This window comes from Sciurus vulgaris (assembly GCF_902686455.1).
Source record: "Sciurus vulgaris genome assembly, chromosome: 1".
NCBI lineage: Eukaryota > Metazoa > Chordata > Mammalia > Rodentia > Sciuridae > Sciurus > Sciurus vulgaris.
This window is the reverse complement of record NC_136461.1, coordinates 31,871,759-32,015,937: the sequence shown is the minus strand read 5'-3', so window position 1 is coordinate 32,015,937 and position 144,179 is coordinate 31,871,759. Positions and strand designations below refer to the sequence as shown.

The following is a 144,179-nucleotide window of genomic DNA, read 5'->3' as shown; positions in this document are numbered from 1 at the left end:
TTCCTTGTCTGTATTGGCTAGAAGTTATTCATTTAAATGACAGAAATCCAATTTAAATTGACATAAGCAAAAAAGGGAATGTACTGGCTTACAATTCTTGGAAGGATGGAGGGACATGTCAGTCATGAAAAGATGAGGATGAGAAGACATTTTCCAAATTGATTTTTCTCACTTTCTAAATTCCCTACCCTGCTCTTCATTGATCCCGTTCTCCTCTATAGGAGCTACCTTTCTTCATATGGCAAGGAAGATGGCCCCATTCATATGCTTTCTTTCTAAAAAAAAAAATTTTTTTTTTTGCAGTGCTGGATATCATAAGGCCTCACACATGCTAGAGAAGCACAATACCACTGGGCTATTTCTCTAGCCCCCAGGAGAGACTTTTTGATTGGCCTGACTCAAGTCACATACCTACCCCTGGACCAGTCACCATGGTCAAGAGCACCTTGATTGGCTGGGGTCTGGGACTGGGAAGTGAGGGTAGTATAATGTGTAGCCTGTGCGTCTGGGCAGACAAAACGGGACATATGCATCATGTTCTCCTTTCTAATGCCTGAGAGTCCTGGGTTAATAATTTATATGTTATCACCAAACACTCCAATCTTCATTTCATGCTTCTGTATAGTTCTATTCTTGATGTTTTGCTTTGACTACTGCTTGCTCTCGGGGTGGACCCCTGTTTTGTGGTTCCTTTGGACTGCTGCCTGACCCTGAAACCATTTAGCTGGACCACTATTGTCCACTCTGCTACTCAGGCTACTGATTGTGCTAACTCTCTTTCCTGGACCTCCTCTCAGTGGTCTATTTGTAGAAATTCCCATGAGCTTCTCAGATGCTCTGACAGGGACTAGTGCATATAGTTGTGTAAGTATGAACAGTTATGTAGGCTGTTTGATCATAAGGGCTCCCTGTGAAGGCACACATGGGAACTAAAGTCTAGTTTAGTCTTACTGAACTAAGGTAGGAAATCTACCACATGAACTATGTAACCTACGTGTTCTAAATTGCTTCTGGGGGAAATATCCATGTTAGGCAATGGTATCAAAATATGGCCCAAAGGTTACTGGCTACCTCCTGATCTTGTTTGACCTACGGTGTTTTTTATGTTCTTAAGATATGATCTACACTTTGTCCATTGGGCAGCTTAGATTCCTGATGTCCCCTTAGTTATCTATAAGAATAGGAGAAGCCTCAGGATGTTGAGGCAGGAGGATTGCAAATTTGAGACCAGCTTGGTCAACTTAGTAAGACCCTATCTCAAAATAAAATATAAAGGGCTGATAAAGTAATTCACTGGTGGAGCATTTGCCTAGTGTGTGTGAAGTCCTGGGTCTAATCCCCAGTACCACACATGCACTCATATGGAAAAAGAAGAAGAAGGAGAAGGAAAAAGAGAAGAAGAAAAGAAAGAATAGAATAGGAGCTCTGGGTTATAGGAGATAAGACTCAGTCTAAGTCATATCACCAGAGATTGTGGATAAGCCATCAGAAAAACTTATAAAATCTTTCTGAACATTACCATATCCTGGGAGTTGCTGTCTGCATACACTTATGTCCCAATACAAGAATCTGGGAGTCAAAGCATAGTGCTGCAATCTTTTGCTTTCATTTGAGCTCAATATACCATCGCTTTGACACCCCTGGGGAAAATTATCCCAAAATATAAGCCTTCTAGGACAATTGATAACACTTTCTTTTTCCATGCAAGTTAGGAACCACTTGATAATCCAGGCAAGAGCAATCAAAAGGAAGGCAAAAACAACACACTTATTTCCAGTAGAGAATGTGGCTTAGATGTGAAATCCAAATTGTTTTCTTAATGCTGAACCTCAGAGTTAGATGGACTTATCATCTGCTCAGGGGAAGCACTGAATTTCTGTGAAACTTCTCCATCCAGAAAGTACACTTATAAAACACACAACAGGGTTTATCAGAGCAGAGAACCTGTGCTGGGTAGACCCACTTCTATAAGAAAGGAGACAGGAAGGGATTCTGCTCACCTTATGCCCCACATCTTTTTCCAAATCCAGCAATGGGATAAGGTTGTTCTGCTTTCCCAGTATTATGGAAAAACATTACTCTGCCCAATGGAAGGAGCATTTGAACAGCAGAGGAAGCATTGCCCCATGCAGCCACCCATCCTTGTTAACATAGTCCTAGACCTTTTTCTAGGATCACAGGAAGACCTAAAATTCCATCAGTGAAACAGCACGTTTGCCCCCTTTCTAACCCACTCCTTGGAAGAAAACACTCATAAAACCAGGCAGAGACTGTCCATTGTAGGTATCATGGACAAAGGGAAATAACGTACTCATTTTGCTGAGACCCAGAGTAACTTCTTCCTTTTGGATCATTGTGGCTAGCAAAGGTGTGGTGATAGTAACATTATAGAATCATTACTTGGCAACTGCTAGATTTGTATTTCAGGGATTTTTTTTTTTTTTTTCCTAAGGAAAACCAAAGAGTAGAGTGAGATCTTAGGATGCCATCTAAGAGTATGGAATTCAACAAGCCAACTGATAGAAAATTAAGAACTTGCTTATTATTGGTCCACTTTCCCCATGCGTGCTACATCAGAAACCAGGATTCATTTTGTTTTATTCAGCTTCATATTTTGGAACAGTTTTGGATTTTCAGAAAAAATTATATTTTGCAAAGATAGTATAGAGAGTTCCTGTATACCTCACACCCAACTTCCCCTGTCAACACCTTTTTAGTAAGGATCATTTGTTATAATTAAGGAACCAATATTAATATTAATTCTTTACTATTATTAACTAAAATCCATATTTTATTCAGATTTCTTTGTTTATATTAAATATATTTTTGTGTGTGTTCCAGGATCCCATCAGGATGCCACATGTAGACTCACCACATAGGATCTGTCAGCTGTGACCCTTCTCATACATTTACCTTGTTTCTGGTGATCTTGGTAGTTCTTAATTTAACCGTTTTGTCTTACTTAATCAAGTAAAAGTTTTTAAACTTGTATCCATTTTCTATTGTGCTGTAACACATACTATTTGCATTTGCTGCTGCAATAAATTGCCACTTTATGGCTTGAAACACCACAAATTTATCTTATAGTTCTGGAGGTCAGCAGTCTGGAAATGGGTCTCATGGGGCTACAGTGAAGCGCTGCAAGACTGCCTTCCTTCTGGAGGCTTTGGAAGATCACATCCTCGTCTTTTTCTACTTTGAAGGCCCTGAGTTGCATTCTGTGGCTGGTGGTCTCCTTCCAGCAATGGCACCCTTCTGACCTCCGCTTTTGTAGTCTTGGCTCCTTCTCTCCTCTGCTGTCCTCGTTCATCATTTCAAGAGCCTATTTTTTCATGAAACCAATCAGATTAGCCAGAATAATACCCCTATGTAAAAACCTTTGATCTAATCACACTGCAAAGACCCTTTTGCAAGTAAGGTAAAATGGCATACGTTCTAGGGATTAGGATGTGGACATCATTTTTGAAGGGTGGGGTCATTCATTATTCTACCTATCAGAAAGCACGAACCCTAAAACCAAAGTGTCATCTGCTGATAAATCATGTCTTAATCATCCCTTTATCCCACATGGGACATTCTAAATCTAAACATTTTTTTACAGTCTCACACAATCATTTCTTCTTTTCCCCAAAATCAGATAATAATGAGATGATAATAATAACAATATTATTCAATAAACCCTTCTTTAAAAACTTATGGTGCTTTTGGATATTTTGCCAAAAAAAAAAATGTACAATTTCCCTCATTTATTCTAGTGGTATTTTCCCCCAGTAGCAATTTAGAACATGTAGGTTCTAAACAAGTAGGTTACATAGTTCACGTGGTTAACTTCCTACTATAACCAAATGATCTCTAAACTTGAAAGGTTAGACTTTTCCAGGCTCATAGGTTCATACTGGCTCTCAAAACCTATTCCTTGTCCTGAGACTACCTTCTGGATGGTAGCAGGCCTCATCCACACAGCAAATAGTTCAGAGATACTCAAGCTAACTGTGCCATAAGGAGGACCCAAAGGATTAGACTTAAAATTAAACCATTGTGGACTTTTTCCCCAATGGAAAAAAAAGTTACATAGTGAATGGAAAGTTATAAATTTCAAAAGTGTTTCCCGTTCATTGTCTTTAACATTGGTACCCCCTATTGCTTGTCCATCAGCACATGCTTGTGACAACAAAGGAAATAAACAGAAGCCTATTGATATTAATAGAAAAAAATTAGAAACAAGAAATGCCAAATCATACCTAGTTCAATAGATTACAGTGCTTTTCCATAACTTTATGCTGCATTCAATTAATAGGAGATATTTTGCTAGTTGAAATGCTCCATCACTCTAGAACCCTAGACACAAAAGATAAACAACTTTCCCTAAATATGATGGAGCCAGTTACTATTTCCTCATTGTACTGCAGATAACTTGTTAAATTATTATTTGTAAAATTATTATTGGTTCACTTTCTTCATGCATCTTAAATCAGAAACCATCTTGTAAAAGACACATCTCTAAGACAAATTTGCAAAAGACAGATTTACTCCTGGGAGGGGCAAGAATCAAAGTTTGGATCTAGGTAAATCCAGGTATATACATCTTGTTAGTTGTATGACTTTGAATGCATCAATTATCTGAATAATTTGAATTAGTTATGAATTACATTTGGTTTTCTATAGATCATAATTAAAACAACTTAATTATTAAAAAGGCTTATTTCTGCCCCACAATAAAGAAGTGTGGTCTTGCCAGGCGCAGTGGCACAAGCCTCTAATCTTAGTGGCTCAGGAGGCTGAGACAGGAGGATCATGAGTTCAAAGCCAGCCTCAGCAATTCAGTGAGATGCTAAGTAACTCAGTGAGATCCTGCCTCAAAATAAAAAGGAAAAGGACTGGGGATGTGGCTCAGTGGTAAAGCACCCATAGGTTCAATCCCTGGGAGGAAGAGGAAGAAGGAGAAGGTTAGAAAGAGAAAGAGGAAGGGAAAGAGGAAGAAGAGCAACCTTAGGCAGTTCAGGATTGCTGTGGTGGCTCCTCGATCATTAAGTTTCTAAGTTCCTCCTTCCTGTGTGTTCCACCATCTTTATAGCACACGGCCTCCATGTTCTCCATTGCTCATGCTCTGCCATGACTTTTGAAGCTGTAGCCATTTCATCTTCCTTCCAGGTAACAAGAAGGAGGATGGAATGAAGGGGAACTAAAGCTTTCAAGAATCCTTGTTCAGTGACTTCTGCTTACATCTAGCTGTAGTTTTTCACCTGGACACATTGCTTAGAATTAGGAGGGAGGGCATCACATTGGATTTGGTGGCAGAGATGTCTACATGATCCCCCATATCCACAATCCCCTTCTCTTAGTAACAGAATCAACATGGTACCTATCCAACCCTACTCTTATTTTGGTCATGGAGATAGAGGTTCAGCCTCCCTCGCAGTTAGTTGTGGCCCTACAGACAACTGAGCTGGAGCATTTTGTAGTTTTCTTAAAAAAGACATGGTCTGTCTTTCATCCCTTCATCTCTCCCTTCCCACAGGTGTGTAATGGTTCTGAGTCACCTACATATAGATGAAGACAGCACCTTTGATGATGGTGGAGTGACCAGACAGAAGGCAATGTGCCTCTGGATAACTGTGTGAGGTGGAGCCACCTGCCACCTGGATCTCCTGCCTGCCTCCGTTGTATTTTGTGAGAGAGAAATAAACCTGCACATGTTTAATTCACTGCACTTTTGTATCCCTTTATTACAGCAACTTAGCCTAAATCTGAATGCAACCACTTTCTGTACCTCATATTATTTTTCTGTAAAATGGCAATCAAATTATGTACTCCACTGGGTAATTGGAAGAATTAGAAATAAGCATGGCACCAGGGCTATGGCTAATGTATGTAACAGTTATTAGCATAGATTTCAGGAAGCTGATTAAAGATCTTAGAGGAAATAGCACACTTTCCTATCACTATAGTGACTATTATGTGTCAGTATTATATATAAGTATTATGAATATTATGTGTGATAGAGTCCTTGACTTAGCAAAAGCAGAATGATAAATGTCTTAAATTTAAAAGTAACTATGAAGCTGAGCATTAAGATCAGTGCTTGTGCCTATCGATTTAATCTCACCTGACACTTATCTTTCACAATAATGAGGTCAAGAGGGCCAAACATCTTATCTTGCTGTTTGACCATCAGTAAGAGGGCCTCTGGGTAGCTACTCGCTCTGACCTGTCTGTTGTGTAATATGTCAGGAACTGCATGAGGGCAAACAAATTGGTGACAAGGATAGCCCAAGGAAATAATGATTTTAATTCCTAAGACTGGCAGAACTAAAAACATCTCATGACTAAGATCAGATGTGCATCATCTGAAATCCCCCTAACTCCCAGTGTGAGGAGGTGCTCATCAGTCTGGGAATATCTGTTACCTGCTGTGTGAAGGACCACCCCCACCAGTCTTAGGACATTCATCAACTGCATCTATAAATCATTCCCAAATTAGCTTCCCAGAAGGATGGACTTTGGACAAGAGTCCTGCATATTCTCCTTGAGCTGGCTTTTCAAATAAAGTCATCTTCTCTGCCTCGACACCTTGTCTCTAAACTTTATTGGCCTGTTATACAGTGAGCAATTAATAACAGGTAAGCTAGGGGAAGTGTTTTTAGAAAATACCTCCATAATTTGGATTATTTTTTTTCTGACCCTCTCTTGCCTACACTCAAATAGAGGAAGGCAAATACTAGTTAAGAAGAAAAAGTTATTCAGTAGAGGAAATTCCTGAGAGGAAGGGCAAGGAGAAAGTTCTTCTGATAATGTGGGATAAGGAGAGTGTATGGTAGACATAAGACTGGGAGGTGAAGAGCAAGTGAGTTTGAGAAATCCCAAAACATGACTGGTGCCCACTTCCTGCTTTTTTTGGTGGAGGGAGATGCAAGTCCCATGGAACAATTCTCCATTAGGTTTGGTACCAAGTATGGATGCAGAAGCAATGGCTGAGGAGAGGTCTGACTGCATCCTCTTAGCATCCTACCACCACATCAGTTGAGGAGAAATCTGTCAAGAGTTTCTTGGATCCTCAGGGAACAGATGGGTACTGCGGGGAAGCACCAGATGCAGGAAGCCTTGGGTTTCAGAAGGGCAAATGGAGAATGATTCCCAGTAGTATACATCAGAATGGTACTCAACACTGGGCACAGTACTATGCACCTATAGCCTTACCTACTTGGGAGGCTAAAACAGGAGGAGGATGACTTGTGCCCAGGAGTTCAAAGCCAGCCTGTGTAACACAGTGAGACCCTGTCTTTAAAAAATATGACACCTGAAAGATAAAGTGGGACAAGGACAATGTAGGGTTTCTCCTCTTGCTCATATAAGGGGAAAAAACAACCAGAAGGAAAATGTGAATTTTGGATTGACTAAATTCAGTTTAAGTTCATGAAGACATAACATCATTAAACAATTTCTCCCTGTTATCAGCAGGAATAGAGGCTTGAGTCTAAGATAGAATTCATTATAGAAACAAATGTTACCCTCTTTTACACATCTGAGTCATAATATGCAAATTTCTATCCTGCGACTTGACATATATAAAGTTGGTACAATAAAAAAAGGGAAAAAGGGACCTGTATAGGTCAATTTCATTTATGAACAAATATTCCAAAATCTTAAATAAAACTTTGGCAAATTTAATCCATTAGGATAGTAAAAGAATATTACATCATTTCCAAGTAGCATTTAACCCACAAATACATGAATAATAGGATTTTAGATGGGAAGTTTCAACCAGAAAAACTAAGGACGTAGATAGTAGATAACAAAATTGTAGCAGATCATCTTGTATAAGTTTCAAAGTAGATAATAAACAGTTGCACAATTCTCAACTCCCTCATCCTCAGTGATGCACAATTAGCCCTGTGTATCTGAGGAATTTGCCTCCAAAGATTTAAACAGCCTCAAAGGAAAATATGCAGGCTGGGCATGAAAATGCATGCCAGTAATCCCAGTGACTCGGCAGGCTGAGGCAGGAGGATTGCAATTCAAAGTCAGCCTGGGCAATTTAGAGAGGCCTTGTCTCAAAATAAAAAACTAAAAATGCTGGAAATGTAGCTCAGTGGTAGTGTGCCCCTGGGTTTAGTCTCTAGTACCAAAGAATGTTTTATTTTAAGATGCAGAAAAAGCATTTGACAAAATACAGCACCCTTCATGTACAAATAACTGGAAAAACTAGGAATAGCAGGAACATACTTCAACATTGTGAAAGCTATGTATGCTAAACCCAAGGCCAACATCATTCTAAATGGAGAAAAATTGAAAGCATTTCCTCTAAGAACTGTAAGAAGACAGGGATGCTCTGTTTCACCACTTCTATTCAACATTGTCCTTGCAACTCTAGTCAGAGCAATTAGGCAGAAGAAAGAAATTAAAAGAATACAAGTAGGAAAAGAAGAACTCAAACTATCGCTATTTGCCAACAATATAATTCTATGTTTAAAAGACCAAAAAAAAAAAAAAAAAACTCCACCAGAAAACTTCTAGAAAATTCAGCAAAGAAGCAGGATGTAAAATTAACACCCCCCCCAAATCAATTGTGTTCCGATACATCAGTGATGAATCAACTGAAATAGAAATTAGGAAAACTATCCCATTCACCATAGCCTGAAAAAAATAAAATATTTGGAAATCAATCTAACAAAAAAGTGAAAGACCTCTACAATGAAAACTACAGAACACTAAAGAAAAAATTTGAAGAAGACCTTAGAAGATAGAATGATCTCCCACGCTCTTGAATAGGCAGAATTAATATTGTCAAAATGTCCATATTACCAAAAGCACTGTACAGATTTAATGCAATTCCTGTTAAAATTCCAATGATATGCTTCATAGAAATAGAAAAAGATCTCATGAAATTCACTTGGAAAAATAAAGAGACCCAGAATAACCAAAGCAATCCTTAGCGAGAAAAGTGAAGCAGGAGGCATCACAATACCAGACCTTAAATTATACTACAGACCTATAGTAACAAAAATGGCTGGTATTGGCACCGAAACAGACATGAATAACAGAATAGAAGACACAAAAACAAACCCACATAAATATAGTTATCTCACACTAGACAAGGGCGCTATAAACATACACTGGAGAAAAGATAAGTCTCTTCAACAAATGGCGTTGGGAACTGGAAATCCATATGTAGTAAGATGAAATTAGACCTCTATCTCTCACCCTGCACAAAACTCAACTCAAAGTGAATCAAGGACCTAGGCACCAGTGGCTCTGTACCTACTAGAAGAAAAAGAAGGCCCAACTCTCCATCAGGTCAGCTTAGAACTGAGTTCCTCAACAAGACTCCTAAAGCACAAGAAGTAAAATAAAGACTCAATAAATGGGTTGGCAGGCTGAGGATATAGCTCAGTTGGTAGCGTGTTTGCCTTGCAAGCACAAGGCCCTGGGTTCAATCCCCAGTACCGCCAAAAAAAAAAAAAAAAAAAAAAAAAAAAGGGGATGGTATCAAACCAAAAAGCTTCTTCACAGCAAAGAAAACAATCAAGAATGAGAAGAAAGTCTGCAGAATGGGAGAAAATCTTTACCACATGCTCCTCAGATAGAACATTAATCTCCAGGATATTAAAAAACTCAGAAAATGTAACACCTAAAAAACCAAATAACTCGGACTGGAGATACAGCTCAGTTGGTAGAGTGCTTGTCTTTCATGCACAAGTCCCTGGGTTCAACCACACACACACACACACACAAAAAAACCCAAATAACTGGATCAATAAATGGGCAAAGGAACTGAACAGACACTCAACAGAAAAAGAAATCTAAGTGGTCAATAAATATATGAAAAAATGTTCAACATCTCTGGCAATTAGAGAAATGCAAATCAAAACTGCTCTAAGATTTTACCTGACCCCAGTCAGAATGGCAATTATCAAGAATGCAAGTAACAATAAATGTTGGTGAGGCTGTAGGGGAAAAGTTTCACTCATACTGGTGGGACTGCAAATTGGTGCAACCACTATGGAAAGCAGTATGAAGATTCCTTAGAAAATTTGGAATAGAATCACCATTTGACCCAGTTATCCCACTCCTTGGCATGTATTCAAAGGACTTAACATCAGCATACTATAGTGATGCAGCCACATCAATGTTTATAGCAGCTCAATTCACAATAGATAAGCTATGAAACCAACCTAGATGCCCTTCAACAGATGAATGGATAAAGAAACTGTGGTATATATACACAATGGAATATTACTCACCTTTAAAGAAGAATGATACTATGGCATCTGAGGTAAATTTCAACTGGAGACTACCAGGCTAAGTGAAATAAAAAACCAAAGGCCTACTGTTCTCTCTGATATGCAGATGCTAACTCACAATAAGTGGGGGTGGGGGGAAATGGAAGAATAGAAGTTCACTGGTTTAGACAAAGGGGAATGAAGGGAAGGGAGGGAGGATGGGAATAGGAAAGACAGTAGAATGAATCAGACATAACTCTTCTTTGTTCTTATATGAATACATGACCAGTATAACTCCATATTCTGTACAATCACAAAAATGGGAAGTTATGCTCCATGTATGTATGGTACATCAACATACCTCCTACTGTCATGCATAACTAAAAAGAACAAATAAAAAATTTTTAAAAGTTTTAAAATGGCATCTGTACTGAACATGTACAGAGTTTTTTCTTGTCATTATTCCATAAGCAGCACAGGCTAATATAGCATTTACATTGTATTAGATATTTAAGTAATCTAGAAATGATTTAAAAGTACAGGAGGATGTGCATAGGCTATATGCAAATAAGGACTTGACCATCTATCTGTAGGGAGGTCCTGGAACCAATCACTCATGGGTACTAAGGGGCAACTGGAAAGGGTTGTTTGTGTTGGACTTTGTGAACAGGACTCGTGATATGGACTGGCTAGTTGTTCCAACTGTAGGGGTGAAGGCGATGTAAGTTTTATTAATTGGACTGCACTCCCAGAGTTTGCCAGAGTAGATACTTTCTTTGGAAGGAGAGCTGCCTTGAACCCTTTTAAATTTTGCCCAGGAAGACTTCCTGGAAAAGTCATGTGACTTCAAACAGAATGATCCAATGAAATTGGACCACCCAACGACAGAGGCTACATGGAAACAGCCAATGAAAAGTAAATGGTATCACCTACATTACCCACCACAATAGAATGTTCCTATGGGGGTTTCCACAGAACCCACAAACATGCTCCAAGTGACAAATATCCAGTTTTGAGTATTTGCTAATCCCAGAGAACATGAGCCTACTCAGCAGGAGGGTTTCTCTCCCAAACCTAAGGGAACAAGTATTATGTAAAAATTGTGATTAAATTCAAGTACCTCTTTCTTCAATCTTAGTATAACCTATCTTCCAACCTTATCTCTCCCTTCCTCCTACACCCTCCAGTAGAAGAAATCAGTGTTCTATTCCTTGTCAATGTTTTGTTGAATATTCTATTTTTTCCCTCTGCCCCGGATGCTTGCATTGCCACCTCTTTGGTTCATTCAGTCCTTCAGAGAACCATCTGCACCTAGTGCAGTGCAGAGCATGGAAGACTTTAATATGCATTAAGAAATCTTGGAATGACTACAGAAGAATCCTTCTTATCCAGTGTAATCAAGACCAGAAATGGAATAATTTTGTTAAAGCAGGAAATCATAAAATATGGTTTAAAGTTACTTTAAATACTTCATTTTAATTTTAAACATGTTGCTATACATTCATCCACCAATCTTTTTCTTTTCCAGTATTGGGATAGAACCTGGGGATACTTTACCACTGAGCTATATCCCCAGCCCTTTTCATTTTTTTTATTTTGAGATAGGGTCTCCTTACATTGCCAAGCCTGGCTTTGAAATTGCAGTCATCCTGCCTCAGGCTTCTGAGTAGTTGGGATTACAGCATTACTGAACCCAGCCATTCACCAATCTTTTGATGAAAGGTAATGTTGTTTCTTTGAGAATGAATCTACTAGTTGGAATTTTGCATTTTCTTTCTTGACCAAAACACACTCATGGCAGATGCTGCTGCTGGTAGCCCCGAGGTCTCTTGGGGTGCAGCTGCCTATAGCGCCCCTACCGCGGGCACCCAGAGGTCTTTTCTCTGGGTGTGGCTGCCGCCTACACTGCTGCCAGCCAACACTGCCTGGAGGTCACCTAGAGGTCTTCCGTCTGGGTGCCGCTGCAGCCGCAGCCACAGCCTCTGCCGCCGCCACCACCGCCGGTGCCCGTCCCCCCCCCCGCCCCCCCCAACTGCTGCCAACACCACGGACCCACTGCGGCTGCCACTGACCTACTGCCTACTGCCACTGACCCAGCCACTACTGCTTCCACCCCGCCCACAGGTCTGCTGCCAGGGAGAATCCAGGTTTGGTGGCAGAAGGCAGCCTTTATCTTGAGAGGCTGGCCAGGGCCTAGGGTGTTGGAGTGCCAGCAGGTTTGCTGCCACCGCCATGTCTGGGAACACTGGCCAGGACCTGGAGGCTCAATATTGGGGTGCCTGCAGGTTTGGTTGCACCTGAGGTCTTCCTCCTGGGAGTGCTGGTGGCCCCCATCTAGTTGCTGTTTCTCATCCCTGGTGGTGTCTCTCCAAATTCCAGGAGCCCTGAGAGCTTGGGACTGCAATGTGGATGAACTGGGGATATCTGAAACTCAGATCAGTGGGATAGTGTCTGGGTCTGCCAGGCTGGGCTGGGCCAGGCAGTCTTGTGGGAAGTTAGAAATGGGGCTGAGAAATTTCGAATGCTGACAGAAACAGTTGTTCAATTTTACATCAAGACTTATTTTTATTGTTTTCTTCTCCAATGACTCTCTCCACCATAATTGAAGTAGGGTATTTTTCATGCATCAGTTTGTTGAGGATGATGTTATATGCATGGTATTTTGCAGTTCTGTGGTATATTCTTATATTTAAAATTTTTTTCTCTTTATATGTATTCTTCCTCTCACTTGTCTGTTTCCCTGGATTCCCTTTCTACCTTTTCTCCACCTAACAGACAATCTCTGTTGGTTCCTCCTCCACTCTTCCTGTGAATTTTTACTTATAGCTTCTCTGTTTCTTCCTTGTGAACACCACATCCTACACTATTTCTGTTCTTTGTCCACCATTTGAAATTGTAAACCCTTTTGGCAAGTTTTCTGTTTATATTGTGGACAGTGATTGAGTTTATCATTTCTGTTTATAGTGAGAAATAAGAAGACACCTTGGTGAGAGCTATTAGAATTAAGGCTATGTATTTTTTTACATTGGGGGCTGTTGATATGGGTCTCACTTTTAAAGGTGGGGTACTGGAAATCTGCAGGGACAATATAGGTCTACAAGGTAGAATCTGTACTGCCTTAGACCCATACAACTAGATGGGAAAACACACAAGCAACATGAAAAAACAAGGAAATAAAGTGCCCCAAACAAACCAAGATGCTCCAATAAGAGAATCCACTGACAACACAGTCAAAGAAATATCTGAGAAGGAGTTTAGAATGTACATAGTTAAACTGATCTGTGAAGTAAAGAATGGTATAAAGAGTGAAAATAAGGAGAAAATACAGGAAGTGGAAAAGTACTTCAATAAAGAGTTAGAGATTCTGAAAAAAAAAAAAAAACAAACCAGAAATTCTTGAAATGAAAAATCAATAAACCAAATTATAAATTCAATGGAAAGCATCACCAACAGACTAGGCCATTTGGAAGACAGAACCTCAGGCAACAAAGACAAAATATTTAATATTATAAATAAAATTGACCATGCAGAGAAGATGGCAAGAATACACGAACAGAACTTCCAAGAATTATGGAATAACATGAAAAGACCAAATTTAAGAGTTATTGGGATAGATGAAGGAGCAGAGATACAAACCAAAGGACTACACAATATTTTCAATGACATAATACCAGAAAATTTCCTAAATCAAAAGAATGAAATGGAAAATAAAATATAAGAGGTTTACAGGACCCCAAATGTACAAAATTACAGCAGACCCACACCAAGACACATTATAATGAGAATGACTAAAATACAGGATAAGGATAAAATCTTAAAGGCCATGAGACAAAAAAAAAAAAAAAAAAAAGCGAATTATGTATAGGGGAAAACCAATTTGGATCCCAACTGATTTCTCAACTTAGAACTTCAAAGATAGGAGGTCATGGAACAAAATATTTCAAGCTCTGAAAGAATATGGATTCCAACTGAGAATTTTATATCCAGCAAAATTAACCTTCAGATTTGAAGATGAAATAAACCCTTCCATAATAAACAAAAGTTAAAATAATTCACAATTAGAAAACCTTCACTACAGAACATTTTCAACCAAATATTCCATGAAGTAGGAAAAAAAAAAAAGAAAACCAGCAAAGGGAGAAACTACACCAAAGGAATAGTCAATCAAGGAGAAACTAAATCAAATTAAAAAACCATAAATAAACCAGAATGATCAGGATTGGATTAAAAATCAAGACCCAACAATATTCTGTCTCCAAGAGACTCACCTCATAGGAAAAGACATCCACACACTGAAGAAGAAAGGATGGGAAAAAACATTTCACCCATATGGATTGCGTAAACAAGCAGGGTTTCCATCCCCATATCAGATAAAGTGGACTTCAAACCAAAGTTAATCATAAGGGACAAAGAAGGACATTTCATTATACTGAAGGGAATTATACAACAGCAAGAAATAACAATTGTAAACATGCCCCAAACAGTGGAGCATTTATTTTATTTTTTTATTGTTTGTTCTATTTAGTTATACTTGACAGCAGACTGCATTTTGATTAATTGTACACAAATAGCGTACAACTTTTCATTTTTCTGGTTGTACACGGTGTAGAGTCACATCATTAGTGTAATCATACATGTACATGGGGTAATGATGTTTGTCTCATTCTACCATCTTTCCTTCCTCCTGCCACCTCCCCTCCCCTCATTTCTCTCTACACAATCTAACCTTCCTCCATTCTTCCCTTACCCCCTCCCCAACTCCCACCCCTATTACTTATCGGCATCAACTTATCAGAGAAAATATTAAGCCTTTGATTTTTGGGGATTTGCTTATTTCATTTAGCATAATATTCTCCAACTCCACCCATTTACCTGCAAATGCCATAATTTTATTCTTCTTTATTGCTGAGTAATATTCCATTGTGTATATATCCCACAGTTTCTTTACCCATTCATATATTGAAGGGCATCTAGGTTGGTTCACAATGTAGCTATTGTGAATTGAGTTGCAATAAACATTAATGTGGCTGCATCACTGTAGTATGCTGATTTTAAATCCTTTGGGTGTAAACTGAGGAATGGAATAGTTGGATTAAGTGGTGGGTTCATTCCAAGTTTTCTGAGGAAACTCCATACCATTTGTTCAGCTCCTTAACCAATTATCAATTGGGTTATTTGTTTTTTTGGTGTTATGTTTTTTGAGTTCTTTATATGTCCTGGAGATTAGTACTCTATCTGAGGTGTGTGTGGTAAAGATTTTTTCCCATTCTGTAGGCTCTCTCTTTACATTATTGATTGTTTCTTTTGCTATGAAGAAACACAGTTTGAATCCATTCCATTTATTGATTCTTAATTTAACTTCTCGCACTTTAGAGGTCTTGTTAAGGAAGTCAGGTCCTAAGTCGACATGATGAAGATTTGGGTCTACTTTTTCTTCTATTTTCTTCTATTAGGTGCAAGGTCTCTGTTTTAGTGCTTAAGTCTTTGATTCACTTTGAGTTGATATTTGTGCAGGGTGAGAGACGGAGGTTTAATTTCATCTTGTTACATATGGATTTCCAGTTTTCCCAGCACCATTTGTTGAATAGGCTATCTTTTCTCCAGTGAATGTTCTTGGCTTCTTTGCCTAGTAAGATATAACCATATTTATGTGGGCTTGTCTCTGTGTCTTCTATTTTTTGCCATTGGTCTACATGTCTATTTTGGTGCCAATACCATGCCATTTTTGTTACTATTGCTCTGTAGTATAGTTTAAGGTCTGGCAGTGTGATGCCTCCCACTTCACTCTACTTGCTAAGGATTGCCTTGGCTATTCTGGGTCTCTTATTTTTCCAAATGAATTTCATGATTGCTTTTTCTATTCCTGTGGAAAATGTCATTGGGATTTTAATAGGAATTGCATTGAATCTGTATAACACTTTTGGTAGTGTGGCCATTTTGACAATATTAATTCTGCCTATCCAAGAGCTTGGGAGATTTTTCCATCTTCTAAGTTCTCCTTCAATTTTTTTCTTTAGTGTTCTGTAGTTTTCATTGTAGAGGTCTTTCACCTTTTTTATTAGATTGATTCCAAATATTTTATTTTTGTTGAGGTTATTGTGAATGGGGGCATTTTCCTAATTTCTCCTGCAGCGGATTTGTTGCTTATGTATAGAAATGTATTTGATTTATGGGCATTGATTTTTATATCCTGCTACTTTGCTGAATTCATTTATGAGCTCTGGAAGTTTTCTGGTGGATTTTTTTTGATCTCTTAAATACAGAGTCATGTCATTGGCCAATGGTGATAGTTTTAGTTCTTCTTTTCCTATTCATATTCCTGTAATTTCTTTCATCTGTCTAATTGCTCTGGCTAGAGTTTCAAGGATGATGTTGAACGATGGTGAAAGAGGGCATCCCTGTCTTGCTCCAGTTTTTAGAGGGAATGCTCTCAATTTTTCTCCATTTAGAATGATGTTGACCATGGGCTTAGCATAGATAGTTTTTACAATGTTGAGGCGTGTTCCTACTATCCCTAGTTTTTCTAGTGTTTTGAACATGAAGGGATGTCCTATTTTGTCAAATGCTTTCTCTGCATCTATTGAAATAATCATATGATTTTGGTTTTTAATTCTATTGATGCGATGTATTATGTTTACTGATTTCTGTATATTGAACCAACCTTGCATCCCAGGGATGAACCCCACTTGATCATGGTGCACTATCTTTTTAATATGTTTTTGTATGTGAGTTGCCAGAATTTTATTGTGAATTTTTGCATCTAAGTTTGTCAGGGATATTGGTCTGAAGTTTTCTTTCTTTGATGTATCTTTGTCTGGTTTTGGTATAGGGTGATACCAGCTTCATAGGATGAGTTTGGAAGTGTTCCCTCCTTTTCTATTTTATGGGATAATTTGAGGAGTCTTGCTGTTACTTCTTCTCTGAAGGTCTTGTAGAACTAGACTAAGAATCTGTCTGGTCCTGGGTTTTCCTTGGTTGGTAGGGTTTTTTGGAATGGCATTTTCTATTTCTTTGCTTGAAATTGATTTGTTTAAATTGTGTATGTCCTCCTGCATCAGTTTTGGTAAATCATATTTCTCTAGAAATTTGTCGACGTCATCAAGTTTTTCTATTTTATTGGAGTATAAATTTTCAAAATTGTTTCTAATTATCCCCTGTATTTCAGTAGTATCCGTCGTGATATTTCCTTTTCCATCATGAATTTTAGTAATTTGGGTTTTCTCTTGGTAAGTGTGGCTAAGGGTTTATCAATTTTATTTATTTTTTTCAAAGAACCAACCTTTTGTTTTGTCAATTTTTTCAATTGTTTCTTTTGTTTCAATTTCATTGATTTTTGTTCTGATTTTAATTAGTTCCTGTCTTCTACTGTTTTGGGTGTTGATTTGCTCTTCTTTTTCTAAGGCTTTGAGATGTAATGTTAGGTCATTTATTTGTTGACTTTTAATTCTTTTAATGTATGAGCTCAATGCAGTGAACTTTCCTCTTAGCACTGCCTTCATAGTGTCCCAGAGATTTTGATATGTTGTATTGGTGTTCTCATTTACCTCTAAGTATTTTTTATTTCCTCCTTGATTTCTTCTTTTATCCATTCATCATTCAGTAGCATGCTATATAGTCTCCAGGTGTTGGAATAACTTCTATTTTTTATTTTATCATGGATTTGTAGTTTCATTCCATTATGATCTGATGAAATTCAGGGTAGTACTTCTGTTTTGTGTATTTGCTGAGAGTTGCTTTGTGGCATAACATATGGTCTATTTTAGAGAAGGATCCATGTGCTGCTGAGAAGAAAGTATATTTGCTCAATGATGGATGAAATACTCTATATATGTCTGTTAAATCTAAATCATTGATTGTATTATTTAATTCTATGGTTTCTTTGTTACGTTTTTGTTTGGAGGATCTATCCAGTGATGAGAGAGGTGTGTTAAAGTCACCCAGTATTATTGTGTTGTGGTCTATTTCATTCTTGAAGTTGAGAAGGGTTTTTAAATTTTTATATTATTTACTTTATATTATTTTATATTACTTTATATTATTTTTATTGCTTATATCACTTATATTTACTTTATATTATTATATTATTACTTTAAATTATTTACTCAATGTTTTACAATTACATTGCTCACACCTAATCTCTCTCTCTCAGTAATCCAAGCTTCACGGGTCTTTCCAAAACATTACCCTTAGTTAAAAAAAAAAAAATGAAATGTTACAAGCATACAAAGAGAAAAAGAGAACAAACACCTGTTGCCATACTCACCTACATGAATGCTAATACTTTGCTTCGTATTTTTTAAAAAGGAGTAAAAAATTTTAAATAGAAGAAAATCTGCACATTCCATGCTGATTTCATTTTTATCCCTCTCTTCTATCCCTAACAACTCTCCTGAATCTGGTGTTTAATTTTCCCGTGTGTGTTTTATACTTATGTACCTATATGTGCCATAAATATATGTTTTTTTTTCCCATCCAGCGGTGTTGGGGATTCAAACCCCAGTCCTCCCGCATGCGATTCAAGCACCCTATGAGATAGGCTATATCTTCAGCACATGGCTTTGTTTTACATGTTTGTAATCTATGTATGAGTGGTATCACTGTATGTATTATTATGCAACCTGCTATTTTTTCCTCTCACCATTATGTGTTTGAGATTTATTCTAGTTGATTCATTTAAACCACCGTGTAGTCTTCTATTTTGTGATTATATTAAAATTTTAGTTTATTTCTTGTCTCGTTGGACATCTGAGTTGTCTTCAATTTTAATTACAAATAATATTTCACTGATCCTTCTTTTTTGTTTACTTTTGTTTTGTTTTGTGAAATATTTCAGTTTGAACCCAGGGCTCCAAGCAATCTAAGCATGCATTCTACCTCTGAGCTACATCTCCAGCCTGAATGATCATTATACTTATGACTCTCTATATGCCTATGTGTGAGGGCTTCTCTACTCCAGCAAATATAACAAGAAGTGGAATTTCTGAACCAAGGGCATGCTCATTTTCACCTTTACAAATATACAGTCAAATTATCTTCTAACATGGTCATAACAATTTACACACTCACCAGCAGAATATGAAAGTTCATTGTTCCAGGTTCAACACTTGTACTACCAATCTTTTACTTTTTTTCTAGTTATATGGGCATGGAATAAGGTATTTTTGTTTACCTTATCAATGATGAGGTTCATTTTCTTTTCATTTGTTTACTGGTTCTCCAAAATCCTCTTCTAGGAATTTTCTATTTCTGTCCTTTGCCTACTTATTTGTTGTTTATCATGTATTCACCATTTGTAGGAACTTTATTATAAATTCTGCACTCCTGTCCTTGTCAATTAAATGAATTGCAAATAGCCTCTCAGATTGCAGCTTATAATTTATCTTTATTGGTTTCATCTTTGGTTGAATAAATGTTTTTATCTTGAATTTTCCTCCTTTTTAAATTAATGTAATAACTGTACATACTTGTGAGGTGCAATGTGATATTTAAATTCATGTAGACACTGTGTACTGATCAAATCTGGGTAATTAGCATTTCCATTGTCTTTATGTTTGAAGATGTGAGCATCTCTTCTGACTCTTCTCAAACATGAAATAGGTTGTTATAACTGCAGTTGCACTTCTGTGCTGCAGAACATGAGAACTTACCCATTTCTAACTCTATTTTGGGACCCATTCTCTATCCTCCTTCTATTTTCCCTCCCTCCTACCCTTTCTAGCCTCTAGTAATTCATTATCATTTTCTCTTCTACTTTGAGATCAGCTATTTTAACTTCCACATATGAAACAGAACATGCAGTATTTATCTTTATGTTCCCGGCTTGTTTCACTTAACATAACATCCTCCAGTTCCATCCATCTTATTATTATTCTATTTTTCAAATACTATTCCATTGTGACTATATGCCTCATTTCTTTATCCATTCATCTTTTGATGGACACCTAGCTTGTTTCCATATCCTAGCTATTGTGAATAGCAATGCAATAAACATGGGAGTATAGGTATCTCTTTGATAATATTTTAAGGCAGGGTTTTACTAGATTGCCCAGGCTGGCCTCAAACTTGCGATCCTCCTGCCTCAGGCTCCTGAGTAGATGGGATTACAGATGGACACCACCATCTCCAGCTCATCCATCTTTTACAGTTTATGCTTTTTGTGTCTTAAGAAATACTTCCTTATTTTTTGTTTAATTTTGTGGTTGTAGATGGACAGAATGCCTTTATTTTGTTTATTTTTATGTTGTGCTGAGGATCAAACCCAGTGCCTCACACATGCTAGGCAAGCACTTTGCCACTGAGCTACAGTTCCAGCCCAATACTTCCTTATTCTGAGAGAAGGTTTTTTTTTTCTACATTGTCTTCAAATTGTTTTAAAAGCATTAGTTTTCATTTTTAAGCCTTTATTCCAGTTAGGTTTGGTGTTGGTTGGGGGATAGAGATCTAGCTTTCTTTTTTCAACTCTCTTAACTAGGTTCTTAAAAACATAGAACCTGAGGCACTAACTACATGCTAGGGTATTGAGCAATGCAATCTCAGGGCAGCAAGATCAAGGGAGAGGGAAGTGAGGCATGGAAGGGAAGAAAATGAATACAGGGTACTACGTTACCAAGCTGACCATATCTTCTTTCCAAGGAAATCCAGCCTGTTGCTTGGTCACCCAGGATGTCTCCTATCAGGTTTGGTGGAAGCAGCACACCTTGGAAGAGTCCCTCAGAGAGAGAAGGAAGGACAATTACTTTATTGGCTGGCTGTACTTCTCTTTGCTTGTTGTCGACATTTGCTCCATGGGGCACTAATTTACTTACACAACTTCTCTGTATATCCTGTTGTCAAACTGGTCTCTAGTGCTGTTATATGGTGATTGATACTTTATATGAGCCTTATAGTTATAGGAAGAGCCATATCCTTTAGGAGTCTGGTAAGGTGGGCCCTAGACACCAGAGCTGTTATGACTCTTGCTGTACTGAAATCAGAAGAGACAATGTCAAAGCCAGGTTTTCATTCCATGGGGAGATTGAGACAGCTATGAATTTTGGGAGATAAAGAAATGTCAGTTGCAACTGACACTCCTCAAGGACAGGTGGGCTCAGGTGTGATATGGGGATCCATTATAACAAATTTTCTCATTTATTGAGTAGTTCATTCTTTTCTACTGCACTAGTAATGACACCTTTAACATCAGTCTGTATGTGTTCAGAGACTTCTTTCAGGGGTCTCTGTTCTGTTCAATCCACCAATCTGTCTACCCCTAAGCTCGTGTCATATCATCTTAAGTTCTATGAGTTTATATTGGCAAGAAAGTCTTTCTGCTTTGTTCCATATCTTCAAAATTGTCTTTCCTTTCCTATTTCCAATTGAATTTTAAGATCAGACTGTCTCATTCCATGAAAAGTTACATTTAGATTTTATTTAGAATTATATTGAATTTATGAATAAATTTGAGAAGAATTTACATTTTTATGATATCGAATCTTCCCACTCATGAACCTAGTAGACCTCTCCATTTATTCAGGTCTCTCTCTGTATGTATGTATATGTTCTTCACTTTTATCGTTTTCTTCACAGTGACCTTATGTATTTTTGTGAGAGTGATTCCTAGTAATCTTATTATTTTTTTGTCACTATTATGAAAAGGATATTCATTCCTATTATAGGTTCTAATTATTTATGGATATTGACTTGCTACAGATTTCTTCATATTGATCTTGCATATGACAAATTTTCTACATTCCTTGATAGCTTTAATATATTTTGTTCTATAGTTTATCTTGGAGTTCTGAGTGTAATTAACCATATTATCTATATATAAGGATCTTCTAGTCCCAGTTTTAAAGATTTTTAAAAATCATGAATGAGTGTTAAATTTTATTCTTTTTTTTTTATATTTGTTGAAATCATCATAGTTTATCTCCTTAATTAGTTAAAGTGCTATGTTATATTACTAGATTTTAGGATGTTGCATTTCTTTACATTTTGAGGATAATCGACTCAGTACTTATAGAAATAATTCTCATTTTTTACATTCATGTCACATTGGTTTAAAAACACTTAAATTATATTATTTTAATATTAATTACACGTGGCATCAACAGGTTATGAAATAAAATACAACTGACTCTGGATGAACATAAAACAAGTGCACAAAAACCATTGTTGACAAGGATTCACAATGATGCTTCTTTTCAGACAGAATGGAGAGGATCAAGTGAATAGAAATCAATTAAGAAAGTGCCATTGTCTAAGGAAATTAGTGACTTCAGTGACAAGTACAGTTTTTATAAGTCCCCATGAGTTGTTTCCATTCAACTAAATTCAAGAAATAGGTATCGAGAAACTACTATACATTAAGCACCATATTAGACATCATGGGTAAACAGAACCTGGTGGAGATATTAAGATCAAGTACTATATAACTAATCATAGTACAAAACAGAGAAAGATAGATATCCATGAAATACAAAAGCTATCTCAGATCACAGAATGAACTTGTAACTCGGCAGAGAAGTGATTGAGGAAGGAGTCTTAGAGAAAGTGAATTTTGCAACGAACCATGAAGAGTTGGACCACTGATGTTCATCCCAGGTGACCCTTTTAACTCCTCTCTAGATGTCATCAACTGCTTTTGAAGCAATGATCAATTCTAATTATAATTCCTTTTCTTGTTTGCCTTGAACACATAGATTCTCTGACTCCGCTCAACCCTTACAGATAAGATGTTCACACTCTAATCTCTGGAACCCCAGTGAATATGTTATGTCACATGGCAATGACACATTAAGATTGAAGGCCAAATTAAGATTGCTAGTCAACTGATCTTGAGATGGGGAAATTATCCTGCATTGTCTGTGTGGGTCCAATATTAGCACAATGGTTCTTAGAAGTAAAGAGGGAGTAGGTGTCAAAGTGTCAAAGTGATGCCTCGGGAAAAAGACTTGAATGTTGCTGGCTTAAACATGGGAGGTGGCCATGAACCAAAGAATGCTGGTAGCTGCTACAAGTTGGAAAAGGCAAGGAACCAGATTCCGCCTTAGAACTTTTAGAGGAATGCTGCCCTGTGACACCTTGTTTTTAGTCCACTGGGATCCATTTCAGACTTTGGACCTCTAGAATTGTAAGATAATAAATTTGTGTTATTTTAAACCACCAGGTGTGTGGCAATTTGTTGCAATAGCAATACTAATAAACTCAAAGGTTAATAAAGCCCACTAGGGAAAAAGAACAGGTTTTGAGAGAATGCTCATAGCTTTGCATGTGGTGAACTAAAGAGCTAGTTCAGACCATTGGGAAAGTGGATATGAATCTCAGAGGAGAGATTAGAATTAGGGTCTTAGAATCATCACACAGAGGGAACACTTGACACCTAGAGTGTAGATAAGGTAGCTTTTGTGAATAAGTTTGGAGAAATACTGTCTAATAGAAGTAAAACACAAGTTGTGAGCATAAGCCACATATGGAATTTCAATTTCCCAACAACCATGTTAAAAACATAAAGAAACGGGTGAAATTAAATTTGAATAATACAGCTCATTATACTCAACATATCCAAATGATTACCATTTCAATATATAATAAATACAAAAATTGCTAATGAGATATTTACATTTTTTTGTAAGGCTTCAAAATCAGGTACGTGTCTTATAGCACATCTCAGTCCAGCATATTTATAATTAATTCCAAGGACTCAATAACCTTTACGTGGCTAGGGCTCTGTATTGGACAGTGCAGTCTAGAGTAAGAGCAGACACAAAGGGTGGATTCTTACGAGACACCTGTATTTAGGAGACAAGAGGAGAAAAAAGAGTCAGAGAAGGAATTGTCAGAGGCAGGAGCATAATCAGGATACTACGGTGTACTGAAAATCCAAAGGAGCCACTTAGGGAACTTGTGGGGAGGGGTGCATCACATGTTCTTTCTTCAGTGCTCACGATCATTCAACTCCGCATTTTAGAGAGTTTCCTCTCTCTATAGTGTAGCTCTACACTACGAAGTCACTTTCATTTGCTCTGGCTTTAACAGTCTCATATATCCATCCAAACATAAATGTAGGTGACTAGGGATAACAGGGTTTCTAAGGGAAAGAAGAAAGGGAAGAAAAGAGGTTTGAGGTGGTGTAAGGTTGTTGGAGGATGTGATGATTTAGAACAGGTGCCTGGTGGGAGTGAGATGGAGATCATGTTTCCATGACAACTGATTATTTCATTGGTTCAATGACCAGTTGCCATGGTGACAAAATCTTTGTGTCAGTGTGACATGGATCCCAAGGGAGAGGATGCTTGTGCAAAGGACCCTTTGCTCATTGGGAAAGCTTTTATATTTGTAATAATTTCTGCATTGCTTGATGAAGCTTTCCCCAGGAACTTCAATCAACACTCATGCTCCACCCCCGTTTTTTTTACTGTTGTTATAGCAATCACTACTTGCAAAATGCACACATTTTCATTGTTGATGTTTTATATGGTGTTTTCTTAGCTGATATTCTTTAGTTATTTTAGTAATTTATCTTTACAGATAAATTCCCTTAAACAGATGTAATCCCATTGAAGGCAGGGATTATTTTTATAGTTCAGTTCTGTTTTCAAATAACTAGGAACTGGTAGAAAGAGGCCAAACTTGGGAGTCTGCCAAATCTGGGTTACATACCACTTCTGCTTCTGTCATTTGTTAATTGTGTGGACTTAAGAAAGTCATTCATTTTCTTGATATTTGGTTTTCCTCTATAAAATGGGGATAATAAAACTTGCACTGCTGGGGGGTTACAATTATTAGAGATGACCTACATAGATTAGTTGGCCTACAGCAGTGACTCAATAAATGATCCTGATTATTATAACATGGTTCCTAGCCCAGTCCTAGATACCATGATTAGTATGTAGTAATACCTGATGAATAAGATAATAATGAAAAAATGATACAATGATAACAGTAGGACTGGTTTTAATGTTAGGGTACCTTAAACATCAGTAGTTCTATAGTGACCTAACCACACATCAGTTACAATTCTTAGTTTGCAATCCGAGTTAGGTCAATTGTAATTTATTGGGAGGAAATGGTTAATTTTAAACATGTAATTAGAAAAGGAAAAACATCCAGGTATTCTGTGCCTCCTTGCTGGAAGAGCATACTACCAATTTTGTAGTTATACAATAAATGAAAAACAAAACCACTTATGTATCTGATCCTATGTCTGGATTCAACAACTGATTTACAGGAAATACAGAGGGCAGAGGTACATGTTAAACATCACCACAGGGAAGTAACCAGCAAAATCCAGACTGTGGAAATATTGTAGGCAAAAAAGGCAAGATTTCTTCAACAAACACATTGCAAGAAAAAAAAAAAAAAAAAGAGTTGAGAAGGAACTTATAATGTGCAAAAAGATTTAAAGGGCATATCAATTTCCACGTGGGAATCCTATTTGAGTTTTGATTCAAATGAAGTTAAAAGAAATTTAAAAAGTGATTGGAAATTTAAACACTGGTAGGATGGATCAAAGACATATCTTAATACCAGTGACTTTGGGAATTTGCATTAATTTTTAGATGAGATAATGGTTCCATGATTGTGTTTGTTAAAATAAGAGTTCACACGTTTTGGAGACATATTTTTAAAATATGTATATATTGATATAGCATGATGTTTGGAGTTGGCTTCAAAATAACACAAAAAGGGCAATGTAAGGGTAGGAATATAGATGAAACAAGATTGGCTACTACTTAATAAGTGTTGCAGCTGGATGCTGGGCATAGAAGGATTCATTATATTCCTTGTTATTTATGTATCTCAAATTTTTCAAAATGAAAAAATTTGAAGAAGATTAAGGAATCATATTTTTAATATATTGTTTGTCCATCCAAGATTGTATGACCCATAAAGACTTAGATAAAAGAAAATACAAAATATTCCTTAGTGTAGTGTTGGAACAAATACGTTGTGATGGTTTAATGAATAAATTAATGTATATTTCCCCTAGCTAGTCCTCCACAGTGAGGTTTCCATTTGGACACAAAAATTATATATTTCTATTTCAAATTAAGCTTAATATCATTCATGATTTTATAGGTTAGATACCTTGAAAAACAGACTCTGATAGGAAATTTTATGGGCAAGAAGTGTTTTTTTGAGAGGGAGAGAGGAAGGGGGGACAGTGCTTTTGCCATCAGCCCTAGTGGAGGAGTGAAGTAAACAGGAATTGGCAGACGGAGTTGCCATACAGATCTCATCTGATCTCTCCCCTTGACCCCTAGGGAGTTGGAAGGGCCCTTCAAATATGTCCTGCCTAAAAGAATGGAGCCAAGCCTTTATACAACTTAGAATCACCCTCTTGCTTACCTTGCCTCAATAAACTTACCTCATTTTTCAAGGCTGAGCTCAAATGTTTCCATATCTGTGAACTCTTCCTTAAAATGCTCATCTCCATCAGATCAAATTCCTTCCCCAATCAGATCAAATTCCTTCCTCCGCTATCTTTTGTGTATGAATCACACAGGGAAAGATGAAGAGTTAACATTTATGACCCTTTTTATGTGCTGAGCACTGTGTTCAGCACACTTCCTGTACGTGGTCAGTTAACTCACAACATACCTATGCAGTAGCTACTACTATTATATCCTTATTTTCAGATGAGGAAACTGAGGTTTAGAGAGATTAAACAATTTGTCCAACCAAAGTGATTGAGTTAGTGAGTGGCAGGGTTGGGTTTTAACTGTAGGCAAGGCAACCCACACTCTTGATCACTATTATGCTATACTGCCCTCTGGCTACTGCTTTTATCGTACTCCCAGCCCTTAGCACAGTACAGTTAGCATTTAATAAATGTTAACAGGATATAAATTGATATTCATTTCACCAGCATTTCTAGAAAATTTCATTTTAGAAACATATCAAATCCAGATGCAAATTATAGACACAAAGGTGGCATATTTCATGGTAGCATGGAATAAGAAACCTCACTAGAAGAGTGAAGCAGGAAAAAAAAAAGTAAATGGGAAGAAAGGGCATAGTAGTCCACATACTAACAGCTTAATGATTAAAAGGGAAATACCGCACTTAGATACTTAAACAGAGGATTACATTTGTGTGTATGGACATGCCTTTTGGAATCTAAATGCTCTGAGAATACTTGAGAAAAGAAACACTCCACATTTACCATGCTTAGTGGTGGGAGTGAACCATAGGTGGATCATGAATTCAAATTAAATGAAATGAAAACAATTTTATGCGTCAGGAAGTATTCAAACTGGTTGCCAACAGGACGTATTCCAAATAGTTGTCAAAAGATGGAAATGAGAACCTTTAAGGAAAGGTGAAAAACAAAGGAATTACAAATAAGTTTCCATTATTTAGGAAAATCAACTCTTCTCCATTTCTGCTAATGTAAGAATGTAAGAAAACACACTTAGCTTTCTGTGTGAGGTATTAACAAAAGGAAAGATTTCCCAGTCATAGAGTTGAGGCTCAAATTTTTATATTACCATTCACTAGCAATGGTAATGCTCAGTTTCCTTTGCCTATGAAATGGGGAAGATAACTTCTGATTTTGAGAATCATTACGGGAATTTATAGAGGTAAAATATTAATTCCTTTCCCCACTCTCTTTCTTGATAGAAGCCATCATTCCCTCCCCTAAAATTCCATAGACATGAACATTTCATCAGTCTTGGCTCATCTATCTCTCATGCATTTCCCCCTCCCCCTGGGGTATTTCAAAGTAAATTCAAGACATCAAAGTAAATCCAAGACATTGGTTGATCTTAAATACTTCAGTTGCAAAGATTTCTCCCTTCCCTTCCTGTCTTTTTCCTTTCCTCTCCTTCTTACTTTTTTTAAAAAACAGGGTCTCAGCCCAGGCTGACCTCTAATTCCTGGGCTCAAAGTGATTCTCCTGCCTCAGACTCCTGAGTAGCTAGGACTGTAAGTTTGTACTACCATGCCCAACTGGATTTCAGTTATGTGTTTATCATAAGAAATTCAACGTAATTTCCTGACCAATACACAAATAATGTTTCTGTACACATTATGCAGTTCAAATTTTAGGGTTAATCTTAAAGCACTGGAAAACTCTTAATTTCTCTGCTTTGCTTCAACTCTTCAAATATTCTAATTATGCCCAACATAATTGTATTTTAAAATTAGATGCATGTTATATTTGTAGTATTTTAACTTTTTAAGTGAAGAGTAGTAATGTAACAGGTTGAATCTTTTCCTGATTTGGAAAGACTGATCCATAGATTCAATGGATCAATCTAGATCCATAGATTCAGTCCTAATTAGTTTGCAGGACTCTCTTCAATACTTTTATTAATGATATTCCACAGTAGGCCCCCCTCCTTTCTTCCATGCTGGGGGGATTGAAATCAGTGCTTTGCTCCTTCTAGGAAGATCTCTACCAATGGGCTACATCCTCAGTCCACCAGGGAAGATTTTTCAATGACTGTGTGGTACTCTGGAGATCCTGGAAATGTTGTCTTAGGACCCTGCACCTATGTTTGTCTGAGTCTAATCTTCGCCTACATATTCTCTTAATTTGGTCCCACGAAAACTTGATCCACAGTGCACTTAAAGATAGAGTTCTCATTGCTAAGTCCTTCAGTCTCTTGAGTGTTACACTTTGTGATTTCCACATGCCTTTATTGAATGCCTACTATGCTCCAGGCCCTGAAGATCTTAATTTATGTCTATTTCAACTAAATGAGGTACAGTATTACATAAAAATTAACTAATAATAATCCCCTGACCTAAGTGGGCAATATACCATGACATAGGAAGAAACTTTGTGGGGAGTTAGGAGACCTGAATTACGGTACTAGATCCTTCTATTGCATTCATTTGACAAAAATATTAAAACTACTGAGTGCCCAGTGAATGCCAGGTACAGTGATGGGTGCTAGGCTTAGAAATGAATAAGCATGGGTCTTTGCCTCAAGAAGAGAGACAGTATTTTAACCTGTAACTTCCCCAGGTCCTGGACATGACATGGCCCATGGCACCTAGCTTATAAAGTCTTGTCTGAACCCCTGAATCAACACTCAGGTTTAAATCCTGTATTTAAAGATTTTTTGCTGCATTATACCCATCATGCCATTCCCTACATCCTCCATACATACTCCCTAAGCAATCTCTTTACCTGAGGATGACACCAGAAATTTGGACCATCAAAAGAGATTCAGAAAGTTTCTCCATTAGTCTAGACGCTCTGTTATTCTATAGTAACAACTCCCAAATCTTGGTGGCCCAATGGGCCTACATTGTTTTTTGTTTTTTCTTTTTTTCTTTTCTCATAGCCCTGGTCAGCTATTGCTTTGCTGAAACACTGTCTTCACTCTGGGACTGAGGGTCATGGATTAACCTCTATCCTGAGTATTGCTGGTCATCAGGACAGCAGGAAAGGAAAACATGGTGCAGCACACTGCCTCGAGGCTTGACCTCGACTGCCCCTCACATTTCATTAGATAATGCAAATCATACAGCCAAGCCTGATCTCAATGGGGAAATGTAAACCAACCCTGAGAGGCACGGTAAATGTTTGGGAACAATAATAGAGTCTACTAGAGGATCTTTTTACTCTCTATTTGTGGTACTTGGATGTAAAAACACCTTGCAGTGGCTAGCGCCCTGAGTGTGCAATTTTCTTATCTTTGTAAACAACCCCTGCTGGTTTAAATGGTCTTTGAAAGTAGGCAGACCAGAGGGCTTAGAATCAGATAGTTCTGATTTTGCCACTCTCAAAACTATTGAGCCTCTGTTTCTTCTTTAAAATGGAGTTTTGCTGTAAAGATTAAAAGAAAACATATGTAAAGGATCTTTTGTGTTGCCAGTCACGCAAGGAACACTCCATGAATGTTAGCTACTTACTCCTTCATCAGTCTCTGGCTAGGATTGAGATTTACTGATGATTCTTATTTAACTTATTAGGTATGAAGTAAACCAATAACATCACAACTTGAAATTAGTGGTATCTTAACTACCAAATTTGTACCCAGAGTTTCAGGCTCCTTTGGTTTGCAACTTTGGCTACATTTTCCTGCTAAGCAGGTTCCTTTCATTCTATCATTCCAAAAGATACTGCTAAGTAACAGGCCCAGAGATCTCCCCTGAACTCACTCTATTTAAACATCCTCTGACTCACTCTTCCTAGTGCCACCCAAGTTTCATCTGCACCATCACTTACACATAATGTAAGTACTTTATTTAGTCTACACATTCGCTAATGTTTGCTCAGCTGTCTTAGTGCCTTTGTGTCTTGCATTATATTTTTAATTAGCTCAGTTGATTCTGAGAGAAGAAGTATGCCAAGGTTTCAGCCAGGTAGTGGCAAGGAAGGTGGGGGATGGTAAGGCAGGAGGATGTTATGAGTACACGAGTGCAAATTCATTGCTAGATTAGAGAAGAAAAAAATATAGATGGACATATATTAGCCGTCTACTGGAGGGAAATATTCTAAGGTATTCCTTTCTACAAAAATGATTAAGCAGTATAGTCTTGGTTTGGGAAGAATCACATTTTGCTGCACTGATAGTAATCTAAAGTTAATGCCAAGCTCCCAGACGGCAGGAACTCAGTTTAAGAATGATTTAAATATAGCGATGTGGTCTAGCTCCATAAATTAGTTATTCCCATCAGCCACTAGTATTTAAAGACCATTTATAAGACTATAACTCGTGGCCTTTATTTTTCTTTGTACAAGCCATTCTCCTTTGGCCCTGTTTTTCTCTCCTTCCCAGTTTTTCCTCTGTCTTTGCACAGCAAATGCATACTCATTTATTAAGATGTAGCCTTACCATTACCTTTTAAAGGTGAAGCCTTAAAAGCTGCCAGCCCACCACCATCCAACTGAACAGAGATAAGCCCTGCTTCTCTGTTTCCATGGCACAAGTAAAAATTTCTACCAATTTGCATTGAAATTAATTGTTTACATGTCTCCTCTTCATTCTCTTTTGACTTCTTGGTATTTAGCACAATGCTTGTATAGAGTACTAGAGTACGTGCTTGATAAATGATTACTGAATGCTATTTAAGTAAGTATACCTAGTGACTAACATCCAAATGTTGTCATTAAATAGCAGAAAGAGGTACTGAAAGCTTCTCAATAGCCTATGTACAGCCTGTACAGACTTTCTGGTTTTTTTTTTTTTTTTTTGCATCTAGTACATGAAATATGAAGTAATATATAAAGCTACCCAGGGAATCTGGGAGGCTTTTCTAGGGCTGGGAATGATAAAAGGGGATGTCTTAGTTTTTCTTTCTCTTTCTTGCAGGTCTTGGATCGTTTTAAATTCATTTCCCATTTTCTGCTTTCCTCTAATAACAAATACAAAGAGAGAAAAAGATCAGGAACAACCTCTTTTGTCTAAGTGACTTTGGTCACGTAAAGTGTTGAACATCCTGCTGCTGAAGTACAGCCGGTGCCGAAACAAGGTTTTTGTAGGACTCTTGCAAACCAGCACTGGGCTATGCTCCTTTCGGGGAATTTATAATCCAGAGGAAGCTGGGAAAAGATTGCTAACAACACAAAACAATAAAACCTCTATCTCCTCCCTTTGAGCAATCTGTGTCACTTTAAGAATTTGTTCTCTGTGTTAAATACCATTTCGTCTTTGAGGGCTCTCCTGCTCTCCCAACCTGCTCCCATCTCCCAACAGTGAGCTACTCTTATCTTTGCTGACACTTGACATTGTACATAATAATAACAGCTATCTTTGGGGAATTTTATTTAATGATAGCCTGTGCATAATCTCTTTGGTTAGGTAGCTATGATTATTGTTTCCATTTTATAGGCACTGAAACAGACTAAGAGAAACTAAACTTGAAGTTGGCATGCAGGAAGTGTGTTATGGAATATTAGATTTGAACTCAGGTCTGCTCTTCCAGTCTTGGTTTTAAACTTTTCCTCCTCAGAGGATCCTAGAATCCTTCCTGGCTGCTTATGGCCATTACAACATTTTTTGAAGTGGGGGCTGGATATGCTCCTCTATTATTATTATTATTTTTTGGTGTTATTGGGGATGGAACCCAAGATACTCTACCACTGAACACCATACCCAGTCCTTTTTATTAATTCTTTTTGGGTGCTGGGGATTGAACCCAGGACCTCACACATGTGAGGCCAGTACACTTCCACTAAGCTACCCCTCAGTTCTTTATTTTTAATTTTTTTACTTGACAAGGCTGGCCTTGAACTTCTGATCCTCCTACTTCAGCCTCAATCCCAAGTAGCTGAGATTACAGGTGTGTGCCACATTTGATACCTCTTCTTTTCTTTCTTTAAAAAAATAATTTCAAATAGTTTTTGTTGTGTATATTTTAGGTGAACAACATGATGTTACAGGATGCATGTAGATAGGAAACATGTTAATAGAGTAAAGCAAATTAATATATCCATCATTTCACAGTTACCCACTCGTAGTTCTTGTGGCAAGCAGCTAAATGCTACTCATTTAGCATGAATCCCATATATGGCACAATCTAATTGTTTCTTCATCTTCTGATACTCTGTGACTCATGATTCTCTTCTTCCCAAAGGTGGCTGATCCCCACCTCCCCACCCTATTCTAGCAGCTAGCCATCCAGCTCTGTTCTTTCCTTTGCCCTATCACCCGCCAGCCCAGAACAGGCACTTGAGGGAGCACTTCTGAATCTCAGACAAATGAGAGGTGAGGATCTGCCCAAGACTTAATTATAAGAGGAGGTGGTGATTAGAAGACCAAAACTCCAGACTTGGAGCTAAGTTCAAATACTAGTCTTTCTTCTCTTCTTACTCCATTGTCTGCCTGACTCCATTCAAGTGACTTTGATTCTAGTCTCATAACTACTGGTAACTACTGGCCTCAGTTTCTTCCTCTAACAAATGGAAGTATTATCAGCATTGTCCATCTCCTTAAATACGTGATCCAAACTGTTCTTTAGTACTCTTCTGCCTATAACCCCTTTCAGATAAAGGTGGGCTTTGAGAGGTGAAAAACTGGTAGGAAGGCCAGTATCAGCTGTTATCAAGGATCCACCCAATGGACCAACAAAGAACCAGGACCTTAAAATTCCTTTGGCAACTTGGAGCGTTGGGAACATCTACCCTATCTCAGGAAAGCTGGTAAGGGTGGATTCCTTTTTGAAGTTCTATTTTCCTGATCACAATATATTGTAATTATTTTATCTATTTGCTTCCCACTGGACTATACAAGTTCTTCAAGTATAGAGCCCATATTTTATTTGTCCTACTCACTACTATCATCTTGGTCCAAGCCATCTTCTTGCACCTGGATAATGGAGCCTCTGGCTTCCACTATTGCCCTCCTACCATCTTCTGTTAGCAAAATAAGTCAAAGTGATCTTCCTCTGTATAAAGCCCTGTAGAGGATCTGTTTTAGCCAAGATCCTTACAATGGTCTACAAGATCTCACTATCTTTATCTTCCAACTGTCTTGGCCTTCTCATTATTTGTAACACTTCCAGGGAAACTTGTGCCACCCTGCATGGCTTATTCCCGCACCCCCCCCCCCCCCTTTTTATTGGTGGTGGTGGTGGTGCTAGGGACTGAACCCAGGGTTTTGGGCATGCAGTCAAAAATGATATTCCCAGCCCTCCCTCACCTCTTTAAAGTTTGATTAAAGTATTATGAATGGGCTCACCCTGACGGCTCTATTTAAAATCACAACACCTCTTCTTCTAGGATTCCTCATAGCACTTATTTTTTTTTCCTATAGCACCCAATGTCTTCTGACATACCAAATAATTCTTATTGTGTTTATCATCTTTCTCCCCATACTAGAAAATGGAAGCTCCAAGAGGGAACGATATATTCTTTTACTTCTCTTTCTTTCCTCTCCATGGATATATTTTGAGCACTGGTATCTGGCAAATTTAGTAGTGACTAACAAGTATTTGCTGGGTGAATGAGGAAATGAATCTTCAGAATCTTGTTGGAGTGCTACATAGAGAAGAAATATATGAGTATTTTGAATCCCCAGTTCCCGGAGATGCTTGGTAAATGGCAGGTGTTTAATGTTTGTTGAAGGAATGGAGTGCTCAGATCTCTAACTACTGGAGGTTATTATCTGATCCCTTTGAGGTTAAAAAAAAAAAAAAAAAATTCCAGGGCCAATCACTCAGGTCTCTGTCCTTTCATCCAAACAACCCAGTATTCATCTAACAAATACCTGAGTATTCACGTATTGAGTATCTACTGTAAGTTCAAAAATGTTCTTGGGGAAAAAAAAAAGTGTTCTTGGTGCTGTAGGGAGACATGACTAATGCATATGAAGCAATAGCAAGTAATACCTCAAATGTAATCAAGTGTGAAACTACAGGGCAGATTATCAGTGCTAATAGTTTGGAGAAAGAATCAGCAAAGATTGACGTAGAAGTAAATTCCAAAGTCCACCAAGCGCCCAACTACCCTTCTAAATGCTCCACCTGTTGATAGCAGGACCATAACCTGGACAGTGAACCTGTGAATCAGAAGGGCCTTTAGAGTTCCAAGTCCTTTGTTTTAAGTAGAAGGAAAATATGACTAGGCAGGGGAATGGCCTCCACAGAGGTAGGCCTAGAATCCCGGCCTTGTGAAGTTCTGAAAGGGTGTCCTGAAGGAAGGTACAAGGCGCCTTTGTTGGGGCCTGCAGAATCCACGCTGCGCCAGGTCGAAAAAGGGGTCCGGTTTCTTGGACAGGCTAATGTGCCTGTCCCTACGGTGAGGTGGCAGGGGTTGGGGGGCTGGGGGAGGTCACGAGGCACGATTCCTCTGGAACATGTGGCCTTGGAATCCTTGGAGAGGGTCCAAGGCCGCTGATGCTTGCCATCCTTCACTGTGGGGTCGCTGCTCTCACCCTACGGACGCCACAGTGGGGCGCAGGGACCCGCGTAGCTTCCCGGTCGCTTACAGACACCATCTGCGTGCCTCTAGAGCCGCTCAAGTCCCTGGGCACTACTTGCTCCCGCGGAGGGATCCCACGCAGGGCGAAGAGACCGCGTCCGCGGAGAGCCGTGACGCCGCCGACGCTGGGCTGGTGGCGCAGCGACGTCGCGGGAGGCGGGGGCGGCGGGGGCGACAGGGGGAGCGGGTCGGGAAGTAGTTCCGGGTGCGCGGCCCCGGATGTTGGCTGCTCCCGCTGCTGCCGCCGCTCTCGGCGCTGCTCGGGGCCTCGGCCGCTCGCACCAGGCGCATTTGGGACCTTTCCTGGGGGGTGGAGACGCACGTAGCGGCCGGGGGCTCGGCCGGGCCGTCCCGGCCTGCGCAGCCTGAGGTGAGTGCCCGCCACCGGGGCGGCGGGCGAGGAGGCGGGGCCGGGGCATCTCCCGCGACGGAGGCAGGGGCTGCCCTCCGCGAGACGCCCTGTCCCTTCTCAGCCGCCGCGCGCTGCGCGGTGGGCGGTGGGAGGGCCAGGGGGCCTGAGCTCGGGCTGGGGCCTGGCGGGCGTCGAGGACTGGGTCCCTCCCTCCCCCGCGGCGCTTCTCAGCTGCTGCTGCCCCTCAGCTGGGAAGCGGCGGCTCCGCGCCTCCCGCCCCTCCCCCAGGTGGGGCCTGGGGGAGCCGGACGTGAATCCCGGGGGCGCGGAGTCCGAGGACAGCGACATTCTCCTTCCCTCTGTGACCTGCGTTCTAGCCTGGGCTGGTCCCGGATCCTGGCGCTATGTGGCTGTTTCCCTTCAAGCTCGGGAGCGCTTTTCGGCCCGAAAGGCGGGGAATATTTGGCGCACGGTGGGTGCCCTTCGGGGTGAGGAGGCCGGTGCAAGGGGCCTTGGTTCCCGCCCATCCCGTCGCTGTGTCCTTTGCTGGCAATAGGGCAAAGGCAGCCGTTCCATGCGGACGTGTTGCTGTCCTGTGTGTGTTGCATCCTGCCCACGTGGTAGGGTGTCCCGTGCCCCCCACCCCCTCCAGTTTTGCAGCTGGTGAAGAGGGAGATTAACGGGATGATTTTCCCTATGTGATTTTCTCCGGCTGGCATGGAAGGTGTTAAGGTCAGTTTGCTGCCCTGGGGCCGACTGTTGTTTAGATGAAGAATCAAGAGTTGTACTCTCTGAAATTGAGATCAATAGGGGATATACCAGGGTTAGTTTCATTGGCATCATTTCTTTCTACTGCTTAATCCCCCATAGAGAATTAACGCTTGGTATTGATACATTGAGGTGTACAATTTTCATTTCTCTGTTCTGCTTTTTGTGCATTTTGTTGGCAAAGGTTTTTCTATTCTGTATTGCTGTAGTGCATGTCTGTGTTGTTCCTAGCTGAATTCCTCAAATCGGTAGAGCCAAGGAGTTAGATTGGTGGGCATCTTTTATGTCTTTTTCTGATGTTACTTTATTCTTTTGCTTATTATTGAAAATGTGTGCATGTCATATGGGAGTAATATGTGTGTGTATACATATATATACACACACATATATATACACACACGCACATATATAATATAAATACACGTATATATATCTTGTAAGGCAGCACTAGATAGTTCCCCCGTTCGTGGAAGCTCTTTTATTTCACTTTGCTTCTCTGTTGAGTACTGTTAGACTCTTGTCTTTTGACATAGTTTTGAAACAGGTGCTTTGCGTGTCCTCCCCCCGCCCCCTTCTCTTTCCTTCATGTCTTTCCCAGGTTAAGGTTTCCATCTTACCATGTTTTGCTCTATGAGAGGACAGATTGCTCTCTCTACAGAGAAGAGACCACAGTAGCAGTGAGAGAAATCTTTTATTCCTTCAAGGCCTTAGCGCATAGTTATAGAAAATCAGTAACCTCCCCATTTTTTTTTTTCCTGATCAGGTGGGATTGATTGAACTTTTTAATTTCTTAGGTAAATCTGAGAGTTTCTCTTTCTTGCTTTTGTGTCAGAGTTGAGGTGAATCTCGTTCTTGGTTTTGTGCTGCTGGAGATGATCCTGGCGAGTTACTCATGCCTTTATTAGGTGTTTTTTGGATGAGGCCAGGGCATGTTTATTTTGGCTCTTTTTAGTTCATAAGTTTGGGTGAAATAAAATATCTTACTGTTTTGAAGTCACTCTTTTAGGTACCAAAATGGCCATGATTTTCTTATTTGTTTTCCACATGGTGCAATCTTTTTGGGTACTTTTTCGATACTGCTTTTTTCCCTTTAATCTGGTGCAATTGTTAGTATATTCTCCTATGTAGACTAAAATATTTAAATACAGATTCTATCTAATTTCATTATGCTAAGTATGGGTGGAGAATGGAAAATAGAAAGTGTCATTTGGATACATTCTGAGGCATCTATGTATATTTTTAAGCAAGTCAGCATTTGTTTACTTCTGCAAAGTACTATGTTGCCTATGTGTGAAGTAGTTGGTATTAAAAGACACATAAAATAAAATATGGGTCTCTTCAAAAGCTTCAACCTCTGTTGCAAGAGGAACAGAGTTGTCCTTTTGGAGAAACAGCATGTACCTCATTTATAATCACCAAACAGCATCCAACTCTTGTTTGGAATAAAAGTATAACCAAGGTCAAAGGTATTTGTGACTTGAGAAAGGAATTTCCAAAGGGGAAGAGGTGTATCCCAAGAGATTGAAGGCACATGTGCAAAGGTGGAGAAGTGGAAATTTACAGACATACCAAGAGACTCAACTGGTGAATAAATAAGTGAGTTGAGGATTTGTTGTGGTCTTATTGGGGAAGGATCTTTCAAGGATAGAGGGTTCTAAGGAGTGATAGTAAGATGATGCATACTGTTCCTGAGGAAGGCTTTTGTGTCTGCTGAGTGTTCTGGGAGTGGGGAAACTGACTAGAATGCTTTTGGAGAATTTTAGGAATAAGATGATGAAGGTCTGATATGAGATAGTGGTTGTGAGAATAAAATAATAGTCAACATTTATTGAATACTTACTGAGTGCCAACCGTCATTCTATGTGCTCTTCCTCTCCTTGTGTTTACCATAAGGTCTTATAATCATGAAGAAACTTTGGGAAAGTTACTTAACCTTGTGCATTTAATCATTAGCAAATATGAGTAGTCAGAGATGAAGTATAGATTTTGCAGTAACATGGCTATATTCAGTGGTAAAACTCATGTGAGTAAACGAGTGTTGAGAGGAAACAAGTACAGTAGAAAAAGAGCTTTGAGGTTTGGAATTTTGGGTAATGTAATAGACTAATAAGTAAAGAAAGCATTCTCAGAAGAACCAGGAAGTATATGAGTGCCCCAGAAGCCAAGGAAAGGAAGATTTTCTACAAGATGGGGTAGAAGTATGGCATGGAGTCTCGAAGTTCAGAAACAGTAACAGTGACCATAATGAAAAGACTATCAAACTAGACCAGAACGAGGTAGTTTTGTGACCTTAGGATTTTGAAGGGAAGAATAGCAAGATGCCAGATTTGTTTTTCACAGGATCTGTAGAGATGTTACAGTCTGGTGTGGTAATTTTAGTGTTTTTTCCTAATGCTTCCTCCAGTCTCATTCTTGTTCACAAAGCAGAGCTATTCAAATATCAGAAAACTCACTTTTTATTCATAAAAAAGAGAAACTAGTGTTCTAAAGACAGCTGTTTTAGCAGTTCTTAAAGTTTTTGTCATATTCATTTTAAAAACAGCTTTATTGAGATAAAATTCACACACCGTTTAATTCACCCATTTAAAGTATACAGTTCAGTGTTTTTTAGTGTATTCACACAGTAGTGCAACTGTAACCAAAATAATTCTTCAGATATTTCAAAAATAAACCACGTACCCATTATCAGTCACTTTACATTTCCCCAGCCTCCCAGTTCAAGGCAGCCACTATACTTGCCATCTGTGTAGATTTGCCTATTCTGAACATTTCCTATAAAGAAAATCATACTATTTCATATCATAAGATCTTTCATGTCTGGCTTCTTCCACTTAGCCTTTGGTTCAAGAGTCATTCATGTTGTAATTGTTATCAGTATTTCATTCCTTTTTATTGTCAAATAATATTCCCTTAGATGGATATACTACATTTTTATCCATTCATTAGTTGATAGACATTTGGGTTGCGACTTGTTTAAACCCTTCCCTGTCTTCATCTGTTCTTCACCTTACCAGTCCCTTCCATGGCTTTTCTTTTAGATTATAACCTCTGCTGTGCATTTTGCTAGACATTAGGGATATAAAGATGAGTCCAAGACATGGCCCTTGAACATTCATATAGAGCTTTAATAGTTTGCATATATTTTCTTGTGCATTGTCTCATTTGATCTCACAACACCCTGCAATATAGGAAACAGCAATTTGAAGTTTAGGATGACACATATAAATCAGTGATGGATCAAATAGGTTTTCTTAGTTTGTGTCTGTGCTGCTTCCACGACTCTGCTGCTGTTACCTAAAGGATTCCCATGTAAATTCCTGAAGACAGACTGGGAAATCCACTTTCTTGGGGAATCACTTACTTTTAATGATTAATATTTGGGACTTTAAATCACAATTTACCACATTTTGTTGCTTGTTTGCCCTGTGTGTTAAGACAAATCATTTTGGTTATGCCCCTGCCCCCTTTTTGGTACTGGGAATTGAACCCACGACCTCAACACACTTAGCAGCATTCCTCAGCCCCCTTTTTAAATTTTTTATTTTGAGATAGGCTCTCCCTAAATTGCCCAGACTGGCCTTGACCCTTGCTGGGATTATAGGGACATGCACTGTGTCTGGCTATTTCTGCCTTTTAGACCTTTAATTAGGGTTAATGTGATAATGATAATAGTGGTAGTTAGGATAATAATAGCTAACATTTGTTGAGGCCTTATTCGCATAAAGGTGTTCTAAGTACTTTGCAATTATTATATAAGCCTCACAACTCCTCAAAGGTAGATTTTATTATCAAAGTTTTACAGATGAGGAAATGGGAACAGAGAGGTTAAGCAATTTACTTAAGGGTTCTTAGCTAGGAATGGAAAGAGCTAGGATTTGAACCCCTGCAGTCTATTTTCAGAACTCAGTAGCTCTTAATCGATACACTGTTCTGTTTACTCGTTATGAATTAAACAGGGTAATATTTCAAGTAAGGGCATGAATGTAGTTGGAGAAGCAGTTAAACAGCAAAGTTAACCTGGCATTGTATCCACATATTTTAAAAATACATACCTAACACTGTAGTGTACGGAGATACATGTTGTTTAGACATTTTGTTTGACCCTGCTAATAGTTTCTCGGCTCAGAAATTACATTAGTTCCACTGCTTTCACTGTTGACTTTTGTTAGTTGTTTAGTTTTCCACATTGCCACTATTCAGAAACCTTGGCTTCAGACAGCTAAAACTCCCTTTACCTCTCTTTTCAGCTTTCCTTTAACTGTGATTTTTGTTTTCCATTTTGAACACTTAGCTTTTCAGTTTCAGAGTGAGATACTCTTTACCTCTTTTACCCCAACCTCAAAAAATACCATACTAGCATTTTATAACAACTGCCAAAAATTTTGACCATCTTAACTGGCATAACTGGATTTTAGTGCACAAATAAGAACCAAAGCACCGTGTTTTGGTTAAAAAGATTGACTTACACCGAAATTGGAAAAGACATCTGCTATACAGGATTTTTGATTTAATAGAATTTGTTATAACCAGATCAGCAAAGCATTATTACTGTGGGCCATCTGTTGGGATATGGAAATAGCTTTGTTACATGGAACCAGATGTTGTACTTATATTTATAACAATGGCATTCTATTTATTTTAAGTAACCTTTTGTAATTAGGTACCTTTGACTGCTGTTCTGCTTGACATATGTATCAGCTGATAACCTGAGAATGTGATGTCTTTCAAAGCCATTGTTCTGGAGGATTAGAACAAAACAAATGAAACACAAAGCAAATGACTCATGGTGTCAAACTTTAGTCCTATAACAAGATAAAATATAGGATAAATGTGGATATATGATGTGATAATTAGGACCCTATTTGATTACTTTGACACTATTAATAGGCCTAGTTTCTAATAATTTCTAGTTAATTTTGGTTGCTTTAAAAATTTTAAATCTAAAATGATTTTATTTTGGTCTAATTGGACCTATATAAACACTGCGCTGTCTGACTTATTTCCCATCATCCCTGGATGAAGTAGTCTGTAATGGACTCAAATTTATGAAATGCATTAAGAGGAAATCTTTTTGATACATAGTCTTAGGGAATTTTTAGATTCTCCTCAATGGACCATGTTATCTATTTTTGGGGGGGCGAGGGGCTACCGGGGATTAACTCAGGGACACTCAGCCACTGAGCCACATCCCCAGCCCTGTTTTGTATTTTATTTAGAGACAGGGTCTCATTGAGTTGCTTAGTACTTGGCTCTTGCTAAGGCTGGCTTTGAACTCGCGATCCTCCTTTGTCAGCTTCCCAAGCCTCTGGAATTGCAGCTGTGTGTCACTGTGCCCCGCATATTTTTCGTTATCTTCAAATCATGTAGAGAGGGTCATGGATGCCATCGAAGAGTGATCAACTTCTTCGTGGTGACCCTGTATCTGAGGGAGACTGTCCAGTCACCTGAATTTCAGCACAAGTTTTTACCTGGAGTACAAAGCTAAAAGTTGTAATTAAATTCTGCCTAGATAAGAGCCCTGCTCAGTGGCATAGTGGTATCAAGATAATTAAGTTGATTTTCTGGTTGTTGAAAGAGTTTGGTGCCAGTGTAACCTTACTACAAACCTCAAAAGTAAGTTGGAATTAGCATTTCTGAGACTGAGACCTGATCTTACTTCAGCACCATTAATAGGACAGGTTCTGATCATTACTGTGAAATTTGTGAGAGAAATGGATAAGGGGGAAAGACTGCTAGAAGTCAATAACAGTTTCAAATTCTCTTTGCTTACAGTTGGGGTTGGGTGACAGTGTAATATGGTGGAACTAGGTTATTGTTAAGATCCTAGAGTTTGGTTAATGGGTATATGGGTATTTATTGAATTATCAAAAGTAACCTTAAAAAGTTTCTGTGGCTTTGCTGTAAACTTTGGGAAATTAATTATAGCCACAGCAGTCAAATATGTAGCTGTAAAGAGAGGGTTGACTTTTTTTTTTTTTTTTTTTTTTGTGCTGGGGATTGAACCCAGGGCCTTGTGCTTGCAAGGCAGGCACTCTACTCTATCCCCAGCCCCTGACCATTTTGAATGAAGATGAGCAGACTGTCATGACAGGAGGTGAATGATATATGGCATCAGTTTCTGATGATGTGGTTATGTCTGTAAATGTGTGATACCCTGTATATAGAGTAGACAGGTAAAATGTGTCATAGATTGATGGTTTTGTCTCAACACATGGATAGCAGTCACCATCAGACATATTATCTTTGCATATCAGAGGAAATCATGTTTTACATAATTTATTACAGGGTATGTGTGTTTTTGAAACATATCCACTTCACATTTGGATGGTGTTTTTTCAGAAGCATATTTCCTCTGATGTGTTGGATTTGGGAACCTTATAGTAGCACTGCAATACAGATCAGGAAAATAATATTCTATTGACAAGGGTAGAAAATGAGGTATAAAATAAGACTTATTTAGTGTCACTCAGTTATTTAGTAGTAGAACAGACACTAGAATCCAAACCCTGCATTCTGCTTCTAGTCTTGTATCCTTAGTTGAAATATGACAAAGTTTTAATGAGGAATAGACTTTAGGTTTTTGAGGAAAAGATGAAAGATAATGACACCCCAAAAGAGCAAGACAACTTGGAACAGAACATATGGTAATAACAAACCCAGAGGACAGAAAACCGGGGGGGGGGGGGGGGGGGGGGGCAACTTGTTAAATTTAGGTTTATTTTTTGATATTAGAAACATATTTACTTGAATCTGCATTCTCTGTTTTTAGAATTCTGGAGAGGATGGTGGGAAATCAGAATAGAAACTTTAAAGGATTGCTCAATAGTAGATTTGGCCTTATTTTATGGAAATACATGTCTATAAAATTTAGATCTTGAGAAATTATACTTGGGACATGGTTCTACTGAGGGAGCCTGGGTTATGCCAGTGTGAGATCTGTTATTGCTTTGCCTGGTGGAGGGAAGACTGACAGTACATGAAGAAGTTATAACTGAATAGAAAAAAAGAGTGGGAGGAAAGCATAACTGAGTAATTTAAATTTTCTCCTTTGATCTTGTCTCTACAGTGAGTCTATTTCACTTTTTATAATAAGAAAACAAGTGATTTTTATGGTTCAGATAATAGTTTGGAAAAATGTGTATCTTTGGACTTGAAGAGCAGTTTAAACACCTCATGCCCTCAGCGTTTTGCTTTCTTTTGGTTCTGAGGGTCAAACCCAGGGGGGCTTAACCACATCCCCAGCCCTTTTTAATATTTTATTTAGACACAGGGTCTTGCTGATAGGGCCTTGCTAAGTTGCTGAGGTTGACTTTGAACCTGGGATCCTCCTGCCTTAGTCTCTGGGCCACTGGGATTACATGTGTGCACCACCACGCCCAGCTCCGTTTAGAGAGGTTCTTGCTTCATTGCTTTGGGCCTAACTTTGAACTCATGATCCTCCCTGCTTCAGCTTCCCAGGTCTTTGGGAATAGCACTGTGCCCAGTGAGTGTTTTGCTTTCTCAGTAGTTAATCGAATGAATCAAGTTGTAAGTGTGTTAAGTATATAAGTTTTTCTTTGCATTAGAATTTGGTTATTTTAGGAGATTAATTTTAGTCCCTCAGGAGCACCCAAGACCTTAGGTTTACCTATAGTAATTATTATTAACCTAAAATTAACACTCTAGTTTGTAATGAAAACTAGACTTAAGGATCTACTTATCTGCTTCCATTCCTTGTCAGGTTTCTTTTTTCTTTTTTTGGTACCAGAGGTACTTAACCTCTGAGCCACATCCCCAGCCCTTTTTATATTTTATTTAGAGACTGAGTCTTGCTAAGTTGCTTAGGGCCTTTGCTGAGTTGCTGAGGCTATCTTTGAACTCACGATCCTCCTGCCTCAGCTTCTCTACTCTCTGGGATTACAGGCATGTGTCACCATGCCTGGCCTTCCATGGCAGGTGTCTAATAAGAAAAAACAAATTGTTAGTCTTTTTTAAAAATACTGTTTTCAATGCAGGGACATTGTACTCATTCATTTCTCTCATTTGCTTGATCATTTTACTTGCTGCTATGTTCTTCCTGAGCACTGTATTAAGTACTGGGGACACAAGTGAGAAGCAAGATCCCAGCCAGCAAAGATCACAGTTTTTAATTTGGGAGAGACATCACAGAGATAGCCTTGAAATAGGGAGGTATTCTGGGATTTCTTCTGTTTACTAGTTTTTAACTTGAAAGGCATTCTGAATGACTTGTTTGCTTTTTTGGAGAACTTAATGTGTTTGGGGGTTTGAATAGGTAACTTTAAGAGGAGCTGATGGTTTTTTGACTGTAAAATATTGAAGATCATTGACCTAAAACATTTCTTCATCTAAGAAGCAGATCTTATTGAGGTATATGATGTGGGCACTCTGATTTATATCTCCTTTGCTTTGGGAGCATGAGAAATCTCATATACACTATTCTAGGATGGAGACAGTGTCCTTTTTCTTCTTATGCTGTCTATAGTCTTATTGCTTGATGAGAGGGACATGTTCTGAGAAATGTATTGTTAGGTGATTTCATCATTGTGGGAACATCAGAGTATGCTTAAATAAACTAAGATGGCTATGGATGGCTATGATGTCACTAGATGATATGCGGCCCATTTCCCATCGTATATATGAAATGTTATGTGGTGTGTGACTGTACTAACTGCATGACACATAGTAGGCATCATGTGTATTCATCACGCTATCATAATCATCATAAATGAAAGGACATTTCATGTGTAATCTTAAGAATTTTAATATTGCTACAAATAGCTTGTATCAATAGTTACCTTTAATCTAGTATGAAGAGATACGCAGTAGTTCCTAGAATCTTAAATTAATTCTTCATTCAAGCCAGTCATGTAGCCCACTAAAACATTGACAGAGATTGGGCTACTCTTAGAACACCAGTAGTCACTGATACCGGTGAAACATAGCCTGTTTGTTTTTACCTCTAATTGGGACAACATTTGCTTCTAATAACTTCACACACACACCCCTCTCTCTCTCTCTCTCTCTCTCTCTCTCTCTCTCTCTCTCTCTCTCTCTCTCTCTGGTGGAACAATGAAGACCTAGCTTTCCTTCTTTCATAAGATAACTTTTCAAATATTTAAAGATGATTATTCTTTCTGCAAATATTTTGAATACCTGGGCATTGCAAGACACTGCCTTCAGCATTGTGAAAATTTCAAAAGTAAAATGTTTGCAAGGAATGGGTACAGATAAAGAGCCATGGATTTGCTGAGAAGAGTATTTTGCTTATGATGAGCAAGAAAGCTTCATGAAGGAGACCGTGTTTGAATTAAGAATAGAGATGGTGCATTTTAAGCCGAGCATAATCATACTTAAGAGATGCAAGTTAGAGAAGTACGAAGAGACCCAGGTTGGTTGTTTCTCAAACTGTACTCCAGGGTATTTAAAATGCTTGTTGTTGTATCCTCAGCATGTGGAGGAGTGTTTGCCAAATAATTGGGACTCCATAAATATTTGTTGAATGAATGAACAAATTGTCACGTTTGGGAAATACTGAACATCCTTTTCTTGGACATTCATAAAGAATTTTAGAATATTGAACACTTTGATAAGACTTTTAGAGAAAAAAAGAGTTTATCTCACTTATTTGAATGCCCTTTAACAACCTTTGAAATTCTCTGGAAAATATTATGATGGGTCTAAATGGTAGAAGAGAGATGGAAGGCTGTAAAGTGTTTTCTTCTCTGAGCTAAACACACCCACTTTGTTCAGTCATTCTACTTGCTAATCTGTATCCCTGCAAGCATTCTAGTTTGTAAGTGTTGTTAACATATGGTGCTCAAAACAGAGCATAGTACTCCAACGTGAACTAACCAGTGTGGAGTGCGTGGGACTATTACCCTCCTTGATCTGGATACCGTTCTTCTAGTGAAGCCTAAGACTGTACTTTGTTTCTTTTTTAGCAGCTGAGTCACTACTTTGGCTCATATTCAGTTCTCATATTAATTTACAAGAAGTTCTTTGAGTAGATTCAGAGAGATTTCCTATTAGTAGAGCTAACAAATGAATGCCATTTTCTTCTGATTGAGCCTAGCCTGTTTTCTCAGAAGTACTAGTCATTCTTAGCTTCCTGAAATCTGAGAAAGAATTAATTGTACAATGTAGAGTTGAACAAGTAACACCCAAAGACTTCCCTGTTGGGTATAGTCAAAGTATATGAAATCCCCCTTTACACATCATTGAGATTCAGCATTTTCCACATGTGCCTCAAATATCTTTTACCCCCTTTTTGCTATTTTAAAGAAAATTGTAGTCACTGTCTTTTAACCTTACTTATATCAGTATGTATCTCTAAAAATATATTTTCTTATGTAACCACATGCCATCATTAGATCTAACAAAATTTACAGTATTTCTTAGATATCATCTAAGAGCCAGTTCATGATCAAATTCCTGATTGTTTAAAAACGTTTGGGTTTTAATTGAATCAAATTTCAGGAAGGCCCATATATTACATTTGGTTATGTTTCTCAGATCTCTTTTATCCTAACCATAGTTGCCCTCTCCTTTTACTTTTTGCTGTAATTTGACTTTTTCCACTCTTTTAGTCTTTTATGTCTTTATTTGCGCTGAATTCTGTTACAATTCCTTTTGAAATATGTATCAGATTTTTTTTTTCTTTTACGTCAACTCAGCAAGCGTTTTGGAGTATTTTTTACATGCAAGAACATACGCTAGGGAGCTGAGGTTTTCATTCAGTGGTAGAGGGCTTGCCTAGCACATGTAAGGCACTGGTTTCGATCTCCAGCACCACATAAAAAATAAATAAATAAAATAAAGGTATTGTGTTCATCTACAACTAAAAATATATTTTTAAAAGAGAACATATGCTAGGTATTCTGGGAGATAAGATGGTTAATTTGACATGTATTGGCTCACTGGGAGCAAGCATTCCAACTGTAGAGACAGATGCATATTCAAACAATACAAAGTGGATTGTTTGCCCTCCAGTGGGTCATGTCTTGATGGCTTCCCATTTTTCTCCCTGGAAAATACTGCTGATGGATACTTTTTAATGTATCATTTTAATCTGTACTGATCAGGAATCCATAATTGATTCTCTGAATTATGGTTTTGGCCTCTCAGTGTTCCCACTGTGTCCTATTACCCTCCTCAAGTGGAACTAAAAGCAAGTTTGTATTATCATGTAGCATTTTCATTCTCCAACAAGATTATAAACATCTTGAGAGCAGAAATCATGTTTTCTTTTTTATGGTTCTGGCAACTTAATAAGAACATTTGGAGAGTCCTGGTTCATATACCAGGCCTATTCTGACTCCCCGAGTTATCTGGAGTTTCTTTCAGTTAAAAGGAAATAATCTAGATTTGGCTTGCACTCCTAAAGTCTCCTTAAAAAGAGCCATTCAGTGGTCTGAGTCAGGGATGACAAGATAACATGGTTTGCATGTTACTTCTTCTCCATTATCTTGGCTGTGACAACTATTAATTTCTGGTTGTATGTAGACATAACCTTCTCAAGTACTTCAGGCAACCATTATTGATTGAGCATGATTGTCAAATGATATGAAACCTTTCTGCCTAAACCAATATTTCCTGTATTAACTGGTGTGTTGGAATCACCTGAGGTAACATTTTTTTTCGGGTGGTACTGGAGCTTGAACAGGGGTACTCTACCACTGAGCTACATCTCCAGCACTTTTTATTTTGAGATGGGTCTCACTAGGAACTTCTGCCTGTGGCTTCAGCCCATCTGAGTCACTGCAGTTATAGGTGTGTGTTACTGAGCCAGGCTGGGGCAACTTTTAATTAATAAATTTCCTGGGTTTGTCCCAGATCCTAAATCAGGATTTGTAGGAATAGGATAGAAATGATTCTTGTGAAATCAGCAGTGGTTCTTATACTGATTTTGGGAGCAGGCAGGTATTTTTATTTTGTTAAACAACTCTACTAGTAGAGACTACAGCAATCTCTCTCTTTCTCTCTTTTTTGCAATACAGCATTTTCTTCCTCTGACAACCAGTAAGTTCTAATAGGTTCAATTTACTTTTTAGGGGTATGGTTAGGATCTCTTGCTTTGAATTACACCAGGCAAAGCACATGAATCAAATGCCCAAGATAAAGATACAGGATCCAGAGACGTGGCATCTTGCTTTTCTAAATATAACTGAGCTCAGATTTAAAGCCTCAAAACACTTCAGCCATCTGAAAGCTTGTTTTGTTTCTGTTTAGTGAGTACTTTAAAAGTTGTTTAAAATGGAAGAGTTTAACATTTTTGGAATGTATATTCTTTTGGACTTTCACATATTCTATAAAGGTGATTTAAACATACAGTTTAAAATGCAGATTTAATTTCATATATATTTGTCAGATTTTTCATAAAAATAAATTATAAATTGGGGGGGAAAGGTTCTTTATTAGACCTCATGATTTGATTTTGGGCCCAGATATTGTGGTTAAGTTATTGGGCAAAGTATGAAGACTGAAGCTTCAGGATTATCCAGTGAGTTAATGACAGACCCAGAAATAGAATCCTGTGTTATTTGCTTGGGTTATGATTTGGTTTGAAGAGAGTGGCCTGTGATCTGTTTACATAAATTGCAGGAAGTAAGGTTTGGGTTTTGGAAGAAGGCTCAACGTGGTGATGTTTGGCCAGGAATCTCCCCTTCCCCCACATTTGCCACCTGTTTCTTGATACTAGCTTTAAACTATGAAGGGAAAAGAGGCAAGTTAGTTTGGTCTTAACACTTCTTATTCTTAAACATAAACCTAAAAAGTGGAAGCTGAATGTTGATTAGCATCCTTTTTTCACATCTTCCATTTGTCTCTTCCTGGCACTGGTCGAGTTTTAAGAGAGGGATGTAACCTAATGAGTTGATTTTTAGATAGCAGTAGAGTGGTTTTGTTTAGAATTTTTTCAGATATATGAATCTTATTATGGATTGTACATGTATCTTTGTTAAACATATTCAGTGAGTAAATAGTATGGTTTGGAAATAGTAGAGGCTACCAGAAAACAGACTCTACTGAATGGCTCAAGGGACTATCAGTTTGAAAATAATTGCTAATTTTAGAGTTGCTTTCTGGCAAAGTCTTTACTTTTCCTCTCCCCTTCGTGTTCCAGCTTTGGGGTTTGGGAATGAATCTTGTGGCACTAATGAGAGAACAGGCAGGAACCTGATAAATAAGAATGCTTCTGTGTGGTGGTTTTGAACTTATTTTTTCTAACAGCTTTGTTGAAATGTACTTCACATACCATACAGTTACCTATTTAAATTGTAAAATTCAGTATTTTTTAAAAATATATTCACAGGATTGTGCAACCATTACTACAATCTAATTTTAGAATATTTTCCTCTCCTCTAATAGAAACCCCATACTCCCTAGCAGTGAATCCCTATTCACTTTTTATTTCTCCTCCTCCTCTGCTGATCCTAAGAAACTATTTAATTTAAATTCAGCCTCATCTGCAGTCTAATTACTAATATAAATTAGTCTGTTATGGACATTTGATGTAAATGGAATCACACAATTTGTAGTGTTTTGTTTCTTTCACTTAGCATTATGTTTTCAAGGGTCACATGTGTTGTAGCACAGATCATTCTTTTTTAATTGTCATAGTATTCCATTGCATAAATACAACACATTTATCCGTCAGTTGATGGGCATTTGGATTCTTTCCATTTTTTTGCTCTTATGAATTAATGCTGCTGTGAACATTCTTGTTCAGGCTTTGTTGTGGATATATGTTTTCATTTTGTGGGTATTAATAACCACAGAGTAGAATTGCTGGTTCATATGGTAAATCTGTGTTTAACTTTTTGTTGAACTGCCAAACTTTTTCAAAGAGGCTGCAACAGTTTACATTTCCATTTGCAATATATGAAGATTTCAATTTCTCCACGTTTTTGCAACACTTGTTCTTATCTTTTTGATTATTAATAGTTATCCTAGTAGATGTGAAGTAGTATCTTATTGTGGTTTTGATTTACAGTAAATTAGGCAGAAATCATTTTACACAAAGAGGGAAACCCAAAGTGCTGCTTTTTATAGAGAACCCACAGGTCAGTTTTATTCAGAATAAGAGAGAAATTGTTGCTCAGACTAGAAGAAATTCAGCCATAGGTTTGGAATCTGTACTCAAAATATACATGCAGTGAGGACAGCTAATACAACTAACGGGCTGCGGCATTTGTTTACTTTTGTCTAATATTAACAGTTGTAAATAGAGCAGTGCTACTGGTATTTGAAACAGTCTATAGAGTTATGGTTCTCAGCCACAACACTTTACTTCTTTTCACACCACTAGTTCTCTTTGTGTACCTGGGATTTCTCCTCTAAAATAGAATTTTTGATGTTGAAGTTTTCCTCTTTATCATATTGGCAACAGTCTTAACGTGTAACATCCAGCAAACCTTTGATGTCTTAAGTAGTTTGCAGCCAGAATCAATTAAAAAAAGCGTCCTTTGGTCAACTTTCAGGAATTCTTGGTCCAAAAAGGGGATATTATCTTTTCACTTTTGTTTATTCTCATCATCCTCAGGAAGAGGAGAGTCATCCTTGTGGTGGGTACACCACTGAATGACATTTAAAAATATTGCTGCATTAACATTTGGTAGAGTAAGTGATTCATCATCTCCTTCGTTATCCATTCTCAAATCTTCCTACATGGTCTTCATAGTTACAGATTAGCAGTTTCTACTTCTATTTCTAATCTCTCTCCATCAGAACTGTACAACTTAATTGAAGGTATGGCGTTTGGTCTGAGGAAGACAGCTGACCAGAGGCTGAGGGGAGTAGGATGGTGTCTGCCTAGAAGAGAAAGGTGGAGGACAAAGCCATACAGCTTTTCCTGACATCTTAATCTATATGTTTCTGACTGATTGGCTTTGTTGCACTTTCCATTTCCTTTCACTTCATGTAGTACGTGGCTTAACTTTTCTCTTACTCTTGATTCTTAACCCCCTTGCAGTCTAAGTTTTACTCTTACTATTTCACAAAACCCACTCTCTGTGGTAGTGTAACTGTCTTAAAAACCAGTATTCTCTTTTCAGTTTATATCCATCGTGATATGTACTTTATAAAGCCTTTTAGATCACTTGCTGCTGTCAGAAGTACAACTTTCTCAAGCCTGATTATTTCTTAAAATAAATTCCTCAGTTTGACCTCTTCTAATATTCCCATGATGAAATGAGGATTCTCACAAATTTAAATTGTCTGAAAGCAGATGACTTCTTAGCTCAAGCTGCACCATTGCTTTCAGATTTAGCTAGTGTAGCTGGGATGGGCAACTCGTTGCTGCTACTCATGCAGCAGAATTCTTTTCCTTGTACCACTTTTTCTGGTAGATTGCTTTTATTCTGGCTGATTAAAGCACAGGTTATTTCCATGGCTGGTTTAATGATTATCTGTGATTAATGATATAAAAATTAATTGTGTTAAAATAATCTTTATCAAAGAGGTTGTTCTTTCATGGATCTTAGTGAGTTATATACTTTTAAAATCTTTTGAAAGAGAGGGCTCAATTCAGAAGTTTCCAAAAGAAGGAATAGTCTCTTGACCTCTAGGGCAGTGGTGTTTTTTTTTTTTTCCAACAAACTCTTCTCACCTTTGATATTATGCTGATATTTTCTCAGTTACTGTTATAGTAACTGAGGCATGAAGTTTTCTTATTTTTAGAGCAGAGGAAAGTAAGCCTCAGAGAGGTTAACAATATATCTAAAGTTACACAGAAACTGTTGAAATTCCAGGGTTGGTCTTTAGATTTAAAAGTCATCACTGTTTTAATTTTGTTGTAAATTATAAAGCATTATATCTCTGGATGGGAGAGATGAGAGCCCTTTTAAGAATTACTTGGGAACTTTTTGAAAATAGTCCAGTTTCATCTCCTGCCCCCCAAATAATGCATTATTATACAACTGTTTGTTATAACAGCTGCTTCCTAAATCTGTATACTTCGTAACTTAGTTTAATATACTTTTGATTTAAAGGAATTCTACATTCTTATGTTGGTAATGAAATATAGTGCAGTAAATAGCATGTATTGGAGCATACTTGTTACTGGATAACTAACTTTTAAAAAAAATTTTGTTGTTTTTAAATATACATGACAGTAGGGTGTATTTTTTCATTTTATACATACATGGGGGTACAACCCATTACAATTTCGATCCCATTTATGGTTGATACGATGTGGAGTTACACTGGTTGTGTATTCATATATGATCATAGGAAAGTAATGTTCAATTCATTCTACTGTCTTTCCTATTCCCATTCCCCCTTTCTTCCCTTCATTCCCCTTCGTCTAATCAGTGAACTTCTATAGTTCTGCTCCCTACCCTCCCTTGTTTTGGGTTAGCATCCACATATCAGAGAGAACATTCCACCTTTGGTTTTTTGGGACTAGCTTGTTTAACTTAGCATGATACTGGATGACTGACTTTTACTACCCTTAATTCTGTGCCATTCTGTACAAACTTTCATGATGTATAGTGATTTTCAAGGGATTTGGAGAAAATGCTACTAAAACTATGTTAGTTATAGATGTAATTGCATAAGTTAATATCATCAGCTGAAGGTGGTGCCACAGAGACTTGAGTTTGTAGCTTGGAGGATATCAATGAGATATACTGACTTTGGTGTGAACCTTAACCTTTTATGAGATTTTAATGTTGCTGGTCAGTTGCCTTTTAAGGAGAAAGATTGACATGTTTGGTTTTCTTTACTCAGCAAGTTTGAGACTCAGGATGCCATTTAGGGACAGTAAATCTTGATGAAAAATGGAAAAATCTGAAACTAAGGCATTCAGGCTAGAGGGGATTAGAAAGATCTAGATTAACCAGGATCTAGAATTAGTAGTAAATGGTAACTGATTCTAAGGGTTATGATGTTTTGGGGAGCTCAGTGTATAAGATCACTTTTACTTGATTGTTTCCTTCCTTTGCTGTGAAGAAGCTTTTTAGTTTTATACCATCCCATTTATTGAGTCTTTATTTTACTTCTTGTGCTTTAGGAGTCTTGTTGAGGAACTCAGTTCTAAGCTGACCTGATGGAGAGTTGGGCCTTCTTTTTCTTCTAGTAGGTACAGAGCCACTGGTGCCTAGGTCCTTGATTCACTTTGAGTTGAGTTTTGTGCAGGGTGAGAGATAAAGGTCTAATTTCATCTTACTACATATGGATTTCCAGTTCCCAGCACCATTTGTTGAAGAGACTTATCTTTTCTCCAGTGTATGTTTATGGCGCCCTTGTCTAGTATGAGATAACTGTATTTATGTGGGTTTGTTTTTGTGTCTTCTATTCTGTTATTCATGTCTGTTTTGGTGCCAATACCAGCCATTTTTGTTACTATAGGTCTGTAGTATAATTTAAGGTCTGATATTGTGATGCCTCCTGCTTCACTTTTCTTGCTAAGGATTGGTTTTGCTATTCTGGGTCACTTTATTTTTCCAAGTGAATTTCATGAGAGCTTTCTCTACTTCTATGAAGAATGTCATTGAAATTTTAACAGGAATTGCATTAAACCTTACAGTGCTTTTGGTAATATGGACATTTTGACAGTATTAATTCTGCCTATTCAAGAATGTAGGAGATCTTTCCATCTAGCAGAAGGTTTTCAAGGTTCATCTGTGTTGTAGTAGGTAATAGTACTTCTTTCTTTTTTGTGGATGAATAAGATTGTATTATAGATTGTATATAGATAACCTACATTTATTCATTCATCATTTGATGGTCATCTGGGTTATACCACCTTTTGGTTATTATGAATAGCCAAATATTGCATAAGTATTTATGCAAGTTTTTGTATTAACATTGTGAATTGTCCTGTACATGTGTATGTGTATGCATTCCTGTAAGTAGAATTGCTGAGTCTTATGGTAACTCTGTTTATAACTTTTGATTGAGTTGACTTTTTTAAAAAAACAAAAACAAAAAAACTGTGCCAGGGATCAAACCCAGGGCCTGTATTTGCTAGGCAAGTGCTATACCACTGAGCTGTATCTATGCTTCCCCTTTTCCCCCTTTTTATTTTCAAGTACTGGGGAATGAGCCCATTCAGTGCTTAAACACTGAATGACATTCCCAGCTCTTTTTTTATTTTTTATTTTGAGATAATATCTTGCTCAGTTGCTTAGGGCCTAAGTTGAACTTGTGACTCTCCTTCCTCAGCCTCCTGACATCTGGTTCCTTTTGTTTTTGATAAAACTGATATTGTAGAATGTGACTTAGATTTAATAGCCAAATGATTTGGCTAACTTCACAGCCTCTTATCCTCACCTGCTTATGGGATAGCCTACCCTAGAGGATGTTTTGTGTCAGCAGAGCAAATATACCGAAATCACAGTCTTACAGAATCCTGAATGGAAAGGGAAAAGGAGACTAACTCCTGGGTGTTCATGTCTTTTAAGTTAGTTATGCCCACTTACCATAATACATACCTCTTTGGCTAAGAGTAGGCTGATAGGCCAAGAGTGTTTAGAGAAATTTGTTCTTATGGAAACCAGGAGTTGAAAATGGGTGTTCTGCTGTAACAAAGGGAAAAAATGTCAAGAACCCCGAAAACAAAACAAAACAAAAAAAGAAAGAGAGAGAAAAAGAAAAAGAAACCTGAAAGCCATTCTTAGATGAAAAGGCTGTTGTTATGTTTTATCAGGATAGGAAGTGTATCAGGGAAAATGATGAATTTCGTTTTAAATAAATTTGGTGTTTTCAAGAGGGAATGCTATAGATTTACGTTTGGAGATCAGGAGCTTCATCCCTATTTGAGATGAAAGATTAATTTGCATGTAGGCAATTAAAATACAGGCCAGGGCAAATCACCTATAAAGTAAAACAGTAGAGAAAGTTGTCTAGTAATTTCTATACCTGGAATCTTTTTGATTTTGAATATACTAACTTGTGTTTCTTCTGTATCTTGCTGTGTGTGACTCATTCCTGGATTTTGTGAGTTTTGTTTGTGAGTTCATTTATTCACATTTATTTTGGAATCCTACTTGTGGGAATTATTCTAGGCCTACAGCAAGGGTGAGTTTCCCTAGAATCTGCATTTGATTTGGTGGGGGATACACCTATTCTACAGTTGCCCTAAACTACCTTTAAAACCAAAGATCTAGAGGAGGTTTAACTTGTGATTGTTAACTATCAGGGAGATACCACTGCGTTGCTGTAGTAGCCCCATCATCTTGCCAGCACTTAGTGCCAGGGGTACAGAAGCAGCATTCTTCGAAGTTCTCTTGGGTAAGACTTGAACTTTGCTTCTTATACCAAGAGGTCTTAGAATTGCAGGTTAGAATTCAAAAGGTATGACAGAGGTGCTGGTTTTAGTGCTCTCTATATCTTCCTAGTTTTCCTCTTTCTCAATTTTTGGCTTCAACTCATACCTTATTCTCTGTCAGGCTTTTGATTCCCTTTTACAGTTTTTTAAAATATGTTCTCCGGCTACTTGGTTGTTTTCAGTGGCTATATTGACCAGTCTATCCATCTTGTCATTCTAGCAGAAATAGAAATGTATCATCTGTCTCTCTTAAGAGTATACAGGGACAATTAGTTGCTGGGAATTTATTCAGTCTCGAAAGCAAAGGTTATGAATGTAGAACAAAATCCAGTGTTCTGTTTGATCCACATAATATGTAGACAACAAAAATCAAGATATTTCAAATAAGATTTTGAATTTCTTCCCTTGAAAAATTGGAAGTTCTTAAAATATTGTATCTAACATATTCTTGCCTAGCAACATTTGGCTAGAACTGGGAGTAGCAGCTGATCCCTTCCTATTAAACATGCTCTTTTTAGTTGCTCACAGTCTCTACCTCTTGTCCAGTGTATGCATATGTATACAGTTAAACCAATTCCAGCAAACCCACAGTGATAAATAAAGATGTGTAGATGGTATTATCTCTAAGTTTCAGGTGAAGTAACAGGTTCATTGAGGTTGTAGAAATTCTTCAAGGTCACAATAGGTTACAGTTAGAATTTGAACCTAAAATTTATTTAAAATTCCTGTTCCAGTGCTACTCTTAACTTTTTTTTTTTTTTTAAATTAAAGCAATGGAACTATGATTTCAGATGATGTCTTAGTGAAGTTCAGTATATAAAACCAATAATGGTAGCACTGCTTTCATTGAAGAGTAGATGTGTGTATTTGGGGGAGGACAATTAATGTAGTAGTAGAGACCTGCATGCTCAACTCTATGATAGCTTTTAGGTACCCTCTGGAATGCCTAGGATTCTACTAAACAGTTTGGACACACGCTCTTTAGTCTAAACGTAACTATTTGTTAAATTTTATGAGCAGGCTTCTGCATGTCACAGTTTGAGTATGTTTATTGCTGTTATATTTCTGGTATGTGTGTCTTCCTCAGTGTAATCCTTCTTATCTATAACATTTTTCATTCATGTGGTTTTGTGTCCTGATAATGACGATTCTTTTAGTCTTCTATTTCTTTTTTCAGAATGTTTTAATTAGAATTGTAGTGTAATTTATAGTTTAACTTACTTTGGAACATGTAATAATTAACTCTTATTTACTTTTTAGATTCTCTTTGTGGCCAGATGGGTTTGTATGGACAGACTTGTCCATCTGTAACTTCATTAAGGTGAGTGCTCTTTTCTTTATTGAAACACCCAGTACTTTAAAAATTAGGCTGGTCAAGGCATAGTACAATGAATTTCAAGCTATGTCTCAGAATAAAATATTGTAGTTTGTTTTGTCAAGTCATGCAATTTGATGGAGTATAGACATATTTTTGCTCTCAGAGATTTTTTTTGGAAATGAGATTTGTATCTCTTAATCTCCATTTAGCGAACTAAATGAATTTAGTAAATTGATGGTCTTGTACATAAAATAACATATTTTATTCTTTTAGTTGTTTCTTTTCTTAAAAAAACTAACCTTTCTACTCATTTAAATTAGATAGTGAATTTTGACTAACTTCATTATAGATTAAATAAGACTCAAGACGTGAGTTTTAACTTCTTTCTGAGGAGTGGTGCAAATATCTGAATTGCCATCATTCACAATCAATAAAACAAGTAATATGTAAAAATGTAGGAATTAAGTTGCCACTAAGTAGTTTTAGATTTTTTGAATTACCAAATTCTTTCTATAAATTAAAACTTTTGTGAAATTCATGGATAAAGCAGACAAATATGGGACTCTTTTGCTTGTGTAGACATTCATGTTCTGTCATAGTAGCCTCTGAAGTACTGAGACACTGAAAAGTAACCTAGACCTATTATGCTAATTGAAATCTTATAGATTGAATGTGAAGTGTTGATGACAGCACCTACTAGTTACATGTGGTATTGCCAAAGTCAGCTGTCTTATTTATTCATTTAGCATATTGAGCACATAATACCTAATTAGCCACTATCCTAACATAACAGTTAAAAATCATATATTCATGGAGTATGCATCCTGGTGAAGGTATAATTAAAAAAATAAGAGGAATCTGCTAGGTAGTGAAAGTAATAAGGGCTAAGAAGAAAATTGAAATGGAGAATGGGAATAAGACATATAGGGTATATGTTATTGAAACAGGTTAGCCAGAGAAAGCTTCACTGAAAAGGTGACATTTGAGTGAAGGGCCAAGTAATGGAATGAGCTGTATACTGGGTACGTGGATGATGAACATTCTGGGCAAAGGAAATCCAGGAAGTGCTAAGGCAGAAGTCTGCTCTGTGTGTTTGAGGAACATTGAGGAGGCCAGTGTGCCTGGAACAGCCTAAGTGATGAAGAGTTGAAATTGTCCTAATATGGAGGCAGGAGGAGAGAGAGGAGGGATATAAAATTACTAGAACCATGAATATAAAGTCAAGGAATCCTTAAATTTGAAAGAGATTCTGGTGTTCTAGAATTCCACAAAAGAAAAATGAGCAGTGAAATTGTCCTTTAATTTTTATGTACTTGAATTTTCAGCAGGTAAAGACTGTTATCCTCTTCCTAAGAAGGTAAACTTTATGCCATTATGGCATTTCTTTCCATGAGAATACATTTTTTTATCTTACAATGTTGATTCCTTTTCTACTTAACTCACCCTCTGCCACCTATATAGCTCTGAAAAGAATTAAAAAAAAAAAAAAAAACTCGTAATTTCTTAGTCTTAAACTGCTCTAGAACTAATTTGACAGTGTTGATCTCTCCTTATTATGATGGGAGGAGTCTTTTTACCCTCTCTTTGAATATTTAAAACTTTTGATAATATTACATCAGGACATTTTGTAAACTTCAATCTTCCACTAACTAAATTTCCTTGAAGATATTTTTGTAGTGGAGTATGCTGAAACAATCCTGTATTAAGGCCATTGACTGAAAATTTAAATCCTTTATCTGAGTATTTATGTTTAGGTTGAGCCTGTGTATGGCATTGGTTTAGGAATGATATATGACTGACTTCTTTGCTCGATAAAATTGTAGAACTGGAAAGGTCGATAGAAGAGATACTATGAGTTATTTTATAATTTGCTCTTTGTGCTGCAATTCCTATGTACAATATTGTACAATTAGAATTATTGGCACTTAATTGATAAACCAAGAAGCCCAATACTATGTGAATCATAGTATTTTGTATCCTTAGGTATGTCTTTCATTTCTGTAATATTCTATATGGTTCATCTCTGAAGCAGAGAATTCCATTCTTAGATGTATGTATAGAAGACGATTGTCATTTGTTTTTCTAGGTGGAAGCCAATATTGAGATAAGAGGGAAAAAAAGACTTTTTTTTTTTTTTTTTTTTGGCAGTAGAAGCGGGTAAAACAGGATAACTTAAAACCACAATAAATGCTAATCTATTTTCCCCACAATTACCAGAAGTGCTTCCCCTCCACCAGCTGTACTACCCAAATAAGAGAACCAGAACTCTTCAAGTAAATCAGACCCTCTGAAAAATACTGCTTGTTTGCCTTACCTCTCTTGTGTGTACTTCTGTGTATTATGAATACTACTTGTTTTATCTATGAAGTAGCCAGCCTCAAGACAGGAAGTAAGTGTTGGTGGGGAAGAAATGGATATATCGGTGGGCAGGTAGGGGTTTATAAGCACAGTTATGAGGGGAAGTAGACAATTTATGTGTAAGTGAAGGTAGGGAGTGGAGTAAAAATATGTGAATTTTTTTTTTTTTTAATTTTTGGGTTAGGATAGTTAATAAATAGATTAAGACTCTCCCTCTGTCCCCTTAAATATTTAGGATAAACAGATATTGCCTTTTATAGATGATACTGGGTCTTTGTTTTATCTGAATATGTTGATTGTTTTGAAAATCACACTTACTGTATTTCATGATTAAAAAGTAATACTTTGGGGCTGGGGCTGTAGCTTAGTGTTAGAGTGCTTGTCTCACACATGTGAGGCACTGGGTTCATTCCTCAGCATCATGAAAAATTAAGTACATAAAAAGATATTGTGTCCATTTACAACTAAAAAGAAGTAATACTTTATTGTAGAAAATTTGGAAAGAAAGCCTTTTAAAATATCTTCATATATAATTGTATACCAATATCTACCAATATATTATATACCAATATATACCAATATATTATATGTGAATTTCTTTAAAAGAATGTTTATAAAAAATTTGCAGCAATGTCTAGATATACTTTTTATTTTAACCAGACTGCTCTTATCAACACTTTACTCTTCTTTACTTGCTAGTATATGTAAAATTACATTTTAATTAAAGTTGCGGTAACGACATCATATTCTGTATATATAATGAGACTATTTTCTTCTATCAGTCAGGGTTCTTTTGGGAGGCAGAACTCATACCAGTTATTTGAACAGGGATACTTTAATAGATTTGTTAACTAGATAGAAAGTTGTTAACTAAGTAATAGAATAAAATAAGACTCTAAGGTATCAAGAAGATAGACACAATAGGCTGCGTGCAGTGGTGCCATCTTATAATTCCAGCTACTGGGGAGGCTAAGGCAGGCGAATCGCAAATTCAAAGCTAGCTTCAGCAGCTTGGTGAATGCTGTCCCAGAATAAAAAAATAAAATGGCTAGGGATATAGTTAAGTGGTAAAGCACCTCTGTGTTTAATCCCTTGTGCCAGGGGTGGGAGTAGGGGAGGGATAGACACATAGGGTGCCAGCTACTGCCCATAGAACCTGGAGCAGGGGGGCTACTTAGAAACTTGGAGCAAAGCCCCTGTTGAACTGAGACTTAGACCTGTGAGGATAAGCTGCTACATGGCTAGTGCTGGTATTTGAGCTTAGAAGAGGGGACCTATGAGATGTTGAGACCCAGGCTTCTAAGAAGGGGATGCTGGTTGGTGTTGGTGTTCTGAGTAGTAAATGATGAAACTAGTTCTGCATGTGTTGGAAACACTGCAGACTAGATTTACCTCCAGCCATGGGAAAGACCTGCGGCTGCAGGCAAGAAGAAGCCTTTACTAGGGAATTGCTCTTATGAATCCCAGAGAATAGGCAGGAAGGCACAAGTATTTTCCTCCTCTTCTAGGCTTGCAGTCTGTTTATAGGAAGCCATTTGGCAAAGCCAAAGTGTCATTTGCAGAGTATCCTAGCTCCAACATCATGAAGCAGAATGAGGTGAGGGGTGTTTCAGTTTGGAGATGAAGGGGCAGCAACTTCATAACTCTAGCACTTGTTCCAACAGACTCCTGAGAAGGATGGTATAAAAAGATGTTTTTAAGATCTGTTTTGCAGCCAGTGTTTATATGACTTTTGGTAGAAATTACCTTCATGTTCCTAAAAAGCACCAAGAAGTTTCGTAAATCGTGTGAAATTATATTAAAAATTTCTTTGAGTCACAAGTATTCTTTGCAGTCTGAATCTATTGTTTTTATATCCTGAGTTTGATGGTAAGAGTCTGTATAATGAGGGATACCAGGTTGTACATATCTGTTCATTTCTGGAGTCTTGGATAGTAAGGGTGAGAGTTCAGATAGTGATGGGCATAATTTCTGTTAAACAGTAGAATCTTAAAAATTTAACACTTTCTTTTTGGATAAGATGAATTGAAATCCTGAGGTATACCTGCATTTTATTTCCAAGTACAGACTCAGTAAGAGTAAATACTTTGCTTGAGCATTTGCTTTATTTTATGTGGATAAGTATGTATATACACATGATTTACTACTTCTTTCACATAATGTAGCAATAAACTTTTTATAATTTGACTTTGTCAAAGCAAAATTAATTTGATGTTTATTTGGGTTTGTTAAGATGAGACCATTTCTGAACTACGTAATATTTATTAGAGGGTTGAATTTTTTTGGGTGCGTAAATGTATATAGCTTTGGACACAGTTGCAGTAGCACTTGAAGTAGTTTCTGTTGACATTTATCACCTTCTACCTGAGATTGCTTTCTTTTATCTTTTTCTATATGTATTCATTTTTCTTGCTTATTTTCCTTTTTGTTAGGCTTCTCCCTTAAGTAAGCCTTTTATTATTGATTTGATCTGTATGTTTGGAATATGCTAAGGAACACACAGAGATATTTTAGCATGAGCTTTCCCAGAGAAGCTCATGTGTTAGTGCCCTAGATGAATTCCTGTCCATCGGTTTCCTCTTTTCCCTCCTCTTGATATTGATGACCCTGATGTTTAGAATGACCAGAGAGGTTAGATTTATTTTAAAGTTTTTTTGCTGCCTCGTTTCTGGTAGCTGATATTGACAAATCAACTCTGGTTTGTAATCTTAAAACCAAGTAGATAGCCGGGCACGGTGTGCCCGCTTGTAATCCCAGCAGCTCAGCTGAGGCAGGAGGATTGTGAGTTCAAAGCCAGCCTCAGCAATGGCAAGTCACTAAGCAACTCAGTGAGACCCTGTCTCTAAATAAAATATAAAATAGGACTGGGGTTGTGGCTCAGTGGTTGAGTGCCTCTGAGTTCAGTCTCTGGTACAAAAAGCAAAACACCAATGGAGTAAATAACCTCTGCCCACTAACAGTACACACAGCATAAAATAATACTGAAAAACAGAAAAATGTATATGATTTGACTTGGTAAGTTTTAGTCAAGCTGTGCTTTGTTTTGAAGTAAAGGAAACCAGCATTGCATATTTAAAAAAAAAAAAAAAAAGAAAAGGAATTTATATTAATTCTGCCTGTCCAAGAACAGGGAGTCTTTCCATCTTCTGAAGTTCTCTTCATTTTTTTTCTTCGGTGTTGTATACTTTTCATAGGAGATTTCTTCCACCTTTTTGGTTAGATTAATTACCAGGTACTTTATTTCTTGGAGGCCATTGTGAAGGGGGTGGTTTTCCTGATTTCTTTCTCAGCTGAATCACTGTCAGAGTATAGAAAAGCTATTGATTAGTGAGTGTTTATCTTGATCCTGTTACTTTTCTAAATTCATTTATCAGCTCTACAAGTCTCCTGGTGGAATTTTTTGTTTTGTTAGATACAGGATCATGTCATTAGCAAATAGTGATCGTTTGACTTCTTTTCCAATTTGTATGCCTTTAATTTCCTTCTCTTGCCTGATTGCCCTGGATAGAGTTTCAAGAACTATAGTGAATAGAAGTGATGAGAGTGGGCATCCTTATTTTCATCCTGATTTTAGAGGAAAAGCTTTCAATTTTTCTCCATTCATTATGGTGTTACTATGGGTTTGTCGTATATAGCCTTTATAATATTGAGGTAAGTTCCTTCTGTCTCAGTTCCTCCGGTGTTTTTAACATGAAAGGTTGTTGTATTTTATCAGAAGTCTTTTCTGCATCCATTGAGATGATCATTTGATTCTTGTTCTTAATTCTGTTTAGGTGGTGAATTATATTTATTGATTCACATATGTTGAACCATATGCAAGTGGTTCCCACTTGATCATGGTATATTATCTTCTTAATAAATTTGTGAATATAGTTTGCTAATATTTTATTAAAGATTTTGGTATCTGTGTTCATCAGGGAGATATTGGTCTGTAGTTTTCTTTCCTAGATGGGTCTTTGTCTGGTTTTATTATCAGGGTTATACTGACTTCATAAAATGTGTTTGGGAATGTTCTTTCCCCTTCAATTTCCTGGAATAATCTGAAGAAGACTAGGGTTGGTTCTTCTTTATAGTTTTGATAGAATTCTGCTTAGAATCCATCTCACCAGCCAGAATATTTTAGTGCAAAGGCCCTGTTCTTTGTGCTGTTTTAATTTCAGAAATTCCTTGTTTTGGGACAAGGAAACCGCTTCAGTAGTTTGTAAAACCCTTCTCAGAATGATGTTCACAGTTTATTATTTTTTTTTAAAGGTTAAAAGTACAAAGGAAATTAATCATATTGATATACAAAATAATCAAGTATTAACTTTGATTAGTAATCAGAATATTAACTTTGTATCATAATATGTATGCTTTTAAATTATCACATTGAACAAAAGATCCAGTGGCAAGTCTAAGAAAGTGGCATAATTTTGAAATAGTTGCTGAATTTAAATAAAACAGATTTCTGCAACATTTGTTATAAATATATTTATGATTTTTCTTGGTGGTAAAGTCACAAGTACTGCTCATGTTACTGTGATACATTATTTCATAATTAAAGGAAGCACTAAATTTTGGTTATAAGTTAGTAAAAATAAAAGGACTGTATTTTCCTCCATTAAGTTCTTCATTGACCTCTAGCTCTGGAGGGAATGGTGGCTCTGGTTAGGACATTGGGAACAATAATGTTGGGGTAGAAAGACAACTCGTACAACATTGCCTTTGTGTGGCAAGGCAGCATTCTTTTTTGCTAAAGCAGCATTTGTGTAGGTACACTTAACTACTTCATTTTGGACTTCAGAAGCAGTTTGTGTTTATTCAGCCTTGTAAGGCTTCAAATTATAGGACTCTTGGCTTAAATTGCAGGCCATAGGCAGAGAGTACCTTACTTGGTAAGAAAACCTGTATTTTCTCTCTCTTTGCTTGTACTAGTGAAAGTTTATTTCTCTTCTAGGAGTTTGCCTTAGTGACACGAAGGAGCCAACACATTCTAAGTTTTTCCTACATATTTCTTCTTGTGGTAATCTCAGTTGGCCTGTGGTTTACCTTCTTAATTCCACAGGTAACAGTCAACTTACATCTTTTGTCACCAGTTTTTCAACCTGCAGTATCAGAATTCATTAACTTGTTAACTCCTCGTTAGGATAGTGCCTTATTTTAGTTTTTGTTACTTGTATTGCTCCACTGTCCTATCTCCAAATCATTCATCTGCTGGTAGACACATAAAAAGTCTGAAAGGTAAGTTGTCTAGAGCTGGGATGGCAGTTTCATACACACAAAAATTAGGGACCCAGATTCCTTCTTTCTTTTTTTTAAATTTATTTTTATTGTAAACAAATGGGATACATGTTGTTTCTGTTTGTATATGGAGTAACAGCATACCATTTGCATAATCATACATTTACATTGGGTAATGATGTTTGATTCATTCTGTTATTCCCCCCCACCCCTCCCACCCTTCTTTTCCCTCTATACAGTCCCTCCTTCCTCCATTCTTGCCCTCCTCCCACCCCCCATTACGTGTCATCATCCGCTTATCAGCGAGATCATTTGCCTTTTGGATGTTTGAGATTGGCTTATCTCACTTAGCATGATATTCTCCAATTTCATCCATTTGCCTACAAATGCCATAATTTTATTATTCTTTATAGCTGAGTAATATTCCATTGTGTGTGTATATATATATATATATATATATATATATATATATATATATATCACAGTTTCTTTATCCATTCATCAGTTGAAGGACATCTAGGTTGGTTCCACAGTCTGGCTGTTGTGAATTGAGCAGCTGTGAACATTGATGTGGCTGTTATCTCTGTAGTATGCTGATTTTAAGTCCTTTGGGTATAGGCCGAGGAGTGGGATAGCTGGGTCAAATGGTGGGTCCATTCCAAGTTTTCTAAGGAACCAGATTCCTTCTTTCTACTTCCATATTCTCAATGTGTGGCTTCCATTCTCAAGATCACCTAATGATCCAAGATGGCTGTGGAACAATAGTTGTCGTATTTACATTCCATCAAGCAAGAAGGACAAAAGGTGCAATGCCATCCTGAATAAAATTGGGTTGTGCTCCTAAGAAAGAAAGTAAAATAGGTATATTACATGGCAGTTAGTGATCTTTGCCACAGCCACTGTTTCTAGTTGCCTTGGGTGCTGAGATGCTATAACAGAGTGATAGCACATAGTGACCCCCAGAGATGAACATGATCAGAAGTATATAATAATCACCACTGTGGTAATTACAAGAATTTCTTTAGAGTTCTCAGTTTCTCAGTTTTCCATATGCTGCCAAGTCTTAAGGTGAAATGCTAAATGCCAGGAATGGAGTGGGAAGATTTAGTAATATTTGGGCCACAACATCATTACCCTTATCATTATTATTCCTTTTATTTTCTTTGGTGTCTTCCTCCTACTCCATGTAGGGTGACAATATCTCTACCATTCTCCTCCCTTTTTGATACTGTTGGAACTTGAAAACTTTTCTGAGTAAGCCTTTACTACTTCTTGGGAATTAGGAAAATTGCAGAGTGAAGCCAGAGCATTGTGATAAAAGTAGCTAAAAAGTGTGTGGGGGATTTTATCAATGGTGGTGTTTAATAAAATGGGATTAGAGCTCCCTCCTTTACTCCATCTCATAACTTAGTTTTGAGTTGTTATATCTTGATGAGTCTTACCCTTTAATTTTATGTAACAGAAATTCCTCATGGAAATTCTTTTTAGTGACAGATATCATCATAGATTTAAGAACTTCTGACATAGGTTTTACCATGACTTGCTTTCTCCCACAACCGACTCCTCTCTTCTTGTTTTTCTCTCCTTTTCCAGTATAACTGTTTCTAGTCCTATTTAATGCTGCCTGTCAATCTGCTCTGTATCATGCTTTTTTCAAGGATTTTGGTCCTGTGAATATCCTTCCCTTATGCTATTAAGCCCTCTTGTTCACCTTTTGATTTTAAAAAATGTTTTAGCCCTTAACAAATGTTTTGGCTCACAGCAACTGTTATGGTCTTTGGAGAGGAGTGCACCCCTACCTTCATTGGACAGTCATTATTTTAATCATGAAAGTTCTTTCTTTCAGGAACTGAGAGTCTCATTGATGATAATTACAATTCTTTATAATTCAACCTTGCAAGACTTCAAATTGTAAGACTTTATAACGACTATGCTAAAGATATTTGTATGTTACCAAAGGAGCAAGATTTCATTAAGTTTAGGAGATAGATGTTGGAAAGGAGATTTGACCACACTTTGTATATTCCGAGATGTTTAGTCTGAGTCTTGAAGGAAAAATAGAAGCTACCTGTATAAAGTGAGGCATTTCAGAAATGAAGGCTTCTGGGTTCAATCCCTGGTACCAAAAAATAAAAAGGAAAAGATGACTTTTATTTCTTACCTAATTAATATGTTGTTTTTTAGATAATTTGTACCTGGCATGGTACAAGTAACATCAGAAGTACTGGTCACCATACACTTGTGAGAGGGGCGAGGGTAGAAAGTTTAGAATATGATGCAACTGTGCCTATGAAGCAGCATGTTCAATGCCCAATTAAGTTTTTATTGCTCTAGGAATTTAGAGAAAGATTAATAAAGGCTAATGTAGTTGAAAATCAGTTTAGATTTAGTTGGGAGAAAAGGAGACTGAAAGTCAGGAGAGTCTTGCTGATAGGTTTTTCTTGGAGTGTATGTGTGGACTGAGGTGATTAGCAGAGAGGATAATGAGAAATCAGAGTCTAGAGGCTAGCTAGGAAGCTTTTGGAATGAGGTGAGGTAATGAGGGCCTGACATTTCTTAACCAGATTTCCATAACCAGATTCCTCAGAGCTGCCCATGCTGTTTTTAAATTTACCACCATCTGTTCTCTTATACAAGTGGATTCTGTCATCACCATTCCACTAATAGGTTTCTTGCTCAAGTAACTGGTGACCTAAGTCTAATGATCATTAGAAATAAATTATGGAAATTTATTTCACCCTAAATACCAACAATGTGGGCACTTTTGGCTTTATTACTAACAATATGTAAAATTCAGCAAATTATGAACAAAATAAGACCCACTTTTTCAGTTTATATTTCAGACAAAATTTATAGTATACTTAAAATTTGTTTTAGCAGAACTGATAAATATAAGCACAACAGTGGTTAATTCTTTTTTAAAAATAAATATTTTTTAATTGTCAGTGGATCTTTATTTTATTTATTTATTTTTATATGGTGCTGAGGATCAGACCCTCACACATTCCAGGCAAGTGCTCTACCACTGAGCCACAACCCAGCCCCTACAGTGGTTAATTCCTAATATGGGATGTCTTTGAAGATAAGGGACCTTTTTCTTTCCAGGCTATTTAGACCTTACGTTTTCTTCATGACTTAGCTGAAGTTTTCTTTCCTCTTTCAAGGCTGTCATTCATGTTGTTCTCTCTCTTTTGTAAAACTTTACAGTGTCCAGAGCTTAGCCTTGCTCTTTCATTCAGTTCTTTCTTGTGTCTGAACTTCCTGATAAGTTCCTGGAGGACAGGCATTTTATCACACTTCCTCTGTGTATGTGTATTTTTACTCTATCATAACTCTGTGCACTTGTATAATTATAAATTCTCGTTAAACATAACACTTTTAAAATATCTACTTGTTTTATGTTTACTAAGAGTCATCAAGTCTCATTACTGGTACTGGTGGAAGGGAACAGAAGGTAGAGATGATTTTCAGTAGGGGACATCTGCAATAATTATATTTCAGTTTAGAGCATGCTTTTATGTAAACTTTGAAAATGTACAAAACTGACTGCTTTATGAATTTCAATAAAATAAAGCTCTATGTAGTGGAGACTTGATTGAGGCAAATAGGATGACAGTGTGATATAGTAATAGCCAATGTTTATTGAATGAAAAATAAATAATGGCAGCAACTGCTATTATCACTACCACCACCACCAGGAGCTAATGTTTTTTAAATACTTACTGTTTGTCTGGCACTATTCTGAATACTTGTATCAGCTAGTTTGGTACTGTCTTAACTATCATCCTTATTTTACAGATGAGATGTAGTAGGAAAAACTCCAGTTTGGGCTAGGCATGTATCTTAGTGCCTGAACACTTGGCATGTGTGTAGCACCTGCAACACCCTGGTTCAGTCCCTAGCACTTAAAAATGAACGAAACAAAACAATTCCAAAACTTTGGAGCTAGAGATGTAGCTTATCTAGCACGTGCAAGGCCCTGGGTTCAATCTGTAGTACCCACAAAACAATACAAACTCTGAATTGGGCATCAGGAGATCTGGACTTTGATTTTAGTTCTCCTGTTAACTACCTAAGTAAAATTAAATTAGGTGAGCCTTTAGCTTCATTGGACCTTAGTTTTTCATCTTAAAATTGAAGGGATTAGAAACATTCTTTTTTTTTTTTTTTTTTTTTAATGTGTATACATTGTGTATATTTTTTAGTTGTGGATGGGCGCAATACCTTTATTTATTTACTTTTATGTGGTGGTGCTTAGGATTGAACTCAGTGCTTCGTGCTAGGCAAGTGTTCTACCACTGAGCCACAACCCCAGCCCTTAGAAACATTTCTTTTGATATAGTGTGATCTCTAAATTATCCTGTCTCCTTATTCTGTAAGTCCTTTTATCTTGCTTCATGCTGGGAACAGGCATTTCTGGTTGATACTATGTTTCGGGGTTTTTAGCCCCCTTGCTCTTCTTGACCAGTGGCAAGGGAAGGGGACACTGCCCAACAAGGTCAGACCGGGATAGGTAGGGCCGACTGACTGCGGGCTCCCAGCCCTCCGGGTAGAGGACAATCAGACATGTCAGGGAGACCCCTCACAGCAGGAACTCGTTTATTGAGGAAATCACACAGCTTTTATGTAGGGTGGGGGCTAGGCAGGAACCAATCAGCTTAAAGGTCAGCAAGGCATGGGGGGTTCACACAGGTTAGAGTTCCATAGGACTATATGGCAAGCAGGAGCTGATCACCGAGGAACTGTTGTTAACCAATCCCTGACGGTGGTCCGATTTATCGTCATTAACTTTTGAAACCGCCTTTGAGGCCTTGATCTTGCACACTCGCCAGGGAGTAAGGAGTTAGCCTGAGTTGGTTAATGTGTCATTAGTCCCAACAACTATGTAGTAGGATAGTAAGTTTTTTTTTTAAAGATAATTGAAGGTACTATTTAGGGGAATTTAAAATTCAGGTTTCAAAGAAGTGCATGCAGTAGAGAGGAGAGAATTTGAGGAATGGCAAAACTGGATCCAAGTATCAGAAAAACAAGGTTTTAATAATAATAATAATAATAATAGAACTCTTTATGGGCAGTGCAGGTAGACTCCTCATAGGTATCTCTTGATTTATAGTTGTTATTGATTTATCTGATTTATTTTATAGTATATTATTATCCTCTTAAGATAGTCCTAGACTAATATAATTAATAACTCTTGAGTATTTTCTCTGTATATGTTATCACATTTAGCTTTCAAAGTAATATTTTAACTGTAGATAGTATTATTTCATTTTACCAAGGAGGAAGCTGAGGTTTAGAGATAATTAACATTTTCATGGTCCCACAGCTAGTAACTACTGAAATCAGTACTTGAATTCTAGTTTTACTGTCTCCAAAACTGTGTGGTCTTTATCTATTCTATGCTGCTTCCCAGAAGCTCAGATCCTATGTACAATAAATACCCCAGTTTGCTTTTTTCTCGGAGCCATTTGGGATGAGAGGTGCATATGGGATTTTCTTAGCTACAATTTGTTTTGTTTTGGCAATGCTGGGGATTAAACCCAGGCTGGCCTTATACATGCTAGGCAAGCTCTCTCCCACTGAGCCCCAAATGTTTTCTTTTGACTAAGGTACTGTAAGTTTCTTACTTTTATTTTGTTGTCACTTAGAAGTCTTTCCATTCTTCTCTACTTTATTGTCAGGGTGATTGTTCCTGAATTTGATTCCATAACAGAAGGACTTGTATGCTTTATTGAAAGTTAACAATTTCAATGTGAAGTATCAAGCTTCCTTTCTGTATTTTCATCTTTACCTTTTAGAGTAGCTGAAAGAAACTACTCTAAGGAAAGCCTTTTCTAGACTTTGTGTTGACCTGAAAGATTTTGTTTTCTTTCTTCAAGGAGTAATGGTTTGAATATTTTAGTCCTGAAGTAAATATATTAAAATCCAAATCACTGGACATTTGCCCAAGCTTGGCCTTGAGCTTGTAATGCCTTCCCCACCCAATCCCCCTGGCCATTTATGTGATTTAGTCTCTTATAGCTTATACTCCCTAACTTCAGTTAGTTTTTATAAGCTGGTTCCCTGACTTGTTTTTTTAAAAAATAACTGCCTGGTACTGCTTATCTTCCTTTTCTCCTACTCATCAGTGTCCTTGACTTAGCATTCCTCTTTTTGGTGCACTCCCCCAACTAGCTTGTCTCTTTGCTGTTTTTGTCTACCCAGTTTTACTTTTCCTGCCTCCCTCCTGCTCAACTCTTACCTTCTTTCCTCTATTCAAATTCCTGTGTGTATTTTTGAGTAACTTTTTTGATCTTTTCCCTCTACCTTAATTTTGGCATTCCTTTGTTTGTTTAACTCTCCTAAAATTTGTGTAAGAGAAATTGAGGTACAGATGTACAGTCTTAAGTTTTTGAGGGCATGTGGTGTTTTGGTGAGTAGAAAGCTGGGCTGCAGACGAAGTTCTCTATACCAAGAATCTGTTACCCTATTAGAGTAGCAGATATTCTTTTCTCTCTTTTTTTTTTAGAGATAGATTAACATCAACATCACTTGGTCTGTGTATATTGTTCTGTATTTTAAATACTTTAAAATTAGTGTATTACATTTTGAAGAGGGAAAAAGTAAGAAAAAAGATTGGAAATGTTGATCCCTTAAATATTTGGTTTGATCATTAACATACTCAATCTTTTTCCTCCAGATTTAACTCAGGCTTTCCCTCACTTTGGAACTCCTAGATTTGTGAATATTGGATTATTTTGAGAAGCAGGGGTTCTTTCCTTGATATTGACTAAGGAGTCTATTTACCTTCAGGATGACATCTGAACTGGAGAGCAGCCTAACATCTATGGACTGGTTACCACAGCTCACCATGAGAGCAGCCATCCAAAAATCTGATGCTACACAAAATGCACATGGAACAGGAATTTCTAAGAAGAATGCACTCCTTGACCCAAATACAACTCTGGACCAAGAAGAAGTCCAACAGCACAAGGATGGGAAACCTCCATACAGTTATGCCAGCCTCATTACATTTGCAATTAATAGCTCTCCCAAAAAGAAAATGACTTTAAGTGAGATTTACCAGTGGATTTGTGATAACTTTCCATATTATAGAGAGGCTGGCAGTGGTTGGAAGGTAAGTATTTTACTTTACTAATTATACTTTTATGCAATAAGCAATGATAACAGTGTTTGCTATTGAAAATAAAGCTTTGTGAAAGCTCGTGTAATTGAAGCTGAAGATGATTACTAGTCATTTTTAGGATGTCAAAAATAGAAAATTTTAAATTTAAGTGGATAAATTTTATTTTTGACAAACTGTTAAGAGCTTTATTATGTTATAAGACTGATGTAGCGTAAAGATAAGAGTGGTGAGAATGTGGCGTGCAATGGGAAAAAATACCTACAGTTCATGTAAATTGATAGTCTAGGTAAAAAACAACATAGTATTGTAACTAGTAGTGTATTCACTACTTACAATATTTTTAAAAAGTCTTTTTAGTTTGATAGAATTTTAGATTGATGTAAGAGTTACAGAAGTACAAAAGGTTCCCCTATATGCTTCATCAACTTCCTCTAATGTTAACATTTTACATAATCATAGTACAGTTTTCCAAATCAAGAAGTTAATGTTGATACAATACTGTTGACCAGATAGTACTTCTAAGTACTGAGTAAATTATAGGCCCTATTTGGATTTCATCAGTTTTTCCACTAATGCCTTTTTATATTTCAGGATTACCAATTTGTAGAGGTTTCTCTATCTTTTCTTGTCTTTTATGACATGAACATTTTTGAAGAGCACTTGTCAAATAGTTTGTAGAATTTCTCTGAGTGTATATTTATCTGATATTTTCTCATAACTAGATGGTTGTACTGCATTTAAAGGAAGAATAATGAAGAGGTAATAAATAGGTCTTTCCCTGCATGTGAGAGGGTACATGATGTCAGTATGTCCTACTATTGGTAATGTTAACCATGATTCTCTGGTTAAAGTGGTAATCTGCCAGGTTTCTCCACTATAAAACTACTATTTACCACTTTGTAAATATTACAGTGTTTTAGGGAGATACTTTATGGCTGTGCACACTGTTTTCTTTTTAAACTTTTGCCCATTAATTTAAGCATTCGTTGGTAGGTAATAACTGCAGCAATTTTTACTGTTTCCTGATGGGGATTTCCTCTTTTCCTCCATTCCTTCTACATTTGTTAATTGATATTGTTCAGTAAGAAAGAGTTATTCCTTTTCCTCCTTCTATTTACTTGTTCAGTCATTTATTTGTAATACTGTACACTCATGGATATTTATTTTATTCTTTGCACTACTGTTATTCAAATTGTTGCAGCTTTGGCCATTGGGAGTTCTTACACATTGGCCCTATTCTTTTTGTTTGTTTAGCACTTTCTTTTTAGCACCACCACTAGATAGATACTCCAGGGTCTTCATGTATCTTCCCTCCCCAGCCCTGGAATTAACCACTTCTTTAAGAAGCCTTTTGGTGTATCATCACATTAGTTTCTTAGTTAATTTATGTTATACAGCAAATAATTCAATTTGCTTTCTTACGTCTCTGCACGTTTTATTCATTTTCTTATGTAGAATTATCCAGTTGTGTGCTGTGTGGTGGTTGGTTGGCGGTTTATAGGTTTTATGTCCTCACTGAATAATAGTTGTTCTTGAGTTTCTCATAAGCCTTTATGCTTCAACACCTTTGTCTTTTCATTTTACTGTTTTCCACATTTTGAATATACGAAAATTTTGAAAAGGCTTTGAGAAATTAAGTAACTTTGCAGAGTTCTTGTCAGGAGAATGATAGAAACAAGATTTGGCACCAGACTTTGTAGTTTTGAAAATTTCATTGCACATGTTTTTAATTAGTACACAGGACCTATGATTTTGCAAAAGCTACATAAATATTTATTGAATTTAAGTCACCAAGATAAACTTTCTCTTAACTGGTTCTCAGTATGAAAAGTGATTGTTAGTAGTACCTTTGAATAGAGTCCACTCTAACAGAATATTTCAGTGGAAGAAATACATGATAAAATTTGACCCAAGAATCAAGGCATCAGTCTAAGCAAGTAGTAATTTATTTAAACTGTGTTTTCGTTTTTACCACACGGGTGCTATAGGTTCCTTTCTTTCAAGATTTGGGATAAGGAAAAGAGATTTTGATAAAACCATTTGATGATAGAAATACATCATGGCTAGGGAGTAGAAATGGCCAAAATTTGAAAAAGATATCCATTAGGGAGCATGGATCTTTTTAAGTGGTTGTTGACCTAAATGCCTACAGATACCAGTCAAGTGAAGTAAATGAATAAAGTAAAAATCTGTGCCACCTGTAGAGTACATATCTAATGTAAAAGGAATAGCCATTTTCTAGTTACTTGTGGTCTTTTAGGGCACAAGGCAGATATTTCAGTTCTCTTCTCTCCAAGAAAAACAATAATCTGTATTTTTGTGTGTGATTTTCCAATTTTTAAATGTTCCTAGACAGTTCCTTCTTTCTTAAATACTCTACAGTACAAATGTAAGTACCTTGTCTGTGTTCAACCTGTGGACCACTAATTTGGAATCTCTGATCTAGATAATATCCTCTTTTCAGCTGATTTACAGTTTTTTACTCCTTAATTTGAAAAGAATTTAGTTGCTATATACTCTTGTGAAGTATTCTTTTAGGCTCTGGCAAAATAAGGAAGCCTAGCATAGGGCCCCTGAGGGAGCTTATAATCTTTAGATGAAGAAAATACACACACACACACACACACACACACACACACACACACACACACACACGTGATTATGTTACATAAAAAGCTCTTTTAATAGAGAAATATGGAGTACAGTGCTATAAATAGTTGACTAATTGGGCTCGTGTACGTGTAAGCCATAAACATCCATTTTACATGTGACCTAGTAAAAAGTAATGACTGAAGGGTACAATTAAAAGTTTATGGGGAGTACAATGAGGCTCTAAAGTGAATGTACAAAGAACAAATGCTGTGAGAGTAAAGGAAGGGGCAATTATTAGAAAACTGTTGAGGGAAGTGGAAATTGAGCTGTGTTTTGAAGAAGGATATTTTTTAAGAATTCTTAGGAAACACTTGAATTATTGGGGTCTCCTTTTCAGGATGAACCAGAATATTAAGAACCTATGAATATATGAATGCCAACTGAAGAACTTGGTCTAAATTTTAGGGAATTAAGTACATAAAGTTTGATTTTGTTCCTCTTTAGCCTTTCTGACTTCAGTTTCATACTCCTGTAATCTGCCTACTACTTCGGAGATAGATTGGGGGAAATGGAAGGTCATTTAGAACTTTTGAAGTTAGCTTATAACTGATTGAAGACAGGTTAAGAGACAGATTAAAGCAACTGTCACCACCTTTCCGGAAATGTAGTCAATTCACCCAGAGGAGAAATGCTACCATGTTCACTAGAAATGACTTGAAATTTTAATATTTTGTCAAAACTCCCTTTTATTTATTTTTTTTAGGGCATTGAACGCAGATTACATTATTAAAAATAACTCTTTGGATATTCCATAATTGAGTGGTTCTGTAAGCTGAACTAGAGGAGAGGAGTTAAAATTGTCTCCCCTTGCTGAGAAGAGTTAGCCTATTGTTTTTGGAGTTTGGAGTAATTTAAAAAAAAAAGAAAAAATACAAAAGTAGCCTGTAAGGGTGTTGCTTTTTATTTGGAGAGAAAAGAAATAATACATTATACATTTGCTCATTGTTATGTAAAAGAAATTTGGGAATATAAATTAGAACTATAATAAATATTATATATAGGGAATGGATAGAACTGAAGTGGAAGGAATATAGAAGGAAATAAGATTTTGAACTACTTAAATGTTTTACCTGTTTTAAAAAAAGAGAGATGAAAAAGAAACCCTAAAACTGAACTAATATCACAGCAAGTCAATAATATAATCAGACAAAAAAAATTGAAGAAACTTTTGACTAGAGCATTCTTTCTCTTTTTTCTTTTTTGCACTACTAGGGATGGAACCAGGGGTTGTTATACCACGGAGTTACATCCCAGCTCTTTTTTTAAGAAATTATCATTCTGAGACAGGGCCTCACTAAGTTGCTAAGGTTGGCCTTGGTTTGTGATCTTCCTGCCTTAGACTCCTGAGTCGCTGAGATTTTAGGTATGCGCCTCTGTGCCTGGCTGATCGGAACATTCTGACTAATGCCTTCATGGGATACATTCTACGGTCAGAAAGAATTATAGAAAATGAAGTTAGCAGATTTGTGTTTGCTCGTAGTACTTTACGAGAGGCATTGTTTACTCTAATAACCCAAAGCAAAGAAGTTAGGAAGGAAGAAGTTAGAAAGTTGGGAGCAGTACCAGAACTATTTTATGTGTATAGTAGGGTAGAACAAATGGGTACATATGTTGATTTTGGGGGAATGAATTAGGACACTCACAGTGAGAGAAGAGAGATGTAGGTAGATATATAATGGTCGATTGGATTGGATGTACCAGCTTAAGGTCCTTTAAAATAAAATTCAGTTAGAATGCTTTTTAAAATTCAGATTTATAGACCACAACTCCAGGGATTTTTTAGTTGGTCACTTTGAATGGAGTCTAGGAATCTTCATTAAAATTCATTTCCAGTTTTTTAAGAAACTGCATTTGGGGATGGGATTTCAAGGCCAAGCAGTATGTCTTTAAAAAAATAATAATAATAAGTATGTCTTGTTTAGTTATTTAACCTGAGCAGTTTTTCTCCAGTCTAACCTTGATCATTCTAATCTCTACTCTCCTAACTTCTTGGGACTATTGGAGATAGAAACTACTCAAGTTGTGAGGTCTTTATGGGGTGTGTTTGTGTGTGTGTGTGTGTGTGTGTGTGTGTGTGTGTGTGTGTGTGTATTACATATATTCTGGATCTTGCATCTCTGTGCATATTTTTATTTTCTAAATATACTTTTGTGGGATTGGAGGTGTGGTTTAGTAATAGAGTGCTATATAAGGTCCCCATTTCATATAACCTTTTTACATTTTGGCAGAGAATATAGCATAGGGGAGGAACCTTATTAAACAAATTATTTCAAGTGTGATGAGAAGTTCAGGATGATTTTTAAAAGTTTATTGCAAGCTGGATGTTGTGACACATGCCTGTTATCCCAGGGATGGGAGGCTGAGGCAGGAGGATCACAAGTTTGAGACCAGCTTGGGCAATTTAGTAAGATACTGTCTCAGAATAGAATAGGATGGCATGGCATGGCATACCATAGGATAGCTGGGGTATAGTGCTTTCCTAGCATGTTTATGGTCCTGGGGTTTAATTGCTATCACCCCCCTCCTCAAAAAAAAAAAAAAAAAAAAATTATCATATCACAGTGAGATTTGTCCTAGCCCCTGAATGTCAGAAAGTGTTCCTCAGAAGAAACTGATGTTTAGACCAAGAGCTAGTTGAAAGTTGAGTGAATTCATTTAACTAAAGAGGAGAAATAAGGCTGAGGGTAGTAATCTTTGCAAATATAACTTTTTAGGGAAAGTCTAGAAAGTGAGAGCAAGCATTGGAATGGATGGATGGAGACAATAAAGCAGGGTCAGATTATGAAGGGTCTTTGGAGGCTTAAGAATTAGGAATTTTATTCAAAGTGCAATGGGAAAATCATTGAAAGGTTTTAAGTGAGGTGATAGTGTCAAAACTATTGCAAAGACAATTGCCTGCAGGATGGATAGTGGTGGAAGAGGGTCAGAGAGAGAAGTGGGACAGTAATTAGGAAGTTACAGTACTAATTTTAGTGAAACTGGTATCCTGAACTGATAGCATAATAGAAAAGATGGAGTAAAATAAGTTGATCTAAGGTAGGCTTAATAAGATATTGGTTAGATCTGTTTTAGATGGTAAGGAAGGAGAAGGATATATGCCTTACAGGTTTCGGAGTGGAGCATTTATGTGAATAATAATGTCTTCAAACTGAGAAGGGATAATTTGAAGAAGATCACATTGGGCATAAAGATTGAGTTTAGTTTTAAACATGTTGAGTTTGAGGAGTTTCTGGAGATGTCTAGTTGATAGTTGGAAAAATATGTTAGGTCTGAAGATTTGAAAGGTCTGGGTTGGAGATCTAGATAGTTTTATGTCACAGATGTTCAACTGAAGCCATTGCTATAGATGATTGAAAAATATGGAAATGAGAAAAGGATGTAGGGGCAGAAACAAAATTTTCAGTATTTAAGCTTTTTGTAGAGTGAAAAGATCAAATGGAGGTTTATTCTTCCCCTGATGTGATGAATTCATACTGAACTGTTTACAAAATAGTAGTTCTTTTTTCTGATCCTCTTGATTTGTGTTTATCTCCCATCTTGAACTTTTACAGATGAATAGAAGAACTCTATTTTGTCTCTTGTTTTGTTCTTTTTACTGTGTTCATTAAGATATGGATTCAGTATTTATGATTCCATTTTATCTTATTTATTTTAATGATTATATCTCTTTTTAAATTCTTTTTGGAGATAGCTCTAGAGTTTACTGCATTCATCTGTCTGTCGTAGTCTGTTCACGCTGCTTAAAAAAAAAAAAAAAAAAGCACAGATTGGGTGGGTCACAAACAACAAACATTTATTTCTCACTGCCCTGGTGAGTTTCGGTGATTAGAAGCTATTGTACAAGTCTTGCTGAGGGCCTACCTTTTGGTACATAGATGGCAGTCTTCTTATTGTCATCTCACATAGTACAAGGAGCACACAAACTCCATGGGGACTCTTTATAAGAACTGATTCCTTTTATAAAGGAAAGATTGACCTAATCACCCCCATCCCCCACCACCCTCTCCCTGTTCATACTATCACATTGGGAATTATGTTTCAATATTTAGGGTTTTGAGGGGGCAGAGTCCGTTGCAATATCTTTAACTTACTATGCTCTACCTTCAAATAGGAATGAACTTTATAAACTATATTTTTTCCATCTCTTTGATCTATCCTTTGTGTCATTGATGTATATTCTACTTTTACTTATGTGTGCTATATTTGCCTTATTTATCTTTTAGGGACATTACAAGTAATAAAAATGAATTTTAAATTTACCATCAGTTTTACCATTTGTGGCACTCTTCATTTTGTTTTATAGATCTGAGTTTCTATTTTATTTTTTCTGCCTCAAGAACTTCCTTATAACATTTTTAGCAAGCTGGTACTATAGGAAATGAATTCTTTCAGCTTTTGTTTGCCTGAAAATCTTTAATTTGCCTTCATTCTTGAGAGAGATTTTCACTGTGTATATAATTAATACTTTTTTCCTTTGAGTATTTTAAGAAATCATTCCATCCTTTTTTGGTTTGCATTGTTTTGGAGAATTCTACTATAATTCTTGTCTTTATTCCTTTACGACATAATCTTATTTCCTGTGTGACTGCCTTCAGAATGTTTTCTTCATTTTGGTTTTTAGCATTTTAACTACAATGAAGATAGGGTATGGCTTTTTTTCTCTCTCTTTTTTTTTTTTTTTTTTTTTTTTTTTTGGTGTGTGTTGCTAGGGTTTGGGGCTGCATGTATGCCAGGTAAGCACTCTACTGTGGAGCTACACCTCTAGTCCGTGGGTGTGGATTTCTAGTGTATTTTACCTGGTGTTTTCTGAAATTCTTGCATGTGTAAGTTATCTTGCATTATTTTCGGAAGCTTTTCACTGTTACTTCTTCAGATATTCCTTTTACCTTATTCTCTTTCCCTTTTCCTTCTAGGATTTGAATTACATGTATTGTTTTACAGTTTTTGAATGATCCATTCTTGTTAAGTCTTTCATGCATGTACGTATGTATGGGCTGCTCTGTTTGGATAACTTCTGTGGATCTATCTTCAAGTTCTCCAAACCTTTCTCTAGTCGCGTCCAGTTTACTGATGAATCCATTTTAAGAATTCTTTACCATTATTTTGGAGGGGCAGTATTGTGGATTAAACCTAGGGCTTCACGATTGCTGAGCAAGCAGTGTACTTCTGAGTTATAGCCCCAGCCTGGAATTCTTTATCTTTGATTGGATTTTTATTTCTGTTATTTACCTTTGTCTCTTTCGTATAGTTTCCACATCTCCTTTGAAATTCCCCATCTCTTTATGCAAGTTGTCCACTTTTTTCTGCTGGTCCTTTAGCATATTAATCCTAATTATTTTAAAGTCTTTGTTTGATAGTTCTAACGAGCTTTCTCTCAGATGGGTTTTGTTGATTGCTTTATTTCTTAATAGCGGGTTTCACCTTGGTATTCTATGCCTTGTACTTTTTGACTGTGTACCGGATACATGATATTTAGAATAATGGTGGATATTGAAGTATCTAGTATTTGTACTTGTAAATGGACCAGTATCTTTTTCTTAGACCTTTTATATATGTGCAGCAGGGGTCAAGTCAGTCTGTCCATAGTTGAGCTCAGTTTGGCTTTTGTTGGTGCCTTTGTCTTTAATACATTGCAGACTTTTCAGTCTTACAGTAGTGGGCTCCTATTACCTTGTCCTCAGAGTGTGGGCATTGGATGTTTTCCATCTCTTTGGATTTTAGTGTCTCTCCCTACCTTGTTACTGATGGGGTTCTGTCAGTAGAGTACTGTTTGTATTCAGTACTAATGTTTTTTTGTAGAGGTTTTCTCTGTTTTGTTGGTCCAGCCTCAATTATATATAGGTCCTTGAACTTTGGGTTGGGGCTTTTTCAGTGCTTCCTTCCCTCAGCCAAACTAGCCTTGTATTTGTAGTTGCTTTTGAAGGGAAGCGTCTCCCACTTCCCACCTGCGACAGAGCATGGTGTCAGTACAGAATGCTGGGCCCAAAGTAGTTCTTATATCACCTCCACAAAAAGGCTTTCCTATAGTACCAGTAGATCTTTGCGTGAATTCTGGGTTTCCTTACCCTCTAGAGACAAAAGTGTTTCTATTTTCCCCTCAGAAGTAATGAATCTTTGTCAGAGTCCTGTGGTTGAAAGATTTTGCTGCTTCTACTTTAAACTTAGATTTTAGGTTTTTTCTTTCCTTTTTTTTTTTTTTTTTTCCTTTTCTTTGTAAAAATCTATGGAAGGTTGGTGGGCTTTGTAGCTCCCCTACCTCTATTTTGCCACCTTCAGTCACCTCCTTGCTGCTTGTGCCACTAGGAAGATGTTCTCCAGTCTCTAATCCTACCTTAATGTTTCTAATGAGCGTACAGTAGAGGCTTAAGGAGAAAAGTTTAAGAGTAGGGGGAACTTCTTTGTGTCTGGGCCTTTGTTTTAAACTGACTCACTAGTCAATGGTTAGCCTTTAATATTTTAGCTAATTTCTTGTTACCTACTTAATGGTGGCTAGATCTTTTTCCCCATACTCTGCCAAAGTTAAGGCAGTTTGCTTATCAGTTTTTCTCAGCCTTGTCTCTTTTAGGAATGTTGTTTGCTTAGTTGCCTTACAACCTGAGCTCTTTGATGCAGCTCAAAAATCAGCCTGATTTTTCAACTTACCCAGTGTTTTCTCATTTTTTTTTGTAAGGGAGCATCATTTGATGTAGCTGCTTATAGGAAGGTAAAAAAGAAGAAAATTATCATTTAAAATCCCTTATAGAAGAATTCATAACTTTTGCATTCTGATTTGTTTCCAAGAATAAATAAATTAAAAAATATGCTTAAAGCTATGACATACATAGTTTTGTATTTGACAGTTAACATTACATCACAGGCCTATTCTTGCCTCATTAAAAGGTCTTAAACATTTACAATACTACATATATTACATTGTTACAAAATCCACTAGAAATTGTCTTTTCTAATAACTATTTCCCTTTGCATTTTTTGTTATTTGAAAGTTAGGTTTAAATTTGAAGCCCATTGTAAAAGTTTTATACCATTTGTAATTGTATTACAGTGCATAGGATATTTAGGTTTCTGATTCTGTTTCTACAGATAGGTTTTGTGTTTTGAATTCCATGAACCCAGTAACTTTTCTTCTTTAATTTCAGAATTCTATACGACATAATCTGTCACTGAACAAATGTTTCCTTAAAGTGCCTCGATCCAAGGATGACCCCGGAAAGGTAGGATTTATTTTCTTGAAATGAAGCAAATGAAGGGTAGATCTGTGTATAATTGGCATGTGGAAGTCTTTGGTAGACAAAACTTCAAAAATGTAATGTTAAAATATGGATATAAACAGAGTTAAGAAGATGATATATGGAAACTAAGAAAATGGGGAAATAACAATTTATTTCAAGGTTAGAAGACTTATAAAATTACATTTTTAGAGTTTTATGTACAGAGACTTCCATTTTTTGTTGTCTTAATAGCCATGTCATACTCTGTGGTCTAAATTTGGTTTAGTCGTTTGGTTTCTTAAGCTCAGAGTACTTGTTTGGATCATATGTTGTCAAGCTAAATTACTAGGTTAGAATTTTGAGACAACATACCTATTGGTAAGATGCATTCTTACTTGGGTGGTTAGGCTGCTTGTATTTTTCTTGAGGCTAATTGTCCCTGGAAGATTTCTTTCTAAAATGTAAGACTGGTCACATAAGCACACTGCTTACTCATCTGTGTCCTGGAGGTGATATACTTTCTTTGTTATAATATAGCCTTTACTATCTTTTTCTTAATCTGTCATTGCAGCTGTGATTCACCTCATTCAAGATTCATTGTGAGGAACGTCTTGAAGTTTCCCAAACATGTTTGTTATTTGGTTTTACTGCATCTTTGCCTCTGTTTGTTTGGCCTACTCCTTTGTCTTTCAAGATTGAGTTGTAACATTACTTCTCTGAAACATTTTTTGTTTCCTCATACTTTAGCTGAGTTCGTTGCTTCCTCTTTTATATTCCTCTTACTGTCATCATCATTGCCATTATCATCATCCTAACTGATCTAATTTGGGGCTTACTCTGTCCAATTTATAGTAACTTTCACATAGTAGCCAACAGTCTTTGAAAAATGTTAACTAATTATTCAGTCTCTTTCTTTCCTCATCCCCACCTTCCTTTTTCCAAAGTGTTTATTAGTTATCAAATACTTCTAGGTTAAAGCCTAAATTTATGAGGGTGTAGGATCATGTGTATCTTGTTCATTGTTTAGCCCTAGTTGCTTGCACAGTGGCTGGCAGCAGTGAGGAGACACCTTGTTGAATAAATAAATTGTATTCTCTGCTGGACTGTTAACTTCTTAACAATTAGAGATGGAGAGTTATCCATTTCTGCCTTTATACTGTCACTTCTATATAATAAACATTTTATAGCACTTTTAGTGGTCTGCTTTATTAAGTAGTTTTCATTAAGACTGAATAGATTATTACTGTAATAGTCTTAATTTTTAATTTTTGTCCACACTCCTTTCTTTAAGATTGTGAATAGGAATTAGTGGTGAAATTTTTCATTCCTTTAAATAGACATTGTTAGAAAACATAATAATTTCTTATATGTCCTTCATTACAGTTTTCTATAGACAGTGTATATGAATCAGATTGAAAAATATTTTTAAAAGATCAAAGATTTATTTGATTAGAAATGAAAGCACTAATTAGATTCATGAACATTTGATTTCACTTTAATTTTTAAATTATTAAAAATGAACACATGAATGCTTAACTGTAGTATGCACTAAATTTTAACCAGTTCAAGAGTTATTTAGAAAATTTGTGGCATCAGGCTAATTTTCTTTTGTTCAAAAGTTAAAAGGTTTTTCTCCATCTTCTATTACTTTAATTACTTTAATAGTATCATGAGGTAAGGTAGATGTGGAAAACATTCCTTTGCAACTGTTCTTTCAGAATTAGGATTATCTCAATAATGTGCAGCTAAAACAAATACAAAAATAAATTGTATCATAAGTTTTTGCCATTAGTCTTTGATTTTAAAGTTTTGTATTTATCAAAACAGCATTGTTCTCATTGATTCTGGTCTTAATGAGCAAATATCATGTTTGATCTATAATGTACATTTATAATTAATAGAGTTTCTTATTTTTGGTCTCAAAGTGAGGTACATATCATCATTATTTTCATTGATTTTGGTCAGAAGTAGATGTGAATTTGCACTTAGAAAATACACAAAATTCATTCATGTGAGTAAAGTCTTTTTTTTGGTACCAGAGATTGAACCCAGGGGTACTAAACCACTGAGCCATCCTCACCCCCTTTTTATTTTTTATTTTGAGACAGGGTCTTACTGAGTTGCTTAGGGCCTCACTGAAATGCTGAGGCTGGCTTTGAACTTTCAATCCCCCTGCTTCAGCCTCCTGAGTAGCTGGAATTATAGGTATGCTCCACTGCGACTGACTTATTTTTGATATCTAAATGAGATTTCATTTAAAAAGAAAACAAAGTTTTAGTGCTTTTAAAATGCATTGAAAACTTCAGTTCCAGCCTGTTTTATTAAAAGGGAAACAAAGGCCAGAAGATGGGAAGTGACTTTCTCAGGTTCACTGTGGAATTAGAACCCAGGTTTATGACCAGACTTACTTGCCAGCCATAAAAACCCAATATAGACTACCTTAGATGGAAAAATACTTCTGGAAGAACCTGGAAGAACTGGGACCAGGTTCTGAAGTTGTTTTATCAGAAATGTCTTTTTCCATCTTTTAGTTTTGCTAACTTCTCTTGATGACTTCCTTTTCTACCCAGTTAGTGGCAGAGATGCATCAGCAGCTTCTGGCTTATTTTATCACTTTAGTAACAGCAGAAAGAGTGTGTATCCTGGATCCTTCACCCTGTCCCCCAAATCACCTGGAGTTAACAGCCAAAGTCTTAGAATGAATGCTGAACAAGTGAAATACACTTAGTTTCTTTGTTTGTAGACTAGTGCTTTTTCTATTATACCAGTCTTCCCTGTGAGAGAGGCCAAAATGTTAGTTAAGTTTTGGTACTTATGAATTGTTTTTTCTTTTTGTATTTACAGTGTTTCCTGGCATTTGAGGAGCTTTTCCAAAACCATCCTCACCACAGTGGGAGAAAACCATTGAGCCAAGGTGGGGTGGGAGTAGATTTTTGGTCTTGAGTATGGGGTGGACTTTAACCCCTTAGGATTTTTCCTGATGCAGCCATGATCCCAGCAGGTCCAAGAGGTAGAAGTAACTCATATAACATCTTCTTCCCTGTATTTTCATGGTATAGCTTCCTGTTCATTGTTTTATGAGAGGCATAAAAATCAACCTGAACATGAAGTATAGTGTTGAGTTATAGATGGTTTAATTGGCTATTTTTTTCCTTGCTCAATTTTTCATGAAAGACCCTTTTATTATAAAATTGCTTTATATTTGGTACCCTTTCATATATGTCTATGATCTTAAATCCATTTTCTTCTATTCCCTGTAACTTGTTTCAAGTAGTCATATTATTGCTTTCTTTAACAAACAAAAAATTAAATTTTATTTTGCATCCATTTGACTTCTTATTTTGGGGGACAGATTGGTTTATTTTCTTTTCCCCTCAATTACAACTCTTTTCTCCCTAAGTAAATGTTGTATAATCTGTCTCCATTTAAAATATCCTGTTTTTTATTTCCTCTTCTCATTAGTTCTATTTTCTCTGTTTTTGTCTGATTTTTTTTAAACTAAAATTTGGGGGGGAGGGAGTTTTCTCATTCTTTAATTCAGAATAATGCTTCTTAATTATCTTAAAGGTAAATATTTTGCTCACATTATGGAAAAACAAATCATTAGTGAAATTTAGTTTTTTTTTTTTAAAAAAAGTTTCTGTTTTCCAGCTTAATCTTTTCATAACCTTGTTCCATTTTCTTCATTTGAGAAAAATGATATTTTTTTTTGAACTAAATGAAGTAGTTTCAACTGTTATGTTAAGTAATTATCAATAGTGAGAAGATAACTAAGACTTTTTTTTAAGACTCTCTGCCTGTCCTGGGAGATAACCACAGTTAATTAGTAGTAACGAAAGTCCCCCATTTCCATTGCCCTTTGTTGTGTGGGTAGGGGAAAGCTCTTTCTTGTCTGGGAATGGGAGATTGTAAAGGTGTAGTAACTGACGAGTGAGATTTCTTGGTTTGAGAGGAGACAAAAATACTGCCATAGAAGTTATGAGAGTTTCAAGATTTTGAGATTGTGGGGTTTTATTTGTTTGATTTTCTGTCCTCTGACCATGTAATTGACTCATCACTTTCTTTTCAAAGGAGTTTTTTTTTTTTTTTTTTGGCGATCTTAGTATTGTACTATACTTATTTGTAAATTATCTATTATTCACTGATATCCTATTTGGATCATTTTATTTTAAAAAGATGTAGAGAGAGTATGGTAGTGCATACTTGTAGTCCCAGCTACTTGGGAGCTGAAGCAGCAGGATCACTTGAGCTTATGAGTTCAAGACCAGTCTGGGCAACTTAATGAGACCACATCTCAAAAAAAAAAAAAAAAAAATTGGGCATGGTAGTGTATGCCTGTTCATCGTCCCAGTGACTCAGGAGGCTGAGACAGGAAGATCACAAGTTCAAAGCCAGCCTCAGCAACTTAGACCCTGTCTCAAAATAAAAGGGGCTGTAGATGTAGCTCGGTGTTTAAGTGCCCCTGGATTCATCAGCCCCAGTATCCTTCCCAAAACCCCATTTTCAAAAAAAGAAAAAAAGAAAATATTAAAAGATGTAGAAAAGAGAGAAACTGGAGAGATTTTAGAAAACATAAAATACAGCGTTAAGTGATGAACAGTGTTGCAAGGAATCATAGGTTTATCCTGAAGAAGAAAGATAAGAGTGTTAATTTTAATACTAGAGTAAATGGAAGATTTTTGTGAGGATGCAGTTGACTGCTTATCTGTGTATTTGTACAAAACTGAGCAAGTAAGAGGACTTAAGGATAAGTAAGAGCTTGACTGGACAAAAATAAGAACATCACATTTTTGGGATGAGAAAACACTGGTATGGATTCCTAAGGGAGGCTGAAGAGTTTGCCATTTCAGAAGCATTTGAATAGATGAAATTGCTAGCCTTGCTGGTTTTAACTCATCGTAGGTGAAGGCTGGGAAGAGAACATGATGAAATTATCTGAGGGACCAGTGAAAACAAAGTCAGGATAGAGTCAGGAATTAAGGGAATTTATAGAAGTATAACTTGAGGTCCAAGAGATAAGGATTGGTGCCACTGAGCGAACGTTAAGGCAAAGGTGGATAATGGATGTGATGTCATTAGACAAACCAGGGTTAAAAAACAAGGGTGAGCATAGGTATTCAGAAAGTTTGAAAGATTGAATTAGATGGAGAAGAGGGCCAGATTCAGAGAGGTGATACTCTAGAAGCAGAAAGAAGTGCTGACTGAGGACCCTGATGTTACACTGCTAGTCAACAGTTTAGTCATAGCTGCCTTTTATTAGCACACACGGTGTTTTCTGTTCTCTTCTGAAGGGTGGAAGAGGACATTCTGTTGTTCTCTTTTTTTCCCTCTTCTAGATCTAATCTATTTCTTAAATAATATTTTACCCTAAAATTAATTTTAAAATATGGTAAAATTCACTCTTTGGTGAATTCCAGTTGTTTTTGACAAACTTATCATCATCACTATGATCATCACTATGATCGAGATACGGTACAGTACTTTATATTGTTCTTTGGTGGTCAGCCCCTTCTTTTTCCAAGGCCCTGCTAAATATCTGTTCTTTGTCCATGTAGTTTTGCCTTTTCCAGAATGCATGTAAATGGAACTCATATAATAGGTTCTCTTTTGAGTTTGACTTCTTTCATTTAGCAAAACGCATTTTGAGATTCACGTGTGTTGTGGAAATTAGCAGTTTGTCTCATTTTATTGCATATATTCCATCATTTGTATTTATATTGGTTTAATCACCATTTGAAGTATATGTGGATTATTGCTAGTCAAAAGTTCATTTGCTCAAGTTCTTAGACCCAGTAATTAATTTTACACATATTGAGATACAACACTAAAATAATAATTCACGTTAAGCTGCTGTGTGAGTGGATCATGATAGGTGATTAATGATAGGTGTATTTGCTCTTGGAAATTCATTGTAATACAAAATCTTATATCCAACTTCAAAAGAATTTCTAGAAGAATGTGTTAAATAAGGCACTGATGATTTAAAAGCAAGTTATGACTGATTATTAATCACTTAATAGGACACACTTTGAAAAATATCCTTAACATTTAGAGAAACCATTTATTATTGATTACATGCTAATACATTTGCTAATACAGTATATGCTAATACATAATTAGCAAGCTTATTACATATTTAAAATCCATTGATTAGGAGTAAATTCCTTAACTGCCTCTCTTAGGCAACACTTAGCTTAACTTGATAATCAGTGTATTTTAAAGTAATAAAAACCTACATTTGTTCAAAAAGAATGTTCCAGGGTCCTGAGATGCATTGTAATAGTTATTCATATATTAATTCAGCCAACTAGCTCAGCCATGCAGCCTGTTTTGACAAAGTACCTGCTGTGTTTGATCATTAATAGTCTGTTTTTGTGGTCTGAATAAAGTGACAATTTTACTTGCTGTCCAGGGTAGAAACTTCTCAGATTGAAAGATGATGCCATTCTTAATTATGCTTAGGCAACGTGTATAAGCCAGAACTGAAACTGGGAAGTATGGTTGCTTTATATAAGAAGAGCATCTTAAGCAGCATATAAGAAGAGCATCTTAAGATGTTGAGAGTAAGCAAGGCTAACAAACCTTTGAAGTTGGACTACCAAATATAAACTGGGAGAGAGAAGAAAAAAGAGATTAAAACATAATGTAAAGCCATGAAGGTTAGGGATTTGGTCCTGTTTCTGAAACTCTTGAAATAGGTGTGCATTGAGAATTAAAGAAGAACAGAAAATAGAATAATTCATTTTGTCGGTGGTCATGATGACAGTCTTTCAGTGGGTTTAGTTAGCCCTTTAAGTTTACGTTTTCAGTTTTGAAAACATTTCAAAGAAATTGGCACATGTGCATTTAGAATAGGATAGAAATAATAATCTAGAACTTTATATCCTCTATTATCATTAAGAATGAAAATAGATTGTTCTTTAAATAGAACATTGGACAAATATGGTATCTGAAACACTGGGACAAATAAAATGCATAGAAATAGCCATTTAGAATGGCTAGCTGCTTTTACATCCAAGAAGTTAGTATTAGCTTGGGTTTATTTATAGTTAAGCAAATAAAAGCATTTTTATTACGCTATTTTGAGCATAGCATTTTTATTAGGCTATAATCAGGCCAAGGCTTGTTAAAGAAAGGTCAATTAGTGTGTGAGAAACCAGGGTACCTTGGGTTGGCATAAAATTTCAACCAGATATAAAGTATAGAATAATTAAAATGCACTTTATTTGAAGTAATAAATATTTTATAAAGAGAATAAAAGCGTTTAAGTCTATTATTGGTCTTTGTCATGTCTCCATTTCTAATACATTTTCTATATCTTGGTTACTTTAATTTTCCTGAAGTTTATGGATCGTCTGTATTATTTGTTTGATTGTTTTTTCTATTAAAAATGCTACCTAGGGGTTGGGGATGTAGATCATTGGTAGAGCACTTGCCTAGCATGTTTAAGGCACTGGGTTCGAACCTCAGCACCACATAAAAATAAATAAAATAAAGGTCCATAGACAACTACAAATTAAAAAAAAATTTTTTTAAATGCCACCTAGTTTTCAGTTGTGTTTCACTCTCTCTCTTTCTAGAAGTAACCTTTGTATTAGGACATCTTGAAATTTGTATTTTTTTTGGTTTTGTTTCTTGTTTTTTTTTAATATGTGGTCAAAGGTGTAGAATTCTAGTTAGTGATTTTAGGGATTTTATAGACTATGCCATTGCATTCTGCCTTCTCAGGGGATATTTACTTTTTGTACCAGAATTTTTGGCAGTAATTAAATAATGTCTACATTCATATATTGCCTTATAGAATTCAGAGCTCTTTCACATGCATTATCTTGATCCTCAAATCTGTGGTCAGATTCCAGTTTTAAATTATGATCTTTGAATCTGCAATAGATTTTTTTCTGTAAGTTCTCATAAACTTTGTATAGTGAAATTTCTGTAAATAGAATCATTCAGTATATATTCAGTATATACATGCCTTCTTCACTCACACGGTGTCTGTGATGCTGTTTCATATATCAGGTTTTTTTATTATCAAGTATTCTGTTGTATTGTACCCCAATTTGTTTATCCATTTATTTGTTGGTGGATATTTGGGGTGTTTTCAGTTTTCAGTTAGTGTTTTCAGTTACTAGAAAAAAACATTAGGAGATTCTCATACATGTTTTTTATGGGCATATGCTTTCAGTTTTCTTGAATAATAGAAGAATTGCTGGGTCAGCGGTAAGTGGAAGATTAAGTTTATAAGAAACTAAACATCCATTTTAATAGTCTCAATAGCAATATAGGAGAGTTCAGTGGGGCTGCATCCTGACCAGCAGTGTAACTATGGTTTTAACTTTAACTATTCTGCTGGTTATCAGATAGTTGATTTCCTAATGACTATTTGATTTTGAGCATCTTTTCATGTGCTTATATCTTCATGTGTACATCTTCTTTTCTGAAGGTTGTTTTAAAAGTCTTTTGCTTTTAAAAAATTTTGGTGTCATTACTAAGTTGTGGAATATTCTAAGTCTCAAATTTATGTTGGTAAACATTTTCTCAGACTGGTTTGTCTTTTTGTTTCTCATAGTATTGTATTAAAGTGTATAAAATTTTGAAGAAATCTGATCTATCAGTTTTTAATTTACTGGTTACTGACTTTGGTGTGTTTTTCAGGAAATCAAAGTCATGAAAATTTTTCCTTTGTAATTTTGTTTTACATTTAGGTCTGCAGTCCACTTCAAATTAATATTTGTGTATGGTGTATTTAATCTTTATTTTGAATTATTCTTTTCTCTTTATGAAATGTTTCCTTAACTTTTTTCTTTTTGGGGTGGTGCTGGTGCTCCAACCCATTGCCTTGAACATGCTTGGCAGACACTTTTTCCATGGAGGTACATCCCCAACCCCGCTCCTTAATTTCCTAAAATGCTTTTTCTTGGAGCCTAATTTGTCTGCTAATTTATTCATTCTAGCTTTCTATACTACTTCATCTTGTGTCTTTTCTGAGTCTTTTGCTTTTGGTGTCTAAATGTCTTTGTGTTTAAAGTCTCTCTCTCTCTCCCTCCCTCCCTCCCTCCCTCCCTCCCTCCTTCCCTCCCGTGTTGAGGCTGGCTTTGAACTTGGAAGTCTCTAACTGCTGCACCCAGTTCCTCTATTGAGGTTTTAGCTGTGCTGTTTATTAAATTTTGTTAGTAGTCACTCAGGAGCTTGACAGTCTACTTGGAGATAATATACTTATTCCATTTCATATCCTTTACTGTTTACCTCTTGCTATCCATTTCAGAAGTGTGATAATCTTGCAACAGTTTGATTCCATGTATGTACTTGTCCTGCCCCCCCCCTCTTCAGTTATGGTATTTTATGCTTCCACTTATCATAAATCCCACCTTAGGATTTGTTTTATTTGCTTGTCTTTTGAGGAAGTTACATTGAAGAAAATCTTTTGTTATTTAACTTTTCTGATGTTCTTTCCTATAATCCAGGTTTCCATCGGATATCTTTTTCCTTCAGCCTATTATGTTTTGACATTTCTTTCAGTGTATGGTTTTAGACAACAAGTTTTGTGGGCTTTTGTTCATCTGAAGAGGTCTGTATTCCACCCTCAGGGTGCTTTTTCTGAATATGAAATTCTGGGTTTGCTGGGTGTTCTACCATTGTCCAGTATTTTAGCTATCATTTATATTATATTTCCCACATCATGTGTCTTGCCTCCATTCTACCCCTTTCTTTCCTTGGCTTTCAGGTAGTTTTTTTCCCCCCTTTTCTCTGTATCTTTGGATTTTTGCAGTTTTGACTATTTTGTGCTTCAGCGTAGTTTTCTTCACATTTATTTTCTTCACATTTATTTTGCTTGAGGTTTGCCAAGCTTCTAGAGTCCATAAGAAAAGGTTTCCATCCAAATTTGGAGTATTTTCAGTTATTATTTCTTTAAAAGTTTATTCGGGCTCATTTTTTCTCCTTTCCTTTTTAATGTTCAGTTTGATAAACTTTGACATTGTTTCAGAGTTTCCTGAAGCTTTATTCATTTTTCTCCTCTTAACTCTTCAGATTGATTAATTTCTACTCATCTATAAGATCTCTGACCCTTTGACTCTGTCCAGTATATTGTTGAGCAAATCTAAGAACTTTTTATTTCAATTATTAGATGTTTTAATTCTGGAATTTCCATTTGGGACTTTTGTATGTGTTCATAGAAAATTGGTGAAATGTATTCAGCCATTGACTTTGATGCTCTAGTGTTAGTGCTTCTGTGTTATCCCTGAGCAGTTTGAATGTGAGGCAACCCAAAAGGCTGCTTTCCTGGGGGGTTTCATAATAAGAAGGTATTAATACCTGTCCTGGTCTAAATATAGTATTTAGGCACCTCTTGAACCTAACTCAGACTTCCATCTGATTCTTTACATCGTCATTGTTCATTTAGTTTATGGACACGTAGGTTGTTTCCATGTTGGGCTGTCATGAAAAATGCTGTTGTGATCATTTGTGTACAAGCATTAGTGTGAATGTGTTATCATTTCTCTGGAGTATGTTCTCATTTGGAATTGCTGGGTCATATCTTGAATCTTTTGAGGAACTGCTAGACTGTCATTTCAAAGTGACTTCCTGCGATTATGAGGATTTCTCATAGTTTTCCTTTTTGTGTGCCTGTTTTTATTATGAAATTGTATCTCATGGTTTTGATTTGCATTGTCCTGATGGCATATGATGTTGGTCATATCTTCATGTATTATTGGTCATTTGAATATCTCCTTTGGAGAGATGTCTCTTCAAATTCTTTGCCCATTTTGTCTTTTTATTATTGAGTTGTAAGACTGTTTAATTTGTCTTATTGCTTATCACTTGCGTGATTTGCAATAATTTCTTCCATTTTATCAGTTTGGATCTGGAATGTTCCCCAAATTCTCATGTCATGTGTTGAATGCTTAGTACCTGTGCGACAGTGTTCAAAAGTGGAGCTTTGGGGAAGTGATTGTATGATGAGGGCTCAGGTTTCATTAGTGAATTGATTCATTGATGGGCTTATTATTGAGTGGCCTATTGGGAGGTGGTGGAAATTGTAGGAGGTGGGGCATAGTTGGAGAAAGTAGATCACTGGGGACATGTCCTGGAAGGTTATATCTTGTCTCTGGCTCCTCTGTGTATCTCTCTTTCTCCTTGTTCTTCTCCCTCCTCTTCTCCCTTTCCCTCTCCCTCTCCCTTTGCTTTGCTCCACCACACCCTCTTTGACATGATGTTCTGTCTCACCACAGGCCCAGAACCATGGAGCCAAGAGACTATGGAATGAAATCTCTGAAACTGCCCCAAATAAGTCTTACCTCTTTTAAGTTGTTTTTCTTCTGTATTTTGTCACAGCAGTAGAAAACTAACAAAATTGTTTTCATTTTCTTGATAGTATCTGTTGACAAAAGTTTTAAATTTTGATGAATGTTTTAGTTTTCTTTTGTTTGTGTCTTTGATGTTATATTTTGGAAAATATTTCCTAATCCAAGGTCACAAAGATTACATGTGTGTTAGGGACCTGGTTTCATTCTTTTGCATGTAGATACCCAGTTTTCCTAGCACTCTTGATTGAAAAGACTATTATTCTTTTATTTCTTCCCAGTTATAATCTTAATAGGAGAAGAAAGACAAAAAAGCAAATACTTAAAATATATAAAATGGTATACAATATAAATACTGGAGAAAAAGTATAGAGTAAGGTGGTAAGGTGAACATCTGTGTAGATTGTAGTTCTCAGAAGCATTCGAGGTAGGTTCATTGAGAAAGTGACTGACCTTTGAGCTATGACAGTAAGGTGATGAGAAAGTTAACCATGTGGGTATCTTTTCTGTCTCCCTCTCCATACTTGACCATGAGACTTCTTTAATTTGTACTCCTGATGCCAGCATTGTATATGGTATAGAACCAAGCTTTGATGAACTCATTAAGATTACTTGTTCACCTTTCTGGTGTCCACTTAAGATTTATGTTTAGTCAGTTTGAGTTAACCTATTATTTTCTGAGTTGGTGGGTTGGATAATGTTCAGGATTATGTTCATGTATATCTTGTTGTCTTTCCCTCTCCCTTCTTTTTTCTTCTATTACAGCACCCTCACTGTGTTGCCCAGGCTGGCTTCCAGCTCTTGGGCTTATGATCCTTTTGCCTCAGCCTCCCAAGTAGCCAGGACTTAGGGCAAACACTTTTATACCTGGCTCATTTTCATTTTGACAATAAACCTTACTAAAAACATTTTTGCTGCTGTTATTTGTCTTTTTTTTTTTTTATTGGTTAACATTTATTATACAGAACAGTGAGTTTCATTATGGCATAGTCATACGTGCCTATGACATACTTTGGTCTGTAGTACTCTCCAATGTTTTGCCTCCTCTGGCTCCCCTCCTCCTGCTTGCCTTCCTTTATCCTATTTTCATGACTTTTTTTTTTCTTTTTTTTGGGCAGGGGAGTGTCCCTTTAGCTTCTACATATGAGAGAAAACATGCTATTTACTTTTCTGTGTCTGGCTTGTTTTGCTTAATGTGATACTCTTCAGTTTCATCCATTTTCCTACAGATGACATAATTTCATTCTTTATTGACTAAGTAAAACTCCATTGTGTATATATACTCATTTTCTTTATCCATTCATCTTTTGATGGAAGTCTAGGATGATTCCATAACTTGTATTGTGAATTGTGCTACAATAAACATGGTATGCATGTATCCCTAAAGTATGCTGACTTTAATCCTTCTGAATAAATATTGAAGAATGGTGTAGCTGGATCATGTGATGGTGCCATTTCTAGTCTTGAGGAACTTCCAAATTGGTTTCTCCAGTGACTGTACTAATCTACATTCCCACCAAAAGTGTGTATGAGTTCCTTTTTCCCCTGCATCCTCACCAGCATTTCTTTTTGTTTTTATTCTTGATGATTGTATTCTGACTGGAGTGAGGTGGAATTTCAGTGTAGTTCTGGTTTACATTTCCCTGATGGCTAAAGATGTTCAACATTTTCTCATATAGCTATTGGCCATTCGTATTTCTTCTGAGAAGTGTTTGTTCGGTTCGTTCGCCCATTTGTTTAATGAGTTATTTATTTATTTATTTATTTATTTATTTTTACTGGTACTGGGGATTGAACCCAGGGTGTTTTACCAGTGAGCTACATCCCAGTCCTTTTTTTCTTATTATTTTTTGACAGGGTCTCACTAATTTAGTTGCCTAGGCTGACCTCAAACAGCCTCCTAAATTGCTGGGATTATAGATATACATCCCTATATCTGGCTTAATTATTGGTTTGTTTATTGATTGACTGATGGATATTGAGTTTTTTGAGTTATTTATGTATTCTGGACCTTAATCCTCTGTTGTAAGAGTAGTTGGCAAAAATTTTCTCCCATTCTATAGGCTCTCTCTTCATACTATTGTTACCTTTGCTGTACAGATGCTTTTTAAAATTTGATGCCATGTCATTTATTGATCCTTTCTTTTATTTCCTGACCTATAGGAATCTTATTCAAGAAGTTGTTGCTTGTTCTTATAGTTGAAGCATTTTCCCTGTGTTTCCTTCTAATAGTTGTAAAGTTTCTGGTTTTATACCTAGATCTTTGGTACTTGTCTTTTATTTGCCTTTTCTTGGTCAAAGTAGGAATGCAGCAGATGCTAAATGAAAGAATAAATCTTTATAAGCAGCCAAATTATTTACCTTTTCTAGCTGTAATTCTCTTAGGTAGTTACTTAAAATCTATAGTACTGAAGCTGTTAAAGGTCCTTTTCAGCTTTTAAAATTTAGGATTTGCCAAATACTTGTGTGCTTTGTCTTTGATTCTAGGAGATGATAAAGAATATTTTAAGATTAATAAAAGCCAGTATGAGGTAAAGTGAGGGAGAAGGGAATATTTTCATGTATATTTCATTTAATCCTCAGTATACTATCAGGGTTCACTGGCCCCAGGTTAGTTTTTAAATGCCTATTTGAGCACTTCTGACTACTTGATTACTATTTTATGACTTCTTAATTCTTTCTTAGAAGTCTCTCAAAGAAGAAGTAGAAATTTTACTTACTTTTAAAAAATATAGTTAAACTGCATTCTATCTTGCTATTACCATATGGGATTTATTTGCAAATCTAAGATACATTATGGGATCTTATTGATCTTATTTTTCCTGTATCTGGAAATGACTTCATCATCCTAAGAATGTTCTCATTGTTACTCATCAATTTTTCTCCACTGTGCCCAAACTAATAAGAATGCAGAAGTATAAATGAATAACCTAGGATGTTTTAATAATGAAATCCTCTCTGTTATCCTTGAGTTTTCTTATTGTTTCTCAAAGTATTACATCATCTTTCAAGAATGTAAAAAGGCATGTATATACATAGAGATAGATATCATTTTAAGTCTTTTCTTTTTGGCTTTTATTGAACATAACTGAAAATTTAATTTTTTCCCATAATGTCAAAGAGAATTGAAAGAGAAAGATGGTTTACCATTATTAGTTGAATCAGGAGATGACAAAGCAATAGCAATACTTTAGACTAATTATGATAAAATTGAGTTGATGATATACTAGATAATTTTTCTCTATCATTAGTGATATCTTTCTAAGAACAAAAGATATGTATTAGTCTCATATATTTAGTCATTCAGCAAGGTCTTCATAAGTATTTTGTGACTAGAATTTGAATTAACCTGTTTTACTGGAAGGACATGGGACAGTGACAGTATTTTTTCATCTTACAAGTATTGCTTTTGAGGATGTGAGTACAAGAAGAACCAGAAATAATAATACTCTGGAATATGTTTAAAATGTATTTGAAATCTAGGTTGAAGGATTATCTTTTGATAGTAAAATAAAAGAGAAAGAACCAGAATAGTAAAGTAGAATGTTTTAGAGATGTGATATTTGAAATCAGCATTTATAAAGATTAAGTTTCATAAATGATAGTTGATAAGCAGTTAGTTGCATTCAGAAGATATTGATTATTTTGGTATATATAACTTCAAAACTAGAAATATTGAAAGGTATAAAATTTTGTGTATGTGTATGAAATTTGGGTTTACTGTGTTTTAAATTTCTACTAAATGTCTCAAGGTTATTTTCCACTATCCCTGACTGTTAAAAATATTTGTACTATGATTTAACTCTAAACAGTTCAAGTGTCTATTGGATAACTTGCTTTTCTGGTATATAGTTAAGATTAATTCTCATGATAGTTCTGTGAAACAGAGGCAGGCAAAGTGGATCAGAGTTTGGTAATTCATGCATAGTTATGCAGCCAGATCTGGGATTTAAATCTAGATCTATGGGTTAATAGATGGAATGTTTATTATACCACATGACCATCTAAATATTAAAGTCCATTTATTGACATTCAATAGTGTATTACTCAGGGAAAACTTCACAGGCAGCTTGCCTGGAAGGGGTAAAAAGTAATGTCAGTATGACTTTTGTAAAAGTTGAAGTTATCTGTGGGATGGAGAGGACAGGGTGGAGGAAGCATGTGATTTTATATTGAAGGAACGGTTAATTTACCTCCTAAAATTGTTTCTAACCATCATTTTCCTGACTTTGGGAAACATCAGCCCACATTGCTCACAGAAGGGCAGCTTTGTGTGGTGCAAAAGAAACACTGCACAAGGTCAGAGAGCTTCCCAATGACCTTATCAACAGGGTGATGTAATTATCACTCCTGTATCAGATAAGGACACTGAGACCAAGTCAGGTTAAAGAACATGCCTAAGGTAGGTACAACCAAACTGTGTCAGAGCTCCTGAATCAGGTACAACAGGTGGCCTAATTTTAAGAAACATATTTCAAAATATCCATTATTTGTATTTTCAGTGGTGGTAGAGCTCATGTGAGAGTCCCTGGGGGTCTCTCTCCAGTAACTCTCCCAAAATAATTTCAGTAAGTTAAAGTAAAATATATTCAAGTAATTAATGAACAGATAGAGAATTTCAGCAGAGATGGAAAAACAGAAAAAATAATTGTAGAACTAAAAAGCACAGTAACTACATGAAAAATTCACTGAATGACATATTGGAGAGAGCAGAAGAAAAGATCAATCCATCAGGCACTCTTAAGAATTAGAAATGTCCAGAAAAGCTTTAAAAAGAAGCAAAAACTTCAGAACTAAAGAAAGAAATAGATAAATCACAGCCATTGCTGAAGATTTTAATGAACCTCTTAGGAAATAGAATAGGTAGACAAAAGAGTAATTAAGGTTCTGAATACTGTATCAACTACAGGATATATATTCTTTTCAAATGTACAGAGCATATTTATTAAGGTAAAATGTATACCAAAACAAGTTTACTGAAGGGTGAAATCACACAGAGTAAGTTCTCTATCGAAATTAAATTAGAAACTAATCTGAAGTACCTCTGGATCAAAGAAGAAATCATAAAGCATATTGGAAAATATTTTGGAGTAAATGATAATGAGAGCAGAACATGAATTATAAAATATAGCTAAAGTAATGTTTTACAAAGATGCTTATAAGTGGGTGTGGTGGGTGCATGCCTATAATTTGGAAGGCTGAGGCATAAGGATCACAAGTTCTAGGTGACTTTCAGCAATTAGTGAAACCCTGTCTCAAAAAATAAAAAAAATAGTACTTCAATCAATCAATCAATCAATCAATCCATTCTTTAAAAAGAAGGTTACAGCATTAAGTACTTTGATGAGAAAGACAAGAAGAGTTAAAATTAGTTACCTAAGCGTGTATCTTAAGTTACAAAAAGGCAAATTTACAGAAACTAGAAGGAAGGAATACTAAAGGTAAGAGTGATAAACAGTGAAACAGAAAATGAACAAAGAAAAAGCAATGAAACCAGAAATTGAAAGATTAAAGGAAAATGTTATACCAGTCTCACACAAACTCTTATTTAAAAAAAATAGTGGAAGAAGGAACAGTTACCATCTCAATTTCACGAGGCCAGTATTACCATAATAAAGTCAGGCAAAGAAGTGACAAGAAAACTACAGACCAATATTCTTCATGAACGTGGACCCTAAAATCCTTAACCAAAGATTAGTCAATTGAATTGTTTGCTATATAAAATGGAGAAAATAGCCAGGCAAGGTGACCCATACCTATAATCCTCGTGACTCAGGAGACTGAGGTAGGAGGATTGCAAGTTTGAGGGCAACCTGGGCAACTTAATGAGACCCTGTCTCAAAAAAATAAAAAGGACTGGGGATGAAGCTCAGTAGTAGAGCACCCCTGGGTGCAGTCCACAGTGTCACAAAAAATAAAAAAGGAGAAAATTATGACCAGTGGAAGTTCTTCCAGGAATGCATTGCAGTTTAAAATCAGAAAATTGGTGTTTCTCACCATGTGAGTAAAAGAGGGCTGAAAAGTCATATTAAATTTAAGAAAATTTAATATTGGAATATTTAATTAAATTTAAGAAAATTTAATATTCAGCAAATTAGGTATAAAAAGGAATTTCCTTGATTAAAGCTATTTGTGAAAATGTACAATTCATACCATTTTTAATAATGTGATATTCTTTCCCTCTGAATTTCAGAACGAAACAAGGACTTTTTTTTAGTTGTTAATGAACCTTTATTTATTTTTATATGTGGTGCTGAGAATCAAACCCAGTGCCTCACAAATGCTAGGTGAGTGCTATACCACTGAGCCATAACCCCAGCCCCAAGGGTATTTTCATTTACACAGTTTTGTTTAACATTCTATTAAGAGGTCCTATCCAATAGAATAAGACAAGAAAAAGAAATAAAAGATAACCATATTTAAAAAGAATAAAATCTTTATTTGCAAACAACATTATTGCATTTGTAGAAAATTCCAAAGAAGAATCTATGGAATTAATACTAGAACTGATAAGTGAGTTTTAACAAGGTCACAAGATAAAGGGTCATTCTAATTTTTTCTATACTAGGAAGGAAAAATTGGAAAATGAACTTAACAAAAGTAATTCCTTTCACCATAGCATTCAAAATAATGACGTTTTAGGGGTGCATTTTAAAAAATTATGTATACCTGTTTATAGAAAACTACAAAATATTACCAAGAGAAATATAAAAAAGACCTAAGTAAAAGGAGAGAAAAAGTGTGCAGTAGGAGGATTCATTGTTGCTAGATATCATTTTCCCCAAGTTGATTTATACAGTTAATGTAATTCCATTTAAAAAAAAATTGCAGCAGGCTTCGTTCTTAGAAACTGACACCAGTTCTCATATTTTTATGGACATGCAAAGGACCTAGAATGGACAAAACAATGTGGTGGGGTGGGAGACCAAAGTTGTAAGATATATATGGCTTGATTTCAGATTCCTATATAGTTAGAAAAATGAAGACAAAAATGACTTTTGCATAAGGATAAATAGGTAATGTCAATCAGTTCAATGGAATAGAGTTCAGAAATAGACCCATGTTTATATTTATCTTGCTTTTGACAGAGGTATCATTGTTTTCAGTGGAGAAAGGATATGGTCTTTTCAAGAGAGACACTATGTATTTGGGTGGAAGAAAAATTAATATTGATCCTTACCTCACACTTATATAGAAAAGTAACTCTTAAGTGATCAGAGCCCTAATGTTAAAATTTGAGACTATAAAACTTATAGAAGACAACAGACAACATTGTGGAAAATATTTGTCATCTTGGAATAGGCCACTTTTTCTATTTATATAGAAAAAGGAAAAAAAGAAAAAATACCAAGACTATAGGGCTGAGGATGTAGCTTAGTGGTAAAGTACTTGCCCAGCACGTGCAAGACCTCGGTTCAGTAATTCCAAAAAACAAAATGGGCAAGCAAGCAAGCAAGCAAATAAACAACAACAATAAAAACAGACCATAAAATGAAACTTGATAAATTGGACTTTATTGAACTATAAGCTTATTGCTTCTTAGAAGATGTCATTATGCATATAAATAAATAGATAACCATAGACTGGGAAAAAATATTCACAATATCATCTACCAAAGGATTGTGTTTTAGTTTTTCTTGCTGCTGCCACTAAAAGACCCAAGCAGAACAACTGTAAAGGAGGAAAGGATTATTTAGGGGCTCACAAGTGTCAGAGGTCTTAGTCTGTAGGAAGCAGACTCCATTCCTCAGGGCTCAAGGTGAGGCAGAACATCATGGCGGAAGAGTGCAAGAGGGAAGCAGCTTACATCAGGAAGCAGAGAGAGAGAGAGAGAGAGAGAGACATTCTACTCTCCATATATAAAATATATACCCCATAGCCACGCCGGGATTCTCACCTCCTTTATCCATACCCTACCCCTTCAGTTTCCACTCAGTTAATCCCTATCAGGGGATTAAATCACTGATTAGGTTAAGACTCTCACAACCCAATCATTCTTCCTCCAGACCTTCTTGTATTGTCTCACGTGAGCTTTTGGGGGACACCACATCTAAACCCTAACAGATTTATTAAGAATAAAGAATTTTTAAGAAATAAGAATTTTTAAAAAATTCATACAGTACAAATAAGCCAAATCCTTTTAATCCAAATAAAACGGGAAAAAAATAATTTCACAAAAAATATAATATATGAATGGCAAATAAGTACATGCAAAGATGCCCGGCATCATTATTCATTAGGGAAATATGTATGAAAACCCTTGAGACATACCTACATAGCACTAGGATGGCTGTGATTAAAAAGACTTAAAATAGCAAGTGTCAGCAAGGATAAACTACTGAACTCTCACACATTGCTGATGAGAGTATAAGATAGTTTTAACAGTTTGAATCCATTTATATGAAATTATAGAAAGGCGAAACTATAATGTTAGGAAGCAGATCAGTGGTTGCATGGGATGGAACTTGGGGGCAAAGGAAGGTAAATTGCTTGTTGAGCCACACAGAGCTTTTTAGGTTGAAGGGAATGTTCAATGTCTTGTTTTGGTGTTAGGTACATGTATGTATAACAGTTGTTAAACTGTGTGCATTTTGATTTTATTTGACATACTTCAGCAAATTGATTTTTAAAATAAAACAAAACCTCCTGTTTCATATTTGCTTCTTGTGAACCTGGAAGAAAGAATTACTCTGAGAGAAAATTGGATTGAGTATGTGTTTGTTAATCGGCTTTGTGAATAGACCATTTAGTTTTTGTGACATATACCAACAAGGAAGAACAAAGGGAACTGCTTTTTAAAGGTAGCTTAAAGGGACCTTTTTTTGTGTGTGGTAAAATATACATAACCTAAAACTTACTATATGATCCATTTTAAGTGCATAGTTCAATGGCGGTAAGTACTTTTACATTGGTGTGCATCCATTATCACCATCCATTTCCAGAACCTTTTCATCTTTCCAAATTTACTTTGCATCCATTAAACAATAACTTCCTATTTTCCTTCCTCTTATCCCTGACAACCACCATTTGACCTTTTGTCTCAATGACTTTGACTACTGTAAGTATATATAATCAGAATCATACAATATTTGACCTCCTATGTCAGGTTTTGATAATAAATACCCATGCATATGAAGCGATAGCTCATTATGGATTTGATTTATGAAGGGGAATTTAAGGTCCCTTAGTCCAAACCTGTCATTTCACAAATAAAACTTAGATACTAGGTTACCAGAGCCACTGGATAGAAAATTGCATTATTTTGTGAACCATTTTAATCATTAATGTTAGTATTTGGATGTTCAGGATTTTGTGTTTTTCCCTCCAGCGACTGATCTCTTTGTGACATATTTTGTGTAGAAGAACAGATATATTTAGTTTTTTTAGTTTTTTTAAAATGTTCAATCATAAATCAGTCTAAAGTTTGGATATTGAATGTTTTCCCCAGATTCACACACACATGCACACCAATCCAAAATCAAACACTGGAATTTATCATTTACATAAAGTGTTTTTTTAAAAAAACTATTGCTGAATGAGTTTTGGCATTTTCCCTCCAGCTTTATTTTCGTAACAAATTAGTCTCAATTTTTTTCTACTTTATTTTGAAATTTGCTAGTTACCATTTAAATTTGTGAGGTCCCAGGGTGCACAGACTACAGTAAATGTAACGTACAATATTCTTTTAGACTTGAATATCATGATGTAATTATCATGTGTTCAGGTAAGAAGTAATATATATTAAAGTATGTTTGATTTTCGTTTTTAGTGCTTACTCTCTGTAAAATCTACATTTTACATGGTCCCTGCAAGTTTATACCAGAACTGGTAGATTCATTGACTGAAATGTGATGACCACTTGAAAAGGTAGCATAGAGGAGTATACCAGTAGGGGCTAGGAGATGAAATTAGTCCTGAACCCTGGTACTTGCATGAACTAGTATTTGAGAAGGGCTGGCATTATGCCTCATATACTGACATTGTTGACACGCTTTGTTAAACAGTGTTTTTCCCTTCCCATTTCAACATGCTTATTGAGTGTTGTCTTTGTGTCTTACATTGTGCCTGGCATTGTGGATACAGAAATGAATAAAGTGGTTCCTACCTTTCAGGAACTTACAGTCCAGAGGAGAATACAGACCCATAAACAAAATTGTTAAGTGCAGCAAATGGTCTAAGCATGTAAAAAGTATAGGAATGTCATAGAGGTGGAGAATAATGAGTTCTTGGATGTGGCAGGAGGACCATCAGAGAAGGATTTCTTTAGATAATATCTGAGATAAATTTTTGAAGGTGGATTATGAATTTGTCTATTGAAGGATGGATATTACAGATAGTGAGATTACTTCTAGGGCAGGTACAGATGCAGTGAAACATAATGATATGTTCAAAAAACTCTAAACCCATAATTTGTGTCAGGCTAAAATGTGAGCCTTGATAGATAGAGGAAAGTTGTATTTCCTTTTATTATAAAGTATTGTATAAAAAAGCAACCTAATAAGATGAGTGAAATAATAGAGACAAAGACTAAATTTGAATACTATCTCTGCAGTTTATTATAAATCTAGGATGTACATTATGTTCCTATTTCTGAAAGGGACATCTTTCCCTTATTCCCCTTTTTTGTTGCTGCTTTGTCCAAATGTGTTTGTGTACACCTTTGAATATAGCAGCAGAATAATTGAAGGAAAAAGGAGTTAAGAATGAAGATCTTGTTTCTGGTGTGGATTCTCATATCCTTGGTTGGGTAAAAGACTTCATCTATCTGAACTTTGGTCTCCTTGTTTGTATTATAATCTGTGCAAACTATTGTGATCTATGCTTTTCAGAGTATTTTGAGGGGGTAAGAATGCCTGATTGCCTGGAGCACAGTAGGCACTCAGTACATATTTTTTAATGGTATGAGAACTTGTACCAAAGAGAGAGAGATAATTTAAACTAATCTTGACAGTGTAAGTAAGCAATAAAAGATTTATGTTCAGACCATTGCTTCTCAGGTTATTCTTATTATATATGATATAAAATGTGCTCAAGCAATTTGTCTTTATAAATTGTTTTACTTACCGTGTAGATTTGTGAGGTCACAGGATCTAGAAACTGTAGTATCTTTATATGTAAAATACTATTAGATTTGAATGCTGTATGATGTCATATGAATTAAGAATTAGTGTATACTTAAAATGTATCTGGTTGATCATTTCCTCTTTTAATTTGGTCACAGCATAAGTTTTTGTACTCATTCTTCAGCTTATGATTTTTTTCTCAATAATCTAGTTATAAATGGACTTTCTTTTCATAAACTTTACTTTTCTCAGTTTAAAACTTGTGTTTCTTATGTTGCTTTTCTATTGTATTTGCAAGGTGTTTACCTTTGGAGCAGAGGATTATAAAAATCCCTTTTAATGTCGCAGGATTACTGTAATGTACTGTTTAATATAATTTATTTCTTCCTTTAGGGATCCTACTGGGCCATAGACACCAATCCGAAGGAAGATGCGCTGCCTACTCGGCCAAAGAAGAGGGCACGATCTGTAGAACGGGTAAAAGCTTTTTATCATAAATTTAGTATGACAGACTGAATGTGTCAGAAATGTAGATTTTAAATTTGTTTCTAAGATAGCAAGTGTAACTGTAATAAAGGTAAGATTTTATTGGTGTAGTATTTTGTATTTTTCCAAGTACCTTTTAGACCAGTTTTATTTGATCTTTACTTTGAGTCAGGTGAGCAATTAAGGAATTAATTAAAAGTTTTTCTCATAATTAGGACATAGTGGTTGTCTGAGATTTGCAACGAGGTCTCTGGGTTTCCATTTAGTACTCTTTTCTCTGTACCTACAACAATGAAGACAATATCTTTCCATTCTATTGCAAATAACCTTTCTGGTTATATAGAATTTTCCTCATTGTCCTTAAAATGCTTTTTCCTGCTTCCATCCATGTAATAATCACTTTGTACACAAAATCTCTGTGTGGGTGTTTGTTGTTTGTAAGATAATTCTTGTGAATTCAGGTTAAAATTAATTTGCAGAAAAGAGGACAGGAGCGGTCATTGATATTCTTGGTTATATTTTAAAACATCGTAGTCAACTGTTTAGCTGCCATCGTGCATTTACTTTATCCTTTAACTTTTACCACCCTTTTTGTAATTAACATCTCAATAAAAACATCCCCATACTTTACACTACTCTTCTTCAAGATCCATTCCAAGTGTTTACTACTTTGTGAAACCTTTCTTTTTCGTGTTCTTGAGAACTTTTACAAAGTTCTTTTCTAGGATTTTTCATACTTTATGGAAATTTTTTATTTCTATATTTGTCTTTCTCATTGGACTAATGCCCCTTTAAGCGCTTTAGTAAAATTATATATTTATCAGAAGTATTTATGTATCAGAATGTTTGCAGAGAGAATAGGATAAGATGAAGGAAACTGAGTAAATGTTTGATCAAATAAACTTGATCTGTGCCTGTTCCTTGTGAAGGAATGGCTTCTGAGTCTCAAAGGCAAGGACCGCAGACTGGGTTAAAGATGGGATCATGAGAGCCCCCTGCAGTACAGCAGCAATGGGCCTTAGTTGGACTAGATTTATTGGATCCAGCAGAGGAAAGCCAGTAAGCCAGTTATCAAACTATATAGAATTAAAGATGAGTTCTTAGGCCATAACAATTTTTGGCTTCATACAAACCACAGATTAAAAAGTTAAAAGTTTAATATTGGTGGTATATTCTTCTGGATAACCGTTCTGAACAGTTTTAAGACTGAGATGTTGATATGCTCAGTATGTTGTAGTTTGAGAGGGAACAAAGCTCAGTTCCTATCCTCATGCCTCTGCCTTTCAAAACAGACTTACCACTTGGACTTGTATAGAAATGTGAAGTACAGAACATTTAGCTTCTGTTGCCACAACTTGAAGGAAGGAGAGAAAAAGCCACATTATTTTATTTAACCCACACTATTTCAAAACAACTTGGATGTATAAGTTGATTGGTGGTCTTTTCTATTATCCATCTCTTCTTCTGAAGTTACTGAAACTTGACTTATTTTTGGAAGTTGGGTTGACAACTGTGCATTCCTTTTGGATATGAAGCCTGCCTTTTATTCTGTTACACGTTTCATAATTCTTAGAGAAATCCTTGTTTATTTCTGAGTCCTTTTCTCCCCTTTTTAAGACTGTTATCAGTTTTTTAATGAAAATCTAAAGAAATACATGATACACATTACAAAAGAATGTGTTCTTGAATGTTCAGTTTGGATATGTATGTTTACTATGTTCATTTTTTACTACTTACCTTTAAAATGTAAACATTCACCTTTATGGTGTAGTTCCACAAAATATCCACATAGTACCTAAGCCATTCAGTTAGTAATATTGATGTTTATTTTGGCCTGAGCTATCTGTTAGTTGCTACTATAGAGGAACCTATTGAAAGAAGTCAGCTGTAAGCAAAATACACGTAATCAGGCAGACAGATACTGTTTAACACATATTCTGAAAGATGTTTTTCTTACCAAAACATAGTTTCCTGCCCCAATAAACAGATGTGTCTATATATCTTTCATTTAGAGATTGGAGGGTGGGGTGAGAGATTATATAATATGTAGTATTTTTTTAAGACAGTTTATGTGCTTTAAAGTTTTATCTAAGGAAATGTTTTTTCCAGTCAAATAAGGGCGATTCTGAACATGATCATTAGAGATGTAAAGTTTTCTCAAAAACTGAACATGGCCCACAAGTTGAAAAATTTTAAAGAATAAAAGGACTTTTGAATGTAGGTGGTAAAGAAATTAATTTCCCTAAAAGTTCTTTGCTGAATTTCTATAAGTTGTGATTCCATTGTCTATGCGTAAATATCAGAATTCTATGTAAAAAAATGAAACATCTCACACATTTTTTTTATTTTGAAGAGAAATAAGCTTTTCATGAAACAGCAAAAGGTTTTCTAAACTCCTAAAGAGAAATGATTTTTTTTTTAATTATCAAAAATCATTTAGCAGCATCTTCATGTCCTGAATGGGGAGAAGGGGAAGAAGCCATTGGTTATCTCTAGTTTGATATTCTTAACACAGTTTTCCAGAGCACATCTCTGACCCCACTTCATTTTCATAATCATCAGACCATCTCTTTTGTTATTGTAATATTTCTTCCTTCTTTTCTTAATTCTTAAGTATTTAAGTGTTTCTCTTCCTTTCTCCAGTTTCTTTCATCTTCTTAAAAACTTTTTTTTTTTTTTAAATCATACAATGGTCCTGAAGATCTTAAAAAGTAATGGATAAAGTTGTAGCATTTTTTTAAATATTGAGAAAACATTGAATAAAGTGGTAACACAAGGGATTTTTCTGCTAAAAATTCTGTATTTCTCTTCTAGATTTAGAGGTTGCTATTTCCTATGACTTTTGGCAGTTGTTAATGATTTTAAGCTTTAGTACCCTCAGATAAAGTAAGAGGGTTGAATTCACAAAATTTAATAATAGGTAATTATATTGGGTTTCTGTATCATATACTTCTTAATGTATATTAATTAATATAATTTTAAAAATAATCCAAAATGATGACACTGAAGAAACATGAATGTTAAGTTTTCCTACTATACTAATAATACTAAAGCCAGAATTTGAACTCAGGTAGTTTGCCTTCAGAGTCTGCTGTTTATAGTTGCCACTAGCATTCGTTAGGCTGAAAAACCATAACCCTTCATTTTATATATGCATATCCTCTATAAAAAAGAATTCCAAAAAAAGAAGAATTCCCCACATTTAAAATGAACATATAATCAGGTAACATAATTGTGATTATAAAGACAGAACAAGTACTAAATATTTTATTAGACTGATAACTAAAGTAACTCAAAATAGATAATGCTGCCTACAAGGACCTTTAGAAAGAGAAATAAGGCTTTTAGTATTGATGTAGAAATGAACTGTTTTCATAGACAATAATAAAGGATATTCCACTTGGACAGAACAACATGCATGGTTGACTTGTAAGTAAAAAATACAGGTGGGCATGATTGGGAGTCCATTTATAATGAAAAGCTTAAGCTAGTGTATAGATATTTATAAGAGTAAAAAGCCTAAAGGTACAGAATCCCAGCTATTCAGGAAGCTGAGGCAGAATTTAATATCAGCCTGGGCTACTTAGACCCTGTCTCAAAATAAAATAATACAGCGTAACGTAACAGGGGATATAACTCCATAGAGTATTTGTCTAGCATGCATGAGACCTTAGGTTCAATCCCCAGTACAGGGAGTTGGGAGGAAGAAAGCCTAAAAGGCATAGGATCAAGAACATTGCTTTGATTTGACAATCTGTGGTATTACAAAGTAAATCAAAACAGTTTTAAAAAGATTCTTCCACCAGGCATGGTGGCTCATGCCTACAATCCCAGCAGCTCAGAGGCTAAGGCAAGAAGACCTCAAGTTCAAAGCCAGCCTCAGCAAGCGTGAGGTGCTAAGCAACTCAATGAGACCCTGTCTCTAAATAAAATTCAAAATAGGACTGGGGATGTGGCTCAGTGGTCAAGTGCCCCTGAGTTCAATCCCGGGTACCTGGGCTGGGGAGATAACTCGGTAGAGTGCTTGCCTTGCAAGCACAAGGCCCTGGGTTCGATCCCCAGCACCGCAAAAAAAAAAAAAAAAAATTTCTGGTACCTGCCCACCCCCCAAAAAAGATACTTCCTCTTTACAAAATAATCATTGCAAGAGGAAGATACTGAGTAGATGGAGTTGCAGTGGTAATGGCCTGGGCTAGGAATATATACTACATGAATGAGAGAATTCTTTAGAAAATTAGAGGAAACCACAGTGAACAAAACAGACCTCTGCTCTCATGAAGTTTATCTTCTGACTGGAGAGTATGGGTTGGGGTGGGGTGATTAGGGAGGAAAAGTCATGGGTAGTAAATAAATCATGACAAGGGGTATGGGATAGAGAAGTATTAGGATTTGGGAGGGAATACAGTTGATTTTGTCTAGATTAGTTTTTCTTTCTTCAAGTTAATTTGCACTATTAAAATTCATGTCATTCTTAGAACTGAATACTTACCTTTTGCATTGAATTAAGTGTTGGGGAACAGTGACAAATTAGTATGCTTCATTCTTTTTTAAAATTTTTAAAATTTGTTCTAGTTAGTTATACATGACAAGTGTGCTTTATTCATAAAAGTCCCACTTAAGTAGGGAAGATAAACTGATAAGGTAGCATAGCAGTATATTCCATAAAGTAGCTTGTTTTCTAAGCATAATTGTTAGTTTTTCATTCATTTTTTCCTTCCTTTCTCTCTACCTTTTCTTCCTTCCTTCCTTCTTTCCTTCCTACCTACCTATCTACCCATCCAGAGGTGCTTTGCCACTGAGCCACATCCCAGCCCTCCTCATTCATTTTCAAAATAACATTTGAATGATAAGTTGTGTGGTCACCCTAAAGGTTATGTTCTTGAGAAGTGTGAGATCTCATAGCAAAGAGACATGACTTAGACGTAGGAGTCAGGAAAGGTTTCCTTGAAGTGATGTTTCACTAGAGGCCTGATAGATGAACACAAATAGATGAATAGTGAATAGTATTGGGAATGTGAAAGGAAGAGAGTGCAAGGAACTGACAGGTCAGTATGGCTGGCCATGGAGTGAAAGAGAAGGCAGTAATTTTTAATTTTCATTTTTCCTTTCCTTATTAATTTGTTTTTACATTAACAAATATCCTCTTTGGCCTATTTTGCTTTTTAATTTGGCCTTGTTCAGTTCAATCAAAGGATAGTTGCTTATGTATTAATGAAAGGTGCTTTGTCCACTGGAAGCTGTTTAGAGCAGAAGGAAAAAGTGGATATTACTTTTGGGGTGTTTTTGAAGACTGGGAAGTAATTAAACTATTCATAGGTCATTTAAAGAGTAGAAGAAACCTGTGTCTTGGGTATTTTTTTTTTTTTTTTTTTTTTTGTTAAAGAAGTGACTTGAAAGAATGATTGCTTAAAAGTTACCAGTGCATTTTCTGTTTTATCATGTTGGTAATCACTGAATCATGTTCTTCTCTGTTGATTCTTTGACTTGCCCCCCTTGTCTTTTTTTTTTTTTTTTTTTTTTTTACTTAAATTATGTCCTGGCTGTTTTCTCATGTTACTTTTTGCTTATAGGAATATATTATGCTAAAGCAGTAGTTCTCAGTGTGTGGGACTATTTCAGGGAGTGTACATGAGGTCACACTGTGCTCATAATAATCTAGAATGTTCTTTGTCTTTTTCACTCATTATCTCAGAGTGGTTCCAGAGACTGGGACCTGTGATTTTGCTGTATATTGAATGCAGAGACAGATACGTAATCCAGCCATCTTACATACACTGGGCGCTATCCCGAGCTACATCCCCAGCCCAGGAGACCCATTTTTTAAGTTGTATGTTATAATTTAGACTAAGATTTTAGGTTTTGAGGACCTAGCTTCTTATATTAGTGAACCATCAGCTACATGGGTGTGGGTGAGAAACTACAAAGAGGCCCCTGTGACTGGGACAGTATGTGTGAGGGGGAAGAGTAATAAGACTTGGCATTAAAGAAGTAGGAGTTGGGAGCCAGTCATTGTGTAGGGCTTTGTAAGCCACTGTAAAAACTTGGGTTTTATTCTGAGAGAGGTGGAAAACCATTGGAGATATGTAAGTGGAAGTGATATGATGTCACTTAACCTTTAACGGGACCCCTTTAGCTGCTGTGTGGACTATAAGCTTTAAGGAAACAAAGGTAGAAGATCAGCTAGGAGGAAATCACCATGGATAGTTTTGCTTAAAATCATCTAATGCATTATCATAGAAATTATTTGAAGGAGAAAAGTTCATATGGTGATATATGAACTTACTATTCCAACATGTCTTTTGAAAAAACATAAGATATGCTGTTACCTATCTTTCCTTGAAATAGAGATAAAGGAAATACACATCACTTTTTCACGAATTAGGAGCTAAATCGTAGGGCTAGTGATGTAGTTCAGGGATAGAGTGCTTGCCTAGCCCTGGGTTTGATCCCCAGAAACAATAAAAAATGAAATCCTGTGCTATTATTCAAAGGTGATTATAACTTTAATCAGGGCAGTAACTGGAAGACTGATGGATAAATAGGGAAGAGTAGGCAGGATCATCTGCATCTGGCCATATATCTGAGTTATGATTCAGTTTCTCAGCTGAGCCTGAGAAATTGAAGATTCAGGTTAAAGGAAATGATGTGAGCAAGTAGAGAAAGGAAGGCAGTGTACATTTCTACTCTTAGTTATAGAATTGAATAAATATTTCAATTGAGTAAACATGTAATATTTATTACGTGGGAGATACTGTATGTTGCCCCCAAGAAAACATGTATAGATAGAATTAACTGAGGATTTTAAGAGAGAGAAATCCTATCCAGTTAAAGATGTCGATCAAGGAAAGTGTCATGAGGGCTCGTTTTGACGAATGGGAAGAACTTTTTTTACAACACTATTGAGTGATAGTTCATGTACAATTAACTACACATCACAATTTGAGGAGTTTTGGCATCTATACAGTTTTGAAATTAAATAAACATTTTTATCACCCCCCCCCCCAAAGTTTTCTGTACTCTAGTCCTTAGTCCTTGATATAGGGGAAAATTCACTTAATATTTTTTTCTAATCCACGAATATATTTCTCCATTATTAGTTTTTCTTTATTTTAATTAATTAAATTTAAATTAATTTTCTCAGGGCTTTTTTTTTTTTAAGTTTTTATTGTAGAGGACTTGCATGTTTCCAGTTAGATTTAATGCTGAATATTTTGTTTTCTGATGAATTATTATGATTTGAGTTTTAAGTACATTTTCTAATTGCTTGTGCCAGGATATAAAATTAATTTTTTCTATTAACCTTTGTATGTTCTGATCTTATTAGTTCTAATAGATGCCCTGAGGTATTCTATATGAATAATTATATCACCTGGAAATACAGTTTTCCTTTCCCTTTCCTTTCCTTCCCAGGCCTGCTTCTCCTCTGCACCTGAGGATGTGATACTTACTGGCTACATTTAACTGAGCCTTCCTTTTTTAACCCTTTCTGACAATCTCTGCTTTTTCATTGATACGTTTTTATTAAATATGTAATTAATGTATATTAACATTTACATTTAACATGTAATTCATAGGGTTGATATTGGTAAACCTTGTGTTTTTTGTTTGACCTCTATGTTTTAGATTTCCCCCTTTCTTGCATTTTAAATTATTTGGTTGAATTTTAGTATTCCATTTTAATTTATGTTTTGGCTGTTTAGCTGTGTTTGTCTACATATTTATATCTAAGGATTTCAACATACATCCCTCAGCTTCTGCAGTCTATTCAGTTACTATTTTACCACTTCATAAAATATGTAGAAATCTTCCAATCATTTCCTTACCATTTCCTGTAATAGTAATATGTATTACGTCTGCTTCCATCATAAATCTCAAAAAATAGCATTATAATTTTTGCCTTAAATAATCATAATGAGAGTTTTTTAAATGTGAGAGGAAACATTTTGTTTTTTTGGTACTGGAGATTGGGCCCAAGAGCACTTCACTGAACTATACCCCCAATTCTTTTAAATTTTATTTTGAGAGAGGATCTTGTTAAGTTCAACTCAGAGTGTAAGTTCTCACTCTCACCTTTTGTGGGTAGGGATTCCACTTTGAATTGAATTCTTGAGGATTCTGATTTGATCCTAATTTGTATATGCATGATTCAGGGGTCAGCTTGAGACTTTTGTAGTGGTTCATATACAAGATTGGGGAATCTCTTTTGACTTTACTCCTTATGAGATTTCCTTCTCTATTCAGTGGCTGACAGTTTACGTGGGCTCTTTTCTCTCTAGTTCCTCTTGACAGCATTAGCTGTTCATTCTTCTGGTGTCCAACATTGGGACCAAAATGTATCAAAGTGGGAAATTCATTCACATGCTGATTTCTCAGAATTCTGCCTTCTCTCCACAATCTGCCTACTTTATTTCCTCAGAATCCTTATATAGCTGTTTTTTCCCCACCACTATAGTTTGTTTTTGTTAATTACAGAAGTTTGGTCTGTATGAGTATCACACTGCTTTATTGGAAGTGGAAGATACCTTTCACAAACTGATTGGTGTCATCCAGATTGGATTCATTGATACTCTATTTGTCCAGAATTTGGTTTTAGGGTTTTAGTACATTATGGGATGCCTAGACCCACTGGCTAATTTATTCATTAGACTACTTTTTGCCTGTTAATAAGAGAATCAGCGCACCTACAAGTAAAAATATATGCCATACTATTGAGACTAAGCATGTAAAGAAAGTGCCCTTTAAGTGGAAGTACCTGTGAAAGATTGTTTTAAAATTTTTTTTATACTAGGGATTGAACCCAGGAGTGTTTTACTACTAAGCTGCATTCCTAGCCTTTTTTATTTTTTATTTGGAGGCAGGGTCTTGCTAACTCGCTGAAGCTGACCTTGAACTTGGAATCCTCCTGCCTCAGCCTCCAAGTTATTAGGATTATAAGTGTGTACTCTGTGTCTAGCTCTGTGAAAGAATATTAATTAAAAGATTTTTTTAAAAATTACTATCTAATTTCTAATAGCTGAAGCCATAAATCTGTGTGGGAATATGGTGCCTCATACTAAAGTTGTCTCCTTTCTCATTACTCACCATTGAGTATTCCTTTGCACATTCTGGCATCGCTAATCCTAGTGGTTATCATAGTAACTAGTATTAGCCATTAATTAGCCATCTCCATTACAGAAGTTTCAGGTAACGTGTTAGGTGCTTTTCATAAATTATTCCACTAATGGTTGCAGCAAACCTGAAGGAAATGGGGCGATCCTTGTATAGATGAGAAAACAAGCATAAAAATCAACTAATCAGCATCATATCGCCCAGTATAGGTTTCTCTCTTCCTACCAGTGGGGGAGAATGAGAATTAGTGAACCAGTCCTTTGGACTAAGGTGACTCAATTGAGTTAGGGGAACGGGAGATTTGCAACTTTCTAAAGTAACCGCTGTGTTAATTTAATATAACTAAGTTGGTGGGCACCAAAATTGAAGCATAAACCAAGTTATCTTTGTGGTTCTTCCATTTACATTTTTTATTCCCTTTGCATTTTTGCCTCGTTATTAATGAGTACCCAGAACCTCCATGCTGAACTCTCAGCTTGTAAGGATGGCTCTAGTTGTTTTCCTTTTTTTTTTTTTTTTCCATCTTTTTTTCATGTTCCCTGTTCACTGTCCTCAAATTTGTTGGATTATCTGATGAAAGACACTCATGCTGAGGAATTTAGTGTTTAATAGATTAATCTCTGAAATGTGCCTCTGTGAAATTATTCTCTTGCTCATTCAGTATTATCTGTTTCCTTTTGGTGTCTAGTGCTGAGGGTGTAATCCAGGGCTTGTGCATACTGGGCAAGCACTGTACTACTGAGCTACAAGCCCAGCCCATTTTATCTTTTTAAAAATGCGTATCCAGTTGGTGTCATATATAGGACAAATACTTTTTGCCAGAGAGTGAATATGCATGAGATTGGCATCATAGCCACATATTATTTATCTTTGCCATTCTTTAATTTTCACCATTGAAGTTGAACTTTTGAGGACTCACTAAGGTAATGAAAGTCTCTTGCAGAGAAAGAGATGTTGTTATACTATATATATTCAGAATTCTAAATGTAGGAAAACTTCTATATTACTTTTGACAAACAACCAAGCTTTATAAATAATGCATATGAACTTTTATATTTAGAATATTGTTTAGTTTCTCTTAACCACAAAGTAAGAACAATAAAACAATACCAGAGAGGCTTAGAGAGATTTCTCTGTCAGGTAAAATTCCAAGCTAATAGGTTGGATTGGAAGAATATGTATAGCTCTTATTCTACAAGGTTATTCAGATGTCCAGATTCTTTCTGATTGTGTTTTTCTAATGTTTCCCAGGGAATTCTCAGCTTTATGGTTAAGCAAGACTATCATCACCATATCTACTCTAGTTTGCAGTAAGAGGGAACAAGAGACTGCAGGACAATCAAATCCCTTCCAAAGACATGTAGCAAAATTGCACATGTCATTCTTATTGCGTCCCATTGGCTACACCTTAGTTACATATCCACAGCTATTTGCAAGTGAATCTAACTGGATAACCATGAGTAAATAATTAGAATTTGATCATTTAAAGGGAGAAGGGAGAAATGAAAAGAGGACCATTAGCCATCTCCATTACAGAAGTTTATTCATAGTTTTTGGCAACCTATCCTGCAGCCTATTAGAAGAGTTGTTAGGGAATAGCTGTAATAATGGACTTTGTGTTAGCAGATCAGTAGCATCCTAAAATATAATAGAAGAGATTTCAGTAGCTCTTTATTTTCAGAAACAAAGCACAGAACCAGATGTTGGAGAATTGATGAAATCCCTTCAAATTGTGTTAAAATTGCTGGATATATGAGATAATAATTATTTATTTTGTTCTTATATTTTAGGCCTCAACTCCATATAGCATAGATTCAGATTCTTTGGGAATGGAGTGTATTATTTCGGGAAGTGCCTCTCCAACTCTGGCAATCAACACTGTGACTAACAAAGTAATTCCATTTTTTAAACATTTTTGAAATGTCCTTGAATAATACATTTTATTTGCTTTAATAATGACAATAGAGTTCTATATGGTTGAGTTTAAAGGTGGTGTAGATTTGTTTACACTATATATGGCAGCTTTCAAACTGAATCCAGAATGTTTTGAGGTATGAACAAATTAAAAGAAAATATTACTTTGGAGAAATTGGAATATGCTTATTTTGAAGTTTTATACTAATTTAAATTCTTGACTCTGCTAGTTTCCATTGTTAGAATTTTTGAGCTAGCATTTTATTGGATCAATTTGTTTTAAAACCTTGGTTACATCTCCTCATATATGGTTGAAAAAAGATTGTCACATTCCAGGAAGTCAGCAGACTCTAGTAGAATAAATAATTTGGGCAACCTCAGGGTTCATTGTAACAGTGGTCAATCTGTTTTTTTGGTATGGAGGTCTAGGAACATACCTAGAAATAGTATATGATAATCTGCTGCATTTTTTTTTTTTTTTTGTGATGCGAGGGTTAAAACTTAGTGCCAGGTCATAAGATATGTGGTGGGATACTAATGTCTCTTCTTTACAAATAGTATTTAAATCTTTACATGGCAATATTTTAAAACTCTAAAAAGGTCTGGGAGGTTAATGAGGTAATGTAGTTTTGTGCATCTGTTTCCTCCCCTACCAGAAGTGAGTTTTTTTTAAAGCCACACATCTCATGCTCATGCTCACACTCTTTCAGTCTTACTCTCTCTCTTCCTCTAGCTTTCACACACACTTTCTTCTGTCTGGCTTTCACTGGCACTTGAATTATTTCTCTCTAGTTCTTTCACTTGCTCATGCAGACACATAAATACAATACCATATGTACATAGTAACATAGTATTCATGAAATCTTTTTGCTTGTAAAAATATAATGAATAAACAGAAGACAGCTTTATTGATAGAGTGACATAATCAGATTTCCAATTTAGGAAGGAAACCAGCAGCCGATGTATAGAGCAGTGGTTTTTCCCACTGCCAGCCTATATAGTAATCACATCACTATCACTTAAGAAGGAATTTTTGCTGCTGCTGGTGGTAATACCAGGATTTCAGTACTATCCTACCAACTTTTACTCTGTTTTTATGAATAAGGTTTAGAAATTTGTTTTTTTAAAAATCATATCTAATCATGGCCAACTAGCCTGGAGAAGTTCTGGTGAAGTGGATGGGTTGAAATCAGAAATTTCTAATACTGCTATTTGCTGTAGTCTGTTATAAGTGCTAAGGGGCTAAACATAGGCAGTTGTGGTTATTAGGAGGCAGTTAGAAAGTAGTAATGCTGGGATTTTTTGAGCAAATAATGTGGTGTCAAAGGTGATGGATTTTTGTACATCTCCTTTTAGATACAGAGTAGCTAGTATCTTACAAACCCTTTTGCCCCTCTGTATAAAATACCACCCCCCTGCCACACACACACACACACACAAGTCATGTACATGATAAAAAAGAGGAAGGAGACAGTGGAGACCAAGACAACATTCTGGTTGTGTCAGGGGCCAGGATCCTTGAAAAGGTGAACACACTGAGATAAGCCCTGCAAATTTCCTTGTAATTCATGATCTTCCAGAAGGAGAGCACCATGGTAAATAGGTTTTCAAGATGTTACCTGACAAAGTTTTTGTTCTGTAATAGCATACCAAAATAGATAGCTTCAACTGATTTTAGAGTTATAGTTGAATATTCTTCTTGTAAGAAACAAACTAAATTCTGGAGGAAGATAACATCATCTAGAACTTCTGTAATTTTATGAATTATTGATTATAATTTCACACCTTACAAACCACTGCTCTGGAGTACTGAAAAAAAAAAAGTAAAAGAATATACAGTTACTAAGGAAAAAAATAATAAATCCTTGGCTAATCCAAAAGTAAGCAGGAGAGGGAAATAAGATGGGAGCAAAGGAAAATAAGTAATATTTCAATCTAATTACATTAGGAATTATATTAAATGTAAATACATTAAGTAATTTAAAAGACATTATCAGACCAAATTAAAAAACTCCCCCCATGTGCTGTTTATGAGGTAGATTTTAAATGAAAAGAAAGACATATTACTTAAAAGAGGTATTTTATTATGAAAACTATGGCAATATTAAATTTGTATACATTGCATAACATAAACTCAAAACTAAAATGATTGAAAGGGAGAAGAGACAAATCCTTGATCAAACCATAGTGGTAGTTTTTAACATGTCTCTTTTTAAACTCATAGAACAGATAGACAGAAATAAAGACAACAAGCAAAATTATCTCATTAAAAATATAGAAGATTGAACTACAAAATGAGGACATTTAATTCAGTTGACTTATGTGGGATGTTGCATACACAGTTGCAGAATATACATTTTTTTAAAATACACATGGAATAGTTGCCATAATCAATCATTTGGTATTGATCTGTTAGATCCTAAAGGAAATCTCAACAAATCTCTGAAGACTGACATTAACAGCATATATTTTCCAACACCATGGAATTAAGGTAGAAGTTATAGCAAAAGAAAAGTCGGAAAATTTATCTGAAAACTGCAAGTTAAGTAGTGAAGTTATAAATAACCTGTGGATCAAAGAAACATCCTGGTAGAAATTAGAATATACTTGGAATTGATCAAAAGTACAAATATGACATCAAAACCTGTGAGATGTAGTTAAAGTAGTAGCTTTAATTACATGTATCCAGACTAAACAAATGCTCAGTATTAACAATTTAAGTATCTAGAAACAAAAACAAATCCAATGAAGGTGGAAGAGGCAATAAAAATATGAGAGATCTTTGAAGTTTAAAATACTTATATAATAGCAATAATCAGCAAATGAGAAGCTCAAGAATATTTATAGGAATATAAAATTATAATCATAAAGCAAGGTAAAATTCAGGCAAACAAAAAAGTAGTAGGAAACAACCTATAATGTGAAGAAAATCAGAAACCCAGAGATGACACAGATGATAGAATTAATTTAGAAAAGAATATTTTTAAACAGTTATACATTGAACATGTTTCATGGACACGTGGAAGATATAAGAAACCCAGATTATAGGGTCATTATTCACATATAACATGATTGTTTATCCAGAAAATTTAAAAGAATTGTCAATTCAAAATGGATCAAAGACCTAGGAATTAGATCAGAAGCTTTGCAATTGCTAGAAGCAGCTCCAACATACAGGCACTGGCAACAGCTTCTTCAATAGGACTCTGAATGACTTAGTAAGTGGGTTGGCATCAAATCAAGAGACTTCCGCACAGTAGAGGAAACAAGAATGTGAAGGGAGAGCCTCCAGAATGGGAGAAGATCTTTTTGCCATATGCTGTTCTGACAGAGGATTAATACTCAGACTATACACAAAACTCAAAAAACTTAACACCAAAGAAAACACACACACAAAAACAAAACAGGGAGGCAAATGAGGTAAATAATCACTTTGAAAGAGAAGAAATACCAGTGACCAACAAATATATGAAAAAATATTCAACATCTTTAACCATCAGGGAAATGCAAATCAAAACTATGCCAAGATTTCATCTCACAACATTTAGAATGGCAGTCATCAAGAATACAAATGATTATATATGCTGTTGAGAATGGAGGAAGAAGAACACATAAATACACTGTTGATGGAATTGTAAATTGTTGTAACCACTATGGAAATGAACATGGAGGTTCCTCTAAAGACTAGTAATGGAACCACCATGAGACCCAGCTATACTACTGAAAGAATTTAAACTTATTCAAAAGAATTAAAGTTAGCATACCATAGTGATAATGCATGCCTATGTTTATAGTAGCATAATTCACGGTAGCCAAATTTGGAACCAGCCTAGGTGTCTGTTAGCCAATGAATGGATAAAGAAAATGTGATATATATTATACCATGGAGTTTTATTCAGCCATAAAGAAGAATGAAGTTATGTCCATTTGCAGAAAAAAGGATGGAATTTGAGAGCATTATGTTACATGAAATAAGCCATACCAGAAAGTCAAGAGTCATGTTTTTCTCTCATATGTGGAAGCTGGAAGGAAAAATTGGGGGAAAATGTGTGTGTAGTGGGGAAGGTTTCATGAAAATAGAACAGAGACCAATGAAGTAGATAGATGAATGGGAGCAGGAAGAGGAAAAGAGGTACTGGGGAATGAAATTGACCATTTTTTTTTTTTTATGTGGGTGTACAAATCTGTAACAATGAATCCAACTATTATGTATAATTACAGTGCACTGATAAAAATAATCTTAAAAAGAAATCTTTAGAAAGTCTTTAGAGCTTTAATAAGTAAATTAAGCAAGGTTTCTTATTAAAAGATCATGGTTTGATTTTAGAAATCAGTTGTACTAGCCACAGAAAGTAAAATATAAAAGGTAACATGTTAGCAATTCAAAAACATGAAATATTGAAGATTAAATGAAGGATGAACTTTATAAAGAAACTAAAAATCACTGAGTTAAAACAAAGACAATATAACTAAAGAGATGTATAATTTTCAGGAGGAAACTGTTGTAAGTGTGGTATTGGCATAAGAGTAAACTCAACAGAATTTGAGGGGAAAAAAAACCCACATTTTTAAATATTAAAGTCAATTTCAGGTGAATTTGAGACCTAAATATAAATAATAAAATAACAAAGTTCTCAGTGGTAGAGCATTTGTGTAGTATGTAAACTGCCAATAAAGTTGCACATGATTTCAGTGTGTCTAGAGAGGCCTAACTAGCTCCACCCCTAAGTTTATTTTAAAATAAAATAGGAAATCGTAAAGATTAAGAACAGATATTAATGCAGTGAAAAACAAGACTTTGTGAAAAGGAAATCATATGATACATGGTTCTACTTACCTTTCAGTAATGATAGAAGTCCACGTAGAGGTTACTTAGAACAGGAAATGTGGAAGGATTATCAGTTAACTTTGAAGGATGACTGGGAGAGTGCACAGCAGGCCTTCTGGAGTGCTGGTGCTATAGTGTATCAGCAATTCTCAGACTTTGGTAGGTCTGTGGCTGCATGGGTAACCAAGACCTTTATGGGGAGTCCATGAGGTCTAAATTGTTTTCTTAATAATAGACATTTGTCTTTTTCTTATATTTTTATTTTCATTGCTATGACAGAAGTGATGGTGTGTACACCTGTGGCATTTTAACACAGATCAAGGCAATAACATATAACTGTACAGTCATTGTATTCTTTTACTGCTGTACACTGAGTTTTTAAAAAAAAAAAAACCTTTATTTTGGAAAGTAGTTTTATTAAGTTGTAGCCTTTCAGTTTACATCTTTTAGTATACTATACGATGACATGGGAGGATGCATGAAACATTTGTTAGGTACTGATATGCAGTGGTTGCTTTAAGAAAAGCTATTTGAGAGATTTGAGTTGGTAGCTGAATTACCTACTGTTTTCATAGATCACTGTTTTTACTTGAAAGAACAACTGATAATGATTATTTAATCTGAGTGTTTGTCAGAAACTTTCTTGAAAATGAACAAAGTGAGTCTGGTCATTTCAAGGAAAACAACTGTTCATGTCTGTTTCCTGTGGTAAAAATTGAGCTTTTAAGTGGGGTGGGGGAAGAAAACGAATTTAGGGAGACATATTAATTACAGTGAGTCTAAGTCCCAGTTTTTAAAAAGATGTTTCTAATGAGATTGGGATGATGTTAATGAGTGTAATTTTTGATGTTGTAAGATGAAATACAACAACATATAGAAGGTCTGCATAATTTGGCAAATCATTATTTTCCAAATGACCAATATATGATGTTATAAAATTATGCTTTGATAAACGATTCATTTAAAGTACAAGGTAGAACAGTAGATTTTAATGGAGCAGAGCATAAAAAATTTATTGCCATGGTTTCACATAGCACATTGCAGTTTATCTTTTTAAAATTGTCACTTGAGCCATGTAGGAGCCACACCTGTAATCCCAGTGACTGGGTAGGCTGAAGCAAGAGAATTGCAAGTTGGAGGCCAGCCTGGCAACTTAGTGAGACACTGTCTCTAAATGAAAAGTAAAAAGGACTGGAGATGAAACTCAGTGTGAGGCCCCAGTACTGCCAAAACAAACATTTGTTGTGTTTTGGTGTAGTATCAAGAAGAGTATCCACAGTTACATGTAAAGTTGATTAAAACATTCCTTTTATTACCAAGTTTTCTTTCTGCACTTCCACTCAAACAGCACTTTGGAACAGATTAAATGTAGAAGCAGAATCTTATGTTTTCTGTTAAGTCAGACATTTAGATTTACAAAGATGTAAAATAGTACTACTCATCTTATTTATTGGGGAACATATTTTCATTTTAACGTGTAATTGGGTTTGTAATTGTTATTTTTACATGAATTTTAATTTCAAATACACCAGTTACTGATAGATATATTAATATAAACAAAACCTCCTTGGCTTCCTTTTTTTGGGAAGGGGTACCAGGGATTGGATTTAGGGGCACTTGACCACTGAGCCACAGCTCCAGCCCTATTTTGTATTCTGTTGAATGACAGGGTCTAACTGAGTTGCTTAACACCTCTCTGTTGCTGAGGCTGACTTTGAACTTCCCATCCTCCTGCCTCAGGCTCCCGAGCCACTGGGATAACAGGCGCGTGCCACAATGCTCAGCTGGTGGCTTCTTAATTTTTAAGACTGAAGAAAGAGGTAGGAGATCAGAGTTTGAGAAGTGCTAGTCTATACTTTGATCTGGGTAGTGATTACATGGGTGTACCCAGCTTGCAAAAAATAAAATAATTTGTGCACTTTTTTTTTTTTATATTTCAATAAAAATGTTTATTCTCCCTCCAAGTAAAACAAAATGCATTGTCCAAAATGATGAAGAGTATTTCTGGCTTGAGTGGTAGATGGACAGGAGAGAACGAGCAGCTGAGAAAATGACCATGGGATGTTTGTAATTTGTTAATAATGTTTTATAGCTTTTTAATTATTCATAGGGTTCTATAGTGTTGATTTTGTGAAATTTATACTGTAATTATTCACCAAAAAAATCTTGGCCAGAATTTTCTTTATTATTATTTTTTATTTTTTTCCCCTTACATTTTTCCTAGACATTTATTTCCAGCTGATGCAAATGTGGGACACTTTGGTTTTGCCTTAAGTGTAGAGATGTATGTATCTAGTTTTTCATGTATTCCGCCGGTTTTTTTTTTTTTTGGGCAAATGTTAGTGAGCATTGAGCATAACCCTGTTTTTAACACAGAGAGGATGATCAGTTTGGTTCCTCAATTCAGTAAATAACTCATACTGAGCAGAAAACTCTATGTTGTTTTCAGTTACTTATGGGGGAAATCCAAGGAGGGAGGTAATAGTCTAGTGACAGATAAAAATTTGCTACAAATTAGTTAGAACATAGAGGCAAATGTATTAATTGTTCTCATGGAAGAAGAAGCATAGAAGGAAAAGTGGAGAATAGCATCTGAACAGAACCTTGAAGAACATATAAGGCTAGTTTTCTTTAAAAAAAAAAAAAAAAAACAACTTTTTTTGCCTTCTAATTAAAAACTGCAATGATTATTATAGACAAACTGTACTAATTAACCTTATCAGTGGTAAAAGTCCATAGCAATTCCCATCTCCTTCCAGTTTATCATATTGTTAAGAGTTTGATATAGAGTCCTTCACATCTAATATGTACAATAGTATATTATTTTTTAAAATTAGATCACATATCTGTAGTTTTATGAGTATATAGGACATTGTTTCCAATTTGTAATATCATAAATACTGGTGCCTGTGATTTTCTTTAATCCTGGTTTTTTTTGTTTGTGTGGTTTTTTTCATGCCTAAGATTTTGATAGAGCAGTAATTTTGTTTAGAGCTTAAACAAAAATGAACTTGTGCATTGTAGAAATATTTAACAGTAAAAATCTATAATCTTACTATAATCTTACTACAGGCATAATTTTTGTTAACTAATTATGCCTGATAAATTGAATTTATGTACTACTAGATAGATATGACCTTTAGTTGAAAAGTATTGAGCAAATTGTTTCATGGAGAACATGGAGTTAATAATGAGGAGCATGGAATTGGGTTAATGCTGAAGGAAAGACCACTGATGTCTCGCCATATGCCTGCTCAAATGTGTTTTTTGTAAAACTGCTTTAAAAGTATTTCAGGAACTACTTATTCAGTTGTCGCTCTCTTTTTCATTCCAGGTAACATTGTACAACACTGATCAGGATGGTAGTGATAGCCCACGCAGTAGCCTTAACAACAGTCTCTCAGACCAGAGTTTGGCATCTGTTAATTTGAACAGTGTTGGGAGTGTGCATAGTTATACCCCGGTAAGTCTTGGTGAATTGACTTCTTTTTGGATAATCATTTATCCAAAACTAACTTAAATTTGCTTAAACCAATTTTAATTAAAATGCAAAAAAATGAAAAATTGTGTTTTTTCACTAATCAGTTTATTAATTTAATAAGTAGAGCAGACTTCTATCTGGGTAATGTTTGGTACTTGTATGTTACTGAGTTAAAAGCAAATATATGGATGGTTGTGCTGTATTAAATGCTGAAATATCTGTTCTGTGTCTAAGCGGAAAGTAATTAGAGTAGGAAAAAATACGCTATAGTAGAACTATAGTTGATGATATTCTTATTCTTCTTGGGGGGAAATACCAGACTGTAAAGGAACCTGGGTATAAGTAATGCCCCATGCTAATCTGTTACCTGTTACATGACCCTTGGGTTATCTGATATTTCTTTCCAAACCATCTACTATGATCCTTACAGTTGGGAAGAGAACAAAACCTAAGAGCTGCACCATTACATTGTTCATCAGTATAACTTCAATCTTACCAGATCACTCCCTGTTCCACAATGAGTAAATAGGAAAAAGTTCACACAGGACAAAGATATAAAGGGAGGGACTTGAGATAAGAAAATAATGCAAGGGAAACAAAAATTAGCAGAATTAAAGTTCACATTAAATATAAGAAAAAAAACAAATTTGACTCTTCAAAATTGTCTTCAGTGTTTTGGAAAAAATATTCTCTCAGAATGCAGAAGAAACAAAAAAAGGAGTAAAAATTATGTAAAAGAAGACAATAAATATGGAAAACTTAGAATTGTAAGTACCTCTGCTGAAAAAAATCAAAAAAGGTCATACAGAGGCAGTTTTCAGAAGTAATAAAAGTTAGGAGTTCCTGAGTTCTAAGAAAAATTGCTAGGAAAAAAATCCGTATTTAGAGACATTGTGGCAAATTAAAAAATTTGAAAAGTAATCACCCCTATAAATACTCTGACAGAAGAAATAAATTACTTATAAAGAAACACAAATCATCAGTACTACTAAGCATCAGCAGATAATGGAGTACTGTACAGTTTTGAGGGTGTAGGTTTGGAATAACAAGTGTTACACCCAGCCAAATTTTCACTTATATGTGAAGGTAAAAGAAAGTCAGTCATTTATAGGCAGAGTGTAGAAAGTATCCTGCCTTTGTTTTTAGGTGTCCGTCCTGAAAAAAATTATAGTAATCACTCAGGGGATTGGTTCTAGGACCCCCTGGGGGTTATGAAATTTGGATGATCAAATCCCTTATATAAAACGGCATAGTATTTGGACCTGTACACATCCTTCATATACCTTAATTACCTCTAATCACAATGTAAATGTGATATAGTAGTTGTCATACTATATTATTTAGGTAATGACGGCATGGGGAAAAGTCTATATCTGTTCAGTACATACACAATTTTTTCCCCCAGATATTTTCAGTTTGTAGTTGGTTGAATCAGTGGATGTGGAGGTATGGATATAGAAAGCCTACTGTACTTAGCTGATAGGAAGATGAATTAATTTAAAGACTTAGTCATGTTGGAGTCATGACAGAAAAAGGAATATTTGGAGCATTGAAACAAACTAAGCAAAAAATAAATGATTTTAAATTGTTGAGTACAAAAAAAAAAAAACTTGAGATGAATAGAAATCAAAGTATACAGAGTCCAGTATCACAGAATACAATAAAAGGAAAAAAATTACAGGAGCATTTATAGAACTAGGTGACAAAAGTGAAAACTAGTATGTCTGTTACACCTATCAATTTTAAGTGGGTTAAATTTCCCTGTTGAAAGGTAGACATTGTAGACTGCTATTTTCATCTAATAACAAAATGTCAAGTGGTTAGGTAGTCCTTAAGGAACATTGCAATGGCTGCTACTGCTTGGGTTTGTCACATGTCCACAGATTGAACCTGCAAAGATAGTGAATCCTTATGGAAAGAGGCAGTTTTATTACTTGTACAGACTGTTTGAAATTTGTGCAAGACTTACTATAAGTATATAATGAATCTATATAAGAAATATACAGTATGCAGTCATCATGTAAGCCAGATCATCATGTTAGTTCCCTCTATCCCACACAACCACACCAAACCAGTAGATAGAAATGACAGACTACACAAGTACTGAGTCGTTCCATAGTAGAGGAACAGATTACATATTACAGCTAAGCCATTATATGACCTGCAGCTGTACCTTTCTTGGGAGGCAGATGAGAGAGGTGCAAAAGCTGCCCCATGGCCACCTCACACAAGACAGGAGAGCAAATGAGAATTTGCTTTGTGAGACCACAGGTTATCTCATGTTCCAGGGTAATCAAGCTGTTCCCCTAAGGTTTAAATCATCCTCCCACTTTGCAGTGCCCACATGATGTGTGTGGTGCCTGGTCACAATAGTGCCAATAGTGGAGCAATTTTCATACATAAGATTCATGTTTTTCCATGTTAGTGCAGAATCCTTAAGGGTATCTTTTTGAATGGCTGGGTAAATTTTCAGTGAGTTTTCAGATTTTAATTTTCAAAATGCCAAACAAATAGTTGTTTTCTATCTTATGATAGTCTTTAATACAGCTGATCTGATCTCCTATTAATTTTATTTCTAGTTTTGCTGCCTTCCGAGATAATTCTTATATTAAATGTTTTGGTTTTTCCCTCCCCACTATGTAGCTGAAGGCCCCGATCTATTACTTTTCCTCAGATTGTCCTTTGGTTTTTCTTGTTTATTTGTTTTTGTTTGTTACTGGGGATTGAACGTGCATGCTAGGCACATGCTCTACCACTGAGCCAGTCCCCAAGTGCCTCCTTTGATTTTTACTTCTTCATTTCTTATTTACCTTCAATTTCATTAAAAAAAAAAAAAAAAAAAATTCCTCTAAGAATGAAGTTAGGCATATTGAAACTACAAGCTTTTTTGGGCAATGCCACACATTTGCTCACAGTGCTCATAGTATATGAGTTTATTTTCTTAAAGAATAATTGTAAAAATGAAAGAAAAGTTAGTAGCTTCGTAGTATAGTGTAATTTGAGACCTCGTTGTTTCTGTAGAGATCAAGATGATTCTCCAGAAATGGAAGGTTCCAGCTCTAACTCAGTATGTGTTTGTATCATCTTTGGCATCATTTTCCCCCCTCTTCTGTGAATATGGAAGTTGGATTAGATTTCTGTGGTTTTTAAGATCCACAGTAATGATTTTGCTCTCTGTACCCATAAGGGTGCAACCAGCTAGAGAATGTCCAAAAGACAGTTGATTTCTTTTGGATTCCAGTGTTGTATGTTTCCTAAGGTTTTCAGTTATGTGTGTCATGTAACAAACCAGTTGCAATATAGAGCCTCTGAGTTAGTTGCATTTTCTTTTGTTAGGTCACAAACCATCCAGAACCAGTCTCCCAATCATTAACTCCTCAGCAGCAGCCACAGTACAACCTTCCAGAACGAGAAAAACAATTACTTTTCCCAGAATATAATTTTGAAGATCTTAGTGCCTCATTTCGGAGCCTTTATAAGTCAGTTTTTGAGCAGTCACTTAGTCAACAAGGTGAGTTTTTTCAAATGCCTTTTTTGTAACATAAATTTTATTGAGAAATGGTATTTTAATTATTTTTACACAGTAGTGGTTATAAAGTTCCTTAATTTTAGGATATTATCATCGCAGTCAGATAATTTTCTTATACCTTTTGTGCCTGTACTATGCTCTGTATGTATTTATTCTGTATATATTTAGTCAGGCACAGGAATGGCAAATAAATTTCATCTTGTATGCCTACTTTAGTTGGTTACTAAGGTGTCCTGGAGCACTGTGTTGAAGAATTCTGACTGCATCTATATCATATGGGAAAGACTGACATGATTAATTAGTGATGTTTGAAATGTAATGTGTTTGGTGAATGAGGCACCACAAGAATGGATGGGCCTTATTTTTCTTTTGACTGGCATTAGCAGAGGTAGCTGTTGGAATATAGTAGCATAAAGTTTGTGATTTTGTGAATGGCACTTATAAGTGAACATACTGGCTAGTGGTAGATCTGAATCTTTATTTTACACACCATACTAAAATCAGATTTTAATCCTAAAAGTTGTATGTAGTATTGCATTTCCACCAAATGTTAATGACAATTTTCTAAGGCCAAGATAGAACTTTTTATTTTTTCCCGGTGCTGGGAATCCAAGCCAGAGTCTCATGCATACTAGGAGAGCACTCTTCCACTGATCTATACCCCAGCCCAAGAACATTTATTAACTCTTCTACCATAAAAACCTTAACTTGTTAGGTTTTATGATTATTTTTCAGTGTGCCTAAGTAGTTTTACTGACAAGTATGAGAACAATTTTATTTTTGTTAAAAAGCTTGATTCTTTTATTAACTGATAATATCTTGTGAAAATTTTTTTTCATCCAATAGAAAATTCTTTATATTTGGTGCAGTAAAACATTATATGGACTGTTCTTTGGGATATGAAAGTAGCCTAGTTGTGTAAAACCAAACATGGCAGTTAAGGTTTACTAACTACCTCACACCAGACATGCATTATTTAACATTAGGCACCTCTGACCTAATCATTTTTGTAGAGCAACTAACATTTACTGAGCTCTTCTCGCATTTACACCTTGATATTTAATCCTCACAACTCTTTGAAGTGGGTACTATTACCATGCCCATTTAGTTAATAACTTTCCAAAGTGAGAGAGTGTAAATGTCAGTGCAAAGGTTTTGATCCTTTACTTTCTGGTACTATAAAGTATCCACTTTTTAGCACTAAACTCCTTGTACTTCAAGAATGTTCCATAGAATAATGAAGAAGAGTGGAGGTGGCTCTTTTGTTTTGCTTAGTCTTAGGGACCCTAGCCACTTGGGCATAATGTTTTTGGAGTAGTCAGAGATTAAAAAAAAAAAAAAAAAAAAAATCAGAAATAACTAGGCTTTATTTCTCCCCTCATCTTCAAAGTCTTGGTCTTCATACCTACAGAGAAACATCCTGAGTGTGACTCAACACCTTTCCTACTTTTTACCCAGTATTTACCCAGCTTTGAAGACTCAACTCAGATAGCTGTGTTTCTAAGGAAGATGTCTGTATCTCTAGCCCCATGTTAGCTAAACAGTCAAGGAGCAAAGCTATTATATTCTGTTGTATACTTCTGCTTAAGTACTTAAATCATGGGCCATAATCTTGTTAAATGTCTTGTTTCTTGCTCTAAACCATGCACTACTCCAGGGCAGGGAATGGTGTTTCTTACTTTTCTCAGTAATCCCAGAGCCTGGTATATGATGGATATTCCACAAACACTTATTAAACTGAACTGCTATTGCTTCCTAAGACAAGAATGCTTTGCTCTCTAAAAATTTTGCAGATGTTTGTCATACAATACAATTGAAATCTGACTGTGAATGATGTTGCTCTCTTTGACTGTTTTAGGTTTGATGAACATCCCTTCTGAATCTTCCCAGCAGTCCCACACTTCGTGTTCCTATCAGCACTCTCCTAGCAGTACAGTGAGCTCTCACCCACACAGCAACCAAAGCAGCCTGACCAACAGTCATGGCAGTGGCCTCAACACCACGGGCAGCAATTCTGTTGCACAAGTCTCACTGTCCCACCCCCCGATGCACACACAGCCGTCTCCACATACACCCCATCGACCCCATGGTTTACCACAGCACCCACAGCGTCCCCAGCACACAGCACCTCACCCACAGCAACACAGCCAGCTCCAGTCCCCTCATCCCCAGCACCCCTCTCCACATCAACACATACACCATCCGAACCATCAGCATCAGACGTTAACACATCAGGCACCCCCACCACCACAACAGGTATCCTGTAATTCTGGTAAGTTTTCATCTCCTGGTATGTGTATGGCTAACTGTGAATTAAGATCTGTCCTTTGTTTTGTGGGCCTCAGGTAGCATTTATTTAAAACTCCTTTCACCTGTCTCCTTTTGTTTCCTTGCTATAATTCTATAGTTGCAACTTGTTTAACCTATAAGTTGACCTGGGGATTTTCCCAGTTAGAATTTACTATGGAATCATAGCCAAACTCAACAACCCTTGTAGGCTTATTCTTCTGGCCACTACTTCCAGTGAGCCTTTGAGAGGAATTGGGGAGCTGGGTGTGGTGGCTCACACCTGCAGTTCTAGTGATTCAGGAGACTGAGGTGGGAGGATTACAAATTTGATCAGCATCTTAGCCAGACCCTGTTTCAAAATTTTACAAAAAATCCTTGGGATCTGGGGGTATGGCTTAGTGGCAGAGTACCCCCTGGGTTTAGTCCTCAGTACCACAAAAAAAGGAGAGTGTGGGGTGCATTTCTTCTGATGCAGTGTGATTCTACATGAAAGCACAGGTTTGTGTTATGAAGACCTATATTTGAACCCTCATTATGGCTGTAACCTTGGGCAAATTACTTAACTTCTTTTGTCTTGTTATTAGCTTGCCTATTAAAAATGAATCTAAATTTCCGTGGTGTACAGTGTCATGAGAATCATTGAGACTACAAATGCAAAATGCCTAGACTAACACTTTTCATATAGTTAATCATGCCTATACCCCCTCTTCTTATTGCTGTTCAGGTATTTGATCTCATAGGATGAAAGAATAAAGAAAAAAACATTCTTTATACCCTGCCCTTACTTCTGCCCCCCCAAATCTGTTGCTCTTAAAATAAATCTTCATGGTGGTTTGGGAGGCTGAGATAAGGAGGATCACAAGTTCAGAGCCAGCCTCAGCAACTGTACGGCGCTAAGCAACTGAGTGAGACCCTGTCTCTAAATGAAATACAAAATAGGGCTGGGGATGTGGTTCAGTGATCGAGTGCTCCTGAGTTCAATCCCTGGTACCAAAATCAGTCAGTCAGTCTTCATGGACTGGGTATGGCAACCGTACACCTGTAATGCCAACTATTCAGGAAGCTAATACAGGAGGATCACAAGTTAAAGGCCAGTCTAGGCAACATAGCAAATAGAAATAGAAATTGCTCAAAATAGAAATTTTAAAAAGGGCTGGATATTTAGCTTAGTGGTGGAGGAGTGTGCCTGTATTCAGTCCCCAGTATTGAAGGAAAAAAAAAAAAAAAAGGAAATAAAGAAAGATAGATAGTGTTGATAATTTCTGGCAAGGTACCTAACTGCCATTTTTCACAAGCCAGACAGTCTTTGCCATGTGGAATTCCAAGGGAGTACCATGGGCATGGACTTACCAGGTGAATGGGGCCCCTCAGAGTTATGCAAAGTATAGGTCCTCTCAGGTAGCAGTGGCACATGCCCATAATCCAGCTATTTGGGAGGCTTTGAAGCAAGAGAATCACAAGTTTGAGGCCAACCTGGGTAACATGAGAAATATAAAGGGCCTGAGGATAGCTCAGTGTTAACATTGCTTGCCTAGCAGGCACAAAGCCCTGGGTTCAGTCCCCAGCCAACAACGTGTATCAGGCCCTTCCTTCAGCTTGTTTAGCTGATCTCTTGCCAACCACTGATGAGATTGTTTTTTAAAATTTTTTATTTTATTGGTTCTTCTTAGTTATATATGACAGTAGAATCCATTTTAATCAAATTATACAAGCAAGGATGTATCTTATGATGAGATTTATCTTGGAAGGAATATTTCTAAATACTAGAAAGTGCTAGTTCTTATCCACCAGTTAAACATTGATCATTGTTTCAGGCACTTGGACTGTTGTCAAGAAAATGAACTTAGATATAGTACATGCTGTCTCATACAAGTTTTGGGGGAAAAATTGATTTGAGATGTGAAGAAATTCATACATAGCAGTATACCTGTAACTTTTAGTAAATCTTTGGTATTTCTCTTCCCCACAATTGCCAATGAAGTTATTTGAGGCTTTAAATCTGAAAGCTGTCGGGAGGCTGAGACAAGAAGGATTGTGAGTTCAAAACCAACCTCAGCAAGAGCAAGGTGCTAAGCAACTCAGTGAGACCCTGTCTTTAAGTAAAATACAAAATAGGGCTGGGAATGTGGCTTAGTGGTCAAGTGCCCCTGAGTTCAGTCCCTGAAACCCCCAAAAAAGAAAAATACGAAAGCTGTTTTATAGTGTTTTTTAACCATTTGTCTTGTTTTACCGAAAGCACAAATAACCTAATGCATGTTTTTAAAAATTTTTCAAACAGATGCTTAAATATTTTGTTTGACTTTAACAATTGATGTTTGTTTTCCTGGTTAGTAATTCTAAATAGGTTCTAGAATAAAATAAAAATAGTGAACTTGGGGCACTGGCACATGCCTGTAATCTCAGTGATCCAGGAGTCTGAAGCAAAGGGATCACAAGTTTGAGACCAGTCTCAGTAACTCAGTGGTAGAACACCCCTGGGTTCAATCCCCTGTACCCACCCACAACAAAAATGCAGATAGTTCTTGCCTTAATGGAATATTTCCTAAACATCTTGAAATTATTTTTAGATATACACCTAGAGAAAAAAGTTATATAAAAACCAGAATTTAAACTTCTTTGGGATCAAGTTAGTACTGTTGCCTGCCTTTAAATACCAGTATGTTTTTCAGAAATTTAAGCCTATTCTTAATTTGATTATGGGGATTGACTCATGAGTAGAGATTGGGTCATCTGTAGAAGTCTGTTACTCTTGTCATACCTGCCTTTTTATTTAGTCTAATGATTGCCAGAGAAGAAAAAGGTACTGTTAGAGCTGGAAACAAATTATGATGTGCCTTTGGCAGTCTGTTATTCCAGTGGTAACTTGCCCAGGAAGAATTAGATTTCACTGTGGGGAGTCAGGAGTAATTACTACAGTTGTGACAATAATTCATCCCTGTGAATGACTCATTTTGCATTTTTAAAGAATGGACTAAGCAGGTTGTCTTTAATAGGGAGGAAACAGGAAAGAAATAGAAGTGGTTTGAGTGCTCATTATGTACTAGGCAATATCTCATATTATCCTCCCAAATCAAATACAGATCACCACATTTTATAGATAAGAAAAATATAAATAAAAGAAGTAAAGCAGTTTCCTCAATATCACATTGCTCTTAAGTGCTAGAAATGGTTTGTATATCCTGACCTGTCTAATTTTGAAGCCTGCAACCAGTTATTCTAAAAGGACTAAAATCAATGGACATTTACTAAGTTGAATGGGTAGGGTGTGCTCACCTATTTTCTCTGCATGGGTTGTACTATTATAGCTGCTTATCAAATAAGCATTTATCAATGGAGCCCTCCTACTACTACCCCCAGTGGTGGAAAAAATCAGTCATAGCAAGAATGCCCTAGTTCCTGGCATAATTCTGTTTCAGTGGGCCTTTGTGCTACTCTGACCTTCGGATTAAGAGATTTGGATTCTAATACTGCTTTGGCTATCAATTACCTGGGTGACTTTAATTGTAAAATTCCTTTGAACCTTGGTTTTCTTATCTGTGAAATTATTCTTAGACTAGAGGATCTGAGTATGACTTGACTTGAATGTTTGTAGCTTGTTTGGGGCATTAATTAAATTCTCTCCTCCAAGGAATTTCTCCCTAAATTTATGGGCTGCTTGAGGACAAGGTCATGTTGTCTGTGGTTCATTGTTTATTTTTAAAAATTCATATTAGCAGAATTTTTTAAGTACCCAGTAGTCGATACAACCAAGAGTTTCCTTGAGGTTTTTTTCTTAAAAGTCTTTTTGTGTTAGCTCTCACCTTCATCCATTCAGGAGTGATCCTAAAAACAGCAACTTGGCAACTGTCACTGAATGGATGATTTTTTCCCTCTATTCAGCACCTTTTCATTGCGAGCAATTCTTGCCCCATGGCCCCTGCCCAGTGCCCACTTTTTGAACAGAGTATGGGTCTTAAACTCTCCTGATGGTGTCACATTCTGCAGAGGATACCATTCCTAACTAGAAAGGTCCTGACCTGGATTCATCAGCATTTCTTACATTTACTACTTTGGCAGGAGGACTATGTTAAGGCATTTCTTTTCTAATTTTCCTTGTAAGAAGCATCCACTGTTAGACCCATCTCTCTTAGGACAACAATGCATTAAATTGTGTATTGTGTATTACATTATACTGTGTATTGCTTCTAAATGCGTGCCTTTCTCAGTGAATGAGGAAAAGCATATCTTTTAAGGTCATAGCAACTTTAAATAGAAGGAAGTACTGGTTTACATAACTTTTTGTGCTTGATCCTATAAAAAATGAAAAGAACAGCATAAAGTTTGATGTCATAAAGCACTATGGCAGTTTTTAGGCTGCCTAACTAGGGGTTAGAAGACTTGTGTTCAAGTATTAGATTCATCACAAGGACCTTGTTAAGTTATACCACCTCTCTGAGTTCAGTTTCTTTTGTAAAATGAAGAGAAATTATACCCTTTCTGCCTATCTCACAGAGCAGATATGTCCTAACACTGGGCAAAATGGGTACCTTTCCCTTTCTAAGACTGGACAGGGATCAGCCAGTGTCAGAAATAAGATCAACTCATTGCCTTCCCTTAACATATTCTTCAAACTCTCACTATTCAAGAATTATAGTATTGTCATTATTACTTTATAGGTGTTCCTAATGATTGGTATGCAACGCTTGATATGCTAAAAGAAAGCTGTCGAATTGCCAGCAGTGTTAATTGGTCAGATGTAGACCTTTCCCAATTCCAAGGTGAGTACTGGTTCTTTCCAATACATAACCAAATATATATGCTTCTGTTTTGTCTGGGAGATTTTAAGTTTCTTTGTAGTAGAAGTAAACATCTTATATAAAGGCATTTCTTTTGCAGATAGTAGCTTAAAAAGAACACTTTGTAAAATTCATAAAATATGTAGGCCAATTGGTGTAGCAGAGGATCATGGATGAGTTCTGAAAGAAAATTTGACCATATTTAAAAGAATTGGGCTTTCAGTAATCTCTCATTCCTCATTGCATGGGTAAATCTTTGCCGTAATTTAAAATGAATCATTAAAAAATTTGAGGGCTAAAAAAATTGTACCTTGCTATTTTCATTGCAGCCTTTGCAAAATTGTGCTAACTGTAAATGCTTTCCTCATAGGTCTGATGGAGAGTATGAGACAAGCAGATCTGAAGAACTGGTCTTTAGATCAGGTTCAGTTTGCTGATCTCTGTTCTTCTCTTAATCAGTTCTTTACACAAACTGGCCTTATCCACTCACAGAGTAATGTTCAGCAAAATGTTTGTCATGGTGCCATGCATCCAACAAAACCTTCCCAACACATTGGAGCAGGTATGGGCTTAGGAATCTTCTTGATTTTCTCTCTCATTTGTATGAAATTCACTGTCTTAGGCAACTTGTTATTTTGCTAAAAAAGTTCGTTTTACTTGAAGAATAGACATAATGTCAGGTTTTCGTTGTTCAGTCTCTAAAATGAGACTGTAGAGAAAATGAGAAGTAATGAAAATTTCTATGTGAAAATAAAAGTAATAGAAATATGACAATTTCCAAAAAGTTTAGAATGTTTAATGTAGATTTATCTTTATTCCTATAAATAACCCTTCTCTAATTCCCACCTCCTCTGCCTTTAAAGTCAGAATTTCAAAGCTGTAAAAAAATATTAATCCCCAATAAAAATCAATTTTGTCTTTTGGATGTGGCTTGGACTCTGAGGATGTGTAAAAAGAGGGTCTGTAGGACAGAGTTTAGAAAGTGTTAATGTATGATTTACCATATTACTCTTAGTAATGTGGCTTCCCCAAGCTGGTGCAGTCTTTAGAAAGTGCATTAGCCTTGCAGGTATTGACTGATGTGAGCACCTAGGAACAGGATTTTTTTTTTTTTTTTTTTTTTTTTTTTTTCTTTTTTCCCTCCAAGAATGCGGGAGCTGTAACTTAAAACTTTTCTCCTGCTTTATTTCCTAAATCATCAGTATGGTCAGTTAGAGAGCTCAGTTCTGACTGTGAACTTTATTTTAAAAGGCATGTTATCTTGGAAGGCAGTGACTAGGACTTAAATGTCTTGGATTCTCTTCCTGTTTCTGGCTCTCTTCTTTGACTGTTTCCTCATCTGTGTGGTCAGAGGTTTGGTTCAGTTGGTTCGGTTAGGTCTTGCCATCTCAAGGGGCCTGATCAGATCTGACTTTCTTGTGGCAGGTGAAAACTTGTTGTGAGCAATGAGTGAGTGTGCTTTCCCTTAATTTGGGAGGAGGGAGTATTCCCTTTTTAATTTCTTCTGGAAAAAATGTTGTTTTATTTTAGTTTCATTATAGCATTGCTAGAATCCTAGTGTAATTTGTATGAAACACTAGAAACCCTTAGGGAAGTAGCCTTTCTAAAAGTCCAGATGTTCCTTACAATGTGAACCAGTTTTATGGTCCTTCTTCCCTATGAGTTAGAGTAGGGTGGGAGAAAACATGATGTTTTTCCCCCCCTCCCGGTCTATTTTGCATAATAATGTAATGTAATTGACATTTTGGAGCCTTTAACACTCAATGGCTTCTGTCAGTGAAAACACATTAAGAACTTTCTTAAATGTCATTTGCTTAAGATCTGTTACACCCATTTCCACACTCCAGATTAATACATTTTTAGTCACATTTGCTTGCTATGGAACTTTTACCTTGTACAGATCTTGACTGTTATTTTGTGTCTCAGTTACTTTGTTAATAAAGTAGAACACACATGATTAGGCTGTTTTGGGGTGAGGAAAATCAGAGCAAGAGAGAAATAGGCAATAGTTGAAAGAGTTTGTAGTTAGGAAATCTGGATTCTAGCCCTAACCCTGTCAAACTCATGTCTTTAGGCAAGTCAGGTTAACCTTTCTGAGCTTCAGTTGCCTCATTTGTAGAAAGGGAATAATAGTTTCTGTCTTGTTTTCCTTGTGGTCTTAGTGGGAAGGTCAGATAAAATAGTGAGTATGGAAAGTGTGAATTGATGAAGTATGTGACAACAACAATAGATATAACTTGCTTCTAAGCTTACAGAGAGTTAGTGGCAGTGGCAGAATTAGTACTAGTGTACACATCCTGGAAGACTGTTCAGAAGGCCAGCACCATCTTCTGGCATAACTTTGGCATTGGAAAAGAGTAATTTTTCTTTCCTTCTCCCTCCTTACGTTACCTGTTAAGTTTTAGGTCATAGTTTTGTTATGCTCTTAATGCTTTATTTGTTTTATTTATGGTAACGTGTTTTTCTTTTTTCTGCTATTTAATCTGGTTAGGAAATTTGTACATAGACTCTAGGCAAAATCTCCCTCCTTCAGTGATGCCACCCCCTGGTTATCCTCATATCCCACAGGCACTCAGCACTCCAGGAACAACGATGGCAGGTGAGTGTGTGTGTGTGTGTGTGTGTGTGTGTTTGTTACACTTGATGCTTCAGAGTTTATTCTTGAAAAGCTTGAGCTGCAGAAAGTGAAGAGGTTGTTAGTTTTCTCTCATATGTTGAAGCTTACAGAAAAAAAAAAGGTGTGTGGTCTCATAAAAATAGAAAGGAGACCAGTAGAACCAGTGAACCAGAGGAAGGGAGAAGGAGAGGTACTGGGGTATGAAACTGATCAGACTATACTGTTCTATTGTGTGCACACATGAGTATGTAACAATAAATCCTTCTACTATGTACAATTATATTGTACCAATAAAAATAAATGTAAAAAGTTCTTTAAAAAGCTTAAGACGTCCCCATAATGAATGAGACTGCTTCAGAAAGGAGTGAATTTCTGTTGGGGATCTGGGGACAGAGTATCTGCAAGGATAGGACATTGACAGGTAATTAGCAGCCTTAGGGAACCTATTTTGATTAGCTCCTATAGATTCTGCTCCATTTTTTCCACTGTAGTTCTCTCAGCTATAGTTTTTAGGGATACTTATAGAGGAGGTGAGTTGATAAGCTTTGTTGATAAGCTTTTCTCCTCCTATGTTCCCAAAGATAAGGAAAGTTACATTTAGCTAGGGGACTGAAACATACTGTTAGAAGGAAGGATCCTTAAGGATCACCTAGGTCAGGAAATAGGGGCTGAGAAGAAAAGAGAACCTGCGCACGCCACCCAGTTTGAAGATGGCCAAACCAAGACTCAAGTCCTAATATCTGGATTTAGTCCATTGTTATTCTCATATATCATACCATACTTGGGCTATCTGAGGAAAAGAAAAGGTAATGTGTAGGATGGGGATTTGCTTAAAACTTAGAATTGTGTGCCAGACAGTGAAGGAGTGGGCCCAAGTGACTTGTGCTTTGATGAAGGGGAAGGATGCTCTGTTTTTTGAGCACTCACCTAGTAATTTGTAGGTGGCATGATATGGTAGTTAAGGCCCGGAAGCCAGACTGTGAGGGTTTGAATCCTGGTGCTTTACTGCTTATTAACTATGAGATGTTGATCAAGCTTCTGAACCTTCCTGCTTAAGCTTCCCTGTTAGTAAAGGGGACTAAGAACTCTATCTTAGCTCCTGGGATTGTTAGGAGGAATAAATTTAGGGTTATATGGAAATCACATAAATTAGTCCCTGAGAGCATGGTAGGGAATTTGTAAACTTTTGTTAAATAAAAAGCATACAGGCATTTCTGCCATACCAGGATTTTGTATAATTGTATGATAGAAGTTCTAGGAGACTAGTAAAAATTTTGTCATCTGAGTACTAACAAAAATAATGATTCAATAAAAAATTCAACAACTAAAAAGGATATACTTAATTCCAATAAAAGAGTGAGTTCTGTGAAACTGATTTGGAAGGGTTCTGTCAGGATACAGAGACAGGGGCGCAGAATGCACTGAAATTGGGAAGATCAGACAGATGCCAGAGTGATCCAAGAAGAATGCAGGTAGAACAGGAATTGTGGACTCAACTTTTTCTCCATGGTTTACTGCAGTTCACTGTGTTGCTGTTCTCTGTGTTCACTTCAAAAATTAACTTGCTGTAGAAAATTCACTATAACCCAGTCTGACATCAGTAGTACACTGACATCATTCTCCTTACTATTCTTGCGTGAGCCAGTTTGTTACCCAAATGTATTGGAACAGAACAGACTGTAAGACAAACTGTTATGTCACACTTTTCTCATGTCTTCTTGCTATAGCCTGGTATAATAGAAAGAGCATGAGTTTTAAGAGTCAGGTGAACTGAGTTCAAATCTTATCTTGTCCCCTTACTGTCAGTGTGGCTTTGGGTAACTTGCTCATCCTCTTAAACCCTGTCCTGTTTACCTATAAAATGAAGATCATATGAGCCGCTTGGTTGAAGGTTTATGGATAGACTAAGCAGACTGTATGTGCTGGGTACCTGATACATAGGAAGTGCTCAGTAGTGGGTAGTATATTTCATTCTTCTCTCTCAAGTCACTACTGACATTGCTTTCTTCCTTCCAGGCCATCACGGAGCCATGAACCAGCAGCACATGATGCCTTCCCAAGCCTTCCAGATGCGTCGCTCCCTGCCTCCAGATGACATCCAGGATGACTTTGACTGGGATTCAATTGTGTAGGGCTTGTTTCTGCAAGGCATCAGACCCCAGCGTCACCTTTCTGTGCAGTGAAGGGAAAGATTTTAAGAGAATCCAGTTGAGAAAACAAAGTTGCTAATCACTTCACCAATGTTATCAAAATTTCTTTTGAAGACAATCAAAAAGATTTTAGCTGGATAACTTACTGCTTTTATCTGACCCAAACAAGTACTACATGTTTGTCTCCTTGCCAACTGCCCTATGTAGCTCCTAACCGTTGTGTGATTTGGACAGCTTTTTGCATATTTGTGTCAGTTTGATGTTAACCACAAGTGCCAGACTGATTTTTCAGACAGAGCCTATTTTGCTGCAAGCAGTTTATAGATACATATGTGTAAATATATGTACAAAAATTACTGAAAGGCTTCAATTTTTTCTAATTGGATTATTATGTCTTGAAAAGAAAGTTACTGTCAGTTTTTATTCTTGTTAGGCTATTTTCTGCAGGATGCTTTTAATTGATGTAGGGAACTGAAAGAAAATAGATTTTTCCAAAGCTCAGTTTCAACCTTATTTAATCTTTTTCAGAAGTGTGGGTAATAATGAATTCTGTCCAATAAGTCAAGGAACACAGAGTATGATACTCTTCAAACAATCCAGAGGGGCATGTTGTTCCTGAGCAGCATAAAGAACTGACCAAATTTGTTTTGATGCTTGGGAGAATATAGAGTATATGTTGTACCTTGTCAATGTCTGTTTCCTAAATCTGCATTATGACAGCTCTGAAATTTGTTTCAATGGCTAGAAGCTGGGCATTGCTTGGCTCTAAACAAATTAATGCCTCCACATTCACTTATGTATTTATTATTCAGAAGTGTTATTTTAATATTTATTACTACCTTTTGTGAATGCTCAGCTCCTATTGGGATTCACTAAGGAGAAATGTGGTGTTTGAAAAGCACAGAATTATTTTTCTTGATAAGAGTTTACAGACAAGACAATCAGAGGGACATTGTGTCATTCTCTTTATCATCACTCCTTTTACCAGGTGAGTGTATTTCTCTATCTTAGCATTCCTGCTAATTGAGATTTAATAGCTAAATAGGATTTTTCTGGAAGTTGAATCAAAGACCATTTGGGCAACAGAACAACATGGCGGGATTCATGAAGCAAGTTTCCCTGTTCACGCTCTTTCCATTTAAGTAGTACTGGAAGGAGGATGGAGCTACACATAGACTTCATTCACCTCCGTCTTCAGTGCAGTTGCTAAGCGGACTTTGGTTTCTGTTGTCCTGTGTGTGCATGACATTTGGTCACTTTCTTTGAAAAGAAACCCACCTTGTAGGAGTTTTTCTTAGTTTTTTGTTCTGTTTCATGTCATCTCACAGTTACTTTGCATGAATTGATTGTCTTAGTTTTGTAATAAAACTAGGAGAAATGAGATTTTTTTTCCCCTAATGAATAGGTTTTGAGTTGATTCTTTAAAGAAAAAAAGTTTTAAATTTTAATGGGGAAATAGGTCCCATCAAATCAAGGAGGAATGACTGCTCACTGGTTGCTTCTTTAGCACCTCTGGTCTCTATCAGCCATATGCTAAATCACTTTAATTAGCCTTAGTGATTCATTGGTTGAGTAATCTCTACTTGAACTAAACATACATTTTGTTTGTGTGTGTGTGTGTGTGTGTGTGTGTGTGTGTGGTTTTTTAAATGGAGCATTGCCTTGAAAGAGTCACTGGGAAGCCAGCCATGGTAAGAGCTGGTGACATTGGGGAGAAAGGAAGAGCTTTATGTTTCTTTGTCATTTGAACCTTGCTTGGTATGAAAAAGGAAGCTCAGTTTCAGCAGATCAGTAAAAATCAGAGGATGCTGGAAAGGCAGCCAACAGGCCCCTCTTAGAAGGATCAAGGCAAGATGAGATGGCAGCCTGCAGAGTAAAAGCTTCAAAAAAGGGGGAAAAAAGTCTACTCAAGTCACTGTTTCCTAGACACCAAAATATAACTGTTCTGAAACTGTCTGGATTGCTTGGGTAGAAATGTGCACTTTAAACAGTTTGGGTATTGGAATGCAGTTTCTTAAACTGAATGATTTGGATAGAAACACCGATAATGATTTTACAAATTTTGTGACGCCAATTTCCCATTTTGCAATCATTTAGTGATTTGCAGTGCTCGATATTTTTGTGAGTATCTAAACTTACCAGGAATGGCCCAGGAGGCAGTCTCCATCCAGACCTGTCCCACTCTCCTGTGATTCAGGTGACCCAGGAGCCCAGGACTGGTGTCTGGGCCATGGCCAGACAGGGCTACCTCGTGAGTCACAGAGAGTCCCTTTAATGGCCATTTCTGTTGGTAGTTGCTAATGCAAAAAAGCAAGTTCTATCTTGGGCTTAGACTGACTAAAGACTTTTGGAGAAAAGAATAATAAATGCATGTAATCAAATGGGCACTCTGTCCAGGAAAATAATCCGACTGGCATTTGTGGCAGTTTTTGACATGTAAATGTATTCATGTGTGTTCTTGTAAATATGTGTCTCTCAAATGTCCTTTGAAGTGGGAGGGAAACAATCTGGGGATAATTTCAAATGGAATAGAGTATTTTGATATTGTTCATTCAGAGGGTGATGTGTACATATCTATATTGTATATATGTGATGAAAATGCATTGGCTTTTTGTGCAAACACAAACCTGCTCTCTGTTCTGCTGTTGGACAGTCAGTGTTTTAATGTTTCTACAGTTTTGCTATTGCACGATTTCATATTCTGCCTCTATGATGAGCGGCACCCATTCTTTGTAACTGTTTAGTGCTGTAAAGAAATATTCCAAGTGTCATTAGGATTGTTGCTGCCAGACTGATATGCATGAATGGCACTTAAAATAAATATATTACGTTAACTCTTACAACACTGATTGGTCCATGTCATTTGTTGTAGCTAAGGGAGTAAGACTGGAGCTAGTTCAGATGTGGCAATCTCAACAACACTTGTAAACGTGTAGAATAGCACCCAGAGCATAAAACTTGGTGGTGCTCAGTGTATGCCAGTCGCCACGATCTTCAGGTGGAGGTACAGTGACTTGTCTTGATTCTTAGTTGACAAGTGACAGAGCTGATATTTAACTTCAGACATGTTTTTTATAGGGTCCTTTCATCCCAAGAGAATTCCCCTGTACCTACTCTACTTTGCTTCCAGTTTTGTTCCCAGCACTGCTTTCTCAGACGGCTATTCCCAAAAGGCAAAAGTGGAGATTATCATTTGCTGAGCAAATATTCAGTGACAGTGCCTTCCACGGGCAGCCCAGAGAGAAGAAAGGAGCATTCTGGTTTTAGGGGGTATAGACTTGCAAATGCCAGCCAATCCTGGGAAACTGGTCTGGAAGGCTACTCCCATTGTTCCTTGGCAAGGCAAGAGTCTGATGGTGAGGGATTAGGTCATGCTGAGGAGGATGGGTGGATAGGGTCTAGGAAAGCCTCTTGTGAGTATGGGCTATTCATATTGAATCCTCAAATTATCCAAGTGCAGAGAAAGTAATTTTCATTGGCACCATTGCTGTGGACCTAGCCTGGGAGCTAGATTAGCATAGGGATTGTGGACTGATGTGGGAGGGGTGTCAGACTGCTAGTAAAGCACCAAGTACAGCCATTCTATGAAAATAGTTGAGGTCCTGACTTTATCGATGTGAAAGCAGTCAAGCAACAGGCAGGCGAGTTGTACTAGGCAAGTTGGAATTGAACCAGGAGTCTTCTCATATGAGGGGGCGGGCTTTGGACCAATCCCATGATCTACCCACAGCCCCTGGCTGCTTCTAATTTCACTTACACAACACTACCTGAAACATCAATTTATTGCAGTTTTACAGAAGAGAAAACAGGCTCAGAAAGGTTAACTTGCCTAAATTCTCACAGCTCATAGCAAATCTGGAATAATTCAGTCTGGTTCACATTCAAGAACACATTTCCTTTTACCTCCACTGCTGTCTTAAAAGAGAAATTGGCCTGGCACTGCGGCACATGCCTGTAATTTTAGCAACTCAGGAGGCCGAGACAGGAGGATCGCAAGTTCAAGGTCAGTCTCAGCAACTTAGTGAGATCCTGTCTCAAAATAAAAAATAAGGACTGGGAATGTGGTACAATGGTAAAGCGTCCCTGGGTTAAATCTCCAGTAGCAGGAAAAAAAAAAAAAAAGATTTAAAAAAATTATTTTTAAGCCAGGAATGGGACTACCTGCCCACTGTGTGTGTGTGTCCCTTGGAGAGTGGGGCTGTGCTGTATTCCCATCACAGGTTAAGTTTTGGTCAATAGCAGTACCTTTCAAGGGCATAGTTAAATCTAGTTGCCTTGTACTAATTCAAGTGTACCTCCTCGTCAAATGAAAGAGGAAGCAAGATTATTAAACTCTAAATTCAGTTCTCAAGGCTTCAACATGTAGCTTTGTGCTGCTATATACACTGTCTTATTTGGTCTACAAAATAACTTGACTTGTACTGTTACTGCCCCATTTTACAGAAAAAACAACTTTGGACGGGGAAGGCACAATGCAGATGCATCATGAATGCATTCCATCGAAGGAATGCAAATTTTAAATGATGTTGTAATGGAGTATTCATGGACATGTGCCTCTGAATCAGGGAGACGCAAGGCTCTAATCTGAGACTGTAACACTGGTATCCACTTCCATGTACCTCTGCACAGGAGCATCTCACCACTGAGCATGATTTCTTTGGCTAAAGATGTACATGTTTGGGGCAACATGGACTTTGGGTGTAAGCCTGCTGCTTAATCCGGCACTAGTGGACCGATTACAACCAAGACCTAGAAAAACTGGCCATGTTGGGCTTGCTAAGATGGGTTTCTACATCTGTACCTTCCTAGAGGATTCCCCCCGACACACACACACAAGCACAATCTCACTAAATATCCCAGGCTGGCCTTAAATTTGCAGTCCTCTTGCCTCTGCCTCCTGAACTGCTGGGATAACAGGCATGTGCCACCATGCCCCACTTCTAGGAGATTTTTAAAAGTGATTTTGAAGTTTCCTCCCTGCACGCCCCCCTCTGTATAAGGGAGTAACAGCATATGCAGAGCAAAACACTTGGTAATTGGCTACACCGCAACCAGATTTCAAGTCAGAGCTGTTTCAACTCTCTCCTTACGAGCAGTGCCCTAAGCAACAGTGACCCAAGATGTACAGAATGGACAGCTGCCATCTGTTAAGTACATTTTAACTTGGTATTACTTTTCCCAGGCATTTGATTCAAATTGCATTTGCCATATTCACTCTGAGAAAGCTGTGTGGCCGATAGCTGTTACTACTAATCTCACATGAAGAATCTCTGCTACTTACCAGG

The 144,179-nt window shown here is 36.3% G+C and overlaps 1 protein-coding gene across 5 annotated transcripts; it reads left to right on the top strand.

Annotated features, from left to right (window-relative positions):
- Positions 1–34,638: 34,638 nt before the first annotated feature.
- On the top strand, positions 34,639–141,737 carry FOXJ3 (forkhead box J3). 5 transcript variants are annotated; one of them, XM_079156290.1, is made up of 14 exons: positions 34,639–34,899; positions 56,730–56,790; positions 71,158–71,482; positions 81,280–81,354; positions 104,111–104,194; positions 115,102–115,203; positions 123,388–123,516; positions 126,871–127,045; positions 128,922–129,335; positions 134,008–134,109; positions 134,498–134,689; positions 136,619–136,726; positions 138,761–141,091; positions 141,137–141,737. In XM_079156290.1, exons 2-13 carry the CDS (start codon positions 56,747–56,749, stop codon positions 138,874–138,876), a joined length of 1,866 nt encoding a protein of 621 aa, XP_079012416.1. In that variant the 5' UTR covers positions 34,639–34,899; positions 56,730–56,746; the 3' UTR covers positions 138,877–141,091; positions 141,137–141,737. The 5 variants fall into 5 exon arrangements, with proteins under 5 accessions (XP_079012416.1, XP_079012418.1, XP_079012415.1 ...); XM_079156292.1 differs by lacking the exon at positions 34,639–34,899 and adding an exon at positions 35,300–35,452 and having other exon boundaries at positions 71,045–71,482; XM_079156289.1 differs by lacking the exon at positions 34,639–34,899 and adding an exon at positions 35,303–35,452.
- The last annotated feature ends 2,442 nt before the right edge of the window (positions 141,738–144,179 follow it).

What these genes read in the sequence shown, in the direction of transcription:
- FOXJ3 (XM_079156290.1), top strand. Translation starts at nt 56,747, where the DNA reads ATGGGTTTGTATGGACAGACTTGTCCATCTGTAACTTCATTAAG. An exon ending in ACAGGTATCCTGTAATTCTG is followed by an intron (nt 129,336 to 134,007) that starts GTAAGTTTTCAT and finishes ATTACTTTATAG; the next exon opens with GTGTTCCTAATGATTGGTAT. An exon ending in TCCAGGAACAACGATGGCAG is followed by an intron (nt 136,727 to 138,760) that starts GTGAGTGTGTGT and finishes TCTTCCTTCCAG; the next exon opens with GCCATCACGGAGCCATGAAC.